Below are 112,055 nucleotides of genomic sequence, written 5' to 3' on the forward strand. Positions count from 1 at the left end.
TATCTGTGTGAAAGAAGCAGGTTTAACATCTTAAATTTTATCTTTAACTTATTTCCGACTTATTTAAACAGGATAACTATAAATATCTGCTTTACTTCTACCCAAATACATTACCTTTCTGAGTTTTTAGGGAGAAAACTTGCTTAAGCTAATGAGTTTATTATATGAAATTCAAAAGGTTGCTCATCAAAGAGATTTTTAAAAAACAAAATCAGCTATAAACTTACTGTTATTTTCCACTGACCAATAATAAGTTGTCAAAAGACAAACTATATTAGTTATTAAGTTAAATTATAGATGGGTTACCTGTAATAAGGAGTGGATTGCTGTGGTTGGATATCTATTAGTAAGCCTTTAAGTGCTACTGCTCTCTTTTCATTTGATTTCCTATCCTGCAACGATTCCTTATGGTGTTCAAATGCGTTATTTTTTTGCACCCACAGCTACAATATCCCTTCTAGCATTTGTGAATGCATAGTTAAAATGAGGATTGCTTCCAAAGCAAGTAACTTGCTTCTCTAAAAACACCTTGCTCTCTAGTACATAAATTCTAAATAGCATTTAAGTGGATATTTGCAGTTATAAAGTTCATGTAACTACCACAACCATTTCAGAATTAATAAATCCCCAAATATTTTTTTTGTTTTATACAGTGTATAGGAGAGTTCACCATGAGCCATTTCAGAGCCCAAACCTGCTTTCATTTAAGCTGGTGACTAATTTCTTACGGCTTTCAGTAGGATGCAGTAAAATACATACCAATTAGTTTCTCATTTAAACTATCTGGTTTAAATGAGTTCATTGAATTAGAATGTTCAGGCTTTTCTACGCTAATGTCCCTTGCGGCAAGTTTTGTGTATCGTATTAGGAAGCTATTTATAACAAGTCTTTTATAAAAATTACATTCCTTTGTCTCCTACCTAATGGTCTGTTTATGTGGCATTTTAAAATAGGTGATGTTTATAAGTATTTTATGAAATGATAATGTTAGAAACAAAAATAGCTTCAGTTTGTGCTGTTTTCTGCTACAGTTTTTAAAAACTACTTTCCCCCTTTGGGTCCTAACACCACTCCCCCAAGTATTTATTTTTAATCCCTTCATAAACTGAAGCGGACTACATGTCAAAGCCAGGAACGGATCCTTTACTGTATGCTTGCATATTTCATTATGCTACATAAATAATGCAAGTAAATCCAAAAGATACAAAAGCCACACAGCCACAGGTTGGCAGAACAGAGAAGCGGACACAGAGATTGGGCTTCAATGCTTGAAGGTGTAAAAGAAGGGTTAGGTTTAATGCAAGGCAAAAGTCCACACGATTCTAGTGAATAACTTAGTTATTACAAAAGAGAAACTGAATCTGCCTACTAGTGTTATTGCACTGAAAGGAGAGATTGTACCATCCCCTCTTCCAATTGCTGGTGTTGTAAAGGACTGGGGATAACTGTAGGGAATAAGGAAGTTAGAGACATTTGATTCTCACTTGTCTTTGGCCATTCATCTTCTGGATTTGCTCACTGCTAACAGAATATCCCATTTTTAGGAAGAGAGCAGAGTAACCAGTCAGGACATGCTCTGAAATTGGAAAAAAACAAATCGCAGTTTACTCTAAAAGAGAAGAATAAGGCTTACATCCGCAAGGAAGGATAATGCTGTGCGTTGTGTGCTTTGGATGGGTTTTAATTAAAATAGATTGTTCAAAAGGCAGTAGAGGGAGACAAAAGAGGACAGGCTTGTAGCAGGTGAGTTTATGCATGCTCCTGTCTCTTCATCTTTCATTTCTTAAAACAAGCTGGACAGCCTAAGTAACTAGGTTACTCTGAAAACAAAGTCTTTTGCTCCATGCCTCTTACCGCCTGTGGTACCCTGTTTTTGCACAATATTTTTATTGGCGTACAGTAAAATTAGCCAGGTCTTGCTCAACTAAGTCAAAAGTATACTTTCCATCTAGCTTCAACAAAGCCACACATCTGTATTTTTGTGACTGATTTGCTATTTGAGACTGTCATCCTTTGTATTTAATTTTTAATTTGTATTTTTAATAATTATATATTGTAATTTAATTATAAATTCTGTTCTTAAATCTTGTACCTGACAGAATTGAAGTCCAGGCACTTTCCTGTTGATACTCACATTGGCACTGAGTTACAGTATTTGGTAATTTGATCATGAAAGAATACTAAGAATGACGTTCATTGTTTTTAAGATAAAGTATGATTGATTTGGATAACTTGCACAATTTAAGCATAGTAAAGGCAACAGTCACCAGTTCTTAAGTTACCTATTGCAATTAAATATTCATAAAGGAAAAGAACACCTTCCAATATCCTGCAAATCTCTGTCTTTCCCCTATGTCGTCATCAACTGTGTAGCTTTTATAAGAGATTGATGAAAGGGGCAATGCCTTTAAAGAGGTCTTTTTTTTCAAGAACAGACTGTTTTTTACCTTATGTCTTGGTTATCTAATTGTGGTTCTGATGACTAGGTAAGTCTCAAACAGTTAATAAGTTTACAGGTCACTTCACAGAGTCAAAGCCCTGGCATTTTATGGCCTTCTAATGAGCCGTTAAACTGGAGAAGAGGTAATTAAATATGGTACTCTGGTACAATGTACATAGTACTGACTCCAGCTCTCTGATTTTAGGTTCCTCAGAAGACGATGAGGTCATTCAAGAAGGTCTCCTCAGGCTCAGGTCAGTCTTTTTTATAGCGTCCCACATGGCTGAGTCTATAATACTGAGGTAGTGTAACAGTTTTGGCCCACTGCCTCAGAGCGTGAATGCACCCTGATGAACTCTGGGGGAGGGGGAACCATTAATTTTTATCCCCAAGATTCAAAAGTTCTTGCTTGATGAATTTTAAGTGTTGTTCTTCTGCAAAAGAAATAAAGATAATTATATAAGAAACGCTTAGTGACGGTGGCCCACTGTTAAATATATATTGTAAACCGTATGAGCACAATGTTTTTAAAACGGTTCTTGATCTATCAGAAAAGTATATTTATAGATGGCCATAAACATCACAGTCGCGGGGTAAATTTGAATTCCCCGAGTTATTTTCTTCATACTTTTACAGACGCTGGTGAGGCGTTATAACGAAGCAGTGCTCTGTAATCAAGACTCGCGTGCACACATATACATGCATATTTAACGCACCCCAACGGCGGCAACGCCAGCCTGCCCGATCCTCTCCACCGCCGCCCAACGGCCGCCTCAGCCCGGGGCGGCGGGCGGCTCGGGCTGCACCCGCGGCCGTTACCCCGGGGGGGGGGGGGGGGGGGGCTAGCGGCGGCGCATGCGTGAGGCGGGCGCGCAGCGCCGGTGACCCGGCGCCGGGCGCGGTGGCAGCGCGGGCTCCGTCAGGGTCCCCTCGGGCCCTCCGTGCCCCGGCGGCGCTCATCGCGCCGCGCTAGGAGGCCGCGGCCACCGCGCTTCCCGTTTGCCTGCGCGCAGGGCCGCGGTGCCCGCAGCCTGCCGTGCCCCGCAGGGCGGCGGCGGCGGCTAAAGCGCAGCAGCGGGTGCTCGGCGAGGGCGGGTTATCGCCCCGCGCCGAGGCGCGCGAGCACGTTAAGGCCAGCGCTTAACGCCCGCGGCGAAGCAGCCAGGGGTGGCACCGGGAGCGACAGCACGGCTGCGGGGGGCCGGCGCAGCCTTTAATGCCCGGGGTAAGCGGCTACGCTGGGCGTCGTGCTGTCCTTCCCGCAGATGCATTTGGGGGCACAGGGCAGCGAGGGCTTGCAGTTCGCTGTCCGTCGGGGTTGCTCTGGGTGGGCAGCGGAATGCGGATCGTCTGTCTGCGTCCACGGGGGTCTTGTGGACGGCGGGATTTTAGCCGTATCGGGCTTCTCCAAAAACGACCGGTTAGAGCCTCCTTAAATGTGGCCAGGGAAGCAGTCCTTATCAGTTGCAAATCCACAGCTGAAAAACTGTTAATGTACGTGAGACCACATCCTGCAGTGAGCTCCCGGAGTGCTTTCGATGTCCTAATGCCCTCGGATTACATTCAGGATTAGAGCAATTTCGAATATTTTAAAAATGCCTCTCGCAGACCATCGATAGCGCAAACAAAAATTCACGGAATGCACCGTAAACCGTGCAAGAAGGGTTTTCAGGCACTGACAGTCACGGCATTGCACTTCAACAGAAAATATTTTTAAGGGATTTACTTTGAACGATACTCCCTGTATTAAAATGACACCTCCTGCAAGCTGCCGCGTAACCCCTTCAGCGAGGCACTTCTCGTCTCCGCCTGCGGAGCAAAATGCGCGCTTGAAAATACCGTGCACGTTGGGAGGAGCAGCCGCGGTTCAGGAGTGTTACTCGCCAGCACGCTCCAGCTTCGGGCTTAAAAGCCTGAAACCGGCAACTTCGGCGCCGCCCGCCCGGGTGGCTGCCCCGCGCGTGGCGCCGGCGCCGCAAAACGTGCTGCGGGGGCTGCGGGGCTCCCACCCCGGCGAGGGGTGGGGGTGCTAGTGGCTAAAGCGCTGTTCGGTTAAACAAGCTGTCATCGCTATAAAGCGGTAACTTCATAGCCTGGGCATGCGTGTGCGGGGTGAAGCCCGCTCCTCGGCGTTTCTGAAAATGAAAAACGGGCCGTTGAACTCGGGGCGGAGTCCGCTTAATTCACTTTTTTTTGGCGGAAATCTGAAGTGAGCGGTTCGTTTAACGTCATTCCCGCACCTCGGGTAAGACGCTCGAAGTCGAGAAAAAAATTAACGCGACCAAACCGTGGTGTCCGAAGTGGCCCCATTCTGCATCCCAAAGACTCCGCATTTTTCTGGAAATGTTGAACAAAAAAGTTAAAACAAAGCCCTGCGCAGAGGGGGGGAACCACAGGGAAAGACCCGTCGCTTCAGGCGCCGCCGCCCGCGCGGCGCTGGCGGAGCCGCCGTTGCGCGGGCTGGCGGCGGCTCCCCGCGGGGCGGGCGGCCGCCCAACGCCCGGGGGGGGGGGCCGCGGGGCCGCTCCCCGGCTCTGACCGGGGGGGGGGGGCGCTGCCCTCGGCCCGGGCTCCCCACGGCGCCTGTGGCGCAACCGCGGCAGCGGCGGAAAGGGAAGGCGGTTTTGGCGCCCAAACCGTAGGTGAGAGGCTTTTGGCGGGAAGCGCCGCTGCCTCAGGAGAGTTTTTTCTCCCCCCCCCCCCCCCCCCGCGCCCCCATCCCACCCTCTAACTCCTGTGGCGCGCTACGCGAGGTCGGACCCATCCCCGCGGACTTCCCGCCCCGGCCGCCTCGGGAGAGCCGCGCACACACAACGCAGGGGACAGAAAATAACGACTCGAGGGGGGCGTTAAACGCACGGGAGTCACCGAGGTCCTGCTGGCCCTCGCCCGCCCGTGCGCAACAAGCGTGGCTCGAAGGGCTGCCGGGGGGGGGGGGGGCTGCCGGGAGCCCGGGGGACCCCTCCCGCCTGGCGATGTCGCCGCGCCGGGGACACCGGTTCGGGGCCGGCGCGGGGAGGCAGCGGCGGGGCTCTGCCTGCGGCCGGAGGCAGCGAGCAGCCAGGCGACCCGACCCGCCGCGGGGGGCGCTTTCCCAAACCTGCCTCGGTGGTGGAGGGGGGGGCTGCGACCCGCGGCGGCAGGCCTTCCCCTCCCCCGCGGTAGGAAGCGCTCCGCCGTGGCTGGTTTTAATAGAAACCGCCGCGGAAACACCGCGGACGTTTCGTTTCGCTCAGCGCAAGTAGGGCGCGGGGGCCGCCGGGTCTGGCGGCTCTGCGTCGGGCCGCGGCGCCAGCAGCCAGCGCGGGGGCAGCGGCCGTGCCGGCTCCGCGCCCGGCGCTGCGCGGCGCCCGCCGCGGCTGTTGCCGCCTGCCGGGAGCACGAGCGGGGCGCGGAGGTGGGCGGTGGTGGCGCCCCCCGAGCTCTGCTGTCGGGGCGAAACGCGCCTTCGGGCGCAGATGCGGGAGGTTGGTTTGGTTTCTCGCTGGGGATCGCAGTCGGGACCTGAAAAGTTTTAGGAAGGCGACAGATTGGGAAAGCAATAGCACAGGTCTTGGTTTCATAGTTTCGAGGGACCTTTATTGTGCTTCTGTACAGTGATCCACCTTCCTATTATTTACCGAAGTTAGCATCTATTTAGAGAGATGTACAAATAGGATTTTCTACATACGAAATATATATTAAACTAATTTTCCCCTACCTGGCTTGTTCTGTAGGATTTTTCCCCCCTCTATCTTTTTGGCCCTTCCACCCCTACCCCCAAGTATTTATGGCCGATTCTTTGTGAATGAATTTTGGAAGGGTGATGGTGGTTGGGGTTCTGTTCTTTCTTTTTGTTTTTTTTCCTTTCTCTTTTCTTTCGGAGAGTTCCCAGCTGGCAACAGCTCTCTACCTTCCACAAAACTTGAAAGGATGATGTCCCTTGCAGGAAATGAATGAGTCGATAACATCTGACACCAGTGACCAGTCCAGTGACCCCAACCTTAATACCACTAATACTGGAGGCCTGCAAATCTCCGTAAAGAACCTTTGCAAATTTCCCTCCCCTCCTTTTCCATTTTACAAAATCTGCATTTATTTTGCAATGTAGGAAATACTTTGCAACTAGTATATTTGCATTAAAAATATTTCCCATTTTGTAGTCTTACATTTATTCCTTGAAAAACATCATATCATATTGAATTTTAATTCAAATCAAAATTGCTAACAAAAGACATTTTTTCCATTTAATGAACTCAATCAATTTATTTGGCCCCGTTAACCAATATTCTAGTCTCCAAGGAATTTTTATACCAAATGTTGTTACAAGAAATCAATCTGAACAAATAAAGACTTTAAAACTATGAAACACAGTATTTTCTGCCTTTTGAAGGGTGGGGTGGAAAAAACCAACAATGGATAAATATGCCCTGCTCTACTGCAAGAAAGGGAGTTTTAGGCACTTCACATAAGTATTGTAACCATTTTTTTTCTTCGGGTAGCCTTAATTTTGTTCAAAGCTGAGCTTTCACCTATGTTAAAACTCACATATTTATTATATATTAGAAATCGTCACGGTCATAACATCCAAGCATATAAAATTACTGGTGATTTAATCTTGTAAAATAATCACTATTGTAAAGGGGGAAGGGAGGCTACAAGCAAAGAGAAATGGTATATTGCACGAATGCGTAAGGCAGGTCAGTGTAGGAAGTCGACCTCCACTGTTGAAATAACCTATAGGAAATTTACGGTTGAAGACTGCAAAGGAATTTCAGGATTTAAAGCTTCTGCTCCACTTGCCAGATTGCTTGTATTTTTACACTTTTGCCCACCCTCGCTTCTTTCTGCCAAACGATCAAACTGAGCACCAGGGTATTTCACACACAAATTAGAAGAGAGCACAGGAATTTACGCTTTCCTGAAAGGCAACAACAGGAGTAAACAGGCCCATCGGGGCAAAGGCGTCCCCCTTAATTGGGCAGACTGATCGACGCCACTTCCAAAACAACAGCAAGTGCTTTGCAAATTCATAAAACCCATCTATTCAAGTTCTGCACGGATCAGTTTGCTGCTTTGGCTTTTATTAGTGGGTGGGTGTGTGTCCATGAGAGAAGAGAGGATGCCGGGGGGGAGGGGGAAGAGAAGGAAGAGATTTTAATAAGAAAATAATTGAGCTCAGACTTTAACAAGTTATAGGTAACGTTTAAAGGTTATACAACACTGGATGTGAAGTGAGGTTGTATGTGAGTAGGTGATCAGAGCTGAAAAGGCAAAAACGTTGTTTTCATAATTTTATCTGTACCTTTACTTGAGAAAAGACGGGTTGGGGTTTTTTAAGCCCTTAAAATTTACTCCTTAAAACGCGCTTGGCCGTAGAGGCAACAACGGGAAGGGCTCGCGAGTTTCCACAGTTTGCAGCTGTGTACCTGTGAGGGTGCAGGCGCAGTGCATGTGTGAGGGGTCTGCCCAGGCTCTTATCAAGCCAGTTACGTACGACGCGCTTCTTTCCCGGGTTGCATCCCCCACCCGCTAGCAGCGAAGGTTTGAAACCGCAATCGCCCATCAGCATTATTCTTCTTCTCTTTGTCTTCTTCCTCTGGCTCTTTTTTTTTCCGCCTTCCTCCTTTACTAGCAAATCCTTTTCTCCGTCAGTCCTCCTCCTCCTCCTCCTCCTCCTCCTCCTCCTCCTCCTCCTCCTCCTCCTCCTCCTCCTCCTCCTCCATCACCACCCCCTCCCCTCCTCCTCCCTCTCCACCGCGCTCCCGGGGAACAATCGCTGCTGATTGAGGCTCACTCTAATACCAGGCTTGAAAACTGGGCTCTTATTTAGGAAGTCATTAATCACATCCCCTCCCCCGGAAAGAGATGGCGGAGAAACCTGTGAAGTACAATTCCTCGCCCCATCCCCCTCCAGAAATGTTTTGAAACGCTAAACCCCGGCGCATTCGCGGCTGTATCAAGGTGATACCGTGTTTCCGCTGCGCTTTTAACTTGCGCGCGGGCTCGGCAGCGCCAGGCCCCTGCGCGCGCCGAGGGCGGCGGCGCCCGCGCTGCGCGCCCGCGCAGGCGGCGCCGCCGCTCCCGCTCCCGCGGGGCCGGGCGGGCGCGGTCAGGTGCCGGCGGGCGCAAACGCCGCGTAGCCGCCTTCCGCAGGTGGAGGCGGCGGCCGCGTTGGGAATCAGCGCGTCCCGCGCGCAGCCGGCAGCACGTGCTGGCCCGGGTGTCCCCGGCGCACCTAGCGCATGTGCGCAGCATTTGCGCATCGCGTCTGTGACCGGCTTACGCTCGTTGGTGCATGCGCGCGTCCTCGTAGCCCCCGCCGCCTGCCCGCCTCTGCCTGAATGTACTGTAATGCGAGAGGTGTAAATAGGCGCATCTTCCTGCACGGCGGTGCGCGCACAGGGCTACAGAAACCCCGAAATACGTCAGCGCGGTTTCCCGTAAAGGCGCGTGCAGATTAGCTGCCGAAAAAAAGCAGCGCCTGAAATTTCTTGTTCATTCATAAATTATTTCGGTGTGTCAGCGTGGTTGAAATGGCGATTGGCTACTCCTGCCTCCTGCCAACCCCTTAAGGATCCGATGCGAAATTAGTAGCAAGAAAGCATGTAATTGACAAAGTCACGTGTGCGCAGGGGGCCAGAAACGGAGCGCGAGAGACGGGGAAAAATCAAAAGAGGGAAAGCACATTAGACCATGCGAGCTAAATTTGTGATCGTTCAAAATCAGGATGTTAGATTAATGCAGAAGACCACTTCGATCCAAAGGGAAAGTTTTCGTCTCACGAGTTTGGAGCAGAGGGCCCGTGGGGCAACATGGCCGAAGGTTAATTTTCTTTTTCTATTGTTTTACTATGATTTTCGCTCGCTCGCTTGCTCTCTCCTTTTCTCTCTCCCGTCTCCCCCCACCCCCCTTTTAACCCAACTATGCATTACCCTTTTTTTATCACCTCGCGCGAGGGGGCTTTCTGCAAACCTATTGTTGCAGATCTCAAAAACTGTTCCGTACCGCCCACCCCGATTCAGAACTTGAAAAGCTTTCAGGGGGCTATTGTTTGAATTGTTCCTGTTTGATTAAGCGCAGTTTCAGCGGTGGGATGAGAAAACGGCGGTACACCTGTCCCCCCAACTTTAATCGAAACTTCATTCCAAGGAGGGATGGATGCACGCTGGAAAATAGTGGTTTCAGCGCGGCATGTGCAATAGCCAGTTGTTGTGCAATTTGCCCATTTTTGTTTATTCTCTCTCTTCCACCCCTCCTCGCCCAGCCTCCCCCTTCGCCCCCGGTCCCGCGCCTTGCACGGAGAGACTAATTTGGCTGAGAATTTCTCTTGGGAAATGGGATCGGTCTTAAACCAGCAATATTCAAGTAAAGTATTGCGTTCTGTGCTGTAATGTGGCTGAAAGATGGAGTTAAATGGAAAAAATACACGTATGTACAGAAACGTGGGCTGTGCAAAGAGAGGGAGAGAGCCTCTGTACGCTGGGCTTCCTCTCTGTAACCTCTGGAGATTTTATTTTTTGACGCATTTTAAGGAGAAGGTTGCTTATTTTAGGATTTGGGGTAAAAGTGGGGCGGGGGGGGAAAGCTGTTTTCGCAATTTGGGTTTGTTTTACTTGCTTTCTATTTTTGTGTTTCTTCTGCAGCAAGGCCTTTCTACGGTGGCAAAAGGATATTACCGTAATTTAACTCTTTGCTTTGCATCTTGTCCCCCCCTCCTTTCCTTTTCTCTGTCCCCCCCCCCCCCCGGCCTTTCCCTCTTCCTTAGCAGGGGCGAGTAAAGGTGGAGACGAGCCCGGGAAGTTGCCGGAGCAGGAGGAAGAGGAGGAATCCCAGGTTTTGCACGGGACAGGCCATTGCAAATGGTTCAATGTGAGGATGGGGTTCGGGTTCATCTCCATGAGCAATCGAGAGGGAAGCCCCTTGGAGTCTCCAGTTGATGTCTTTGTACACCAAGTAAGACCCATTTTTGTCTTCCATCTCTGCCTGCCACATTCGGTTGGGCTCAGTGGGATTCCAGTTTCATGTGAAGTTACCTGGTTTTCCTCGATATTTAAGTACATCTGTAATTAAAAGGTAGCCGTAGGTAGAGGTTTTGGTGGCAGCATCCGATCTGAGTAAATACGGTTGTTAGATTGTGCTCAGTCTCTGGCTGGAGACTTGTGCAAAAGGATAATGTTGTTTCTCCGTATCTTACTGCGCAGTTAGGAACTCTCCCTGTGGTTTATGCTTATTTTTAAATGCCACATCTTTCTTTTTAACAAGCTCTAACATTTGTTACCTGATCAGGCGTAGATCACTTTTCCTGGAAAATGGTGAAAATTAAACTCAGAGAAGGATAAATAAACGTCCTTTTTCATTTAAATATCACTTGAATATATTTTTAAACACTTTTCATGTAAACCTCGGATTGCTTTTTAAAAGCTTATCTAAGATTAGTTTGTGAAATTAAAATATAATCATAGCCTTATTTTGCAGTAATTCAGACCTGAGAGTGTCCCCATGGTCATGCACTGCAGCATCTACGTGGTTGGTTGGTTTGTTTGTTTGAAATAATCTCCTTGAAAAAATGTAACGATTAAGAAGTGAGACCGAAAGCACTGTCTCTGCAAGGCTGTTGGGCTAAGAAAAACCATATCGCCATTGTTTTTATTTTTAAGCACACTTGCGTAAACAGTATTCCTATTTTGAACACAGAAACTTGTGTAAATGCCCTCATGCGAAGAAATTTCAGACGTGAAATCAATAAAATCATGAAACGAAGGGAATTTTTCCCAAGTCGTAGCATGGCGCCTTAAGAAGGGGCACGCATACGCCTTCCCTAGTCCATGTGTTAGTCTCCAGTTGCAACAATGCTATTTTGAATTTCACCAGTCACCTCGCAAGCGTGGAGGTGCTCCGAGGACACAAGAGCAGGATCTGCTAAGTGAAGAGACCATTTTGGGTTTGGCTAGGGCCATGTTAGGGAGGCAAAAGGCATCTTAACTTTTTACGTAGTTGTCCATTTTCTATGACGTTTGCCATGAAAAGTGTGTGGGGGGGGGGTTGTTCCATGATTGTGTGGTGAGTCTGTCTTTCTGTTTACATTTGATGGCCTGGCCTTATTTTGTGGTAGCTTCCACCAGGCGTTTTGGAGGAATATCCTGCTCATTAGGTTAATGAAAAGGTGACTACAACTTTGAAACGGGGCTTCTTTCTGGGGCACGTAGCCCTGCTCCTTGTGGTGGTGGTGAAGTGGATTTCTGGCCTTGCCGTGTTACGTGTATCCCGTCCCCAGAGCATGGACAGTATAAGCCGTTTACATTTGAAATTATGTACAAAGTGTGAAATCAAGCAACAAATTTATTTTTCGTGTAAAAGCTATTCAAAAGGATTTAAATTCTCACACTTCGTGCTTTGTACTGACATGTGAGGTGCCCCCCTCTTTGCTGCTACTACTTTTTAGAACTGAATTAATGAAATACTTACCAAGTAGTAGTACTTTTTCCTCTTGTTTACCCCTTTCTTCCCCTCTTTGCACCTTTTTAAGTCATTAAATTGCACTTTACCGTCCTAGAAATTTACTTCATAGATGAAAGAAAACCTTTTCTTCATCTAATTTTCTCTTAGTACTCTTTATTCTCTTTGCTCCTCAAATATTAGAAGAAAAATACTTGAAGCATACCAGTGTTATTAATAAATAAATATCCTGGGAAACAATGCTTTTCTTAGAGCTGATTAAATAGAGAAGTGTTGAACTATCAGGTAGTGTTGTTCCGTAATGAAAACTATTAATAGAAAATAATAAAAAGGATGTGGTGCATTTGGAAGTCTGTATTCAGTTTTGTCTCCTACAAGAAGATGTTAGAAACGTGTATGCTTGTTTATACTTTACTAATCTGCAGTTTATCAGTATTCTTAGGGTTTCTAAGATGTGCTGGTGTAAAAAGCGATGAAAAATAGCATGTTTCATTGTGCATAAACTGTGCATCTCAGTCATTTTGAGCATTTCTTAGAGATATGTCTCACTGAGTGAATTTATTAGTATTCCGCAATGGATTGCTCCTGCAACAAAGAAAATACGTTATGTTTCTCACCTTTTTCTTTCTGCTGAAATCTAGGATACACATAAGCTTCATGGTGACATTAATCTTCTTTCCATCAGTCAAAAATAGAATTTTTCTGTTTAATGTAATGGGGAGAAGCTGAATCTATTTTGGTTCAGAGTACATTTTAGATAATTTATATTGCTATATGTAATGCTTTGTGTTAGCTGACTAGCTGAGCAGAGGTAACAGTGGCAGCCAGAGCGTAAAAATATCTTTAAATCAGTAATGTTATTTAAAGGAGGGGGGGTCATGCTTTTAGAAACAGTCTATTGCTTGAACAAGTGATTACACCCTGTTCTTAATAGTTTTATGCATTTGAAAAATTTAATTATGTGAAAAGTCCCTTTGAGGCAAAGACATCAGTTTATTAATCTGTCAGAACAAAATATTGCTGTTTAGAACTGCTTTGAAAATGGTTGTTAAAGTGTGTGCACGTAGTGTAGTGTGCATTCACCCACTCCGCAATGTATGTAGCTACTGAAATCATATAGATTCAGATAGTTAAGTGGAGGAGGAAGCTACTATGTTTTCTAGTCCAAGTCCTGTCAAAGGTAGCTTGAATCCTAATAATAGTTATACTGCCTGACCTTACCTTCTCTGCTTGGTGAGGTTGTGCCAAGTTTGAAATCTTGCTATGAGCAAAAAACTTTTTAGATAGTGAGTGAAAATTCCTGTAATAGTTTAAGCTCGTTATGCCTAGTTTTCTGAACTTGCAGTGTATAATTTTTCTTTCTTTTCAGAGTTTCTCTTGGTAGTTTAAGGATTATAGTAATGTTTTTCTTAAATCAGTTCTTCACTAATTGTATACATTGACATATTTTTAGAGGACGATACTTGTGTTTGAACCCCTCTTCTTCCTTATCCAATGAAAATTCTGTTCATGAAATAGCTGCAGTATTGAGGCTTTAAAACCCTACCTTTCAACTCCTCCCTTCAGTGCTAATCACTTTGATATTCTCTGAACTACCTTTAGTTGGTTGTTACCTTTCTGGTAATGAGGTACCTAGAGCTAGACGCTTTATTTCAGATAGAAACATGTCAGTGATAATTTATGTGCATCCCTGTGTGTTTGTGCAATGTAAATAGGGTGCATTTGAAAACATTTACACTCTTGTCCTTTCTTAGCTTTATTCTGATACAGTTTATATCTTTAATTCACCTGTTAGAACTGTTCAGTGTCATATAAAAATTACAAATCCTAAAAATTATTTAATTTTTCTGAACCCTGCCATGTCAAATGCAGTAATGTGACTGGTCCGTTGTGTTTCTTCTACATAAAAATGAACGCTGGCAAAGTCAGTCTTGTGTAACACTGCTAAATCCAGTGAACGTGCACCTCAATGAATTAGGCTCGGTATTGTTGCTTGCATTGTTAATTGGTTAACATAGAATGTATAATATATCTTCTATCATCTGGATTCTGCCCTTAGTTACGTGTGAACTGTTCTCATTAAAGATTATTTACTGAACTATGCATTTGTTAAAGGATAAAACTGAGACTGCTGAGGTGAGATGAGTGAAGCCTCTTCTGATGCACATGGAAAAAAGATGTTCATTGCTGTGAACTAAGAGAAGAGTTTGATCCCTGAGAGAATCAGAAAAAGAATGGTTTATTGTTTGTTTAACTACCTATTCAAAATTGTATACACTACTCTGAATTCAACTTTTTTAGATGCTGGCACTACAGCGTAAACACTGTGGATTCTTTTTTTGCTTACATTTTGTATTGATTATATTGGAAAAGTGTTTAATTTCCCTGCGCCTGGCATGAAGCTCAGATGTCAAAGATGGTAATGAAGGGTAGGGTGCTAGGTGCGTTTAAATCCACCTTTGTGAATAACAAAGGTTATAATTTTTTGTTCTGCTTCTGAGAGATGATGGATTGTTCAGTTTAGAAGACATCCACCTGGCTTTATAGTCCAAAATTCTCATTGTGTTAAGAGCTTGATTTAAGGATTTCTGAACTGGGACCTTAAACATGATCTTTCCTTGGGATCCTCTTTTATGAGGTTGGGAGAGGAAGGAAGGGAGGAGCAGCATGCAGGACCTGGTATATTTTGTTTTCCCATTAAAAGGAACATGGTCGGTTTAAAATTTTTCACTTTCATCTGAACTTTCTTTCCGTTATTGCAAGTACAGTTACTACAAGTTACTGTTGTTACAAGACTTGATCAAAAGTGGAAGACATCCTTTTTTTTCTTCCAGTGAATCTTTCTGCATTGACAATCATTTGTTTTATAAACTTTGCTCCTATTTGTTGGTTGTTGCAAATACTTAGAAAAGAGGGAAGAGGAAAATTTCTGAGAGTATTCAGTTATGATTGTAAACAGGCAGAAGAATTAAATAGGAAATTAAATACATATGCAGCGTCTGAAATGTTTTTTCCTGTAATTTGGCTGGCCATCCTTTCTGATGCTGAATAAGATGCCTAATCTTTAAAGTCCTACTTAGTCATAGTTGTAAGATACACCAGACTGGGCACGATGTGATCCATTGAATACAGACTGTCTCTAATATTATGAGACATAGGATCCTATGCTTGTACAAGGATGATTCATTCATTAGTACAGATTTTCCATTTCACTATTACTATGCTAGAAGCCTGTAAAACCTGCTTAATTGCTCAGGGTGACTGGAAGTTCTGGGCAAGCAAGTGGGATCAATACTGGATTGTTCTTTGTTGTTGAATGCAACCTAGCAATGCCACTTTGAAGTACAGAAGTCTCCATGCAGAATATGCTATTCCAAACCTGCCTCCCTTGTCTTCTGATGGGGACCAAGGAAAGCCCGGTCCTAATCAAAGCAAAAGTGGCCAGCAGGATTTAGAGAGGAAAGCTGAGGAAGGAAGCGAACGTGAAATAAACATGTGTCCACAGTGAAGCACGTGCGCAAGAGATCTGGTGGGGATCACACATACATAAAGACATGGGTGTCACAGACTGTTCAGCAACCCCGATTCATATAAGATCTATAATGAGTAATCTGATGGAGGTCCCAAGCCAAGCTCAGACCTGCAGCAGTTGTGCACACAGAGAAAGCTGACTTTAAATTGTGGGAACCATAAATTTGTGATGTGGAGCAGTGCAGCCTTGTTTTGTTTTGTTTGTTTGTTTTTTAATTCTGGCTACTAATTAGACCAAGTCCTAAATTTCAGGCCCTTCCTATGGACACAGAGACAGATGACAAAAAAACTTAAAGGTTTTGGATAGTTGACTGAAGCAACTTGTCTTTTGGAATTTAATTTACTGAGTTGTCATCTGTGATAAATATATTTCAGATTTAATCTGTTTACATCTAAAGCCAACATTACAGTGCATTTTTAGTTTATAGACAGTATTTAGCAGTATTTAAGTGAATGAGAAGTCCGATTAAACCTAAACAGTGTTGATTCAGCTCAGATTTTGCTAGGTAAGTTTAAATATTTAATGTTTACAAGCGAAAATCACAGAAGTTCCAAAGACAGAAGTCTGTAATGGGACTATTTTGTCTTTAGAGAGATTTTTCTCTTTGGCAGAGGAGTAAGTAAACCCTTTCCAGAGCATGCTATCCTCCTTTTTTCCAAAACTAAGGAAGTTGTGCACAGGGCTTGGGATGTTGGAAGGAAGAGGATATTTTGTCTGGGGCACAAACAGAAGATATCAAAGCAGATATATGAACCTAAGCTAAGAGGAAATGAATTGTCAAATTGGAAAAAAATGTTGCTATTGTTGCTTGTCTTAGTTTGCAACTAGATCACTGAGATAGTAAGTATCTAGACCTGTTCAGAGTTTTATTGTAGACACTCCATAAAATATACACCCATCCAAATATGGTTTAATTTGTCTTCCTATATGTAACCCGTCTTAGTAAGGGCCTGTCATCTCTCCCTCCTGACATCAATAGAAGCAAAAGCAGGCCTGTGAAGGTTTACAAAAGTATATAAAAGTGCGTGGAAAGGTTTCACCTAAAGATGATCTGAGGAACCTAGAAACAAAGAGGGTAAACACCATTGATGATGTGTCTTAAATGAACCTAAAGAATAGAGGTATTTTTATGATTTTGTTTTTTCTTTCGTTAAATCAGCTGAAAGCTATGACTGATACTTAGCTCTTTTCAAGGGACAATTACACAGGACAGGTCTGGACTAGAAGTGTTTGCCTGCTAAATATCACTGGCAAAGGCAATGGATCCTTAGATTGCTTTTATATTAGAAGAGTATCAGTAAACACCTCTGCATGGAGGGTGGGGAAGTGCTTTTGATTGCTTGATCTTATTTAGTTGGAGAAACTGGTGTCCTGGCTCTTCCTCAGATTATTTTGGCTGGTCTTGATTTGGGGGGAGGGCTAACTCCGCTTGGGAGAAGGCTAGAGTCCAGAGATGGCTCAGCTGCTTGCGGAGCAGCTGCAGAAACTGCTGCAAGTCACCTGTATTAAAGAAAAGTGGCAGTGATTTTGATTTTTCTTAACATGCAAAGCAGCTCAGCAGCTGCTCTGCAAGCAGCTGAGTTGTCTTTGCAGTAGCAGTGTGGTGAACAGGTGGAGGTTGAGACTCCTACAGCCACCCTTCTTTGTGAGGGTCCAAGGCAATGGTTTTATGTTGACATTTTACATTTGGCAGCAGGGCTGTTTAAGGGAGCTTCAGGAGCATTTATAGCTCTCTCCCTCTTGGGCCAGCACAAGTGCTCGTGCAGCTGCATGGCGAACCCAGTTGGGGAACTCTTGTTCTGTTGTTCAGCTGCATCAGTTTTTGTATCAGATAAACCACATGGCCCCACAAATAAGGGTGGGCAGAGCTGGTGCTGTGGTGCGGCAGTCAAGGATGTGGATGAGCAGCTTGGGTGGAGTGAGGGTATTGGAGGAAAGAGTTTGGAGCTACTGTCGCAGAAATGTGAATGAAGTCTCCTGTGAAAGCAATGGACTGAAATGCATTTGGGACTGGGCTAGAAGTGGACTGAAATGAAGTGCAGCCGCCTCTGGTGCAAAATGGCAGAATACTGGTGTTAACTTCTGGGGAGGAAGAGAGAATGAAAGTCACAGTGACTTTTCAAAGAAAAGAAAAAAGGTGACGGAGGGGGCACATGTGGATGCAGGAACCGGCACATGGCCCTGAGCTCAGCCTGGAAAGTGGAACGTTCCAGGAATCGTCTTTAGATCACACTTGAGCTCAATCGGACATAAAGAGTTTTGGGGGTCTTTTTCCTCTCTTGTAATAAGTAAGCTGTGGTATTCAAATGTATTGAATTGCTGGTTTAAACAGTATTTTTTGTTTTAACAAAAAGGATTGTGACAATAATGCATGTTTCTTATTGCTCCAGAACAGAAATAAGTAATTTATAGGGCAAGTTCATAATAATTTGGTGTATCTTCTCAGTAGATAGGTGAAAGCTATAGTGAAATCAGTTGTATATTTGATAATCTGAGAAGTGTAGCTCCCTAATTATCTCATATGTATAACTTTTTGAATTCATCAAAATATTTAATATTCAAAGTTTTTTGTGTGAGAGTAGGTAGAATATCTCTATTCTCTTATCAGTGCGGGAACAGTCAATCAAGAAAATCACATAGATAATTTGTATTCCAAAGATCTAATTTAGTGCTCGAGTAGTATTTCAAAGGAGGGAAGTTGAAAGGTTTGAGTTGGTTTTGATGGCATCAGATGTTAGTATTTTTCACCTGTTAAAACTGTATTTTTATACACTTTTACTTTTAAAATATTGATTTAAATATAGTAATCATTTAGTTGGGTTTCAAATGTCTTTCTTTAAAATATACTGTTGAGGCAGCTGCTTATTTTAAATATCTCCTAGCATTTTAAGATGTTCTCAATTCCTTTCATCAGTCCTTTGTGACATTTTCTATATATTTTCTCAGTATCTGCATAAAGCAACATACTTGTGGAAGACAAGTTCATTAACTTCAGTGAAAAGTGAACTGATTAAATGTGGAAATATAGCTAGATCATTTATTTTTAACGTACTTGATTAAAATCACAGTTGTGTTCTTATTATTAGAGGATTTTTAGTGGTTTCCTTTTATTTTTGATAATATTTTTCTTTATTATATGAAATAATGATATGCCTTTAAGCCAAATCCCATTCACTCCACTTAATTGGGAAGTTCTGTTTTGCTTTCAGGGGGTATCTGAGTAAATGTATGTACAATCAGTATTTGGAATGTGTGATTTGTTTACAAAATGTATATTCCATGTGTATGATGGAGTTTATGATACTGTGTTAGAAAACACTGATGTTGTAATTACACTCATGAGTACTTTTCATGAACATAGCTGACAGCAGCTTTCCCATCAAAGTTATCTGTTCCCACAGAGGTCCTTTTCTAATTAGTCATGGTAATTTATAGGTATACAGGTTTGAGGGATTTTTTTTCCTGAGTTGCTTTTATTATAGTGCCACTTGAGGCTACTTTAACATTTGTGTTATAATTTTCTTTGTTTATGGGTATATAAATAAATGTACCAAAATAATCCCTGGACTGAAATTGAGCATAAAAGTGACAGTGCTTGTGTATTTTAGCAGACTAGAATACACATGAAGTTGGTTGTTTTCAAACTACAGGTGTCTTTAAAATAAATAGTGCACCTGTGCTATAATTTTAAAACTGTTTTACTTTACAACTGTATTTTGCAAGCTAGTAATCAAAATCTTGGTTGCCTTTACAGGTTTTTAATAATGCTGTTTTTAATAATACAATATTGGTAGAAATATGGGATTTTAAAAAACCTCTGCTGAACATGTGTAGTAATTTTTGAATATTTTTGACTCATTATATTGGAAATATAAAAATATATATATAAAGTTTTTAATCCAGAATGTACTTACTAGGAAGACCCAAGCTGACTTCTGCAGACTTTGGATTAGACCCTTAAAAACTCCCAATATTTAACGTTTAGATATATATTGGTATCTTGCACTGTTTAATTACCTACTGTAAGACAGAAAGGTTGCATATTTTGAGAATTAGCCATTGCTGACACTAAAGTGAAATAACACCTAAGTAGTATTTGCAGACCAGTTTGCTCCCCCCCCCCCCAAATATAGTCAGTAAATCAGGTGAACTGAAGTTTGAGAATGATTCGAATTTCCTTCTGTAATTTTAAACCACTTCATCCTTCTTTTCTTGTGGATATTACAATGCAGATGGGCCAAATTGTACTACATTTTCTCTTGGGAGGCGGTCCCACTGACCTGTGAAACCTGTTCAGTAAATTGGACAGCATCTGCGTGAGTTAGGAGCGTATTTTTAACCGATCGTATAAAAGTTCTTACTAGGAGTATTCAGTTTATGCCCTTTGCTTTTGTAAGTGTGTTTTATTGTGCTCAAAACTTTGAGGGCCATATAATGACCTGATTTGTTCCCTTCAAGGTCCTTAAAATCATACAATTTAATATGATGTGTATGCATGAACTTGATATTTATGTATCTTCATATACTTTAGACAAGATGCTAATTTTTTGGCACTGTGAATGTGTAACATCTAATGTCTTACACAGCTAAATTCAGCTGACCACTAATCTGCCAGGCTGCTTTGATGCAAAGCTCTTGGTCTGATGAGGTGTTTTTAATTTTCCTATTAAAAAACTGCTTAGTCCCTAATCATTCCATCAAAGGAGGAAAGAGTCTTAGAAGAAATACGTGAAATGCTCCCAATGTGAATAAGACCTGTCGCCATGTGCGCACGCAGGTTCTGCTTAAGGGGAATGAAGTTCACTGTTGCAGTGAAAAACGCCTTGGGATCCTGAACAACTGTTCAGAAACCCAGAGAAAGTCAGGGCCACCTATACGGAGGCTTTCGATTCCTAGCAGGGCTAATAGGATATCCTAGGTATAGGGAAATACTCTGAAAAACTTTTTAACCACCGTATTGTATGTTTGTGCTGGCAAGGCAGAGGATGGGAGCCCTCCTTGCGCAGTCCGTTCCCATCTGCCACCTTTTCCTGGGCAGGAGCTCTACCTGCCTGACGTGGCGCCTGGGGAAAAGGGGCGTAGGGGGAAGGCGAGGTACCTGAGCCCCCGTTCAAACGAGGGGGGCTGCACAGTTTACAGATTAGGGGGCGTAATATGGTCCTTAAATACGTGCAAATTAAGTTGGTCAAAAAGTTACGATTTCACAAAATAGCTCTCCAGTACAGTGATTAAAGTCTCCTTTGGCTGTGATAAACATGTTTTGTTTGCCTGCTTCATTGTTTGTTTTTGTGTTAATTAAAAAACATTTCTTTAATAGCAGTTCTGTGTGAATCCAAATCAGTTTAATGTTTTCACATGGCATCTTTCACAAAAACTTTTTAATGATTGCGAAATGTAGGGCAGACATTAAACGGGTAAAATGAGAAGTTTTAATGTATGGTTTCTTGAATACAGGTCTGCATACATGTAGCGCACACCTTTTTTTTTTTTTTTAATTAGCAGGACGTTTAACAGGCTATTTTGTTTGTTGTGTGTGATTCTGGTTTAGGAAATGGAATATTACTACAACCCTGAAACAAAGAAGTAAAATACTTTTTAGAAGGGTTTTTGACTGACTTCAAGAATTAGCAATACCAGTCGTTTAAGATAAGAAACTTGTAAGATGATTGGTCTGAATTTGGGGCAGATAAATGAATAAACAATATTAGTAATTTGGAATGTAATTATATAGAACTTTCCATATCGCCATTGATTTTAATGGAACTATTTACAAAGATTAAGGATTGTGGGATTGAGCTGCAAATAACAGGAGAACAGAAGATTTTAAAGGTACATTGTCAAGATGAAAAGCATATTTCTGTCTGAATCTTGAATATCCTGTATCTGAAGATAAAATCTTTGCTTAAACTATTTTGAATAGGATTTTGTTTGTTTTAATTCACACTTCTGTTAACACTTAATGCAGCAATAAATACAACAGTTTTCCTAGTATTTGCAGGATGACTTAGTTCTCCTGGATTGTAGACTATTAAAAGCACAAAGAAAGTAGGCTATCAAATTCTCCTCCTTGCAACACCTTCTTTTGCTCAAGAATAAAAACATCTACTAACCAAACTCTCTAAAATGTGATCCATCAGATTTGAAAATGTTTAAAATTATTTAAATTCAAAGAAATCAGGTTGGGAAGCTCCCTTTAAATTTTGTCTATGCATTTATTATCTTCAGAAAAAATCAGTAAAGAATTTTGTACATTTTCCATTTTATATGATGTCTTTGTATTCAGTGACTATTTACAGCTATTTTTGCAAGACTGATTACTTTTTTTTTTTTATTTGTCTGTGGTTTACTTTGAGCAGCAAAACCTCTTTATGTTTAATAATGTAATTGCTGGATATTTTTCCCCAAAGAATTTTTACATTAATCTTCAATATTTTATTTTCCTGATGCAATTAGATGGTTATTAAAATTGCAGATCATTTTAAAGGGAATGATTTATTTTTGTAATGTAGTTCTTTCATTTTACTAGTAAATATTGACAGTTTATTAAAGTGCTGACCTATTCCGTGGTTACATGTCTGGTTTACTGTTATTCTTCCTCACATGGGTAGTACCTTCTCAAATAATAGTTTCTTACCTGGGGACAACTGTGAATGGACCAACCTCAGACTCTAGCATGGCCACAGCACTATACTTTTGCCAAAGATTGCTGCCTTTTAGTGTTCGTTGTTCAATAGTATTCTCAATGTTTAAAATCTTGTATGATCACCTATGTGTTAATATAATTATTTCATAATCAGCAATTGTTTTTATTTGATTACATATAAAGAGGTATTATGTTTTTATATTTATAATTTGTTTTTGTTTTATTCATACTTAGTTTAAAATTGATTCTTTGTGTTCACTGATCAGAAAACATGGGAACTAAAACAGCATTGACCTCAATAGGTGTCATGAAGTGTAGTTGTAGTATATTTCTCTTGAGGAGTATTGAGGTAATTGGCATACAGTGATTGTTTTCTGATATTTCTGATTTAAGGATGATGAATATAATCTATCTAATAATTCTTACAAATTGTTCAACTTCTGTTTAATTGCTTTTTAATCTTTCTTCCATTTAATTTGCATTTTAAGCATTCAGTATGTTTTAGTTACCCTATAAGGACCAGATGTTACAAAAATTAAGAGATAAAATGCTGACCCCGGATGAAATCAGAGACAAAATAGCCAAGAAGTTTCAGTAGGTATGCACAATTTTCTCTCAAGGATTTTTTTCTGATGATTTCATTGGGGACTTGAGGTATTTAAAACTGAAAAGTTTGATCAAATGTGCGCTTTTTCTGTGTGCATTGGCTATCAGTCAGCATATTTGTTTTTAATATGTGTTTGCTAGTGCTGTACAACCTTTAAAATACTCCCCAAAATCTTAATTATGTAACAGTATCATTTGTATGAACTTATTATATATGAACATTTGTTCATATAAATTTCATGCAGCATGCTCAGCTGTGCAGAATTAAGCAAAATGTGACTCCTCTTTATTTACATCTTATGTGATAGAAAATGCTCTGTTGCTTTCCTTTGTTCATTTTCACCAGGATCTTGATTAGTTTGAGTGTAGCTTTGCCATTTTGTAGACAAGTTTGAAATTCCTGGCATTTCAGATTTAAGAGGACTGACTTGAAATATGATTATTTGCCGATAGGATGTAAGGAATAAAAATATGTCTATAGCTTCGTCCACATAAGTTAGCATATAAAAAAATTCGTAGTTTTTTTTGTTTTAGTAGTTTGTTTTGTTGAACAGTTGGCATTTAATTTGTATTTAATTTATTTAAATTTATACATCTTACTAGCATTCTGTTCTTCTGGGCACACTTATATCTCACTATCAAATTGTGTAAGATTACAGACGAAAATAGCAAATGTTTTCCTCATTAAATCTGTATGGAATAAAATTAACAACAAATGTACATCTTGAAAAAATATGGAAAATACTAATTCTTGCTTCCTTTAAAAATGTAATTGAAAAATACTGATTACTTTCTGGTGGTAAAATATTTTTGACACATTTACTAGACAAAATGTTTTTTTGTCAAAAACAACTGCTCAGATTTTGAAATTTTTTTGTTTCCATGGATTTGACTAATTTTATAATGAGCTTTCTTGTATTAATGTTGCAAACAAAATGTTACCTTTACAAAGCTACATCCAAATTTTAATAAGTAAAATTAACAAAATGAATTAAAATACTACTCAGAGTACAACGAGAATAGTTCATGGTGAATTAATACAAAATACATGTATACAAGCCTTATCTGCAACTTCTGCAGTGTTCCTGCCAGTTTCAAGGAGTACATTTAACAATGTAGGTCAGTTTGCAACTGCTGCATAAAGGAATGGCAGAGACCACTGCTCACTTTCCCTGCTGGATCAGTGCATTCCAAATCCATGTAATTAGTATCTAGAAGGGGCCAAAAATAAAGATTCTGGGTCTTTTCTGCTCACTGACAAGACTTGCCAGTCAGTTATTGAGTTCTCTGTTGTGCTACGCTTCGTATGGGTGGAGGAAAACCTTGGCCATGTAGAAATTTAGCGATGATTTTTCTTGCTATAGATGTTTTATTTATTCTCTGCTTGCTCTCCAATATTCAAATAGTACAGGTTGCTTGTGACAGCATACAAGCTGTTTGTTTCATGCTGCCTTCATAATGAAGGTGCTGTAGGGAAAATCCTGTTAGTACCTCCATTGGTTCAAACTGATGCATGAATAGAGTCACTGCAATTTTTTTGTTGTTTTTATTATGGATATTTTTATCTAAGATCACTGTAAACAATGGCAGAACATCAGCAAATACAGTAAACAAAGCATCTGAAATCCACTTCTGTGTCTTTTTAATACATTGATTGATGGGCTGATGTAAAGGCAGAAATGATGCAATTGTGCTGTTCTTCATTCCACTGGCAGAATAGGTGGGAGGACTGTGTTCTTATTTTTTCTTAATGAAGTGGTATGAACCCTTAACCAGTGTTAATATTTAGCTAAGAATTTGGAGGACTTTAGGCAAATCGGCTCTTTAAAAGCGAGGTGTATGACCACTTTCTTTTCAGAGAGCGGCTACACCTCGGAGCTCAGGAAGCCTCGGTTCCTTGGGTTTGACGCTCGCGTGGAGGAGCAGCTCCTTGGGCGGCGCAGCGGGAGGCAGGCTGGGCGCGCGGAGGGGCGGCGAGCAGGAGCCTCCTTAAGGGCGACCTCCCCCCTGCCCGGAGGAGGCTCGGAGTGAGGAATTTGCACCCTCGTGGCTCAGGTTGCAGGCCCTCCTCATCAAACCGGGGAAGCCAGGGTCAGGGCTATTCATTGCCTATCGCTTCCCTGGGCCATTTATAACCCGCTCCTCTGCTTGTAGTTAGCGGCGTCAGTGATTGATGTAAAAGATTCAAAGATTTTCTTTTTATTAGTCTCTTAATATGGTTTAAATCTTTTTTTTTTAAGAAAAGCTAATTTAGCGCGTAATACAGAACTGGAAATGCTGCTTAGTATGTTTGAGAATCCAAGTAATGGTACATCAGGTATCTTGCTGAGGGGCCGAGTTGTTGGAGGTGGCAGTCCTTTCTAAACTAGCAGGTTTAGGGCTGCGTGTTTCCTTTTCGGCAATGAAACACGCTCCCCATCCGTTAAGAGGGCAGTGCTGTGAAAATGCTAGTGCAGCACCAAGGGGGAGGATGGTGTTTTCCCTATCTGGAAGGTCAATTTATGATCAGCTGCAGAGCAGCTAATCTCCTGCAAATGCTAATTAAAGAATTACCAAAAAAAAAGAACAGGGTGTTGATGTATTTCCCTTTTTCCACAGGTTTGCTAACGCTCAGGCCGGTGCTCCGCACCATAGTAGCACATGTTTACATGGGGAACTATTAAAGACATAAACACTTCTAAACTGAAGCGGGCTTAAAGCAAATACCCAGCGCTTTGTCCTTATCTCCGCGTCCCAAACGAAGTAGGCATCGCCAGTGGGAGCCCGCGGGACCACCCAGCGGCCGGGTCACCGCAGCCGGCGCCTCGCCCCAGCAGCGCCTGCAGTGCCGCCGGCGGCCGCCCAAGATGGCGGCAGCGCCCGCGGCGGGGAGCCCGCGGCGGCGCGAAGCGCCGGCCCGATCCGCCCGGCGTGGGGGGGCGGCCCGGGCGGGGCCCCGCCGCCCGCGGAGGTGACGCCGGCCCCCCGCGCGTTAGCCTCGGCCCATGGCGGCCTCTCGGCGCGCAGGCCCCACCCATGCCGGCCCGGGGCGGCTGGTGCCAAGCTTTGTTTCTCCAGAGAAAGGGTCCCCTTCCCCCTTCCTTCCCTCCTCCCCCAGAAAGGGAAGAAAACACTTCTTTTTCTTTTACTGCTTTCGTCACGTGATTTCCCTTCTCGTGAGTCACGGGTAGGGTTGAAGGTGAATCGGAGTGAGGCAGACGCGAGAAATCTAATTTTAACGTTTCTGTCAAATTTGGTCGGACCGGCTCGCACGGAACCCGTCGCTCCGGGCCCCGCTCAGCGCAGCTGCCGTTCGTCTCGGAATCGGGGCCGCGCTGCGAGCCGGGGGAGGCCGCCCACCCCCCGTCGCTAAAGCCCTCTGCATCGCTCTCGGGCCGGCGGCGCCGCACGGGGCTCGGAGAGACGCGTTTCCTCTCCCACCTGGCAGCTACCTCGTGGGGTTTCTGCGTGCAGGCGGCCGCCGTTCCTGAGGCGGCGCACGGCCGCGGCGGGGGGGGCAGCCACCCACTTAGCGTCTGCGCGAGCCGGGGGGCTGTTTTAGCGTCGCAGAAAAATGATAAACACGTTTTAACAGTGAGATTGCAGTGCTTGGGGGGGGGGGGGGGAAGGTGTTGGCTTTTGTTTTCCCCCCGCTCGCATTAAAAACTACTTTGAAGACAAATGCAACCTCCTTCTTGCGAGGGGATGAAACCGGAGAAGTGTAACATTTTGTGTTTGCAAGACGTGGCTCCTTGATGACTTTGTTGCTCTTTAGAGTAAAAAGGATACTATGTGGAGGAATACCTAAGGGTATGGCAAAAAGTCAGGGATTCAGTTGTTTTCTTCGTCCTCACACTAAATAGCTGGATTTCCTCTCATAATGATCAAACAAAATGCGCTACTAAATAATGCCTTGTGTTGAGGAAGTCACTTACAGAAATATTTGAGATTTTTAAAACAAAACCCTACATTTTTAGCAACAACCAATTATTTTATTAAACTTGCTTTACTATAAAAATTACTATAATTTTCTAATTTTTTTCACCTCGTGGCTTACAATTTCTCTTTAACTTCAGACTTTTGTAGCATGACAACACAAAGCCTTTGCAAAATATTCAGCAGAATTATCTGCTTTTGTTTGGTTTGAAGGAGAACATAGTCCTTCATGCTAAAAAGTCATTCAAAAAGATTAATGATTGTAGGATTCCGATCTTGCAAACACGTGTTCTTTTAAGTAAGAACTATTCATGTCAATAACGGTTTCAAGATTAGGACTTTAAATATGCAGCTTCTATAACTATTCATTCCCCAAAATGGTCTTCTGCTTTAGTCTGGCCTTGGGCAAAGTTCCCCATGGACTCAGTGGGATTTTTCTCTTGTGTAAGGACCATAGTTTCACTGCTTAAAATATTTTTTAAAGGAATTGAGGAAAGGATTGGTGGGCTATTGCTTTTTTGTTTTAAGTGTATATGGTTTTTTTTTCTTCCACATGGACAGTTCTGCTGCAAAGGAAATATAATCAAGATATCTTTCACAGTGTGGGTCTTAATATGTAGATTTTTTTCGTGTATGCGGGTGGGTTGTATAAAATAGTTTTACAAGCTCTCTGATTATACTTTATAATGAATTGATATAACAGAAAAATAGATTTTATACCTTTGAAAATAGAAAATGTGCTTTTAGACCTTAAGTGGTGTGTAATGATTCATCATTCCGGGACAGATTCTCCTGTGGAATGGGTTTGGTGTAATTCCATTGACTATGATAAATTTGTGTCAGTTACCCCGTCTTCCCACATCAGTATCCAGCCCTCTGTAATATCACCCTTTTCTTGATAACGTTCTTATTTGCAATCAGTTCCTTTAGATGCATTTGTTATGAAGGGAATTGGTAGTGATAAAACCCAAAGGTCTTTTTTCGCGGTTTCAAAATAGCGCTGGGATTAAAGGCTATTTTACTGGTATTGTTAGTTTCAAATAGGTGACGTATGCTTTTTAAAAGTGTTGGTGAAGCAGAACTATTTCACATTTCAAATACAGATACCTTTGCCTCTGATTTCCTGTAGATTTGATTATTTCACGTGTGCTGTCTGGCTGTGGATTTTTAATTAGACATAGGGATGTTTTACAAAATATAAAAATTATTGTTTTATGCTGTATGTGCTAGATCACTAGAATGATAATGTTTCTTTGAGACTGGCAACTTACTTAAACTTTCCTCTGTAAATTTCTATGTCCTTTTTTTAACGTTAATGTTAAAAGTTGCTTTTACAATCCGCGGACAGCAGAAATGCTTTTCAAAAAGCACAGATCTCTGAGGGACCATTAATTGTCATTCCATTCAGGAGTGCTTTAATGACATTTTGGTTGGTACATACCAAACTTCTTGTTACTGTTTTTGTAAATCCCAGAGTTAAGCAGCGCCGTTATTTTTAAAATAGGTAAGCATATCCATTAATCTTGAAGATTTTACTGAAGATGTGATACACTTTAAAAAAAAAAATTCTGGACAAAATCCTTGCTTGTTATAACCCTGCAGTTTAATTACTGCCTTAAGCCACCTAACTGTATGCTTATGCCAGAAGAGATAGTCCCACCCCTTCCTCCACCCTGGCCACATATTCACACCCAGATTCCCTTGTCAGTTCTTTTGCCTTGTGCAGCTGCAGGGTGAATTACAATCACTTGCTGTTCGAGATGAAACCTAGTTGTTTATTTTGCATGTTTAAATTTAATTTGTATCAGCAAACTCATAGGATTTTTCTTTTGCCACATGACGATTACAACCAGCTTAAAGAAACAACTTTGAAGCATGCAGGCTGGCGAAATACAGGATGCGACCATTCATTTGATTTCAGGGCACTGGTAGGAGGTAACTTTCAAAGAACTGAAATAAAATAAAATGAGAGGTCTGGGTCCACCTTTGGTCCTATTGTTTTTAGCTCACTAACTGGGCAAAAATCCCAGTTTTTCTGGATGACTTTTTCTGTCAAATAAGTTAAATCAACTCCTAGAAGAGCTAGAGGAATGAAGGTGCTGGAACAAGGCCAGCGTCATAGCAAGACTGCATGACTGCATCTTACCTCAGTCTTCTGTTGGCAGCAGTAATTGTGAAGCTGCATCTTTTATCACGGATGTACTCAGTTACAGGTTTAGCATTCAGTTTCTTAGAAAGAGACATTAATAGTCCATTCCTGCAAACATTAGACATGCGTTTCTGTAATTTTTAATAGAAGTATTTGGGAGTGAGTTTCCCATGTGCCACTGGCAAAACCTAATTTGTGAATGCCCTGCTGGCGTTTAACTAGCAGGTGTTACTGAGCTGTCTCCTTTGCCAGGCACACCTTTTACTTTAACACTGTGATAGGAACAAGTTAGATTCTCTGAAAGATTCTCCATGATTTAAAACTTCTTAGTGGTCCCAATATGATGTAAACTAGCTGAACTCAGTGGCTACTTTGACCAAGGTTTAGGCCTAGCCAGTACTACATCAGTAAGCCATAAACAGCTCTGCTTGGAAGCAGGCTGTAGCAGTAATTCGCAGTGTGTACAACACCACACCGGTTTAGCACTGCTTGCCACTTCTGGAGCCAAACGGGTTGTGAATGGCAGCTACACCGCTGGCCAGTGTAAATGCACTTAGGATGGAACTTGTTTCTTTCTTTCTTTCTTTCTTTTTCTTAAACATACACACGTATGTAAATTGAGCCTTTATTTCTAAATTTTGTATGTAGGCCCCTGTTTCTCAAGTGACTCCCGAATGGTGTGCTGTGTCGGGGCAGCTGTACCACGCAGGCAGCAGAGGAGCAGCCTCTGCCTTTCTGGTAGCAAACCATCTCGGGAGCCCGGTGGAAGGGAGCTGCCTTTGGCAGCTGAGGGGCAGGGGACGAGGTATGAGGTCCGGCATTTTTTTTATGGCACTGCTGACAGTCTGCTCTGGACAGGGTTGGTGTGTTTTGGGAGAAACTGCTGTGTGTGGCTGTTTTTAATTGAGAAAAAAGTATGTCCTTGATACTGAAGTTTTGGGAAATGCTTCTCTGTACAGATGGATCGCTGCTACTGCGTGGAGCCTATCCAGAAGCAAAGCTCTGTCTATAATAGCATTTGATCAGGACGCTCCTAATAAAGTGATGTGTCATATATAAAATCATCAGTGGTTTGAATTTGTAGTTGCTTTTCTTGTAGGTGCATCTAAGTATTTATTTTAGAAGGAAGAACTGCCAGATGCCACTAGAAAATCTTTGCTCAACTGCAACATGTAAGTGTGAGGAAATCATTAAACTATTGCATAGACTTCATTTATTGCATAGGCCATTGGTTGATTAAAGTAATTAGGAACTTTCTCTCGCAAAAAATAATGCAGTGCACCTTATTTTTATGTACTGATATTAAGTACATGTTCTAAGTGGATTATGAGCCTGAACAGTTGGCTTAATGTAGGACTGAATAAAGTAGATATGACTGTTTCTGGTGCACAGGTAAGAGTAAGAAGGATTTCAATGTTGGGTATATTAGAACAAATTGAATTATTTGGAGCATTACTCTAGCAAATACTGAGTTTAATGAGCAAAATACCATTTATCTTTATCTGTAGATAGGTTTTCAGGTCATTAGTGATTTCCAAACTTCAGGTAGTTTTATAGCTCAGTAACCATGGTGACATTAACAGTAAGCAATTTATCCTATTTTTGGTGGTTGGGGGAGGAGTTGCATTCTGATCTGCTGTGTTCTTCAAAATACGATGCAACCAAATGGAAAACTTGATTTAAGAAAGATTAAGCTACATACAAGAAGATGTCTCTAAAGAGACTGCAAGCCATAAAAGTAATGTTTGAAAAGCTGTGACTATAAAATTTAAACTAAATTTACATTTTAAAGGTACTTGTATGGCACAGAATCTTGCTTAATTTTATCGAGTGAAACCATTTGATATCTACCTTTCTCCGCAAAAATATGTAAATCCCTAATTGCACGAACAAGAAACTTTGTAAACTATCACCTCTCCGTTAGCTCAGCATTTGTAGGTCAGCACTTTAGCCTAAGTTCTTGATTTATTTACAGATAGCATATTTTATTATACTTTCTTACATTTTTACTGTACTTTTTTTTACTAGTTTATAGTAAATAAATCTTTTCAGAATTATCCTTTGAAACTTTTGGGGGTTGAGCACAGAAGACTTTTGTTCTTTAACACCTTTTTTTATTCTTCAGTAGTAATGAGAAAATTCTGCTTCAGTAGAGCTGAGCAGACTATGCTGTAGGCACTTCTGCTGGCTTTCCTTCATCTTCTGAGGGTGCCCCACTCCTCGCCCCTCCTCCATTTTGTTTTCCTTTTTCACAAGTCTTCTGCTTGTGCTCTCTCTTGATGCCACTCTGAGCCCATGGCCACGCAGGACACTGGTAAGATCAGAAAATGCCTCTGTTGGATTAAAATGCGAGTGCAGAAGTGAGGAAAAAGACTGCAAAGGTAGCAGGAAAGGGAAGGTCTACTGTTGTATCTATAAAGTAATAGAATAGTCTTGCACCAGGGCTTGAGGTTTTGTGCAGATTGTTCAACATATATTGAAAGATGACAAGACTTTAAAAAAAAAAAACACAATTCAGAAAAAGTAATATTTAAAAACCCTCCCACTCTGAAATGCTAAGAAGGCTCCAAATAGAATTATTATTTCACTTTGTTTTCTGAGTGGCTAAGATAAACCCTTGAAAAACGTGGAACACAGTTTGGCTATTAAACAGTCCTTACAAATAATTACATCTTACTTATTCCTAAGAAATGATCTTTCTGATCTGTGCGTAAGTTCCCTTTTTCATTCAGAAGTTGATTTTAACTTTGTATTTTGCAATAATAGTATTTTAAAACCTTACGTTAACGTATTTAACTAAAGTCTTGGTATTAATATTTTGCACTCAGCATTCTGTAGAACAGTGTTGTCATTTAAGGGGTAAAGTAGAAAATATTTCTACTTTGTGTGATTAAAATATATTTATGTGTAGTCATCTGATTAAATGAGCAAGCTACTTTAAAGTGCTTTAGAGAGTGCTTCTGTAGACATGTAGGAGAAATTCATGTACCTGTTGTCCTTATGTCACCGAAGTCATACTCATCTTTTTTTTCCTTGAATTTTAACACTTCCAGTTGTTAACGTGTCATACATCTGAACATCATCCGAGAATGACTTCTGCCATCAGTATTAAATTTCCATGTTTAGCAACCACAATTCTCTGTGTACAGTGAGGGTGGGACATTGTTCAGTTCCACAAGTTTTGTGAAATAGGTACAGTATTTATTTAAAAATCTCCTGAATACTGTGCTGAAGTGACTTAATATAGTCTTTTAAGAGAAAATACTTGTGTTGCATTGGTTTGTTATTTTTTGTACCTATAGGACTGCCTTTTAAACATGTCTGGCTATGGGTTCAGTTTCTCAGTTCCTGCTCGTTGATTATATTGAAAAGCTGTGCAGAAATCACTGTCAGTGTTTAATACAGGAGCGCAAAAGGCAAGAGAGGTTTGCTGCTGAGCTGTGCTCACATACCAGGGCACAGGTTTTTGGTTAAATTGAGGCACCGGCGGGGTAAATGTATTTGCTGAAGACACCTACCTGATCAGTAGCAGAAAGTCTCCCTTGTCTTATTAACCAAACCAGTATTACTCACCTTGTGGGCTTTAAGCCTGTACCTTGTAGTAAATAAGCTGAGGTCAGGAGCAGGCTGTAACAGTGGCCTGTGATCCTCCACGTAGTGGGAGAGGTGGCACGTTCCCGCTCAGCTTTTTTTCCCATAGCAGCAACTACCACCTTGCGCAGAAAAGTGTTTGCCAGGCCTTGCTCCAGTAGGCAGCTTGAAAACAGCTGCCCTTTGGGGTTTCTTGGGGGAAAGAATATGGAGAAAGAAAAAGTTTGGCTACATGGGTGTTAAATTATGCTGTGCCATCTTGCCTGAGGGCCAGAGAATGATCCCTGGCTAATTGAATTAGCAGCACCTTCATAGCCTGAGACCCTGAGGGAAGAGGGGTAGAAGAGACTTGGTGGCTGTAGTGGCTGCCAGCAGACGTAGTTGGGGCCCATGAATCATACTTTCATGGTAACAGTAAATTTTTTTGTAGCACATACTGTTCTGCTGATTCATATTCATTTTCTCTTCACCTTCCTATTTAATAACAGATCACAAAGATGGCCTATGGGTATTTTGTTTTATTTCCAAAAGGATTAGGCATCACTCAGTTAAAAGTGTTGAAAAGCCCTACAGTGGGTAGGTAAACCTGTGCAGCGGTTAGTTTTTAGTTTCTTAGTGTCTCAGAACTGTGTTTTAGTGGAAGCAGCCCTGGGGCTTCTGGGATTGATGTCAATCAAGTTTTATCTATAGTAGCCTATTATAAATCTTTTGGGATGAACTTCCTTACTATATGCAAAAAAAATCAAATAATTAATAATTTTCTCTTCTTTTAGATAACTAAATCATCTAGAAAAGAGTATTTATACTGTTAATAGTGAATTAAAAGGTTATTTAATGGAATAGAGATCTTTTTGTTAAAAATACAGATGGCTAATCAACTTTTTTTTCTAAGGACAGTTTTGCAATAGATCTGCCCCATGCAAGCAGCATGGCATTTGGGAAGGTCGAATCACCGTTTTTTTGGCAGCGGTAAGGTTTCGTGTTGGCTTGAACCGTGGGTGAAACTCTGTCCTGAGTTATGTACTGTTTAATGTGATTGAGTGAAGTACTTGTGCAATGTGGGAGGTAACAGCAATTCACTGAGTACACGTGCAAATGCCATGTGTGGATGCACTGACTCATGTTAATGTAATTATCTCATTGTAATTGAGTTAAGTACAATTGATTTAACAGTAGTGAAGATGGGCCCGCAGTTACAGACTAACTAAAATGTGAATTCATATTTGATTGTCAAGGTTACTGATTCTTGCAGGATGCTGAAAACTTTCTTCGTAATACAGTGAAGGAAGAATGTACTTAACTTCAGCCATATCCACAGTCCACAAGGAACTTCTGTAGGATGGTGGTTTTCATTTCTTCGCATATATTTTCTAGATACCATGTGAGTTGTAAATACTGAATTTTTCTGCAGAGTGGGAGGGATCAGCGCCTCGTGCATGGTACTGTTCCATTGAATTCGTTATCTTGTAGGCTGAGCTCTGGTATTGACGTAGCAGTATCTGTTCTTGTCACTTCATTACTTTTTTTGGATTTCGTGACAATAGTTTTTAAAGACCCAGGGTGCACTGCTCAGTAATCTTAATCTTTTCTCAAAAATATTTTTCATTCCTGCTTTATATTAGTTCCTAAGAAGCTCAGCTGTTTACCCAGACTTACTCAGTAATCACCATCTCTAACTCAGCATGTTAGCATTTAGTAATTATGATTTTGAAGGCAGTGGACGTATCAACTGCAGTTTGAAGATAATACAGGAAAGGGCTTGAAAACTCGAATATTTTGATTGGCTGGTCTGCTCATCAGAAGCACACAGAAGTTCTGTTATGAAATCAGAACAGATTTATCAGATATGAATTGTATAGGTATGATCACATCAATACAAACAGTTTTGTTTCCCAGTGGAGCTTTCTTTTCATTTTGAAGAACTCTTATTTGTGCAGAGGAGAAGTCTGTACTGGTATTTCCAGTTACTGATAGAAAGGTTTTGTCACAAACTCTGAATTTTCCATCTAGAGTTCCCTTGCATCCCTTTGAATTCTGAACATAGTATGTGATTTTAGTTGAATGGAACATCCCAGGGAGAAAACGGTTTTCAAGTGATTATTACTTATTAAATTTCATGGACCCTCAAAAGGTTTGGGTGACTGGTACTCTGAGAGTGTGGTTTGACAGTACAGTTTAGCCCATCAGATGGCTAGCCGTATTTGAAGAAGCAGTCTCATTTGCTTTGCTGTTCTTGCAGTGGCCCCAGCTCTGCAATGAGTCAGTTCAGCAAGCTAAACCAGCAAAAAAAACCTTTTTTTGTAGAATTAATTTTGTGCTGGTTTAGCTACCTAAACTAGTGATGAGTCAGACGAATGCCAGAGCTGGTACAAGGGAGGAGGGTAGAAATCTGCATCTGAAGCTGGGAAGAGAATGGGGCTGCTCTCTTTTGGAGCAGCCAGGTAAAAGATTGGCTTCTGTGTAGTAACATCAAATTGTAGAGTCGACACTACTCAGACAGTATAATCTGCATGGCCACCTAATTTCTTGGTGAGTCAAACTACAGGTCAGCTCTCTGGGTACTACCAGGTACAATTTATAGATAATTCCTTTCCTGAAAGGGTCGTCATTTAAATAAAAAATGAAATTTATGAGTTTATATGACTAATTCTAATATTTTAGTTTTGTTGTCATTCTAGAAATACTCAGTTTCTGAAACTAAAATACCCTGTTTATATAGAGATATCATGCATTCCTGTCTTTGTCCACACTTAATCCTAGGAATTTATTAAGATATTATAGAATCAGACTGCTGTATGAAGACCCAGGTATTTTTATTACATGCACAGCTAGTCTGTAATGTAATTTACTCTTTTTTTTTGTTTTTTTTGTTTTTGTTTTTTTTTTAAGAACCAAAATGTCAGATTTGACCAAAAAACTTGCCTGGGTAGCTTCTCATATTAAGTGAAATGTAGCAGAACACAACAGGGACAAAATCAGAGTAAAACAAGTGATTGTGAGTAGAGGTTACTATAGCATAAAATATAGGTTAGTCTGTGTTATAAATCTAAGCACGTTATTAAGCATATTACCATTTCTTTATAAGAAATTCCGGTTAAGCCCTAAAGTTAAAGCAGAATAAGGAAGTTAAAAATATTGTTGACATTTAGATAGAATGTGATTGAGTCAAAAGGTTTTCAAGATTTGGAGGGAGGCTGTATTAAAACTGTTTATGCAGTATTACTGTTTGATGTAGAAAAAAGTACACAGAACAGTTACAACAACTGTGTATATAGTTAACACCAAGTATGACAGTTGTTTGCTGTTTTGCTGGGCTGTTCTTACTTGGAGAGTCACTGAAGAGCTTGCTTTCACTGCCCTGGCCATCATATACTTACCTGACTGATCATACGTAACTGGTTCTGTGTCCCTTTCATGAGACAACAAATGACTTTGCTACTGGTTTTTATTTTGTATGTGATAAGCCTTCATTCTCTATAGTATCAGACAATGAGCAGTGGTAGAAACCCAAAGATTAGATAAGTGTATTTGTGTTATTTCCCATGAGAGATTTCTGTGACTTAGGTGTCTGTGAGTAGGTTTACAATATACTTTTTCTTCAATGGCAAAACCAGCTTCAGAAGGTTTTAGACACTCATTTTCCTTCTGTACCATTTCAAAAATGGGTAGAGGGATTGTTAGTTTTTAAAAGCTGCATCTAAGGGACAGAGGAACCCCACAAACATAGATCATAAATCATCTTAAATGTGTGGAGCTGGGATGCAGCAACTGAGGAAGTTCACAGCTTCCCCTAGAGAGTTGCTTTGCCAGAACAGAAAATGTTAATGGAAATACATCTTCTGATTCAGATAAAGAAAAGAAAAATGAGATTTTTGACTAAGGACTAACCTGGAGGGTATAACAAATACAGCAGTATAATTGTATCAACAGACGTAAGTCCCCATTTTTACACTCAAAGAAAGCTCTTCAATCAGGTTAGGTAATGTCATTTAAGACTGAAATGCATCTTCAACTGCTCCTAGTTCTAGTTGCTTACAGGAAGAAGCCCCAGGGTCTTGAGTTTGTGGAGAATCATACATCACATAGCTCCATATGTATTATGGTGTCCCTTTTCTATGCATGGTGGTGGCTCCAGATAAAGAAAACTGTGCTTTTTCAAATGTCCTGACTTTCTGCCAGGAGTTGCCCCCTCACACCTCCTTTTAAATTTCTCATGCCTGTTGTTAAGCCTTAGGGGCTTAGTTCTCTGGGAAAACTGAGGATGATTAATCAAGCTAATTTGTGTTAACTTTAGAAAAACAAACTATCAAACTTCAGTTTTGTAGAGTCTTGACTTTCAGTATTCTCATTAACCTTTTCTGGAATTTCATACCTCAAAAATATCTTGCCCATCTGCAACACAGACATTTGTGCACCTGATTAATCTCCAGTTATTTTTGAGATAGGAAATATTCCTGTGTCCATAAAACAAAGCCAACCGCAAGAAATCCCAAATGGTATATAAACTGCAGAAACTTCACAGGTGACTAATCATGAGCATAATCTTAGGCTTTCCTTGCAATCTTAACTTGACTATTCACACAACTGAGTGGTCATGTCTAAGTGGTCTGGGAGGTGCAGGAGTAGTACATAGGTATAAAGAAAAAAGCCATTTTATCATTTGTCCTTAAGATCATTAATTGGGGTATGTGTTTAAGAAAGTGAGATAGATTATATAGGATTGACCTCAAAATGGTTCACATCTGTTCACCCAAACAGATGTTTGAAAATCTCGCAAGCTTTTTTCTGAGTCGCTGTCCATGAACACGTTCTGCTCATGAGCAGTGTTTCCTGAGCCTGTAGGATCCTGTAGACTGCGTTATACTGTCTGTATCTAAGAAGAGGTTGTTGTCATTCTTCTGTCCCAACTATCCTGGGCAAGTTTTTCCCCCAGTGTGTGGAAGCAAATTCTGAATATCCTTCAAGCTCATAATGTCTAGTCTGCTGACTGGCTACACTTCTGTAGCAGTGTTTTCTGGCGCTCCACAGCCTGCCGAGCATGTGTGTGTTAGATTATGCAGCCTCATATCCACACCTTCACAGACAATATAATCATTGTGTTCTCTTAACAATGAAAAGGAGGTAAAACGCTTTGTCTTCTTCCCCCTGCTGTGTGAGGCGGTGGTCAGTCTCTGGAATTGGTGCGTTTCCTCTTCATGGCCACAGCCATTAGCAGTGTGTTTTTGAACCTTCAGGATGCCAGATAGCTTTAGCAGGTTAAATTTGTTTACATAATGAACAGAAGTGCAAGAGTTCCACCACAAAACATTTCCTTAGACTGTGGCTGTCTAATTAGAGACATATTTATTGCATTATCCAAAATTACTGAAACATTTTTTCCAGAGGAGGCCGTAGCCTAGCCTTGGTATCAATACCTTCTTTGTCCTGTGGTCAGCGAAATTCTTATCTGCTCATTTATTTATGCCTTTAATCCTACATGTGTTTTATAAGAGGAAATGAAACTCTTTATTGTTCACATTTCCATCCGGCCAAGGCAGATCTGCTCCTCAGTTCTTCCCTGTGCATTAGTGTGGAATCCCAGGGCTCTCGGGCCTTCTCTCCCACGACGATGGAGGATGGGCCATCCAGGTTTATATTTCATGTATTTCACAACATGGAGCCTGGATAACTCCTGACAGCTGGTTGATCCTCTTCCTGCTCTCTCATATCTGCAGCAGGGAGAATTCTGCCGAATCCATCTGAAGGTGGAAAAAAATTTTGACTAGGTGAGCAAAATCTGACTCGACTTAAAAAGTGAGTGTGTTCTCCAGCTATCCGAGCCTGGTGAAAATAAAGCACAACGGTAAATGCTGTGTTCTGACCACAGGTCTTCTCTAACTCTGTATTGCAATAGTTTGGGGATCTAGTCAAGGTGGAACATGAACAGCCTTTCAGGAAGGACTGGCACTTGTGTTGTTGACAATCTGTTTGCTGCTACTCATTGCCATTAAAAATATTTGGGGGGGGAAGGATAGATGATGTGGGCAGTGGTAGCAGATCTTCCGTATATGGTGTCCCTGAGGATTCACTCTCGGTTCCTAATCAAGGTTTTCATGTTATTTCACTTAACAGGTTCATCTACTGTCTTCCCAAAGCCTTGTTTACCAAGAGCTGAGTCATCTCCACACATGCAGGATGTAATGATAGCCTTGTTTTTTCAGCTTTTCCTGGTGAGCTTACTTCACTATGTCTCCACAGCTATCTGTTGCTATAACCGAAATTGAAAATACAATAGCTGCTATACAAAGACTGTATAAATGGATGCTGGCCCATGCTCTGATGAATCTACTGGTAATGATTACAGTTAATTTAATCAGAGCCCAAGTAATTGCACAGTAGCCTTTCTTCTGCCATGCTTCTATTCCCAGTCCTGTTACCTTCCTCTCCAAATGGACTGTCTCTGCAGAAGCTGCTGGTGAAAGCATGTGTTCGTCCCTTAAACATAGGACAGAGGCGTATAACACTGAATGCGGGAAGGCGCTGGGCATATGTGTCCAGTGTAGGTGCTGCCTGGAAAAAAAGCCTCCATGGTTAAATAGTTTGAGGTACTGTACCTGTTGCAGAACTGAAGTCACTAGCAAGTAATTTTTTCTGTCAGCAAGAACTTTTCATCAGACCTTCTATTATACTTTGTAATGGGTGCTTTGTGTGGCATAGTGTTTAACTTTGCCTCTGTTTATCTATTTTGTAAACCCAGGTTATGGTGTTTCCTTTAAGTTACACACATGTCAGCATGCGCGCACGCACAGACACACACAGACAAACTGTGATGAGGAAAAACTAAGTTTGTGCAGTCAATGAGAAAAAACTTAGAGAATTCTGAAGTTGAAGTAGCATATATGAAGTTGCAGCTGCAACTCTCCCCCCCCTTTAATTTATCTCACTTTAATGTATATTAATCTGATTACGTGATCACCTACTACTCCCCCTGTAACACAATGTATCACGCTTTGTTCAACTACTGAAGGTTGCCTCTTATATGGTAACCAATAAATATATACCAGTGTGCATAGGATCGTAAGACAGGTTACTGAAAAGAATCTAAATAGAGAAATAATACACAGAATTAGTTATGTTTCTTACAACTCAACTCTGCTTTTTGCATCTTAGTTATTGTGTGATGTACCTCTGATTTTAGCCTTTTGATCTTTCTCTTTCAAGCTCTCTAATAAAAAAGGAATGTGGATTTGTTTACTTCTCGTATTAAAAGCAAACAGTCAAGAGAGCAGGCAACTTTTACAGGACCCATAGAGGAGTAAAATAGATCATAGAGATTTCAAACTATATTTTGTTTAGCATGGAGTTCAGTTTTTTGAGCTGTTGGTTGAGTTTTTTTATTGGGGCAGGATTTTTTTGGCTTAGTTGCTTTTACTGATGATGGTAACTCTGTGAGACCAGACAGTTGGCATAAGGCAACAAAACAATGCAAACATAAATGTGTTGTACTGAAAGGACTTACATTTTTATAGTTACTCTTTTTTTCCCCATGTAGAATGTATTGCTATTAGGAAAAAAAGTCTCCAGCCAGAACTGAGGGGAATAAAATCAATAAATAGGGAAATGTTTTATTGTTGTTACTGATAGGCACAATGTAAATAAACTTCTTAGAAGTTAAGAAAACATAACTATTACAAAGCCAGTATCTTTGGTCTTGTGATATCCTGTCCTGAAAAGGGCATTTAGAAGATATTCACTCAGTGTCACTCACCATTCATAAAACAGAATATGATTGATAGAGCAGAATCTGTACTTTTGGAGTGAACCTCTGTGGAGATACTTGAAATTTGAGTGTGTTGCATACAGAACACATATAGAACTGGTACTCTATGTAACAACATGCTTTTAGTTTAAAACGATTAATGCAGGTGAGTGTAAAATCTCAGTCATATTGAAAGGATATTACTAGATGATGCAGTTAGACTGGAAATTTGTGTTTGGAAGGATTTCTGTTGTGGATATTTGCTGTATTATAATTACATTAAAACTAGTCACTTGTCTGTATTTATTAATGAGATGTGTCTATTATGTTTGATATGTAACTAACTCACACAAGTAAAGAAATTCAGAGTTAAAGGCTGGTACATCTGGGTCTCTTTTCTTCCTGTTAGTGTTGATCGAGAGCTGTGTTAACAGATTAGAAGGAGAATTGTCCTTAAGGAACCTCTTTGTGCCTTTATGCTGCAACTTGTCTGACCCTCTTTTAGGAGGCCTCAGAAAAAATTGAATCTCTTTGGGTTAGTATAGTAGAATTGGGGCATAAAAAAGACAGACTCAGTATTGGAGTTTTAAGTAATATTTAACTAGTCTTGTAATGTGTAATCTGAACCAAAGCCAATATTACTGTTCTTGTTTTCATTAATGTGCTGTATGCATGATATTCCAGTTTCACAATTACTTCCTTAATAAATATAAGTCTTTTGAAAGGTATTATTTTAAAAGTCATGTTTTTCAGGCATTTCTGAATACCTCTTGCACTACATGATGCTACTGAATTTAGTTTCTTTTTCTGTAGTTAAAATCCTTTGTCCTCTGCAATAAAAATCACTTTAATATGTCTTTCATTTGCTATCGAAGGATTTTGCCTTAAATACTATTATTCTATCAAAGTAAGTTCAGAGACATTTCACTGAATCATGGGATGCATCCTTTGTGGCAGAATATAGCCTGCACTTTGGTAACGGAAGTGTATCCCAACCAGTCATTTCCATCAGCATTTAAAATGCAACTATTTAGATAATTGTATTGCTCAGTTAAATTACAAATTAAATGCTCTCCAAAATAATATTTGAAAGGTGCTGCTAAGTTCAATTTACCTTTTGAATCATCAATGCTATCTTCTTCTACTGTTATGTATTTCTAAAAATAATTAATTTGAGGTCACCCACTCATTTCCTGTTATGTCCAGACTCTGTTAGACACTTACTACTAGTTTCACTGCACTCTAGTACCTTTAAACTGTGATGTATTTAGATGATCCATCATTTCCCCCCTCCCTCCCCTGCAAAAAGTTGATAAAGATTTAAAGGTTAAAATGACTTTGTGCTCATTCTTCTTTCAAGACAAAAGTGTTCTTTTATTTCAATACCTGAATGAGCTAATCAAGAGTTGTAGTTCTGAGAAAATTGTATCTAATTAAGATATAACTGACTATAACTTTAAGCTAGTAGGATTAATGGGATGTACCAGTACTAAGTACTTGATTAAAAAAAAAGAAAGAAAGAAAGAAAGAAAAATTAGTGCACAATCTGCAATGGAAGAATAGCCAGGGAGGATTAACCATGATAAAAATATATATAGAAATACAAGAGAACTTGAATCATAAGTCAGGAGCTGTTAATGCTGCATAATTGCTGCTGTTTAATTTTGCTTTTATAGTAAATGAAAAAAGTGGTTTGGTTTTACAGTATAGATAACATTGTAAAAATGACTGTTCCTTTAAAAAAAGCTCCAATTTAAAAGTTCAGCCTATTTATGAGCAATTACATTTTAACCCCACTGATTTCATCAGATATTCCTGTTCTATTTTTCTGTGCATAAAGTCCTGTTAGTGACTTTGTTTCTAGGTAAATAGATATTCTAATTGATATTTTGTTTCTTTTTTATATTGGCATTTAAATTGAATCAAATTAAAAACTAATTAGTAAGTCTAGATTCTGACCTCCAAACGATTTGGCAGCATTGGTCTGTTGCCCATTGATAAACTATGTCTTCTGGTATAATTTGTGCAGGACCTTGCACAGTGAAACTCCAGTTCTGAATGGGGTGGTGAGGACATCTGTATTATAAAAGCAAAAACAATGTTGGCCCATAAGTTCGAGAACAGTTTGCAAAAAGTACCTATTTTTAAGATAAAGGATTTTTATCTTGGGATTGCTTAGGTCATTGTTGCTCCCAGTTGGCTAAAATATCATCCGTGCTCACTCAGTCCCTTGCTTGCCGAAGTTTGCAGACAGCTTTCTTCTCTCTCAAGAATGAGAGGAGGTCCTTGAAGCATGGAGGGGCTTTAGCCTGACACAGGTGACGGGTAGCTGTGGTGGTGAGAGGACAGTCCTTGGTGGCTCCAGAGATGGTGACTGGGGCACTGCTGGCACATCCCCACAGCCAGCTGTGGGCCTGGCTCCTGGGCCTTCGCAGCCTGGGAGAGCATTTGAAGTTTGCTCTATTGCAGCTTCAGGACACTGTGGCCAGTGTAACTGTTTGTCACCTCTTCTCCGCAGATTGGCTTCCCTTTTCTGAACTTGAATCTTGAGTCATGCTGTTGTCCCAGCCCACAAGGAGCAGGCTGTCCCTGCTAGGTTTTTAGCAGGACCCAACCCTTCTCCATCCTTGCCCCTTGTGCAAGTCATGTTGCTGGCTCCCAGCATGATCCAGTCACGTTCCTTTCGCCTCGCTCTATCCTTTCCCATTCCTATGTTCCCACCCCAACTTCCTGTTCACAAGATCCTTTCTGACCTTCGTATGCTTTAGCCTGTCTTTGTCAGTGTGACCCAGCTACCCTGTCCCCACAGCCTGCAAAGTTGATGGCAGCTACCCTGTTATGCCACGGAAGAAAGAGGCAGGCCAATATAACAAGGGTATTTTTTATCAAGAGATGGGGATAAGCTGAACCATCTTCTCTAGGTTCAGGGCTCCCTTTGTACAGCTAATTTGCTGAACCAGTTGTATGAAATGCCTTTTTCTCAACATTGCTCTGTGGTGCGTTGTAAGCTACCGTAATCAACAGTGCTAGCCATCTGTTTACCACTGAGATGTTAGACACTCAATTTTCTCATGTAAAGCTAAGATGCCAAAAGGTGGAGGAACTTTTTTGTCTGCGTTTTGCCGGTGCTGTATTTCCATACTTGTTTACCCTTAAAAGGTTAAGGACAGCTTCCTGAGAGAGTGACGTTAAGGGTTTGCAGTAAGAAAACTTGACCTTTTTTCAGGCCCCTGTCATGCAGAGAAAGGGGAAGGTAGGTGTGCAGAGATATCCTGCTATACCTGAATTAGCACAGCACAACCTGGGCCTGATTTCTTTTCAATTATATCCAGTCTCTTGGGATGCTAGGAGGAGGTAAGAGAGGTGGACTGGAAAACTTATATAACTAAAACATTTCATGGCATAGGACATTGCCACGCCTGGACTGTGTAGAGGAGCAGAGGAGTGAAGTTGATAGACATAGTAGGGCAGCAGTGGAAAACTGAGGTACTGTGGTTGCTTCTGAAGATGTGGCTAGCAACTGTAGAAGGTGTAGTAAATCTGGATGAGCTTGTGGTTTAGTTTTAGGTGAAATAAGTCTACCATTGATTCTGTGCTTTCTACCTGAATTAATTTTCAGTACGTGAAAAATGCAGCAAACTATGTGGACCGTAAATAGAGCCTTCTTGTATTCTTGCAGTTGCATCTATGTTTATGGGACTGTCTACATTGAAATCAGCTGATCTTTTAGATCTGTTAGAGAACAACTGTTCTCTGTTAGAGAACAAGATCTGTTAGTATTCAGAGTATTTTTTTTAATAATCGAACCATCGTCTTCTGTGTGCTCTATACTTCATCATTAAATTCATGAGACAGATGCCAGAAGGGAGAGAGCTCAATCGGTCAGATTCATCATACAGGTTTTACTCCATATATATCCCTTGTGGAAGAAGTCAGAGAACTGCACTCCCTGGCATTCAGGGATTGTCTCACAACCCTGACGTTTTTTTTTTTTTTTTTTTTTTTTTTTTGAGTCTCAGTTGTGCCACCCCTTCCTCCAGAGGGGAAAAAAAAAAGAAAAGAAAAGATTTAGGACTTTGTTTGATACCTCCTTTCTTCAGATAATAGAACAAGAGCTGCAAGACCTGCTTCTTTTGATCTCTGCCTTAGAGGTTTGGGCTTTTTTGATGCAAGGGCAAATTGAAATACACTCCGCCTAGGTAGACACTAAAAAAATACGCTGCTTACTGTTGTCATTATTTTTTTAGTGTACTGCCCTCAGGTAAAGAGGTACAACAAACCCTCTGTCCAGCCCTTCTGGTTTTCTCCCCAGTCAGAAAGGTCTACGCTGGAGTGTTTGCTGGACTGAATTGAATAATAGGGTGTGTTGGAGAGCCTGTTAATGTGGACCCCAGGCCCTTGTTTCATGCAGGAAGAAAAGGTACCTCCTCCTAATGAAAACAGAGGATAATCTGCCCTATTTAATGAATGCATAGAAGGTCATGTTCATTTGTTCCTAATCTTTGTAGAAAGACCCTTTGGGTTTCTGCAGAACTGCTTTACAACAGCCAAGAGTATCTGCATCAGAAAATGGGGGTTTCTGCTGCATGAAGTGACTGCGACCATATGAGCATGGAATAGCTCAGTGGCAGATAAGTGAAGAGAAGGCCCAACATCCAGGGACATCCCTGGGCTCCCCGAAGAAAGGGAGTGAAGCAAGTCAAGTCGGCCACAAGTGAGGGAAAGCTTGGGAGGAAGCAAACATGGAGATGTTTGACCATTGTGAGACAGTGGAAAAAAAAGACACTTCTGAGCGGCTGGACTTCTGAGGATATTGTTAAACCTGCCAGGATTAATGGTATGGTCTCAGGGTGTCCCTGAGGTAATACAAGCGACAAGCTGGCAAGCTGCTGCCAAAAGAGGCAGTCCTGCTGCTCGTGGCAGTCCCTCCTCTCCTGCCATGGCTGCACACTCACACAGCTGCTTTTGAGGCGTACTGGTGTTTTTCTGACTCTGCAGGGATCCAATGCAGCGAGCTGACTAGCAGAAAACCTAACATTACTGAGAAACGGTAAACGTTTTTTTATACGGCTTCCTGGGTCAGTGAGGCTGAGGTAGGGGAAGAGGAACTGCCTTTAAGTTGGCTGAACTGTGCTCTAAAGCTCTACCTTGTGCCTAGCCTGACTAGTGAGAAAATGCTTAAACTAAGTAATGGGAGAAGAAAACCATCGGCACAGCCTGGCTCAGTTTTCATGCCTGGTTTTAAAACACACAAGAAGGAAAACTGGGTAAATGGTAATTGCGCAAGTGGTAACCTAAATTACCTGTGTAAAGCAACAAAGGAAAAGCAGAAACTAGTAGCAGAATGCTGGTCATGTAAGTGCCACACTCACAAAAAAATATGCTTAACATAGCTAGAAAATGGGGTGAGGTCAGGGAGAAGCAAATAAGATGTTTATTATCCAGGCTCTTTTTATTAGTATACAAAACTAGAACAGCTGGTGCTGAACTTGTAACCAGATATTATAGGGGCAGTGGAAATATGGTCGAATAGCATTCATAGCCTGAATAGAAATACTGAGAATGAGGCAGAAAATTAGTAAGGTGTCATGAATGAAGTGGTATCATGTGAAGAAATAAACAGTAGCATGGATACAGTAGAACCTGTTTGATCAAAATCACTTTGGGAAGTAATTCTAAAAGACCTGTTGTAGACCTAGATTAGGATTTATATAAAGATAGTGTAATAATAATATTATGAGAGAGAAACACCAGTAGTGTTTCTCAGTACAGTAATATTGTAGGCTACTTAGGCTAGATGTATGTTTAAACACAAATGGTTATTATAATGATGTGATATTTCTGCATATGACAGTGAATAGTTTTCTTCCCAAAACGGTAATTCAGAATAGAAGTAATGCTGTTTTCGACTTGGAAAGAATTGAGGACCTTACATAAGAACTAATCGGAAAAAAAAAAAAAGAAAATAAAAAAGAAAAAATGTGGACCGGGTTAATTTGGTTTAAATTAAATGAGATAATAAAAAGTCAATGACTTCATTTTTTTGAAGGCATGATTTTGTTAAATTAAGAGCACTGGTTAGTGAAATTGGGTGAGCTGAAGTACTTTAGGCTTAAATAGAGAAAAGGCTTTGACTATCTGAAGTTTAAATCCCAAGTAATTAAAAAGGAGAAGAATTGCAGAGAAAATTACCCAGATCTTTCAAGCAGAGAACCTTCTCCTAGGTAGGATATTGGCAGTAAAAAGGTGATACGAAAGGAGGAAGGAGTAGATTATCAAAGTGGTCTTGGAGGTCAGAAAGTATCATGGCAAAACAAAAATTAAAAATGTTAAGTGGAGTTAGAATTTACTAAGTTCCTCAGAGTTAAAGAAGTTAGTGAAAGTTTCTTTAGACATAAAAAATAAATGGAGAAAAAAGAAATCAAGTTGCTGTATAGGAAGGGTGGTTTTGAATTAAAGTGAGCCTATTGTTCAAAAACTAAATAAATACCTTTGCATGCTTCTCAGTGATTAATGGGAATGAGGTTATGAAAATGACTGCATTTGAGGTGGAAATTCAAGACAGAAAAAAATTCTAAGTAAATAAGGCTGTGAATTTGTGGTGCACCAGCTGCATTGCAGCAACTGTATACAAGCCACTTCTTTCCCTACGGTAAATATCAAGTAACTTGAAATAGCTTATTCTATCCAGCAAATATTATGTTCCTGTAATATACAGCCAAAATGCAAATCTTTGAGAAATGCAATGTTTCATAGCTTTATTTTTAAATAATTTTTCAATTAAAAACTTACTGTATAGTACGTTGAGCTTTACAGAAAAAATTCTAGTACTGCAGTTCCTTCTCACTTGTAGATTTTTCTTTTTTACCTATAATATTAAGGAACACATTTTAATTTCAGTAGTTAAAGTTTCCAGTATGCTTTGGCGCTCATTGAACTATTCTGTGAACAGATTTAGCTCACTGGAACAACAGAAATGTGTTGCTGTTTCCTTTTCCTCCTGTCCTCCCCCTCTCTTTTTTTTTTAAGTGGAGTTTGTTTCCTGTCAGATTAGTGGGTTAAATTGGCTTATGTGGAAGACAGAGAAATGCCAGATTTGGTGCAAGATAAGCCTCAGGGAGCAGGAAAAAGCCCTGGCGGTCAGCGGGAGCGGAGAAGGGGAGGGAGCAGTGGTGACTTCTTAGACGGCTTTATGGGTGCCCAGCCTTAGCTTGCTGTGTTAATCAAAGGTATGTGTTGCCTTTTGGGAGACTATTGTTTCATGTGGATTTTTTCATTTAGTTTTGGAGGCTTTTTTGTTTACTTTAGCATTCCATCTGCAAAAATGCATTATCTTTGCAAACCTTTTAAAATAAACTTGGTTGTTGCAGCCATACTTGTATCATGCAACTTACATTATTTTGCAACACTTCCCCTAACATTTACAGTGCACAATAATTATTCTATTTTTGACCTAATGCAGGTAAGAGCACTAGTATAGATTTGGTGTTAATTGTTTTACCTCTGTATCCTCTTAATTCTGTGTGGTAGAACAGTCTTCAAAATCTCTCCTGAGATTGTTAACTCCAGACAGAACTGTGCAAGATAGTTTTGGCGAGGATTTCTTCCAGCGTTCAGTGCGGATGAGTTTCAGGATATGCTTTCCTTTATGTCTGGATTTAATTGTAAATAATTTGTAGGGAAAAAACATTTTCTTACTTAGCAGGCGTAGAGCTGGCATCTGGTCATTGTACCAATCAATCAATCAATAAATAAAAAGGGGCAGAAATGAGAGATACAGAAAATAACCTAGCTAAGCAGAATTGCCCCTGAATAACACTTTTTTCCTTAAGAATTTCATGTCTACAGCAGCAGTTGTGTAAGGCCCTGACTAGAAATGACAAATAAATTAATTCCGCAGAGGAGCTTATTGGGAACCTGTTCTGCCTTCCCTGCACACATGTTAATAGAAGTTATGTGCATGTATCAAGAGGAGACTAGACCCCTGTAATGACCCTTAATTCCAAAGTTTCTTTTGTAGAAAGAAACAAGACTTGTAAAGCACTTCCTGACACTGCCAAGAAGATGGTAATTTTCTTTGCAACAATCCTGCTAATAGTTTGTATTTATTATGGGCATTTTTTGTTTGTCTCATACTTTTCAAGAACTTATGGACATTGGTTTTTCACTTTTATTTTTTGTCATTGTTGATAAGCTTACAAAATTGCTAGCTTTTTGAGCAAAGCTGTTGCTTGTGACAGGTATGCAAGACTGTTATAGGCCAAACTGCAAAGAAATAATAGGATAACTTAAAAAAAAAAAGGGGGTACTGTCACATTAAAAAAAGAAAAAAAAAACAAGCACCAGTCTGAAATCACTATATTGACTGCAGGTAAAAATAACAACAAAGTCTGTGACAGCTGAGAGAAAGGGGGAAAAGCATGTTGCTTTTAAGTTTTGCCTTTGTTCATTGGCCATGTGCCCATATACCCTATTCAGCTCTCCAGAAATAGTTCACTGACTTGAAGCTCTGGCTGCCTTTAATTGTGTGGGTTTTATTTATTTAAGTAATGTGAGAAAAATATTGAGCTAGTCAGGACTTCTTAACATTTGATTTAAATAGTTAACTTTACGGGTATTTTTTGTTCAACTCTTTTAAAACCTGGGTCCCTCTTAATTTTTCTTGTATTTTTTGCTGGTTTCCAAATGCCATCTTTTCTTTGTGGTTTTGAATTGTTATTGCACCTTCAAAGAATCTTGCTGAGAGCTGGCTGACAGCACAGTATATATTTACACAATGTCAGCAGCAAATCCGTCTCTAACATTGAAACAAACCGTTCAGCTATATTGAAGGATGGTACTGTGCAAGTCTTTTGGATTTTTTTTTCCTTCTTTTTAGCATTTCTCTTTTTGTTTGGAAAAGCAAACGTGCAAAAATTTACACTTGCATAATACATGATTTATGAAAACATGATAGTTGTTCCATAATTTTGGTTTTTAAATTAAAAAAAAAATCCTCTTGGAAATATAGTGTGTTGTTTGGAAATTGAAGTTCTGCTGCTAAAAGCAGTGAAATGAGAAAAATAAAAGCATTTTCGAGTACTAATAATGTCCTATTTTAGGTTACGGTTTCTACCTTTTACTGTACTTTTTTCTTTTTAAGTAAAATAGAATACTAATGATTTGTGTATATCAGATGTCAACCGCTTGGAGTTTGTTTTATAAATATTGAAACTTGGAAAGGGAAAATGCATAAGCCTTGCTGTAGATTTAAACATCTCTTCATTAAGTTGTAATTAAAAATAGACAAAAACATCCATGGCTTCTTTGGTCTTATTGGGAAGTATGGCCTTGTGCTTGAGGTTCCCGTTGTGATTAGCACAGATCTGTGTTGCAATGCCTGTCTTATTTTGGAACATTCAACCGTATGTGTTTGTCTGGGACAAAACACATTTTGTGCAGTTCTGTCCTCTTGCAAAGACTTCCCCTTGTGGCTGCCGCAGAATTAGGAGGTGTGGATGGACCTATGGATGGGTTCATGCCACAGGCAAAACCTGTCGTTTCAGGTGGTGGGGTCTTCTTCTGCACATAGGCTGAGCTTCGATGTTTCCTCTTTGTGGTGTAGATCCCCTTACTGCTGTTTAGACATTTCGCCATGGAGTGCTTCCTTGGAGCAATGCTGCCTTCCTGGGAGGTTTTGTTTTATTGGTTTATATAGAATTACTGTCTCCCAGTTCTGGTGGCGGGGGCAGGGTGAGAGTGGGGGTTGCATGTTTCCTTCTTCATAACTTATACTTTCACTTCCCAAAGTCGCCATGCTTACGATTCAGGGAGCAGTTACTATATGCGTTTCTCCTTTCCTGTTCTCCCCCCTGCCTTTTTCGTGCCAAACCACTCACCTAGAAAGTCAAGTATTTGTCTCATGCTTAACACTGTTACGACATTTGGTGAAAGAGTCACGTGAACTAGAGCTGCATGGTTGGATGAGCAGAAATAGCCTTCGTTCTAGCTGCTGAAACTGTGTTCTTGCTTATTTTTGACTACTGGAAAAATTATATACAATTGAGTCCCTTTTCTCAGACTCACATTCATAGTTTCTTGTCGCATTATGAGTGGCTGCTACTGGGTGGAGTGTGAGAACTCAACTGGTTTGGTACTTTGGTTTTTTGAAGCAAAGGTGTGTGTGCGTTCACGTGATTTCATTGAAATGAATGTTCCCAAGTGTTTTGTAATCATTAATTTAGTCTATCAGTGCTGTGTGAAATAGGCTCTGTAATAGTGTCCCTTTCAGGAAGACAGACAAAGGTTAGGACAGACAATTGCATTGCAGAACTAGGAGCTGGAATCCTATTTTCCAGCCTTGGGTGGGATTCAGCTCCACATTAAGACATCTGAACTATGGAAAAATGTAAGTTGGAAGGGACTTCTGGAGGTCATCTGGTCCAACCTTCTGTTGAAAACAGGGCCTTCAATTTGGTTATTTAGGGCCCTGTCAAGCTGAATCTTAGCTATTTATGGGAAGGGAAATTCCACCACTTCTCTAGGCTTCTCAGTTTAAGTGTTCTCATGGTGAAGAGTTTTTCCCAGTATCTGGATGGAATTTCCCCTGAAGCAACTTGTGCCTGTTGCCTCTTGTCCTATCCTCGGTGCATCCTACTGAAGAGTATCTCTCTCTGCTCTGTAACTGTGTAGGTGTCAATTCTTGTGCTCTGTTAAAAGTCAGCAAAGATATGATGTCAGTACAGCCTGCGGAGGAAAACATCTGAACAACTGCCTGGGATGGGATATAGATGCCTGAACAGAAGTGTCTAGTGCCATTTTAGATGCCCTAGAGTATCCCAGTCGTCTGCATGGGGCTGGCAGCTGTGACACAGGAGTTACAGGTGACCCATGCTCTTCTGGAGGAGCAGGTAGAGCTAGCCACAAGTACTCCGCAATAGCTAAACTGACACAAAATGCCTATGCTTAGGCAACTGATTCCCACTCTAGATGTCTGTTTTCAAACGCACCGAAGGTGTTGACTCCGTGATTGCAATACAAGCTTAAATGCTGTGGCCATGTGAGCATGTGGGCACTTAAATTCTAGATGTCTTAATCTAGTGTTGCATCTTACCTGTCATGACTTCTGGCGTTCTCAGTGTGCTTTCCTTGGAAGACTTGCAATGTGCTGATACAAATAAAGACTGTTTTGTCATACTTCCTCTTAGGGTGGTAAGCGAATTGTTGGTGCCTCTATGATATGCCTGTACTGTTTTGAGAGGAGTCTTCTCCTTCTTTCAAGCCCGAACTCAAGTTGAATCTGCATTATTTGAATATAAGCCATAATCACAGGAACAGGTTTTGGCCATGCTTAAGGCCATGATGGACGAGCTTAAGTGCCCTGTGGGTGGACGGGGTGTTGTGTGCTGGGTCTGAACCTCTGCTATCAATCCCTTTTGTCCTTGAGAGGCTGTCACATATCCACCGCTGGGCAGGCAGCTGAGCTTCAGATCTCTTCTACAAGGGCACCAATATCTCATGCCCGAAGCATGGATAAGATTTGTAGAGCTCAGACTGCCTCAATAATAGTGTCATGGTGCTGCAGATCTCCTTATACCTGTAATATGGATGCAGAGATTGTGGTCTATGTCAAGGGATTGCGGCTGACTTGGGTAGTAGATGTGACTTACATAGTCAAGTGTCACTTGGCTTTTTTTGACGTGTGGTTGAGTGGGAAGGTGTCTGCAGTGAAGATTCCCTTCTTGACTCTGTGGTTCAGCTAAGTGAATGCTAGAGAACTAAGAATCAATCAAGATACATTTTTCTCTTTGCTATGAAGAGTTCATGAGCAAAAGAAGAAGACATGTTTCATAGCTCTTGTGCAAAAAAAACAAAAACAAAAAACAAGCAAATGTTTGGAAATTGCCAGGGATTTTGTATTATTCTCTGTAAGTCCAGCTGATCTCATTCATGTAATGTGTAACTTTTAAATAAATCTTTAGTGCAACAAGTGTCTATCATTTTATTATTATTTTTTAATTGTCTCATTTAGCTTGATGAACATTTCGTTTAAGAGTTTGGTTTATCAGATCTGTCCTGACATATAGAGCTAGTGTTCTACATAATTTATAGGAATTCAGATCAGAGTAACATTTTCATTACATTAAAATCAACAGCAAGCTTCTATTGACTGCAGCCTGTCCAAGACTTTGCTGGTACAGTGTAATACAAAAAGATTTTTTTGTATTTGTTTGTATCACTTGCTCTGGTGACAATGATTTCCTTTTCTGTGAATTAAAGTACAAATCCATATGTAAATCGTGCTAACAAGATGAGATTTTTTGGTAGTGAACAGAAATTTAGCAGCTCAGTAGGGATATTTGAAATGCCATTTTTCCGTTGACTTTGCTAGGAGCATCTTGCTCCTGTCTTTTGTGTTCATTGTTATTTTTGATTTAGACCTGCAGAACTATATCCCAAATACAAGGAAAACAAATGACAATAATTTTGATCATAAACTAATTTGCTCAGAAATGAGCTGTTGCTCTTTTTCCATTTCATTAAAATGCCTTTTCAGTTAACAATATTTTAACAGACTCTTAAACAGAATGTTTTTTTTAAGAACACAGCATTTACTGTACCTGCTTAGATCCACGGCATTCAACACAGAAAAGGAAAATACTATTTCAGTTTTGTTCTTACTGAAAATAAGATCTTGTTATTTGTTTAGTGTTGAGTAGTGTTTTCAGTGTGTCCAGGACTATAATTTGTAGTATCATCTGCTAGCTCATGCAGAGGGAACTGTTATTCAACTTGTATGTGTTCCAACGTAGTAGACAGGGTCGTTTGTCCTGTTGATTTTGAATGTAAATATTGTTTTTAAGGCAATGGTAACCAAGAGTATTTTTCCTGTTTACAGAGCAAGCTTTACATGGAAGGATTTAGAAGCCTAAAAGAAGGAGAACCAGTGGAATTTACTTTTAAGAAATCTTCCAAAGGCCTTGAATCAATACGGGTAACAGGCCCTGGTGGGAGCCCCTGTTTAGGAAGTGAAAGACGACCCAAAGGGAAGACAGTACAAAAAAGAAAACCAAAGGGAGATAGGTAATTACTTTACGTTGCTATTTCCTCTCCCCCTCCCTGCCTTTTTTTTTCTTTGCAAGTTTTTCTCAAAGTTATGTTTTCAGCATTTATTCATTTGTGAAAGGAAACCCTTCTACATAAATTTGGCTTTTATATGTAGCCTAATAATTTGATTAGACTTACTAAGCTGTATCTCTGCAACTCAATCTCACACTTGATGGTTTTACTTCAGAAGGTATATGTTGGATTACAGGGAGCCTGCAAAGGAATGTAATATTATTTTGAAAATACTGCTATTAGACTGAAAACAGAGGTCAGTCTGAATACAGGTGAAGTAATGTCACGTTTAGCTGAGAACTGTGCGCGCTAAAGAGTGTATTGTGTGCAGCAGAGTTTTTAACTGTGCATCAGTAGTTTTATACAGAAGAAAGTGTAGGTAGTGCCGTTAAGGTTGAAAGTCTAATATTAATGAGGTATATGTAATTCAATTAATTATATTTTTACTCAGTGAACAGAATATCAGGTGTTTTCAAAGGCTTGATGCCTAATGGTTTGCAGAATGACTTATTGTTGTAATGGTATGTTTTACAGTTTAGACTTCAGAGCTGTACATCCTTACCCAAGTGCAGCATCTGACCTTATCTATTGTTCCACTTTACTTTCTGCCTCTAATGGCATTAAGCTGTATACTACTCTTAACTGTGAAGCTACCTGCAACTAGTTCCACAAGGGCAGTCTTCCTGCCCAAAAGCTCTTGTGCTTATGTAAATATCACTTTTACCTCAATCTCCCTTTTTCCTCGTGGTATTGCCAAGCCCTGTAGCTGTAACAAGTGAGATGAAGGGGGATATATAGTCTGTGAAGGTCTGATCATACTTAGTACATCGCAGGATCTATTAAGAGCATCCTAAGAGATGAGTTTTCCCTTGTAGTATTTGATTTATGGCATGACTTAGAGACAGGTCTCTTCTAATACAAATTCTAAAACACAGGATAGCTTGGGAAAGAGAGGATCACCTGAAAAGGAAGTACAGCCCAGCCTCTGGAAACTGGGGATTAGAAGCCTTTTCCCTTTTTCTTTGCTGGATGCAGAAGAACTTCACTTGTCCCTACCTCTGTTAAAAGGTTTCTTTTGGGGTTCCACCCTCCCTGACTTTTTTTTTTTTTTTTTTTTTTTTTTTTTTTTGTATTAAGGACTTGAGACAACATGATAGTGTCCCTCTTTTCACCTTCTTTGTAAAAGCTGGAGGCCACGAAAAAAATTTATTGCTGCTGAGTGGCTGCTGTAACAGATCAGAGTCCACAACCACAACAAGGGGAGACTTTGTAAGCAGGACAAAGCTTTCTTTTTTATTGGTCAGCATATCTGACCTTTCAGAGCAGTGTTGCATGCAATGGCTGTTAAAAATTCTTTTTTTTTTTTCTTTTAAGATAGTCTTCCAGTATAGTTCTTCTTTATCCATTGGTTTTCCATGGACTGTAACTACTAATCTGTTTAGGACATTAGCATTATCATTGTCACCGATGTTTCATATTATGGTGACAAAGTCCGTAGTTATGCTATCGTGATACTGTTTGTTGCACATGCATATGAGGGAAGACAGTCCTTGCTTCAAAAAAATCTTGAAATTTAAATGGGCAGGGTGTAAATAGACCAAGAAAAACATTACATGTTTAAGGAGACACTGATTTGAACAAATGTATGCATCTGTAGTGCAGAGTGGAGTCAGTGGAGAGGAACAGGTACTTTCAGAGGGTAATTCGTATCATCCTAGGTAATCTAAAATAGATGGGATGAATCTTGCCTCTTGGCTATTTCTCTTTGTGGGCTACAAAGGGAGCCTAGCTCCAGTGCTTGAAGGTCTCTGAAGTTAAGTGAGATGAATTCCACTCTCGGTTATGCTTTGTCATAGCTAAAGCATAGAAAAAATTGAACAGATGCACCTTGAAAAATCATGCAGGAGGGTGATCCATGAGACAGTGCACTCTTTTGTGTTTCATCTGCCCTTAAAGAAGGAAAAATTCAAAATTAAATTGGGTTTCATTATGAAATTGTGGTCAAAAATATCTACCCACTTCCACTGTCTTCAAAATTCTAGTTATGCTTAAGGAGACAAGACACCAAACATCTGAAGTAGCATTGACATTTTCACTCAGTGAGGAACAGTGTCTTCGCTTGCTTGGAAGGAAAAGCAGTTTTGACTGAATACCTACCTGAGCAGTAAAAAAATGCATCTCCAGCATGTATAGTGGAAAATGTATTTAAGATTTCTATTCTACCATGAAAAATGTATCCATTTATGAAAGCTAATTCCATGTTCTTGTCTTCATCTCTTTTCTACAATATCAATACAATAGAGTGAGGGTCCTGTCTCACATAAATGGATCCCATGGCTATTAAGCTGTGGTGTAGGCAGGATGTAAGGCAGAAGGAAAGAATGACGGAAAGAATTAGAGATAGCAAAGGCAGGGGTGGAAAAAGGCAAAAGCAGCAATATGTGCAGAGAAAGGAAAAAAAAGACAATTCACGACACTGAGGTTATCGAATATCATTGCTGTTGTTTGTAAGTATTGTGGTATTTCCACAGTAGACCCAGAGTCTCTCCAAGATTTGCAGAATGTTGTTGCTACGGGACCTTGATCTGATAATATTTCCCCCCTCCAACATTACTGATGGTCACATTAATTTTATAACAAATAACTTTAATAATTTAATAACTGTATTGTATATATAAATGTATAGATAGGTATAGATATATATGAAAATCCTTACAGTATCAAGAGTAATCTGGGCTAAAGGGGAGGTTTCTGAATGAGAGTTGGTTGTGATTTCAGGCCAATAAATGATGGGGCTCTGAACTCGTGCATTATGCCATAAAGGCAGAGTGGGTCTCTAGGGCTTGTCTACCTTAGCAAGCCAGAGACTAAATTTGCATTATGTTACTTTGCAGCAGGCTGCAGCTCCCTGTGTAGGAACTCTACATGCTGAACACAGTGTGTTTCGCTCAACTTCAAAGCAAGCTGTCTGATACAAAATTATGCTATGCTGCCCCTTAAGAAAGACTGCTGGGAGTTGATGCCAAAAAAGTTAAAGCACTGTGAATTCACACCGTAATCTACTCTTCAGTAACTTGTAGACAAGTCCATGAAATCTTGAGATTTGCAATATAATAAATGAAATGAGAACCTAGCCCACCCTCTCAGGTTGAAGTTCGGAACAGAAAAAAAGGAGGAAGGAAAAAAAACAGGTTGCATTTGTATTTGTTTTGCTATAGTTTAATTTTAAGAGACTGGCATACTTTCAAGGGAAAAATGGGTGAAAATTTTAAAATCACCTTTTTTTAAACAAACATTTCCAGCATTTGTCTGTGACAACAAAAACTGGGGGAAAGGACCATTTTACTAGTTGTCATTTTTTTAAGATTATTTTTACAAATTTATGTATCTGGAAAGTTACTCTTTAGTGCAGTGTATATTCAAATAAATTTGACCTGCAGACCTTTGACACAACATTAACGAAGATGATGAGTGCTGCTCGCAAGACAAGAATCTAGGGTTAACTTTGGGACCTCGAGGCATTATTCAGAATCTATAAATATTCCTAACAGAATTCCAAAGTTGAATACTTTTTCAGCAGAGTATCTGTACTGTTGAATCTGCTTTGCTTGAATCTGCTTTGCTTGGAATTAACCTCAGATGGAACACTTTGGAAAAAAAAAAAAGTTTTTTGGGGGGGTTCTGAACTACGGATAACTTTACACCAAATGAAAGCATAATAACAACAATAACATAAAGCAAGAGAAAGGGACGAGGAAGGAAGAATTTAGGATATAGCTCCATCTCTCAATTCTAGTTTAGCAAGTTTCAGTCCCGTGCTACACTCCACTAACAGCACACTTGTGGCAGGGAAGCTTTCTGGCGTGGGTGAACCATAAAGTGTATCAGTGAGCAGTTTGAATTTAAACGTGTAATAAATAACTGTGTGTGTTGTAAGGTTTTGGTTTTGACATGACTCATTTCACCCCTTTGGTTTACAGCACAGCCCTGTAAGTTAACTGTGAGGAAGGGATCCCGGAGCCGCTGGGAATGAGGGAGCTTAGTGAAGTGTTGCCACTGGAGAAATTGTAATGCTGAGTTATGTTCTGGGAATATTGCTACTGAAAGAAAGGTATAGTCCTAGCTCAGCTGGCTAAATAGTAATGAGCACTGCAGCATAGATGTAGCATTTAAGAACTTTTTTTCCAGTGTAAACATCTATTAGAGAGAGAATACTAGGAAAAAAAGTGGCTTTGTTTTAGGATGTAATAAATGGTGCTTGCCAGTAACTCTTAGATGTGACCAAAAGCATAATTTTCAAATAAAAATATATTTTGTAAATCACCAATTGAAATACAGCCATTGAGGTGGGGGGAGGGGGCTGTAATCAAATAATAAAATACTTCCCTGACAAACTGTCATTTAAAATTAGTTTGTCTCTGAGTCAGCTAGAAAATGGATTTAGTGTCTGAAGACGTTCTGCAGATGATCCAAAGTCAGACTGTAATGAGAAGATCTTAAAGCTTTTCCCACATACCACTTCTTTACAGGCTTATGGACTGCTCAGACAACTTTTAAACTGATGTGAGACAGGCAAAGTTAATGGCAACATGGTGTACCGTTGAGATTTGGGTTGAAGTTAACAGGATGTTGGAGAGCTAATTTGGGGAAGAGGAGTCACAGGATGCAAAGTCACTTCAAGCTTCAGATTGCATCAAATTCCACCTCTGCTGAATATAACTTGCTCAAGTGCATAATTTAATTTTCACAGAAAAGCCTCCTATGATTCAGACTGAGCAGATTCTTGTGGAGGAGACTTGAGTAAAGGTCATATGGACAGTGAAGGAGAGCCCTGAGCTAGTACGGAAACGTGAGAAGCTCATAAAACCGTGCTTGAAAGGTGGGTGGGGATGAGGTGGGTGAGGAGAGCCCGTCCAACCTGGAGCCAGGAAGCAAGGCAAGGCTGGCGACGCGCTGTGGCTACGCTGAAAGGGGCACTTCCACCCCTGCTCTCGTCCTCCACCTTCACCCCTTTTATTTGTTGGGGTTAGTTTTAAGAATTATCTTGTTGTAAGGTCAGATGAGGGGGTGCTCGTACCAGGGTGGCAGGGGGAGCATTGCAGCAGGGAAAGGCGCTGCCGTGCAGGCGGGCAATGGCCCTTTGGGGAGGCAGCGATCTGCGCAGTGGCCCGACTGCAACGCAGGGTGGCACTGGGGCCGGAGGGGGGCAAACAGAGGAGAGAGAAGTGCAGGTGTTTCTCTTGGCTGTTTTCTTTTTTCATATTTCACTGTGTTTCTGTTGCATGTCTAGTTCCTGTTTCCAGTGTTGTTTGAGCCCCCTCTCGAGTTCAGGGGACCACCGCATGTTTTGTTCTCTTGCATAAAAACTGCCATGTGGAATGAGGTCCCTCTAGCCTGGTATCCTGTTTCCAACAGCAGTGTGTATTTAGGGAGTGAATGGAGGAAGTAGAGAAGTATATCTTTCCATCTCAGTGGTTTAGGTGTTTCTTCAGTATCAACACCTAATTCCCAAAACACAAATAGATGTTGCTTTAAATATCTTAGGAGAGCTGGACACCACTTCCTCCTGGATTCTTAAGCAGAATTTGAGATTATTTGTACAGAGTTTTATATATTTATAATTTATATTATATAATTATAAATTTTATTTATAATATACAGCAGTCTGTGATGTGCTTTCTTACCTGATCTTATTATCAGTATTTGCTGACTATGCCATAATAACCTACTGAAGGAATGAACTGCTCATTACGGACAGAACTAGTAGAATGCTTCTAGATAAAAAAGCCTAAGAACTTTAAGCTATAATCCAGTACTTTCAGAAAGTTATAATTATGCTGGACTTCAGTCATTAGGGACAAAGTTTTCAATACTTGCTCCTTTCTTCAGGTTGGCAGTTTTTTGGAAGGCTTAGCAACAATCCAGGTTTTTCCAAGACTGGGGTACAACCACAAGGCTTTTTAGATAGGGTTAAAAGATAGGTAAATTTTTTTACATAGCTGCCACTTGGTGCTTTGGAACGGAGGCTTGAAACCTGGCTTGGAAATGGGTCTCTGAGCCAGGAGGTTACCTTTCCTTGAATTTGTGCAAACCCATCCAAATCAAAGTTACAAGCCACTGAAAAGTGTTATTGCATATATTCATTAAATAGTCCTTGTTAAAATCTCCAAATCATCCATCTGTGTTTAAGCAAGCTCAACAACCACGGAGTTCCTGTACCAAATATTCAGGCATGCTTCCAGGCCTCGGTATGTCCAGTGTGGCTGGAACAGAATGGGATCGCTAAGACGATATTTTCTTCATAAAAAGAAGATGAAAGGCAGGTGGCCTAAGGGAAGGACAAAACAACTGCTACTGACTGGTGTGTATAGTGCCTGACATCTATGGATCATACACTATTGGGCATGATTTCATCTCCAGTCTTAGGGTGTGCGTAAACTTCAGTCTGTCCTTGAAATGTAAGTTGTAGTAGCAAGGGGAGAATAAGTACCCCAGATCAAGGGCACAAGCAGGAAGCCCTCACCTGTCAGAAAAAGGAAAACCTAGGTTAGCCTAGCTTCTACCCCCAGATCTAGCACACAGCACCAGCAGTTGCCTTCCTCAAAGGATAATGACTTTCTCTTGCTGTCTGCTTCTGTAGCTCCATCACTAAGGAGCCAGGATGCAGAGCCAAAAGATCAATATTCAAATACTGAGGCTAGGTAAAGGGATTGTTACAGTTGTGCATAATAATATACTATCAGAGTATAGTATCAGATAATATAATATCAGAGTAAGAGTTTTCCTTTCATGAGACACTTAAGAAATTGCTTACAAAATTGCAGACCTAAAGACACTATTTAATTTGCAAAGGCAAGCGCTCATAGTTAGTTACAGGATAGAAAGCTTCATTTGATGACTTATCAGCGGCACTGCTTCTGAGACCAAGACCAGTTACAGCTATTTTGGGGTATCTAGGCACACTGCTGTAGTGTGCTGGGTGAGCATTTCCTCACTCATTTGAAGGGCTGCTTTTTGCTTCACACATTTTTAATAATGAAATTCACTAAAAGGCAACTTGAAATAAAGTTGTTTTTTTCAGGTCATGTGTCGCTAGTTAAGCTTCTATGACCATATAGTGGTTCCATACAGTGGTTCAGCTTTGCTCTCTTGGGTGAAAGCAAGAACTGGGCTGTGCAGTAAGGCTCAAAAATGAACCAAATGCCTTAAATACGTGCTTACCTTTCAGCTTAAGTGTCTTCTGATAGGGCTGTTCATGTGCTTTAAGTGAAGCATATTTCTGTGCCGAAGCAAGACCTGGGAACCTGGTAGCAAGTTTGCCCAATTTTCACTAAGTCCTGTCTAAGCCTAATATAAGTATACATTGGGAGCTGGTCGTAAGAATAGAGTAGAGCCAGAATAATAAAGATATCTTAGATGTCTGTTTGTATGTGTGTACAATTAAGAAGAAACAGTCCCCAAATTTTTCATAGTATTTATAATAAGAAATCCAAATTTGATGCTAAAGTAAGTAGATACAATTCCAAAAATGTACAAGGAACAGATGAAGTGAGTAGGAAGGTGTCACATTTATACAGCCTCATATAGAGTAAAACTATCCCTGCATAGCAGATGGGTCTCTTAAGTCCATACACTGTTTGCAGAATATTTTTCTTTAATTGGATGTCTGTTCAGGCCTTCTGTGTTTTCTGAGTATTTCACCCCCTTCACCCCCCTCAGACCAGCTATCACTTATCTACAGTATAATACAAACATATATTCAGACCTTTACTGTGGTGTACTGATATGCTTGATGATCACACTGTAGTTTTACTTTGGGTCTGGGCAAGCAAATTACTACAGAGAGTATTGCAGACAATTTAGAAACTGTTTTGTTTTAATACACCAGGCTGCAAACTGCAGCAGGCCGGGAGCTGCTTCTCGAGTGATGAAGCCATGGGGCAGCAACATATAGGCAAGGGAAGGGGCAGGCACCTAGACGTGGTAACCTTTTCAGCCATCCCAATCAAACCTGCTGCTGTTATGATCAGCTCCTAAAATCCTATTGTGACTGGAGGAGCTTATTATGATCTCTTGTACCATGCTCAACATTTAAGAGTGTAAATGTTTTGAGAGCATTTTCTTGTTTTTACTCTAGTGGGACAAGCATATGCTTTACTGGTGGTAGGTTTTTTTTTGTTTCGGGGGAGGTTTTTGGGGTAGGGGGAGAGAAGCTAGTTTAAGTGACTAGAAAGGATAAACACCTTTATGCACACAGATTATTTAAAAATTAAATTAAGGATATGCTGAATAAAGATATTTTTGTTAGTATATTTATATATATTTTAAAAAACTTCATGAAAAATCAAAGAACAAATATTTCTTTCAATAAGAAAGAAGACAGTTAAGATTAAAATCCATTACTCTCTACTGGCACACACATACTCTTGCATACTTCCTTTTCATCTCATGAGAGCTCATTTTGCAGAGTTACTACTGAGCATAGTGCTTAATACTGTTAATTTGAGAAGAAAGCACTGCAGACTTTATGAAACAGATATAAACTGCTTTTTCTAGTCCTGAAGTAATGATTCCTTATCTCTTAAGGAATTTAGAAGCAAGAAAGAATTCGAGTTTTACATTTGGGACTTTTGCACAGTTTGACAGAGATTATACCTAACTTCAATGGGAAATATGTCAATAGTATTTCAGTAAATAATTTTCAAAGAATCATTCTGTTTCTAAACATCTTCCTAATATAACTTCTCTCTCCCTTAATTCAAATTTCTCTCACACTTTTTGTTTATTATATAATTCTTGCTGTAATTCTTATTATATTTTATTTCATTAGTATACTATTATTTGGATCTTTCAAGTGGACAGGTGTAAAGGAAGAACAAGTGCATGCATTTTCACAGTGCAGTTCAGTACACGCTTAAGCCCATGATTTGAAAGTAATAGGTAAGAGGGCACAATTTGAAAATTTTCCTGATAGTGGAAGTTTCTTTTTAAGCTGATGCTGACCCTGACCTACAGACTGTTCTCCTTTTTGCTCATGTGACTCTCCATAGCTGTCCATGGACTGAGAACAGAACTGCTTGCAGGACAAAACCTTAACTTCTGTGTACATTTCAAAAAGATTCACAGGCTCTGTGCAGTATTTCACTACAAAAATGTTCAGTGTAAATATTTGAGCCCCAAATTCCTTTTATTATAGGAAAACAGTGTATTTCCTTGCTTTTCTTGATGTGTTGCATTCCAGCATCACCTAGCAAAGGTACTCAAAGCATGTAGTAAATATGTAACACTAGGAAAGATTATAATGGTGATTGCAGATGATGGAAAAAATTGCCACGTATGTTAACCTGTTTAAAAAAATACCAAGAACCTGAAAGTTGGAGAAAACTTTAATTACAGCGTAGTTGCTAGAAGCAGATATTCCCAAAACATTGCCTTTACCTCAGATGATGAACTGAAGCTCTTCAGGATGAATAAAAGTTCTGGAGCCCCTTAATTTCAAATCAGTAAAGTTTGTGCAGTAATCTAATTTCAGATCACTACAACTATTTCTTTTATTGGCAGTGACTTCATATTTCTATCCTTGACACTTTAAGATCAACCCTACTTAAATATGAATCATTAAAAATGCACATTTACTTCAATATCTTGTCAAGAAGCTTAGCAGCTCGTTATATAAGAGGAATGTGTCACAGGGGTAGTCATCACTGTAGCGGTGGTGCAGTCACCCTGCTGTTATTCCCCTCCCTGTTTTTAATGATTGTGCCTACACTCTCGAAACAAGTCCTAAGACATGGTCTTTGTCCTGAAGAAGACTGCAGATTTAAGAGCATATTTGCACCAGGAAAGGTGGACTTTTTTGGCCCAAGATACCAGTTTAAGCCATCCCTGCAGAGTGACCTCACATCCTCCATCTCAAGGTAGCAGAAATGAGTGGGACTTGGTGGTCATTGCTTCTCCAGATTACTGGGAGCTGTTAAGAGAAGAGACAGTGGAGTCAAAAAGAAACTTGGCTGTGCTGGCCACGGTCCCGCAAGCAGGGTGACGGGGACAGGAAAATGCTGCAAGGACAGTTAACAGGGAGAAGGTTAGGGAGGAGAAGGAACATGAATGTGAGCACAGACTTGGCGGAGATCTGAAGGAGAGGGAGAAGAGATGGGTGAGGGAGGCCAGCACAACGGGACTGCTGTGGGTGGGGGGAGCACTGAACACTGTGAAGAGTTTCCTGAGCCTCCACATTATAACTTAAAAGCTGGTAGTTAGGGCAGTCTTCAGGGAGAGCAGAGAAGTCTTTGAATCTCCTCAGGCAGAACCAGCAGCTGAATCAAGGTTTCCTCCATTTTGAAAGGTTGCTTGAATACAGGGGCTAGAGAGCTGGTGCTCAGGTGGGAAGGAGGCCTCTTCTTTGCCGTTCTGCGGACACTGAGGTGATTCCAGGAGATCTGGGGGTGCTGATCTGAAATGGGCCTTTCTGCAGTAGTCTGCTCACTGTGTGTTCCTCATTTCCTGGGTGACAAACGTGAGACATCTGGATTTTGTTTTGCAGAACCACCACATGTTCCCAGCTGCAACTGTTGCTCAATTTGAGCTTTGCCCTAAACATATCAGGTGCTATAAAATATTAAGTGCTCTATTATAGTCTCTAACATTTCAAATTGGGCACCTAAAGTAAGACTCGTTTGGAAAATGGTTTTGGCATTTTTCTTGTGCTCCAGAATCCTGTGTGTTACCTTGAGATCAGTGAAACCACTCAATTTCATAGAGACCTTGCAAAATAATTAGTGTTTGTAATGCACTGAGATATCTTAGTGAAAGACTCAGAAGTTAATACTTCTGTGTAGTGTTCAAGGTTTAGGTGGATATAGTGGTGAGTCCAGGCATTGAATTGAGTAGGATGAAGAGGAAGTTTTCAATAACTACCATCCACTTCATGCAGCATATGAGAAAAGGCCATCATCATATGGTTTTATAGCATGTCAGCATATAGTTTACGGGCTGTTACTGCAATATAAATTATTTTTTCCTTTTTTGAATACTGAATTTGTAGGTAATTGGTAGAAATTAGCCTGAATGCCGTCACCAGGTTTGAGTGTTTGGGCTGTTTTTTGCTTTGAAAATGTACTGGGATGTTCTATGGCAAGGGTGAAAGGGCTGGTTACATAGAAGAAATTGCACATACCCAAGAAAGAGCAAAGGTGGCAGTGGCAGAGCTGGAGTAACAGCGATGTGAGGCTGGCATTATTGATGAAGTGGATGGAGCTCAATAACAGACCTATGCAACAGCTGAGGAAGAGCAAGTTGTGAAGGGTCACAATGAAATACGGGAGTGAGCTATACAATTTCTTTTCTTTGATGTCCGTTCATTTATAATCTTACTGGTATTGAGTCTCCTGGCACTACATCTTTTACAGTGAGTAGTTGAAAGTACAAAAAATTGATTTAAATTGCACTGCTTTTGTACTGAATGGCTTTCTTTAGACTAGAAGTAACTTGGAGTTGTACTCTTTCAGCTGTTGGACAGTTTAAATGCTGAGCATTTAATTTACTTTAGACAGTTTTGAAAACAATAGCAAACCAGAGACTGCTTTTGTTTCATTGTCTGCAATTAATGTTGCAGCAGCCTTTGCATCAAAGTTTAACTAGAGTGCTTTGATTTCCTCAATGATAAATGGATAACTTTGGACCAGTATAGAAAGTTGAAATAGTTAAATGTTTCAAATTCAGCTTCAGATTTGCTAGTGTTTAAATTTAGTGCTTCTGCCTTTTTGTTGTGCTAAACTGTAATCGTACAAAACAAGAGACTAGAGTGTGTGTGCCAGTGTGCATGTCTGCATAATGAGACTGCTTGTCCTATGCAGTTACGTAGTTTTACTTTTGCTTCTTCCCATAATGGTAGGGAATCATCAGTAGTTGGTGACAGGATTAGAAATCATGCATAGCTCAAACGTAAAGAAAATTCTATTTATTTACTTTTTGAAGGTTTAATTTTATTTCAGTTTGTTTTACTGAGTTGATTGAAATAAGTCACTTCTTTTTATTAAGTATATGAAAGATTCTTTAATTTGTCTTTGGTCAAGTTCAATTTTTCAAGTTTTTGCACTTAAATATACTTTTGGGGAATGATGATTAGTTCCTTGCATAACCAGTGTTAAGAATATATGCCAACATCTCATCTTAATAGTTATTTAAAATGTGCTAATCACTTTAGTTTTTCTAAGTCAAAAAAGAATCCCTGGAGTGTTTTAATTTACTTTTTGTTAAATAGTTCAATTGGAGCTTATTAAATGTGGAAGTAGCATTAGTCATCTTTAGAATTTTTACCCTTATGTACATTATGTAACTTAAAAAATTTTTTTGGAGCTCAGAAATAATTTTGTCAAATGGGACTTTTGTGTTATCCCTGTATTTCTAACTCACTGGAGCCTCATGAAGTTCTCTTTCCCCTTTGCAATCTACACTTTTCATTTATGTATAGAAAAGAAATGTCTTGCTGTTTTTTCATGAGACTTGTATATGCATTGACCAAACAAGGAATCTGTTGTAGGACTGATTTTGGCAAGTAAATAAGAGAGCAGTCTCACCAAGAATCAGTAAAATTTGTATAAACTGCTGTTGTTTTGTGTTCTGAGTTAGCTGTACCATGCTTTCACCCTTACAAGAAAACAAATTGTGTTTAAAAATGATCGTGGGGGGAAAAATACTACTTGAGAATGTAAAGTTTAAAAAAATTTAGAACATACTTGTTCATGGTTAAAGAAGCTGACTCTAAATTCTCCCCCTTCTGGAGCTTTCCATTTTTATCTTTGAAGTTCAGTCATTATTTTGTGTTAATTCCATTGGTTTTAGTTACTTTTTTTTTCTATCAGACAAATTAATTCGCGTTGTTTAGATCCAGTCTTTTTAGAATATTTATGACTATAATGCATCAAGTTTGTGCTTTGTAAGGTATGTGGAGCCAGATTTTGGAATTTGCTTTTTTAGTGGTTCTTTTGTGGAGGAGAAATCTTTCAGGCATGAATTGATAGTGCAGATCTTTTGAGGTCTGTCTGTGCTAACCTATGACCCCTGTTCTTAGGAGGTCAACATCTGAGGGCAGGAGATTAAGGCAGTTAAAAGATTGGAATGGGAACTGGAATGGAAAAATTAGCCAGCACATTTTGGGTGGAAAACATCAAAGTCATCAGACAATTTGCTTATTTTAAACTCAGTTTAAGGGTAACAAGCTAATTGTACTGTGTTTGTTGATGCAAGCAATTTATATTATTTGAGGAGAACACTGAAGAATTTTTTTTTAATTGGAGGATTGTAATGTCCCTTCAGTTTAAGCATGCTGTGTATTTTGTATACTAAATGCTTTTTTCCAACATTATTTTTAATATAATAATTCAGGATCTGATACCTCAATCTCTATACACTTGATTAGCTCTGTTTCTTATAAGTAGCATCACTGACACCAGGAGGAATAATTACATGAGTGTAATAAGTGTTGTAAAATCTGGATCTTGCTTGCAGTCTGCTAAAGACCCCTCACTCTCATTGGAGGATACAGGTGCTCTCCGTACATGGGAAATGTTATTCTTATGTTAAAAATTCCTGATGATGATGCTTGAAGACATTTGTGAACATCTGTTTTTCTTACAGCTTTTCAAATGTGAATTCTTTTTTGATGGAAACATGTCACCAATGAATGTTCTTTCAGAGATTATAAATTGCTTTAAAAGAAAACATCATTGTCTGTTTGTTCTTGTCTGTCATAATTTAAAATTTATCAGGATATTTTAAAAAAAGAACAAGGACTGATCCTTCATCTGCACAATTGATTTCAAAGACATTATAATCTAGAAGAAGACAAGTTTCCTCATCTGAAAATTGTGCAAGTGTGAGGATGTATGTGAACAATTACAGTTTGTTTGTTTAAAGAACAAATAAAGTGGCTTCAGTATCACATGCAGGAAAAAAAGACATAGTGTTTCAGTGGGCCAAAAAAAAAAAAAAGGCACGGTCTTACAGCTCAGGCTCTAACAGTGTGGGGATTCCGGTCCGTCTACTGTTAAAATACTATAAAATACAGTTAAGCTCAAGCAGGCAGCCATCTGTACGTCTCAGTGTCTAATCTTGGCACATTATCATCATTCTTTTGGTAGTAAAGAATAGGAGATGTATGAGATTTAAACCCCTCATTACAAGCTCATAGCTTTCCGAACTATTTCTCTGAAGGTTGCAACTTTCCCTTTGCAGTTTTAGCTCTGACTTGAATTTGAGGTAAATCGAGCAAAATGATCGCCTTCATGGAAGGAAAAGAAGGGGATGCAGTAGGAGCTGTTGTGGACTGCAGCAGCCTCTGGACCATTCTCCTGGAGGCAGCAAATGGCCAAATCTCCTGGCCGCAGCCAAAGGTGCTCCCCATTCCTGGGAGTACCGCCGCGGCCGGGGGTTCCCCCCATCGCTAGGAGTACCACTGCAACCAAGTGTGCCCCCCATCCCCAGCACAGGGCAAGGGGCAGAATTTGAAGGGGCAGGACCAACCCTGAAGGCTGCTGTATCCTGGGAGACCTGTTCCTCCAGTTGGATTCTTAGACTAAAATGGGGTAGTTTCTCATCATCCATTTTGTGATTCTTCCTTGTCAACCGTGTCTGTGGTTAAATAAATAGGCAGGATGGATGGAGAGCTAATTCTGTTTTACAGAATGGCTTTGTTAACCCAGTTGCGAGAACACGTAATGACGATCACCGGGGATCGCTGAGAAGGAACAAAACACTTGGATTAACAAGGGAAAAACAGTTAGGCAACTCCAAAGATACGTGTCCGACAGGACTTCAGATAGCTTACTTGTTTGCCTGTGCCCCTTTCTGTACCCACCCTCTGCTCTGTCTGCTTAGGTGACTTAGATAGGAAACTCTTCAAAGTAGAAGTGGTTCCCTTGTTAGTTCATACACTACTTGTAAAAGCACTGCTGTTTTTAATTACAGTAATAATCTTGATTCTTGGTCATTTGAATTGTTAGAGAGCAGTGATCTTTTTTTCTTTAATCTGGGAAACCTCTTCCCCAGGATTTTCACTGGAGGTGTGTGTCCCGTTGAATCGCTATTTTAGCGATTCAAACATCCTGTCCATAAGCCTGCTTTCCCTAATTATCTTTTGGAGACCCTTTAGAAGTAGTCTATGGATCCCTGAGATCCACAGATAGAAAACTAGTGTGTGTGGGGGGGGAGCTTTTCATCACTGAATCGTTGTGAGATTAGTTCTAAATGTGTTAAGAAAGGCCTCCAAGGTTGGTATGTAGTACCTTGCAAGGAGGAGTAGACTGTTTGCCGAGTCTGAGGAAAAGAGAATTCAAAACTCAAGAAGTCATAAAACAATTTTTGAATGACTTGGAAATGTTGCTTGGATTTTTATGATGAAGACCTGCTTCATTATTTTTGCTTGATCTATGTGAGAAATACGTAGAGAATCCGTATCCTCACTTTCGTTGCATGTTCTTTTCACAACAAAAATTGCTGTAAGGATGGACAAAATTTACCAGAAGTACTGAAAGTAGTATTTTCAGGCTTATGTGCTTGTGAAGGTTGAAATTTCTGCCAGTGCAGCTTTACCAGTAGATTTCTGTCTGCATTCCCACAATACTCTTAGAATCAGTGTCTCCGAAAGGACTCTTTAATTTGCCTCAACTGAGTCATTTCCTTACCGTGAACTGCTCTAAAGAGATTATTTCTTACGCTGTGCTCTCTAGGGTTTAGCCTGTACTGCCCCCCTTCTTTTCAAAATAAGGACTCATCAGAAAATACCTTTTGTATTTATGTAGTTGAGTTCAGAAGGTTTCAGAAATCTGGATTATCAGTGGTCTTTTTTTGTTGAAAGGACTGTTGGTTTTTGTGTTCCTCTGCTGTTAATCTGAAAATGGAAAAGCCAACAAAAAATCATATGTTGTTTTTCTTTGTAAGTAGTGGTTATAGTTGTTTCACAACTGCTAGGTGAACTTGAATGCCTATGAGACACTTTAGGTGATAGCTATTCTTAGAATTTTACAAGTATATCTTTTATATATCTTATTTATCTTAATGATCAGGTTTGTTGCTTAATTCTTGCATAAGAATTAATCAAACTTCAAAGCTTTTGAATTTGGCAGAAATATAATAAATAGACTTTACACTGGTGTAATGTTAAGATGCATTTTATAGAATATTGACTTTAATTGGGAAAAGCCAAAAGGTCAAATCTATTGCATTCACAATATATTTATGAAAGGTTGCCTCAACTGCATTGAAGAAAGTGGGTGTCAAACAGGAGATGACTTAATCAGAGATTAGTTCAGAATGAGATGTACCTCTTGGTGACCTCATCAATTAAAAAAATAGAGTTTTTAAAGTTGCAATTTAAAGCTGATAGGAACTGATTAATGCTTCTTGCATGTTGTCATATTTCCTTTCTATACTGAACTTTTGCCAGGTGAACTTTGCAGTATGCCCATTAGGCAAAATGAAGCTGTATCAGTATATACTGATGACTTACTCTCATTAGGACAAGTAACAACACAAATAAAGATGTAATGATATGGGCTTTTTGCATGTATGGTCTTGCCACAGTATTCGAGGGATTTCACAAACCTGCAGACGTTTCTTGAAATACAGATTATGATTGAAACTATAAGTGAAAAGTATATGAAAGACAATGTGATATCAGTGTTGGAAAGTAATGATGGCATTCTATGCATTGTAAAGCATACTAATTACTGTAGTGGAAACATCCAGCTGCTATAATGAGATGCTGGACTGGGAACAGGATATCACCATGTTCCCTCTCTATAGGAGCAGGTGGTAAATTTGCTTAAGCTTGCATCTTTTGTTACACTGTAGAAGACTGCAGTTTGTGTGTGGCATATAAATCTATTTTCATTTAATTTGCACTTGTTGTTTTAAAGCAGATTCCCATTTATCCAAAAAAAAAAACCTCCACAGGGACTGCTTCATGTCACTTCTCACTGAGAAGACTTAAAATAAGTCTGTTTCCCCCCCAAAAAGCATATGAGTATGTCAAAACTGTGTGTGATGACTGGGAGCAGAACTGGGATGGAATTGAAGGGAGGGGAGCGTGCTGAGTGGTGAATGGGCTTTCCGGGAGTGAACCGGGTTGTAGGTGGGATTGGGGCTGACCGGATTAGAGGAGAGTGGTGGGCAGTGCTCACCTCCTCAACAGATGAAGGCGGCAGGGGTGCTTCTGATCTGATGCTTTCCATGAACTGATGACTTTCAGTGTGTAGAGACTGGTGTCTAATGTATTCCTGCCTGGAATCAGGAGTGCTGTAGCTCTTGCTTTCCTTTTGTCCCTTCTTTAACTTGTGTATTTTATATGATTCAGGGGAAGCAGAGTGCTGAACATGGGTCAGCTGTGGCTGTGCATAATAGCTGCCAAGAGACAGACAGAGTGGTAGCACGGTTTGTACCTGTGTGCTTTGCACTGCTGGTCCAGGGTGGGCATCTGCTGGTCAGATGAGACACAGCTCTTTACCAGGGCAGGTTCAGGTTGCCCTGATGCTCCAGGCTCAGTGGTCACGTGGCTGTAGCTGCCCAGGGGCCACAAGCGCTCTGTGTGTGTGTGTAGACACGTGTCCACAAGGCGTATGTCATCTGTGAAAGTCTGCAAATGAAGGTGCATGCAGCAGCTGTGGATGTGAGACGTGTGGTGGGGGAAAGGCTTTGAGCCGAGGGCCAGGCTCCCTGTAGGTGTGCTGGGGCTGGGGCGTTACCCCTCGGCCGTGAGAGGGATTTGGGGTTCCCTAGCTACGGACGGGCTGTCGAAGGAAGGAGGCCATTCGTGTGGTCTGAGGGTGCAGGCTCTGCGGGAGGTGGAGGAGCCAGCTCAGGTTTCCCAGGTCGGCTGTCCTGGGAGAGGACATGTGCAGCACAGCACTGTAAAAAGACAGGCACATGTACAGTTCCCTTCCTGGCATTTCAGACAGGCCGATCGTGACACTGCCAAATGCACGCCAGGGCAGAGCCCGCTTGGATGGTCAGGAAATGCAGCCAGGAGAGTTCTCCTGAGGATGCTATAATGGATACGGCCCTGGAGACTTGTTTGGCAGAACGGACTAACAACTTAATTCTGCCTGTACTGCAGCCTCTCTCTGCAGAGACAGGGCCTCAGTGGAAAAAAGACAAAGGCCCGCAGTCAGGTCGGATCGGCGTTCCTTTACCAAGCGCCATTAGATTGATACGTACCCCTCAGTAGATGGGGAAGCTGCAGAGATGGTCAAGGCCCTAGCCATGAAGCAACCCCCAGGCCATACTCTTTCTCAAGGGGAATTCAAGACAGATTCCTTCTGATTTGGGGGTTAACTTACAATTTATTATGTCCATAATTTCATGAATGGTGAAGTTCTTTAAACATGCAGTAAATGTGTACATTCAGGTTATGGTCAAAGTAGACATTGAACGTCCTGTGATTTTTTTTCTTCCATTTCTATGTGCTTGTTAAATTATTTATGCTGAATATCATGATCATAAACTTCCAGCAGCTGGTTTGGTCTCTTATGCTTGTGTCGATCACTACATACCCATGTCTTGGGAGTCTTCCTCTTCACACACTGTATTCTCTGGAGACACAAAGCTAATGTTAAACAACACCTAATCCAAAACTGTCCTATGCAGTCAACCCAAAGACTCAGGCAGCTGTGTTCCACAATCCAAATAATTTTTTGTGGTTCACAAATGATGCCTTTTAGGATGTTTTTCCTTGTTAGAGAGATAGTATTAGGCTGAAAATACTAAAAATTTCAGAAAATGATGCATCAGTAGTTTTAGATGTAAACCAAGGATTTTTTTTGTTGTTTATTTGTCTTCACTGTGCTGTATATGTAGAAGAAACAGTAATCTCCCAAGTACTGGACAATGTAACAGATTTAATCCCTATTCATTATTTTTCCTGTAGAGTGACTGTATCTTTAAAAGAAGTGGATGCTGCCTTTAATTCTGTAAGTGCATTCTCGCTAAGGGTACAGTTTCACATTACAGTAAGCTGGCTAGCTGTGTTGCCTCCTGTGCACCCCACAGCAAACTGAAGTTCCTCTCCCTGCAGGGTCGATGATGCCGATCTAATCCCACAGAGAGCCAGTTCAGGGAGCAAAGCTGAGAGAAACTAATCCTGCAAAAAAGTACTGAGAAGCAGTGAAAATGGATAGGGTGGTGATGGAACAGGGAACGCCTCTTGGTAACAGCTCAGCATTTGGTTGGTTTAACCGTAACACAAAACCATATGAGAAAGTCAGCATGAAACTCGTTCTGCTTTCTGGTCAGTGCAGCAGAGATCTTCCCTGAAAAGTGATGGTGGCTCCGTAGTTTCTGTACTACAAGTAATAGGTGTTTTGCTGTCATTGACGGCAGGTGGTTATTTAAGAATCCATGAGGTTCACTGAAGGAAAGAAGCAGGAACACAAAACCCAAAACAGAGTTGGTTTGGCCTCAATAAAGCCATTGGTATAAATAGGCATTGGCAACACCTTGTGAAGGGTTTGGGGAATGTTCCAGGCAAGGCCTTTGCTGTTTGAGCTGTCCATATCAGAGCACCAAGCCAGTCTGAAATAAGTGATCCCATTCCACATCAGTTCCCTGCAAGAATGATGTTCCGTGTTGCTAGCAGCACAGCAGCTTGTGGTTTTCCTGATCAGGGAAAGAAAACAGGGTGGGGAGAGCAAATCCTACCTGTTTTAGGTGCTTTGGTGCCCTCACACCATTAACTCATCTGTTAAACTATACTGCAAAGTGTGGAGGCAAGGAGAACTAGGAGAACTGAGGCTCTCAGAAGCAGATTGCTTATTTAAGACTAACCAGGAAGTCTGTGACTGAGTGGGAATGTGAACAGCATTCCCCAGCCCTGTGTTTCTGACATCCTTCTGAGTCTAGAGAGGGACCTTTAAAAGCCACAATGACCGAGTTTAATTTACTGTTAATTTCTAGTTCGGAATTTAAGTACGACAGAGTGGTACACTATATGTAATGGGGTTTTTTTTCTGTTCCCTTTCTCCCTCTGAGCAGTTGCTCCTCAAAACTTGTAAGATCTGAGCCATAGGCTCTGAGGAGTACAGCATATCATATATAATCACAGCTCTTCCTTCCCTACCAGCTTCCTCTAAGTAATCCGTTTAATTTTTTGCTACCTCTGTTGCATTAATTATAACAGCTGCAAATGTTATGAATACAATTGGAGATATGTATTAAAACTAGCATTTCCTATTGTAGTGTTCTCTTATCTCCCATGAATCACGATGTCTTAAGTGTGTGTTACGGTTTCATACCTTTACTTTGGAACTTAACTGTACTAAAATCATAATTATAACCAGCCCTCTTCTTTGTGACAAGGATAGAACTGCTTTGTTTGAAAATGTTTTTTGCACACAGTAGCAGAAATTGTATTTTTTCCTCTAATTTTACTATATGCATCAATTATAGAATATTTCAGTGTGTAATATATAGAGATGTTAATGTTCAAGGTTTCTTAATGACAGCTTTTCAAAGATAATTTTTTCGTGGACTGATAAGAAAGGATGGTATAAAACCAACATTTAAAGCTAGTAGTACTGTAATACTGAAAAATAGACTTACGCTTTGGTAACATATACCTTGCCAGACTCTGTATATAATCCATTAAATTTTGTGTTCTGCAGGCTTTCAAAAAAGGAAAGTTAATATTCTGTGTTATTTTCAAACATACGTATTTCCTACTCTTTACTAGAAGACAGCCAGTCTTCAAAACTTATACATAAATACCTATCAATTATAAATGTATGTTATAAAATGCTGATTTGCAATGCAGAGATAATAAATTAGTTTTATTGCAAGTCTTTCAATTACCCATGATTGCCAGGAATGTAAAACAAATGCCTTAAAAGGAAACTCTGATCCAGATTTTAAAAATAATTTTTGGTAAAACTACACAGTAATATTGATGATAGAGTTCCTTTTGTACTAAGGACATGATATTGGCAGCTAAAGTTGTGATTTATTGATTAACCCCCTTTCTTTAAGTTTCATACAAGACCGTTTAAGCTTTTCTTGTCGTCAATGCCAGAGGAAAGTTACCAACTTAACTAATTTGTGCTGCCAAACTTCATAGAAAAAATAATTTTGCAGCTGTTGTATACACGAATGATACGAACTCTGGAGGCAAGAGGTAAGGTGTGGAGGTACAAACTGCTGCCTCCAAAAGAAACAAAGCTTCAAGGAAGTTTAACATGCTCAAATTAGGGAGTCCATATAATCTCCACCCTGGGAGACTGAAGAAGTAGCAAGTGTCACATCAGTCCAGGGTTCCTAACAGCTGCCACTTGGGGATGGTAACTTACTGCTGGCGACTGCTTGTCAGAGAAGGGAATGAAAGCAGCAGGGAGCAGCAAGCTAGTCACTCTGCTCTCAAAAGATGTCCTGCAGCCTCGCATACCTCTATGGAGGAGACCTGGAATAATTTGAAACAAGGGTAAAGCGCCACGTCGGTTTACCAGAGATAAATTGTGCCTTACCTTTGTAATTGTACCTTACCTAGCATTTGTGTTTTGTTAACTAGATGATTTTATTTTTGTTAGACAACGGGATTGTACTAGCAGTAACCTGTTTGGTCTTCAAAAAGGATCTGTTATAGTTCATAAAGGAAAATCATTAGTTAGAGTAAGCTTTACCATATGAACTTGTCTTTGAACCTCTCGTCCTCCCCTGTGATTTATGAGTTGGAATCAGATCTGTTTTGAACAACATGGTGATTATAAAACTGCCATGCCTTGTGCCATGTATCCCGCTGAGCCACTCATAGCATCAAGGCAAAATGTTGTGGCCTTTAAGGACAACCTTATGAAAAAGAAAAATGTTCAAGTTAAAAATAACTCTCCTAAGTTGTACCCTGCTATTTATGTAAAATATAAAGGGGCGAGGGACAGGATTTAAGTTGGCCTTGTTGCTGTAGGGAGAAAGCAGAGGTTATTATGTCCTGCTTTTCCTGCTGATGTGTCTTTCTTGTAGTTCCCTAGTTAATTGTTCTTCCTCCTTGGCAGCCAGCCATGGTTGCCCCAAAGCTTTTATGTCAAATCATAGGAACACCAGGAAGCAGTTTGCCTGGCATTTTTCCTGCTTTTGGGTAGTGCCTGGCAAAGGATAAACTGCTCTTCCTGACGTTGGCTAGAGGAGCTTGGGGAAAGATAGACGAGAAATGATCGGTTCCTTGATTCCCTGCCCCCGTTCACGCTAAAACAGGCTCTGTTAGCACTAGTCCCAAAGACTCGTAAACCAGCTGGGAGCAGCAGGAACGTAATAGATTCCAGTGGTTGGTGTGCCTCCTCCGCCAGATGAGGGTTTGGTGGGGGGCTTTCCTGCCTTCCACAGCCAGTGTAAGTGCAAAAGCTCGTAACCTGGAACAGCTCAGGGAATCTGCTCCAAAGTACTGACTCTGGCTTCCCAACCCTTTTGATAATGTGATCAGTGTCAAAAAGGCTGCTGCTGTAGTTTTGGTAACCACAGATGACTGTTTGCAGTGTCCCTCTAATACTGTTCATGTAATTACAAAAACTGCATTGCGCTCGTGAGCTAACGTGTCCAAGTTCTCTCTCAAGGAGACAATCAAATTATTTGGGGCTCGGGGGTACAGTTCAGACATTTCTGGTTGCAGTCTCCCTTACCATGTGGTGCAGCTTGCTTTTCTGATGGCAGGCCATTGGAGAGGAGGGGCTGCAAGGGTGGCTTTGCACATTTCTCATCCCATTTACAAGAACATGCACCACATCTAGAGTAAATAGGGAGACCAGTACTTCTAATCACAGACCATGAGGGTCTTTACAGTCTCTCCCACCACAGCTGAACTTAGCTTAAAAGGCTAGGTGTAGTCTTGGGTTTCATCACTAGCTCTGTTACATGCATTGCAGTTTTCCAGCAGCAAATGTCTTAAGTTTCTGGATTCGAGCATTGTAAAATGTTACCTTTTACATCACAAGTACTGTACAGATGGGTCTTGTTATCTAATGCACAAGATTTCCCTTTCCCTTAATTCTCAGGCTGAGGAGTCTGGTTTGTAATATCCTTACTCAGTACTCTTTTCAATTCCATTTTCATCTTAAGACATAAGAAGAGCACAACACAGGGAAATATTACCAAATTTTAAGAAGGTGATGATGTGAAACAAAAAATACGCATACACAGTTTGCCAACTATCATTAGAATTTCATCATAAAATATCTTGTTTGCATAGGAAGGAAATTAGGGCCCAACTACAGATGAAGTTAGTGATAATTATTCATATATCATGTGATTAAGAGCTGCTGGGTCAGGATCTGAGACCGCCAGGAAGATTATGAGAAATTGCAATGAGTAAAGGGGAAAAGAAACTGAAGTAAAGTATGACGTGCTTTATAGGACACAGTTAGGGCTTGGTTTCACTTAAGGACTGATAGATCAGGATTTTAAGAAGGGCAGGAGGAAAATGGGGGAGTAGAAGGGACCTGCTGCTGCTGCTAACAACCATTAAAAGAAATACAAAGCCAGCTGCTCTCAGAGCAGAGCTTGATCCTTTCAGTGCCTTTAACAGCACAACTTATATTCAGAGGAGGGGAATTCATGAGGCCCTATGGACCTACACCATGGCATTAAAGAAAAATGCAAACCAGAACAATGGGTGGCCTCAGAGGTTCCATCTGGCTCACCCTTAACAAGGTTAATGTAAAGGGGGTTTCCTTGGCTGTGTCACACACAATTTACACTTCAGATGCTTTAACTTCGGAGTCGGGCTGGAGGGAGCACAATTCTGAATGCATGTGGCAAGGGTCTCCTAACATTTGTGGTAAACGTATTTGGTGTTGATACTTTCTGAAAGATATGTAGTAATTTAGGTAATATATACGTACTTTTTAGAGGGTGCAGCTTTTGTTTGGCTAAACCGTAAAAAAATTCTTTTCAGCAGATAAGAATTACAGTCAAATCTTGTTTACTCAGAGTATTTTGAGGACACAATATTAGCAACTGCATTCAGCTAACAACAGAAATTATTAGAGGCCTGAGAAATACTGCGTTCCGCCAGAATTTATGCTAGGATAGCCTGAAAGCTCCTATCCACTTTAGGCTGATGGGATATGGATACATAGAAATGTATTCTGATGTGAAGCTTTCATTTTTTAGAGCCATGAAAGTACTTCGCTGGTAACATAGTTAACCATGACAAATATTGACTTTAAAAAAAAAAAATTGGCTCAGATGCACGTTTAGATAAAACAAATTTTCATACCCTTTAATAGGTTTTAATAATGCCCATCATGACTGCAAGCATTAATAAATGTAATAAATTATCATTTAAAAAATGAATACACACACTTGTACTTCACAAGACAATACAAGAGAGAGGCCTCTTTTCTATGCCTGTAGGAGAAGCTAAGCGTATGACTACTGTGGGTAGGTACTCTTCACGTGATGTTCTTCATTCCTTTTTTTCATCCAGATTGCTGATTTTTCATCCAAAGATTGATTTGTCTTTCAAGCAGTGTTGAATCCTAGACTCCCATGGTGTATGTGTATTTGATTACAAAATTTTCTGTCATTTGTCAATGAAAAAATAGTTAGTGACCTTCTATAAGGTATTACACCCAGAATGTTTTAATATCTTGTAGTGGTTTCTAGCAGTATTCTGCTTGATATCATATCACAATGATATTTTTGGTGATCTTAATTCACAGTGGAGGTGAAGTCATAACTTTTCTGGCTTTTATTTTGTGTTAATTATATTCATGAAATAGAGAACATCTCCACAGAGAGCCATCTGCATATATAAATACATGTTGGCCTGTTAGTTTAATGCCATTCAGTTTAATAAAGCACAGGAATTATTACAACATATTGTAGAAATCGTGCTGTTTGCCTCTCAGCACTGAGGTGCTTTAGGGGAACCTGACCATTCTATAGGTTTTCCTGTTCTTGAATAAAAATTAAGTCATTATTAATCTCATTGAATGAGTATCAAAGTTGATCATTTGATTGTGAAGCTGCTTTGTGATCTGTAAGATGAGCATTTGAGCAGTTAACTCTGTGGTAAAGATGTAGGGTCGTTTAAGTTCACACTTACATTGCTAAGCTCTTCCTTCTGCAAGCTATCTATTGTGAAGGAGGATAGTGAGAATACATCTATTGTTACCGCAGAGGTGCGAAGGAGGATCCACAGAGTGGGGTGAATTTTGCAAATACAAGTACTACAAGAAACCTAGCTCTCTCTCTCGGCTGTCTTTCACCCCAAATTGTAAGTTTAATTACACAGCAGAACTTTATACTCCTTCTAACGCTAACAATTAAAATTGCACGCAGTAAAAGTAGCATAAATTTTTAACTCTCATTTTTCCTGCTACGTCAGCAGTGTCACTTAGAAAGGCCCTGAGCAAGTAGCCTGTCCAAGCTTCCTCCTGCATGTTTTGAGTGATCTTTTTCTGTGCAGTACCTCTGTGATGGGTGAGCTGTACATGTCAAGAACACCACTAAAAGATCTGGCTTCAGGCCTCACTACTGCTAAACAGCTCTACAGTTGCCTAGTGGTTTCCAGACTTTGCCAGTGGATGAACCAGATTCACTGAAGGTGAGCAACTTCCTCCTCAGTTACATGTCATTAATGGAGGGGATGATGTGACTGAGTCCCTGTCTTTGTTTATCCCTCTCCCTCCTCAGTTTCCCAGCTCTCTGGTCCAACCCCATTGCCCCTCTGTGCTGCCCTTCTGTATCTCTTATGAAGACAGGAGTATCCTTAAACACCAGTTTAATTTCTGACTCTATGCACTACAGTGCTATAATCCCAGCCATGGTTATTGTAAGATGCCACTACAGGCCAGGCATGTCAAACTTGCAGAACTCCTTTCTCTTCTTCAAAGGCTTCCTGCCTGCTGCATTTGAGGGAACCACAGGCAAAGTAAATGGAGCTGAGAAGTCATCTCATGACTAATTGGGCACAAACCATTGACATTATTCCCTTCTTCTCTCTTCCGCTTTTAGCTACCAAACTGCTCTCCATCTGTGAGCAGCAGCTGTTTACTCAGGCCCTGTCTTCACAGTAGCCTCTGAAAGAAAATATTCAGAAGGCTTTGCTGAGACCTGAAAGAATATGTTTTCTCTGACTCCATACAAGGCATTGCAGTGGAAGGGAAATGAATAAAGAATAATACAGGAAGGAGAATCTGTAAAGGATTTTTAAAAGGGAAATTGCTCAGTTGCAAGTAGTAGTTCCATGTGTGTAAGGTAGGAAATGCCCAAGCTATGCTATGTGTGAGTAAAGGGAGAGTTCACAAAAAGAAGGATTAGTTGACCTGAAATAGGGATGATTGGTTTTATGGAGAATACATAAAAGAATGGTGTTAAAACATATTTACTTAGCAGAGGAAAAAAATGTATCTCTGCAGACTGTATTTAACTCAAAGCACACTTGCAGCCAACTCAGCTACTTTTTTGTCAGTAAAGTTCTTTTCTAGCTCATTGTCTCTAACTGAAAGGGAGTTCAGCCGCAGCCACTGCATTTACCAAACTAGGTTCAACATCTGCATCTTTTGTCTGAGTTTCTTTTAAATATAACTTTGCTTCCCCTTTTCCTGCACTGATTTGTGTGATTCTGTTTTACATCCTTCTCACCCACTTTTACTGGTGCAGATGAGATAAATGAAATATTATGATTGACATATTCATTAATCCAAGTAAAAATCCAATATAATTTGTGTAAAGATAGATTTCTATAAATAATATGCACTGTGCCAAATATTTAATATGTACACCTACTTGACAGAAAGGAAAAGGGTGTTCTGCCTTTAACTTGTCTTTACACTTTTGGAAAGCCTTGAGCAGAAACATGGTTTGGAGAACAACATAAAAGCCAATTTTTTGATGATTTCTGCGCTCTAACCACTAAGAAGTACAAGATGCAGGGAGTGGTTCCACATTACAGTTTCTCTGGCAACAGCGTTTGAGGATGGTATCAAATCAGCTTCACTGATCTATTCCCTCCCACCTCCTGCCAGTGTTTTATCACACCCGCAGTTGTGCCAATGCAGTGGTTTATGGTTTTGCTTTGAATGTGGAGGTGTGATGTGAGCCAAGTTAAACAAAAACTACAAACTGAAAAAAGGAGATGAATTAGCTCGGACCATTTCAGCAATCCAATTTACAGTGCACATCCACAGACAGTTGTTTCAACCCAGCTGTGCACACAGTTAACTGCAGAAGCGTGCACTCTCAGATCCTTTCTGTAGCTTTGCCAGTGGAGAGACTGTGCTATGAGCCTACAGCCCCAGATTCTCCCTTCTGGGGAAGGGGTTCACATTTACATTTCCCACTTCTCAGGGCAGGCCATAACCACTGGGCTACAGACTGGACTTGGAGGAGGAGAGTGTGACTCCAGCATGGTGGGCTGAAACAGGAAAACTGGGCCTATTTCTGTATTTTAAATGAAAAAGTTTCTTAGGTAAGAACTAGTATTTTGTCAAAAGAATCTCTGAGGCTGTTTGTTGCTTATAAAAGAATAAAAGGAGCCATGTTAGGTGTTCAGCTGAGAACATCAAAGTCCCATTCTCTGGAAGGGATTGCATCCCTTGATGTTTTTACCTCTTGCAACTCAAAAGAGGACAAATAAGCTGAAGAGGAGCTGAAGAGGAGATATTTTCATTCCCAAATGTCCCCCTATAGTTACGTTTAGTTGTAGGTGTGCAAGAAGCTGTTTGTTCAGCAAGGCAAACAGGATTTTCTTTACTCTGCGTTCTACTTCAGATGTCACATTGGAGGTGACATTCTCTGCAAACGATGTCTTGATGGATCATGAGGCCAAACAGTTGTGTGTTTTCAATTGTCATTGCAGAAGGATGTGGGAGGAAAATGCTGGAGTAAGGGAAGAATGAAAGGTTGTTCTGTAAAGAAGGCTTGTTTTGTAGTTCTTGCTGAAATTATGCACTTCTTAGGTAGATGTCAGGACATAGCTGTTGAATGTGCAGGCAGGGCAATTGCACCAGAACCTGGACACTGGACTACAAACTGGAGATGGTGTTAGGAGAGCATTAAAAACTGGCTGGATAGGAAACTGAAAGGATCCATGTCTGTGGCACTAAGCAACACTAGAATCTGTGGAAAACCATAGTTCATCTTCAAGCATACCAGTTGTATGGATCCCTGAAACTTTTACTGCTGAGAGTTGGCTCAAAGTTTTAGTTACTGCAACAGATTCTCCTCAGGAGTTTTTGAAAGCAGAGCATGTCTTTTGAAGTACTCTGTTAGAAAAAGCAGAATGTTTACTGGGGCTTTATCTTCCATTTTTGTTCATATCACCAAAGGAAAATTAGGAATGAGATATGAAGTAGTTGGCCTGGAGTCTCTGCAGCTTCCCACTCACTACTTACTCTTCTAGACTGGCTTGGTGTACTTGACCAGGATCCCTGACAGTTAGCTGCACCCCATCTCGCATGGCATACAGTTGCTGGCTTGTTTCACTGTACAGAGGGCGAAAACAGGTCACCCCAGGAGCCATCACTGATGCTGCCAAGACAGCAAAGGTGGCATTCTCACTGTGCAAAGCTTTGCAGGACATTAGGATGAAAGCTAAACAAAGTAGTTATTGAAGGCATTCTGGCTGAGGCTTTTACACCATGCAAGAAGTGTGTGCGTTTCACCTGTCTGATTCTCATTTTTGTGCTTCCCTTCAAACAGGGAATGAAAAGGAAGTGTGGAGGGTCCTTTTGTCTTTATGTGGAGAAGTGCAATTAAGTTCTTGATATCCCTCCTGTTCCATTTAACATTTGGGTCACAGATATGAGTGAAACAGCTTTTTACAACTTGCCTATGATAGTTTTCATCATGATAGCTGGACAGCAATGAAATAGCCATAACAAACAGGACACTTCAAGATTAGATATATTATGCAGTATCTAGCATGTGCCTGATTCCAGCTCTAATTCATTGAATTCCTATTAATTTGTGGCATGATGACCATGCCATAATATATTTGTTTCCTTGCTTTCCCAGGTGTAATCCTGAAGGGCACAGACTTAGGTCCTCAAAGCAATGAGGAACCTGATTGCCGCCAAGTCAACAGGAGTTAGGCATTTAACATTAACATAGGCATGTAAACATTTGATCATACGTGACAGGCCACATAGGAAGCCTGTGGCAGAGAAGAAAACTGATACCATGTTCTCGTGTCTGAGGCAAGTACCTTAGCCGGTAGAGACCATTTCTTCTGTTCAGGTGGTACTAGGAAGAGGCCATTACTTCCTTAGTGTTCTGCAAACTTCATTAGCATTTCAAGAGAAATTCCTACTATGATTTCCAGCTGCTTTCACTTAAAAAAACCCCACAAACTAATCCTCTGGAAGTCCATTATTAGCATCTGTTTTTCAGGTCTAGTTCCTTCCATATTTTCTCTGTCGCACTTAGGACTTCTTTGGCTACAGAGAGCCTGGGAAAGATAAGACTCTCCTAAGGGAAATTCATGGACTGTGCTTGAGGCACAGTGTCCTGGGTAGGGGCCACAGTCTCCCTCCACTCTGTAGTTATTTGGAATCAGTTATTTCCAGGTATTTCAGATGTTTAGAATTAGAAGTTTGTAAGGAAGAGGGTCAAAAGGGCAGAATTTAGGATCAAGGCTTTCTGGCCTTTCACGTTTTTCAAAAGTGAGGCTAGTTTAATAAACACTCGGTATCCAGGAAGTATCCAGGACTAGTGTGGGAATTAAGTGTCAGACTTTTAGAGGTCTGGGCCTTGGTCTTCTAAGGCTAAAAAAGTATTGCAATTTTCAACCACATATAGGGAGTTGGGTTCCTAGATTCAGTATTTGGGTACTGCGAAGAGCCTCAGAAACCTCATATAGCTGCAGCCTACACACTGTGTCTTGTATCACGCAGGGTTTCTATTAGACAGCCAGCAACTCAGTGCCTTAGCTTACTGCTGAGCCCTGCAAAATTTATCAAGCTTGTTTCCAAGCCCTCCTTTCACTTGCATGGCCCAAACTGGTGAGCATGCTTTAACCTGCACAAAAGGCACCTGATTGCCATGTACTTAGAAGTGCTCAGTCAGTGCGAAATACAGGTTGAATGCAAGTCTTCCCTCCGTCAGGAGGCTGTCCTGACCTCCACTTGAGGAGGCCTTTGAGAGGGCTTAATAGGTTGTAGGTAAGATACAGGGTTTTTTCTTATTTGCTCTCTGTGTGGGGAAGGACAATGATTGACCTGTTCCAGGAGGATTACACCCAGTGCTTGAAGCAACAGCACAAGGTACAGGGGAAGGAGACGATGAAGGGAGGGAGACTGGGCCCAAGAAAAGGGGCCAGCAGTGGTAGAAGGTCTAGACAGTACAGCGTGGAGTATAGCTAGAAAGCATAAGGCATGTCAAAAGACTGGTGCTGACATTTTTACAATGCTGTGGTAATATGGATACCTAATATTAACACCTGGTATCACTTATTATTGCACAAATTTAGAGTTGTGGCACCTGTATGCCACCCTTCAGCAGTATTTGTGAGGAAGAGTTTGCACTCAGGGTGCTGAGCGACTGGGGGAGAAGGGCCCTGCTCCAGCCTGGTGACAAGTTGCTGGGCTCCCTCGCTATGTCTGCTGGTGATCTCCCTTCCTCACTAGCTAGCGATGGACATTTATCCAGACTAGCAAAAAAGGTCCAGTTCTTTATTTAGCTGTGGGTTCAAATCCACCTCTCCAGCTGGTTTAGCTACAATATTTTAGGGTCTCGTGGGAGAAGGGTACTCCTAATTTTTCTTTCTGAAGTTCTGTCACTGGAATAATTAACTGCCCACTGACTAGTTAGCATTGGCTCCGTAGCCAAATAGTCACCTAAAACAGGCATTTTAGTCAGTGTTACATTAAGATGTTTGATGAGCAACCTACAGACTTCTATGGATTTGACGTTATGTGTTCATTCCTAGCCACTACGGTATGTCCTGGTCACCTTTCTCTGTCTTCTAACCTGCCCCCAGCTCCTGGGATTGGGGGCTGAAGGCGGGGGACAGGCTAGCAGCATAACTGCACAGTCCTTTATTTTGCTAGAAGTCAGGATTTGCACTCCTAAGTTGAAGAACTCATGACCATTCCCCCCACAGAAATTCAGTATCTTTCTGGCCTGTGAATACTTCACATAAGTGATTGCAGAGATGCATGTACCCCTTTCTGCCCCCAGCGAGAGGTCAGATTTATTTATCCCTGACAACTTAAGGGCTTGCACTGAAAATGTGAAGCCCCTTCTGCCTCAGTGTACTTCTGGTCTTAACATACAGTTTTCTGGCCTTGCATAGTGACTGCTAGCAAGTAACTGGGATTTCTAGTGAAGAATATTATTTGTTTTAGAATAGAGATGCAATGCTGAGGCACAGGCACAGTGCTGGCATTAACTGCTGTTCTGCTTTGTGACAGTTTACAAAATAGTAAATTCAGGACTTTCATCGTTAACGTTGTGGCTCAGGTATGAGTAATTGATAAAAACCTACAGACAGCTTTTTATGCTGTGCTCAGTAAGCATAACTATTACATGTTTCTTACTGTTGTTCTTAGGCCGATGCACTGGCAGTGCCCAAGTTTTAATCCTCTGTCCCCACTGCACTGATCACAACTGGGGTGTCCTTATTTGAGTTGTTCTTTGTTTTCAAACATTATGTATGTCTGTGGTGGCTATTTTATCTAAATCTCTTGATGCATCAGTCACGCCAGCAAAATTGATCCTTGGCCTATCTTTTGAAATCGTTCATTTTTTCTTAAGCTGAAAGGCTGAGCCTAATATCCAAAAGAATCAAACACATCATTCCTCTTCCTTGCCCATAATTCTTTGGGTTTCTTTTTTAAACTTTGTGATTTATGCAATGTTACACTTCCAAGTGCTACACCATCCAACAAACACAGATTTACTAGTGGAACTGAGGGTCTTCCTCATGAGACATGCAGGGGAGGAGTCAGCATCACTCTCAGCTTTCCATCAGCCTGACCTCTGCAGCCAGCCTTGGTTACTGTAATGTGACTGAAGTATTCACACACAGTGGGAAACTATTTTCTAAGTTACACTATTAAAGTAACCCAGAATAATCTCAAAGAAGTTACTGAAGTTGCTGTGGTTTTATACCCATGTCACTGAGAGCAGAATTAAGACCATTACGATGTTCTGTTTCTGGGAAGAAATGATCATTTTAAAAGTTTTATCTACCTCTTTGTTACCATTTTACTGATGTGATATCACTTAAATCTGCACACAACAAAGGGGGATAAAATAATCTAGTTTACCACACATAGTGAAATTCTTTCAGTTACAGTTGATTATTTTTAACCATACACAGAATCAACAGAATTCAGAGAAAGAAGTATTAAATCAGACCTTTCATTAGAGTTATGCCATCTTGAGGCCAAGCAGTTAGTTGATTGGCATGTGTTAATTTTGTCAGCCATTAGAGTCAGTCATGGGCTTTTGGTTAGTTTTTAATTTTACGTGCACAACTGTATTTTTTAAATTTTTGTGTACACAATTACAGAGAGAACTAACAGCCAAAATAAATCTGGTAGTAAAATACGGTAGAATAGTAGAAAATAGTGAGAATTATTTCACTTCTTATTCTTAGGAATCAGGGAGTGTGGAACAAGAGAAACACCTATCTGAAGTGGGAATTAGATGTAATGTTTGAAGTTTAATCCTGTTGCTGCTGAAATCCTCTTTTAACACTTCACTGTTGCACCTGCATTTTGATGTGAAAAGTTTCAAAGTGCTAAGATTAAAATTTCTCTTTAAAATGTTGAAAGCACCTTAAAAATGTGTTACACGAAGTGCTGAACACAACCATTTAGTGATAATGCCAATGTATGGAGCTAGTCCATTTTAGACAGCTTAAGGCACAAGTTTGGAAAAGTGAACTAAGAAGTGACTGCTTTCTTTCTCAGTCAGTAGATCAGAGTGATGCAGATTTCCCTCACCGGTCAAATGTGGCCATAGAGCATCTGAATGCCCTAATTCTTCTTGCGCGTATTGAGCACATGAACTCACAGATAAGGAAAGCCACCCACCATGTTTGTTGTCTTCTTGATACACAGTTGAAAAAAGGAAGCCCTGCATATATTTCATGTGATGTGACTTTGTCAGTTCCACAAGCTAGGGAACAAGCCCCTATAGAGATAAGTGGCTTAGTCTCCTAATAGTGAATGCGTCAGGTAGTAAAGTCCTTATACTTCTGAAGAATGAAATGAAGGTGTGAGTTACTGGACAAATCCTGCAATCCTTAACACCTGTGAAGCATATATTCATGCAAGTCATCTCATTCAGTGAATGAAATAGTTGAACTTTTTCGAGAATATATTTCAAGGCTAGGAACTGTGTCAGCCTGTACACCTTGCGCTGGACATTGCAGAAACCTGGTGTGGGTGTAGGTGTGGGTGTGATACCGATTTATAAGTGATACTCCAAGTGAGGTGACTCTAAAACCAGTATTTGAACATGGTAGCTGCATTGAGATTTCTTTTACTTAGTTGTTTTACACCACCAGATATTGTATTTTATGTGCTGGGGGAGAGGGGAGAGGTGTATGTGTATACTGGTGTGCCTTTATTTTTTTGATATAAAGCTAAAAGGGTTTTGTTAAGGTTGCAATGTCAGATGTTCCAAAGTTAGAAAGTTTCATATTTACACTGGTTTGTGCAACCTCAGTGTTTTTCCTTTGTGTGTATGTACTGCATAAGGCAGGTTTGGAAACATTTCCTGTCAGGAATAAGAAATGATCCTACAGTTAAAGGCTGTATCATTTTTGACCTTGCAGGATTAATAATGATCTTTTAAGTACCATTTTATATATAATCTCCAAAAGGGGAAAGAGCAGTTTGTAAAAGAAAATCTACAGACAGCTTTGTAAAGAAAGAAAAAGAGAAGATAGCCATTTCATATCCCTGCTTCATCTTCAGCCGTGTGAAAGTCTGCAGCACAAACCAATACCGGGTTATAAGAATTCAGGGGCAACGGCCAGCGGGAGGGTTATAGCTCTCCATCCTCTTCCTCAGCTTTTGAGAGAGGGAGATTTGGAGGAAGATGAATGGGTTATGAACTCCCAGACCAGCCTTACTTTTCTTCCTCTTCCTCCTCTACCACTACTTGCCTGGGTGCTCCCAGCTATTGCCAGAATGCCATTTGCTGCTTGCTGCTGTTGTGGTAGCAGCTGTAGCAGCCAGAAATTAGAAGACTTGTGATCAGTTGCTTTTACCATTTGCTGCTAATGTAGGTGACAAAATAAGGAACAAAGGGAAATGGCAATTTTGAATAATTAATTTGCAGTTGCCCACTACCCTTTTATTTCATCTGTGGTTTAACTGATCTATGGATGCAGAAGCACTGGAACTGGCTCTGCGCAGAGGCAGATAAGGTCAGACATGCTTCTTAGCTCAGGAACAGCATCTCACTGACCCAGAAAGAGTTGAGCCGTTTTTATGCAGCGTGCATCCTGATCCACATGGCCAGGAGGCTCAAGCCATCTCTGTGAAGATTTCTGGTGTTATGGAACTGAACTTCTGTAACCAGGGGCTCCGAGGAGCGGTTTCAAACACAGCCAGCCAAGGTCCCCTTAGTTCTGGCTCAGCCCTGGCCGCCGCTGCATCTGCCTGGCGCTGCACCCCGCTTAATTCTGGCAGCATGCTTCCCCAGCGTGCCTCCACGTGGCAGGGGTGCCCGGAGTAAACCTGTATGGCAGCCTTTCCACCAACATGAACCCCGGAAAATATTTATTAGTAGTGCATTTCTAAGTACTGCATATAGAACAGTTTTAATTTAAAATTCTTTTTTTTTTTAATTTTGAGAAATCAAGGCTTACAAAGGCAACTTGTGGTAGAGAATATTTGTGCATGCGTGGTTTTCTAATGCAGAAAGATTGACAGTGTTAGACTTACATGAAATCACGGTATAACATTTCACATTTGAAATGTGTGATGCATGACTGTTTAAAACATAACTTAAACCCTAACTGATCTTGTATCTGCTTTATCTGGATGGTTTAAGACCATTAACATATGCACATTCTTTCCACACCATATTGATATGATGGGAGCAAACCTGTCTTTTACATTATTAAAAAAAAACAAAACAAAACAAAACTCACTTGGTAGATTGTTATTTCAGAAGTTCTAAACTTGCAGTGTAAAGAAAAACATTTAATAGTAACAGATGAAAGTGCATCCGAAGCATTCCTCCTTGAGGATGCATTTCATGAGGATTTTTATGTGATTATGGGAAAATAATTTTCCTCCATGCCTGCGGAGAGGGCTGAGTGGATAGCACAGATAAGATTCCATGGAAAGCAAGAAAGAATGGAAACACCATGGAGGTTATTTTGTGAGAGCTGGTGCCTGTGTAGTCCTTTCCATTTTTGCGGAGAAAAAAAGACTGCATTTTCTGCGTTTTGAACCACCTTCCTGTTTCATTGTCGCTTTTGCTTCTCAAAAAAAAAAAAAAACCCTTTCCAGTAAAATCATATTAGCGCATTTTAAACAAATGATTTCCTCACGAATTTAAGTTAATAGTATCCTGAAAAGCTGATGTATCTGACGAAGGCCCCACGTTGTTTGTCAGCGTCTTTGTTGCGGCTGGGGGGGAGGGGAAATCCAAACAACAAAAGCACATAACCGATTGATATTGCTTCTGAGATACGCGGGGGAAAATAGCTTGATCTCGAACTCACCACAGAAAACTATTTGATCTGATGAGTTTACAATTAGGCAATTTTATTTATTTGTTTGTAATGAGAGTGAACATCATCAATATTGTAGCCTGTGTTATTGGAAGCCTTGCAGAAAGTGGTTTTGTGTCAGCACGCCAGGGTTATCTGTGAGATGAAAGAAGGCAACCTTAAAAAAATGAAGGGACTGTGTTTTTCTCATGGAATTGAATGTCTTAGATCTGATATGTTACCCTCGTGTTGTAGGATTTGGTAGAGACATAGATAAATGAGTATTTTTATTTTATTTCATCTTCATTTTTTTTAGAAGATGATCCTTCTATTAATCCCAAGAAGCTAGTCACACCCTGCACTTTTTCGAACTGAATTTTACTCAAGAATAACAGCCTGCAATTAACTTCCCCAGCAGGCTGCCTTTTGCACAGTGTTTTGCATGAATGAGGGATTCAAAGCGGCCTATAGTCGCAGGATCAGGACAGATCTAAATTTGGCCCTGATGTGCCACATTCTGGATTTTCAGGGGATTGATAATGCACCATTTGCTAATATACTTAACTAAAAATAATTATGGCTTTAAAATTAGACTGTTTTTTTTTTTCTTCCATGGATTAGTAAATGATACTGTTAGTGAAGTGCTGCCTTAGTGTCACATTGCTTACTGGACACATCACAGATATTCCAGTGAAGACTCAAAATGGTCTGTTCTCTAGTTTATTTAAGAAGGTAATTTCAGTTGACCTCAAATGATTTAAAATGCAGTATTTTGAATGTTAATACGCTCTTAGGCCGTTTTCTAAGTTACCTGTATTCTCTCTGCATTCCAATACAGGTTAAGAATTAAAGATTAATAAACAAAACGACATGAAAACTAAAAACATGCATGTGAGGAGAAACGTTCCAGAAATTTCCCTCTGAGGTGTGGGGGAGCAGCGCGCGTCTTCAGCGTGCTTGTGCACCTCTCACTGACTCACTGACGTTTTTGTCTTAAAAAAGAAGAAGAAAGGCCAGGATACGTTTATTTACAGTAATTTCCAGCCGAGGGGGCCGTATCACAGCGTAACGCATCTCGTTGGGCGATTCGGGTCCACAGTGGGGGGAGGCCGGTGACAGGCACAGCGAGGCTCCCCTTGCTACGCCCCTGCTTTTTTTTTTTTTTTTTTTTTTTTTTACAAAAACCTGGGCGGGCTTTATTTCTCCTGGGACCTAAGGTCACTGAAAAGGCTCAGGGAGGGGGAGCTGACCTGCTTTCAGGAGTGGCTGGCGCTGGAGGGGCTGGGCTGGGGGCCGCGGCGGTGGCGCCCGGGCAGCTGCTGAGCCCCCCTCGCCTTCCCACGGCAGTCACAGGCCACTTTCGGGCTGCGGTGGCTGTAACCTCGCTTTTAGCTTCAGCGTGGCCCGTGGCTTACGCTGCCTGTTAAAGGGACTGGACATGCTATTTATGTTTTAAGGAACAGGGCGGGTAATGCCCTCTTTTAACAAAAAATATTCAGCTGACTTGCCAGGTTAGGTGTTTAACTGTTGGTTTCTCATGTTATACCCGTGGTAAATAATAGTGATTTGTCCTTTTATAATACTATATCTGAGGAATCTGCTCAGCTACAATCACCTGTGGTTCTTTCAGTGTCTGGAGTGCTCTTCGCAGGATTTAATATCCAGGATTTGCTTATGAGAGCATTTAAGTCATCCATTAAAATATTCTCTGTAACTCAAAAGAGAATTGCAAATTAGCTGGTGCTGGACTGTTCAAAAGCCCCCCTCAGTCCTGCAGGAGCGTTTCTAAGCCCAGCTTCTGCCACGCGCGGGCAGCAGCGATGGCCACGCATGGCGCCGGGCCCGCGGCTCCCGTCCCACTCCTGTCGCCAGCGCGGAGCTGTGTCCCCCACGCCGCCCCACCGCCCGCCTGTCAGCCCGCCGGTCTCCAAAGCCCTCCGACAGCAAAACGTCGCCTCACGTTTTGCCTCAGATCCGTGTTTCCAGTAGATCTCGAATAAACTCCCTTTCACACCAAAACAGGGTAGTCGAAGCAGCTGTGCTGCATGTTATATGTGCAAGAACTGCCATTTCTTTAGGTATGTTGTGAAGCTAGTAACTAAAAAAGACTGTGTATTTAGGTGCACTCTTAAACATTTCCTTTAATTATTCTACATGCTTTTCACTGCTTAGTTGACATTCAGTATATAGTAAAAACCTCTCACTTACACATGGTGTTAGAATAACATCCCATTTTTCGAAGCATTTAAGCTACCAGACAGAGCACTGTTCAACATACAGTTTTTATTATCTGATAGCATTCAAAAAGGACAAACAAAAAGGGAATTGGTAAGAGAATGTCTTAGTAAATTATTTTAGGCACCGTGCACTCTTCCTGTGTCAACAGCCTTTTTCTTCCCTTTGCTCTCCCTGTCAGATGTTTAAAACCAAAAAAACAGCAAAAAGAAAAAGTCGGTCATTAGGGTAATTTTAAAGCTTTTTCTCCCGACAGATAATGATTTGGAGCCACCCAAGTGATTCTCTACTTGTCATATATATTGGATTATTGTCCAAATCATATTATAAAGCAGCATGAAGAAACAAGCAGTTGTGCTTACCCTCCTTGCTGCTTAGCTTAGCTGAGCTTATTGTGGCCAATTTATCTGCAAAGACAGTGTTATTGTCGCTTTAAAAACGTTAGGGTTAGGGAATGCTTCCTAAGTATGAGTTGACTGCTGAGAAGATAAAAAAAAAAGATGAAGACTGGAGAGTATTTTATTTTGGATTTGCTTGTGAAATCAAATATTTCAAAATTAATTTCAGTTACTGGCTTATTACAATTAATACAGCATATTTTATATTGGGTTCTGTAGGCTTTTTGTTCATATATTTCCTCTAATATATATAGTTCTCAGTGTAATCACAAACCCATGACAAACAAGAATTTAGAAGAAAAAATGTTTTTAGCTTTGTGGTGTGCTCTTACCTTGCTTCATTAGTAGGTGTTAATGAGACTGTTTTCTTGCTGATTTTTTTAGAGCCTTCAGAATATTGAAATATAATGCTAGACAGGTTCTTCATGGTATTCCTTTCATTAAAACAGCCATCCTTTTTGTATCAAAAACTAGTCCTGATCCACCTTCCTTTTGGTATGGGAAGGATTCTCAGCTGGGATAATTGCCATCTCTTTATCTACTGTGTTGTATACTTTTCAGGCATGAAACCACCTAGTAAATTATAAAAGCCTAGTATGAAAAGACTGTCCATTTTTAGCAAATCTTTCTTGCTGTTGCTTTTTTTATAAGGGTTACTTTACTGTAACTGCACTTTTAAGGGCTTTTTGTGATTTATTCATCTCATTATGTAATTTGTATATAAACTTCTATGTTTTAAGTGTCTAAGCTAACATTCATTATTTCCATGGTGCTTCTGAAGTGAATAAATATTTATTATAATTTTAGTAATTTAGGCTTTCTGCAAACATAGTCAAATGAGCACATGTTAATTTTCTTAGCAGGCGCCAGCTTGTTGTATATTGTTCTACATATTTACGTATACAGAGATGTGAGTATATACATATGCCTGTATGTATGCGTATCATACGCTATCAGGTTTCATTATGTTGTAATGTAAGATTATACAGCAGAGACGAGCAAAGAGTTGAAGCATTTTGAACAAAGGGGTTAATACCATATCTTAATGTGCATGGATGATGCCGTGTGGTATCATTTGTGAGCTCTGAGGTGGCTGACCATTTTCATTTTGGTGAAAATCCCTTGAGAGGGAAAGCATTTCAGAGCGGGGTGTGATCTGTTCTCCCGGTAAGAGTGATTGACAAGGAATGAATAAATAGTTAAAAGAACTGAATAAATACCACCCTCCTGTTTAAGTCCAGGCACACCTAGGCTAGCGCATATATATTCTAATGCAGCACTTCAGCCAGATGCTTGAGTTGTCTAGTGACAAAAACATCCCTGAAAAGCCAAATCATAGTTTAATTATGACTGCTTCTGATAGGAGTTTTATTTTATGGTGACATTTTATCAGTGATTTGAATAAATGCAAGCAGGATGTAATGATAAGTATATATGCAAAAGGTGACTGAGGCCTCTTGAGTGGAAGCAGGGCCCCTGACAGCAGGTTTTTGGTCAATTGGTGAGGTGAAATGGTTCACTGAATTGGATAACACAGTGCATACCATAGTGTCTGATTAAATTGATTTGTCCATGGCTGCCGCCTACTCCGCTACTGAGGCCCTTTAACCTATTTTCAAACTTTTTTTAAAACACACTAAATAAATGTGGTATTAAGGGAAGGAAGCAAACACAAATGCATTTACAGCTGTAGAATTCTGTTGTCTAAATTAAGATAAAATGTGTGATTTCCAGAATGTCTGAACACTCCTGCATTTACCTATTTTGAGATAAAAAGCCTATGAACCAGTACAGTACTAGAAACAAATGAGCAAGATATTAATAAGCAACATTCTTCATTATAACCTAAGTTACAACACCACATTTGTAAATTCCTAGATGTATTTCTCAGGGGAAGGAAGGTGAAACACTTGAGGGGTTTTTTTTGCTTTGCTTTTGTTTTTCCAATTGCAGGTTTTACTTCCTTATTGTTTTATCCAGAAGACACATAGAAAGCTTGTCAGAGAATCACAGCTGCATGTCTGTTTAAAAACTGATTACTACTATTAAGCAGGGTCACTGATTTGAAAATATCTGCAGTGATTTCAAAAAAAGTAATCAGATGAATAATACTTAATAACAATACATTTTTTAACATTATAAGGAAAAAAACTTTTATTGTTTTAGTGTTAGATTGAAATTGTTGTATATTTGGTCTTTCCTTGCTAAGCAGATCAATACTAAGTGGCAACTGGGCTTGTATTTTTTTTTTTTTTTTAATTCAAGACAAAGTTTATATTCTGTATCTTTTCCTGGGTTGTGTCATAATAAATGCAGACAGACTAGTGTCAGTTTAGTCTTGCACTGAAAGGTAACATAAAACTTTCTGTAGTGGTGATGTAAAAATGGAACCAGTTCACCTTAAATACAGTATTGCAGTAGCATAGAAGTGCAGAGTTCAGTATGAGAGGTTTGTTTTTAATTTTAAGGGAAGATATGGCAGTTTAATTGCAGTGTTCCCTGAAAGGGTAATGAAGTTCTGTGCATCATTTAAATTCTCCAAGTTACAAATCAGTCTTGTAGAACATGCCATCATGCTACGGGCAACTTAAGCTGTTTTTTCATTTGTGCTTTTAAAAAAATATACAGTTAGTATCTTGCTCACAGTGAAGAATTGATAATGAGAGAGTAGTGTTCAGGGATTGTTTCTTCGAGTGGATTTGCAAATGTTAATAGCTGTTTTGCAACTTTGTTATCAACTACACAGATTTTATCAATAGCATTTCTTTAAAAGGTAGAGTATATTTTCGGTCTATATTTTTTGCATGTGCTAAACTTCATGTCTTTGCATAGACTAATAGTAGTTGGATCAGTGCTCAGGTACTTCCCAGGGAGCTGAAAATTTAAAATATTTTGATGTGTGCTTGAGCTAAGACATGTACTATTTTATACATATAGCTATGTATTTTTGGATGCTTCAGTTGACTCCATCAGGCATTGAGTATTTGTGCACTCATTTTTTAACATTATTCGATAGTTAAGGGGAAGCACAAAAAATTGTCATCACTGGTTTAATTCTATTTGGTAAAATGTTAGATTGTAATGAATTAAATGTATATACACTCACTTCAAATATTTATAAAACAAAGAAACAGAAAATATAGAAGAATAGCCAGTACTTATAGAAAGCTGAGTTGTGAACATGACCAGCATAGGATCCTCATGCTAAAAGCTTATAATTATTTCTCTGTAGTGTGTGTTTGAATAATGTATTTCAAGGATTCACACACCTAGCATGTGTTATAAATTAACATTATTCAGTAAGGAGTTGTTTGAGATTTCATTAAGATTCCCCTGGTTAACAAGATTAATAGAAGAGTACATTTTAGCCATTTTTAAGAATCAGCAAAAGAAGTCTTTACTAAGTCCTAGCCCTGTGGAATAAGTACTCTGCGGTTTGTCTGCCTCTGGGTAGTCACTCTTTTGAAGATGACACCCAGGGTCACCACCGCTTGCATGTGGTTTGGGAATTTCAAGAGAAAACAAACAAACCCTGTTTTATGACTCTTGCAAAGGCTTTATTTATTTTGTTTTGAATTGAAACCGTAAAAGCTATTACTAGCCCTCCGAAATATAAGCATTGTAAAAGTTTAGCTTGCACCCTTCCCTTATCACATCTTAACTGAGCCAGAAGGTGCCAGCCTTGTGGACTTAGGCAAGATCTTTTATTAGACCAAATAACTTCTGAGCACACACACACATGAGAAAAGGCTTTTGTGCAGCAATCACCTGGTTCAGGTGCTACTGCCAAGGCACCATTTGCATCTGCCATGTGAAACCCCTCAGCAGTGTTGGGCCCTCGGGGAGGAGGCAGCTGGGAAGGAAAGGCTCTGCTCCTTGCTTCTTACCTGAGCCATGGCAAGACAGGAGTGTGCAGGGGAGAGGGGGCACAAGTCCAGGGTTCCTTCTCCTCTGAGGAAACCTCTGTTTTCAGAAGGTGGGTCTGTTGGAGCCTTGTCCCAAGTAGTGACAGGGACACCAGGACCCCCAAATTGCCTCTGTGTCCCATATGGGCCTTTCCCTTGCCAGGCAAGGCCAGTAGAGGAGTTTCTCCTGCCCAGAGTAATCTCCTTCCTCCCAGTAATCTCACCTATCTCCTCCGTATTTGGGTTCCTCTCCTTGAAAGTAGCATGTCCTTTTGGAAAGACTTGCTAAAGTCTGAAGCAAATCATTAGAGAAGGCTGAGTATCTTCACTATCAATATTTCTTTTTCTCCTCGATCTGGCAACTCGCAGCATGCAAAGTAAAACCCATCTCTCTAGAAAGATGAAGGAGAAGGCCCTTGGTGACTGCTTCTTCTTCCTCTCCCCTCTTTGAAATTAGTCATGTCAGTCATTTGAAATATTAGCACTCAAATGAGTTTAATGTTATAAATATTCGAGTAAATAGAAATGTTTGCAGCAGTGGCGGGATATTTGAATATTTGGTGCCCTCTAGTGGGACCTGAGTTACCAGGACTCTGTTTTGCGACATTGCCAGAGGTACTGGGGGCCCTATTTGGGGTGAAGGAAAAAAAAAAACAAAAAACAAAAAAAAAACCCCAGCTTCTGTAGTTTGGTAAAAACTACGAAGTGGCGATTTTGGATTCAGGACTTTAATATCTTACCGTTGTGGTATTCATGAAACTCCTAATGTCTAACAGCGGGTTTTTTTTTGGTATAGTTGCACAGTGCTAGTGATGATTGATGGCTTTTACACAGCGGGACACTTGCAATGTTGTCCTTGGGCTGCATGGGTTGACTTTATAGACAGCTGAGGGCAGTGAGGCATTTTAAAGACTTTCAGAAAGGCGTCATTAGGCACCTGTTTGCATCTGTAAATGCCTCTGACTTAGCGCTTATCAGTTGATAGAAGGGTCCCAGTGAAAACAAGCCAGGATCTGTTTCAGGGCTGTCTCAGTAATGTCATGAGCAGTAAAGAGTTTTTGAAAAAAGGTGTGACAGAGGGGTACATTCCAAGTGACTTAAAAAGCACAAGTGAAATACATGTTAGCTGGTGGCAATGGAATATCAGTGCAGAAGCTCTCACTGTTTTACCTGCAGACCTTGTGCACATTCACACTGTTTACAGTACATAGAAAATCATACAATTTGATGCTACATTTTATAACCAGCTGTCTGTCTTCATTTTCAGATGCTACAACTGTGGTGGCCTTGATCATCACGCTAAAGAATGTAGTCTACCTCCACAGCCAAAGAAGTGCCATTACTGTCAGAGCATCATGCACATGGTGGCTAACTGCCCCCATAAAACTGTTTCACAACAGCCCACTAGTTCTCAGGGAAGACATGAAGCTGAACCACAGCCTTCCACTTCTGCTTTCCTGAGAGAAGGGGGAGCAACGTACGGCTATTCATCTCCATCGTATTCTCAGGAGGGAAGGTCAGAGATATCAGAGCGTTCGGGCAGGTCACCACAAGAAGCTTCTTCAAGTAAGTTATCTGCATCACCTGAAGAACCAAGCAGAAAGGGGCCTTCTGTTCAGAAAAGGAAAAAAACTTAAGAGCTTTTGTCATAACTTTCTATTTTCTTTATCCTCTTGGGATGTCTACCTCATGCAATAGAGGGGAAATTATTTCATTATCAGTAGCTGACCTGGAATTTTAACTACTGTTGAGGAACTGTGAATTTTTTTTTCTTTAATAGACAAATCACTCCAAGCAAAATACATATGAGCAGGGTGTGTTAAGTTTTACCTTCTGTATGTGTGTATATGAGTGTGCACGCGCGTGTGTATGTGTACATATCTATAAATATATATATATATTTTCCATCAAACACTCTCCAACTCCCACAATACATTATTGTGAAGCAATAGATACAGTATCCAAAAATGTTCCTGAACTCATTCTTAGAAGCTATTTTCAAACACACTCGAAAAAAACAAATGAGAAAATACAAGAAATCTCTCTCACAACCACACCAAACTTGAAAAACCACACACAGACCTGAGATCAAGACTGTTACTTTTCTTTTGAACCAAAGGATACTTTCATATTTTAAAGCTGCCATATGGTACTAAAGATACTAGGACATCCCCATAGCATCAATTTGAGTTATTTTCTTTCTCATATCTATGAAGTATCAATGCCTTTCCCCTTCTTGTGCCTGTGAAAGGCAGTGTCATGACTAAATATGGCTCACACTGCCACCATCCTTTGTTGATGAGGAGTTTAAAGCTCCAGGAAAGACAATGAATGTGTGGTTTCTGTGCTGGTTTCTCAAAATGTTTTGTTAAATTAATATGGTTGTAATTGTAATTTAGATGACTGTTGCATAGGGGAGAATGTATAAGTTGTTACAGACCCTTTTGAGCGGTATCAGGATACCATCCTGTTTAACCCTCTGTATTCTGTGAAAGTTTAGAGGACCTTGGTGGCAGTGGCAGCAGCAGCAGCAACTTCTTTTGGTCCCAAGTAGTCCTCATCAATTTGAAGGGACTTACCCCTTGTTTGCTATTGAAAGGTCATGGAGAGAACTCCATAGGGATTTTGTTGTTGTTGTCTGTTTTGTTTTTTAAAGAAAAAGAAATGCAAAGCTAATAAGATCCTGGGATAAATAATTCTTTAAGAATAACGGTAGATGGGTACTTGCAGTTGCTCAGCCAGCCTCCTGTGATGATACAGCATGTGTACAGTAAAGAACGATAGGAGTCTGCTGCAGAGCAGCTTTAGTGCAGGGACCTGCAAACTTGCTAGAAGCCCTGGGCATCACCTACTTCTTGCAAACTGGAGACTGTTGCTGGGCAGCCTTTGTCTAGTGTGTGCTGGGACCACACGCTTCTTCATTAAAGATGAGAAAGATTGGTGGCCTCAGAGTGAGACTCCCTGGGCTGCAGCCCTTGCTCGGGGTTAATGGAGTTGGAGCCTATCAAAACTTCAAGTCATGTTCCATTTGTAACGTCTCAATTACCAAGTCATACATAAGATAACATACTTTGACAAATCCCATTGCAGATGTAAGTTAATTAGAGAAACTTGTATAATCCTTAACATTGGCAATAAACATAGGCTGTTATAGCTTGAAAGAGTCAGGTAGGTTTAAGCTCAGATAATCAAGAAACAGCCTGCATGAAAGGCTACAGTGAGCCAAAATCCTATCTGCGGTAACTCTTTTGTAGCCGATAGTTACAACAGGTAGGCAGCTGGCTCATTACGTGACCTTCCCCCTTCCCCTGCCAGAGGAGACTTTTACTGTTGCTGCTGCTGCTGCTTCAGTAAAGAGTTAGTAACCAAATGCCTCAGTGAAGGGCACAATTTCAAGAGAATTATTTTGTGTGAATTCCTTGCCAGTGTTTGCGAGAATCTCGATGGTTTATACTGAAGTTCTCAGTATGCTAATGCAAAGCTTACCTTTGACGATATTGAATGTGATATATCTATAGAGAACTTCCTTGCCTTACGTAAGGATAGTAAACTTATTTAAATTATGTAGACAAATCAAAGTGGCATTGCTTAACCTTCTAGCCGGTGTAAAAACCAGGTTAAACAGCAAAGATGCAAAACTTAGGTCACTTTGAAAATTTAAACCAAAGTTCCTTATAGAAATAGGCAGTTGTGGATTTGAAAACTGGTCATTCCCTGTTTATATGTAAGAAGTTCAGAGCTGAGATAAGAAAATAATTTCAACATGCAGAATTCAGTGGTGCTGTTTGAAATCATTGTGTGCACCAAAGTCAGACTGAACTGCTAAGAGCACATACCAAACCCTATCTTATTGTTGAAAGCTTAAGGTTTTATTTTTATATATTAGAATGTTATCACTATTACATAACATACTCAGGACAAAGAACTTTGCTCAGGGAATATACCATGTGATGTTGTTTTTTCTTTACAGAATAGTCTACAGACCTGCTTACTCAGAACAAACCAAATAGACCTTTTTATCTCTATATAAGTATTATGTACTGATATTAGTAACTACCTCTGAGCTGACATAGACCTACATTTCTGATAATCAGATCTCAGCATTTTGTATTATAAGTTCCTGTGAAATGATAAAGTGGTATTCTGTACTGGTTGCTTATGTGAGCATTTGTGTCTTTACATTCACAGGGTCTGAGTTTTCAGAGACGCTGGGCAACCACAGCTCCCATTGACTTCCAGTTGGAGTTTTTGGTGCTTAGCCTTTCTAGAAGGGAAGGGAGGGGGGTTGGGGGTGGAGAGGGGAAGAAAAAAAAAAACAGAAAAACATCAAGCCACTTTGTTTACATAGGTGACAATAAAATTATTATTCTGTTTACAGCAAAAGGCTACCTCATATTTACTGCATAAACACACCTTTGTGCTGCTCTGGCCTTAAAGGTGGCTGTTGATCTATGGTACATACTTTTTATCTGTACTAAATATGTAACTGGTAATTCACCACTGCATACATTATGGCAAATACTTGTTTAAGATGAAGCATCCATTTGAAATTAGGAGAAGACTCCAAACATTTCTTTAAAAGTTTTTATTTTTCTGTCTAAAGGATTATGGGCACTGTTCACAAAAATGAATACATCTCGAAAAAGACAAAAACATACATGCCTCAGTTAAACGTATAGTAGCATGAGCTGTGGCAGGTAACTACTTAGCACTGGGCTGCTGTAGAAAAATCTAATTATGCTCCTTCAATAGGCTGCTCCAAATAAGCAAAGTACCCTTTAAAGGAGGAGGCACAGACTTGAGTTTGGAATTTTTCCTTTGCCTCTAAGGATGAAATTAATATTCTGCAGCTTGGCTGAACCTTGATTTCGCCTATTCACCAGCCTGTCCTTGCCAGAATGCCTCACAATAAAACTAGTTTGAGTAGAAATAGTTGAAATTTCTGCTCAGAGAGATCTATTTTTCTCCTAACAATACTGGAGATAAGGTTAAACTTGTAACAACAGTATCTCTGCCTTCCATCCCCTCATCCCAAAATACTCAATTTGATTTAATCATAAGAGACATTGTGAGATATTTTTTATTCTCCCTCAAGGAGATTTAATGGTATATACTAGACACTACAAAAATGAGGCCATGAGGAAGATGTATATTTGGAGGAAGAGCCAAATAACTTTTTAGGATAGCTGATGGTAAATCTGGCATTACAATATCATCTGAAATTTTTGCTTTTAGCCAGCTTTCAGGGAATGCCAAACAAGACATTTGGATCTTACCTCTTCCCTTTGAAAGCCACCTTTTTCAGTTAATTTTTCCTTTGCGCCAGTGCTGGAGTTCCTGCTTAGTCATACTTAGTTTTGTGAATAGAGCCCCATAAAAAGTGTTTATAGATCTTGTAACATTCTTTGTAAGAAGAATTATAAAAGAACATGGGAAATCTCATTGAGTCTTAAATTTAATTTAATTAATTTATCTGTAAGAAATGTTTATCATAAAAAATATATATGTATTCCCCTGTGCTAGATATAAAAGTAATTGGGAAGATATGTACGTGTGCAGATGCACTGATTTTAATTTTCTAGAAGTCTTAATGAGATTTGATTATTGTTTTAGAAACAAGCAGAGCCTTGTTAAATGCATCAATCTTATTTTGCTTAGTACATCAACAGCCTCTTCTTTAAGAAACGTTGGTTGTGTTACCCCTGTTATAACTGTTGACTAATAATAAGAGGTTGATCTATGAACACACATTTCTGTTTTATACTAAAACAAAGCTGTAAGTTAGCAGCTCTAGTAGTGTTTTTATGAGAATGTTGAAGAGTACCAAGGTATTTGCTACCATTGTCATTAAACCAAATGTAAGAGTAACCAGCTTTACAAAGGATAATGGTTTTGACTACCTCTTGGATTACTAAATTAAGCAACAACTGGCTGACAAACATCACCAGACTGGCTTAAACTAGTATGTGTTGCTTGTGGTAATAATAACAATAACCATACTAGAGACCAAAGTGAACACTGATTTCTATATGTCTTTAATACTGTGTCTTATCTAGTGTTTTTAAATTATCTTCTGTAGTGTAGATTACCTCATTGTCCATTTTGACTTGTATGTTGTTTACAAGGTGAAATAAAAGAAAAATCACTTGAATTTTATGTTTTAGAAAAAAAGACAGTGAGTTGAAGTTTTGAAGGTCATTTCACCTGTTTACTGTCTTGAGGGACTAAAGCACTGATTGCCTTTTTACATATCATGTATTTTATATTCTCATTTCATGCCTAATGTCTTTTTTTTTTTCCTGTCAGTCATGGATATTGTGAGGTTTTAAAGAATTACTTGATTAAAAATAAAACATATAACGTTGGCATTTACAGCAGGCCTTGGAGTTTTTCTTTATTTGCATGTTAAAAAAAACAGCATACAATCACTATGCAGACTTTTCATATGCGTCTGTGTTCACTTAGTTTTAGGATACTGTGTTCGGAAAAGGTAGTTTTAGTGATGTAAATTGTTGTTTGGGGGCGGAGGAAATAAATGATTAATTGCATGCCTGGACTGCATCAGCAAGGTTGCAGAAATTGCACCCAAAACCATATCCAGCTATCAAAATTAAGCTGCAAGATTATCACTTTTGATACTTACTCTCTGTGAGAATACCTGATCAGACATTCAGGTTATTCTCTGGGATGAAAACGTTTTGGTATAAGTCTCATCCCAACTTACTTAATTACTTGTTCCATAGTCTATAAGTATAGTACATAACGATTACATGTAATTTAAAATATTCTTTTTTTTTTAATGAAAATGTTGTCATCTGTCATTGCCTGGAAATCCATCTCTAAATTATGTGAAAGTGTGTTATTAGTGCATTTGATAGCATTGCTAGCTACACGGCCTTAGTTTTTCAATACAGGGCTCTACCCATAGGTGATTAAAAACTGTATTTAACAATCTCTGCTAAACAGCAGAAAGTTTTCTTTATTTGTACAAACCTCTCTTCATAAAGAGTTACCATCTACTCACTCCAGGATCATCTGTGCTTCTAGTCATATAAACCTCACTTTTTTTTTTTTCCTTAATTCATGGCCTCAGAAGGAGTGAGCTATGAACATGCCCCCCCCCCCCCCCAACTTGCAGCCTAATGGTTTCATCACGTTCCTGGAAAGGGCAAAAGGTGACCTAGAATCTCCGTGGCTAAGAGCCCAAATGTCCCATTTGTTGGACTAATTGCCAAGAGCAAGGCTTTCTCCAAAACATCTCAAGAATGTGTTCACTGAAGATGGCCGTTTGTCTATGCCTGTTCTTCGCCTGCCCATGTGACCCCTATCTCTGGGGCAGGCAGGGGCACCTTGGCCCCCATGGGCAGGTGCAGGCAACACCCAGGCCTGGAATAGTTCTGGGCATGTGAAGCCCTGGGGACACTTGCAGGTGAAATGGAGAAACCCTGGAGCAGAGCGTGGTTGAAACCAAGGTGCCTAGAGGACGAGCAACATCTGCTTCTTCCCCTCCAGTCTGGGTGCGTGCCTGCCTCCCTCTCCCCAGCAGCTGAAGTTGGGCAACATTTGCCCTGAGAGCATCTCCCCTGGCAAGCTACAAACTACTGACCTCCTTTTGAAGGCAGGGAATTGTGTCTGTGCATTAGGCAAAGGCAGGTTATCCAGACTACCTAAATCCATTGCTGCAAGCCCAATCCACCACAACTAACCTTGCACAGAGGCAACAAGTGCCACAAGGAGTTAACGGCATTGGTGAGTCGTGGCAATGAAGGGAAGTGCTGGCCTTCAAGCTGCCGCAATTAGTCAACGGAGTAGCATCAAAATCACAGCAGGCCTTCAAAAAAAAAAAAAAAAATCACAAAAGCAGCATTTTCATTTGGTTACCTGTTCTGCAGTTCTTAGGATTCAAGTTTCTAAGACATGGGTCCACCCTTTCTGTAACCGTAAGTGCAAAAACAAATTTAGTTTTTCTAGCAAGTTGTATTTTTCCTGCAATCTGCCAGTTCCAAGAACTGTTGACACTAGAGCCAAGCACTTCAAAATTACTCAGTACCTGTCTGCTTCCCTCCACACTAGTCTTTTTGCCCCCAATAATAAAAATAGCCCAAACGCAAATAATTTCACAGACTTTCAAGTTGCATATTTAAAAAATTCTCCTTCCCTGCATACTGGCACACAAAGGCACTCCGAGGCAGAGAGGAAGAACTTGTTCCATGGATGGCCCGCTCCTATTTATTAGTAGCATTTTAGCTGGTGCCCTGATTAGTGAATTTATTTCAAAATCTTCCCCTCCTTTTTAAGAAAAGGCTCTGCTCTGCCCAAGCTGCTGTTGGCATGGCTCCTGCCCTCCGGGACAGACAAGCCGGCACCGCGAGCGCAGGTTGCTTGGTGCTCTTTGCTTTGCATGCGCAGAGCAGTTTCTGTAGAGCCCCCGCCACATTTCCAGGCTGCAGCTGCTCCACTAACTAGCAGCAGGTCACTTTTGGTGCGCTGCCTGTTCAATATTTAGCCTCAGGCACTTAACCTAGATATTCAGTGCTGCAGCAGCCAAACAGTTCATAAACCAATGAAGATAAACTGGTGCTATACCTCCCATTTTACCAGCCGGGGGGAAGACAAGGACTAGGCAGCAAGAATTAAAAGTGGTTTTTGTTTGTTTTTTTAGGCATCCAGCTTTAGATGCTTACAACACAATTTTCCAAACAATCCAAAATTCAGTATTAGAAATAATCAGCAGTTCAGCCAGTTCAACCTGCTGCATGACATAAGCTATTAAATTCAAGGCAGTTACTACTGTATCGAACTGAGCTCTAACTGGAGCTTTTTTTGCTTGGCTGCTTTAAGCATATTTTCCAGCTGGGCTTCAGATCAGGCCTGAATGCTCTTCAGAAACAGGAAATGCTCCACTTTGTGGCAGCTTCTTCTAATCACTTTCCTGTTAACACGCAGTGCCTAATTTCCAGCTTCTCTAGCCTCAACTTCCAGCCATTTGTCTTTTTCCACTAGAATAAAAGGTACCTTTGTAAGCCAGTAAGTTCACAGCAAGAAAATGCAAAACACTAATTTTGGAAAATAGACTATACACAATATCTCTCTCTTTTTTTTCCTTTTCTCTCTCTCTCTTTTTTTTTTTTTTTTTTTTTTTTTTTTTTTGTGAAGGGTTTCCTCTACCTTTATAGTCATTTTCAGGAACTTTGCACTATCTTCCTCTGGGTTCTTTCACCTTTGTTGTGGAAATACTATATACAGTATTTATAGACTGTTTAAAAGCAGCCTCCTTTCTTTCGTGATACAGAATACTGTTCAAAGGCTCTGCTACCCAAAACAGTAACTAGCGAAGCCTAATGCAGACCCGCTAGCAACAGCAGTACTGCATTTACTGGGCCACTGGGCAGCAGCTGGAAGTTGAACATTGCTGTCTTCCCTGCAGGATAAAACAGAAACAAAAACCTGGGCCAAAAGTATATACACATTTTCAGTAGTGAAGGTAACCAGCCGAACAAGTGCCCCAGGCACAGGGCAGATGAGGTTGGAGTGCGAGTTCTTTCATTTGGCATCTTTAAGATTAAATGTCTAAAACTGAAGAAGAATCGACGGCCACATCTGGGCCATTACAGAGCAAAGCCGTACTGGCAGGACTACACGGAGTCATGCTACAAGTCAGATTTCTCAGCCATTCTGGACTTAACCACACTGGTATTGCAGAGACGCTGCCACAGTGCCGGTCTTCACTATTCCAGAAACTGGTTACCTTTTAGAGGTTTCCAGTCTGGTTTCCTTTTTAGAAGTGTGCTAGATTTTCACACACTGGGTTCTTTAAAGCAACTAACTTTAAAAAAAAGCTTTAGTCAGAGCATCCAAAGTATTTGAGGCACCCAAACTAACCAGACACTTTTAGAAATACTGTCCAGAAGTTACTCAAGTAGGAAAATAATTTACGTTTGGAAGCATTTTTGGAGGGTGTTTATGAAACAAAGCAGAAATGCTTTTTCTCCCCCAAGGCAGCACAATGAGGGCAGATGCCTGAAGTGCAGCAAGTTCTCCTCAATCCAGCTCCCACTTCCATTCCTTCTCCCGTACCTATGCTGACAGCCATGACAAAAAAGCCACAGCCAAGCCCACCAAACCATAACTTCTGGGGAGTTTCAAGCCTTACAGTTTCTGAAAAATGGTTTTCTCTCCAAATGCCGGGCAGAGAGGGGCAGAGGGTCCCACTGCACATATCCTCTGCTTGGAATCAGCAGTGTGGGAAGGGAAAGAGGGCAGGCACAAGAAAAAAAAAAAAAAACCAGTGTTTCCTAGGTCCTAGAGTCTGTTTCTGCGCTAGTAAAAGCGGGGAGGAATTAAAGTGCAAAAACTACAGGAACAGGCCTATAGTTCCAGCATCAAGCACTTAAAATACAACAAACAACAAAAAAGGAAAGGTGAAGTTTTCTAACCCTTGTGACTGAAAGAATCTGGAAAAACGGATTCACTGACAGCTCCTGGAGTTTATAGGCAGCCTAAGAGGAGCATTTTGAGGAGCAACACTGGACTCTGCTCCGCTTCTACCCACTGTGGTAAAGCTTCATTTCTAAACCAAGGGTTATTTTCAGCAATGACTCATGAAGAAATGATGGTCCTGAATTCGCCCTGTACTAACAGCCCCAGCCTCATTCCCCTGAACTCATTTTAAGTGAGCCCCAAGTCATTCTCAGTCAACACCAGAGCGTGCCATTAGCCACATTAATATCTTTGTAAGTGATTTAATACATGCTAAGCAGAGCATGTGTCAAGAGGAGCATTTAGACCATCTTTTTGAGGCATTTCACCCTGGTCTTCCAAAACTCATGGACAGGACAGTTAAATTGTGGAAACTTCCCTGCGGACACTTACAGCTTCCCGAGCAATATGGGCAAAGAGCTTTGGGAAGGGGAAGGCTAAGATCCTCTCTCCCCTGGCTTGGCTCTGCAACCCTTTTTCTTGCTAGTATTTCTCAGTAACGCACTGTTGAATGAAACAGTTTTTTAAAAAGAAAAGCAACAAACAAGGGCAAAAATTTGAAGCAAAAGTTGCTACACAATGAAGAAAATTGCATACAGATGCTAAAGCAAGCCACAAAGTATGTTAGAAGTATCAGACACATCTTTACCAGACAAATCTCACTATTATTGTTTATGAAGTCTTTTGCTTTCTCCTTCCAGCATCGGACACATGAACTGTTACTGAAAGGGAAAAAAAAACCCAGTAACCTCACTATTCTGAGTAATGACAAGACATAAGAACTGAGGGCTGAAAAACATTTTCCCCCATTAGAGCCAGCTCTATGGGTGCTGGCTAATCCCATGCCAAGCAGGAATATGTATAATGCAAAACACCTCCTCCTGTTCCTCTCAGCAGCTCAGTTTGAGGACTCTCAAATCAGGGAATATCATTGCCCAGACTTTCTCCTGCAGAGCTGGGCAATTGCTGTGTACGGGGACACAAGAGGGCCTGAGCTGATCTCAGCCTGAACCAACTGACCCTGGCACAGAGGAAAGGCCTCCTTGTCTCCTGCATGAAGCTCTGCCACGGTCATGAGAACACTGAACCCATGAGAGTCACTTACTCTCTCCCTTACCTCCTAGCAGAGCCACCAACATTTCTTCCTCACTTCATCTAGGCTTTGGTAAGAGCATTTAAGGTATCCTCTGGGTCAGATTCTTGTTTGGGGACCCTGGGCAGCTGAAGGGTAGCTTCAACTCAATCAGCCTTTAACACCAAAGTGGTAGGATGTTGTGTGCACCCAGTGGTTTCTGCTCCAGAAAGGTCCTCAGGACCTGCAACATCCAAACGAGCAGGTGAGCACAGCATCACGCTCCAGCCACTACCACATGCTTTAGCATCAGTAATTATGTCTGCCCAAAGTCAACAGAGGCTACAAATACTTCACCGTGAGCATTTGCCAGTACGCCTGAGCAACCGCTGCCTTCACACAACCCCCTTTCTTTTGGCGCTGCACTCTGTGCCTCAGAGCTCACTGCTATCCTGGCTGCACAAGGTCATGCATTGCAAAGACGAGGGTAAAAGCCTGCCACTGGAAATGGCCGCTGAAGTCTGTTACCTGCAGAGAGAGGCAATAGCTCACCTGCTGTCCTCCCCTGTTAACGGGTCTTCCCACCGATCCTGGAAAGCAGAAGGGAGAGGCTGAAATTCAGCCTCCTCACTACAGCGGCACCTCTGCAGGCAACGACAGATTTATTTTTTGTACCCACAATTTCCTGTCATTCAACTTGACAAGGTAGCAAAGCTGGTAGCAAAGCCTAATGCTCCTCCAGCTTGGGTCCAAGATAAGCACTCTGAGCACTCAGGCAACTGGTGAGATTTTGGTACTGGGAATGAAAATAAACTTATCTATCTCAGAGGCTTAAGCAGAGATGCTTTTTTTCTACAAGCAGCAAAAGTTCTTCAAATAAAGACGTATTGATAGTCCTTTCCAAGGAGCAGGCATTAGAATTGATTTCCAGCCGTCTTTAGAACACCTGGATTTTGGAAGCTGCTCTCTTGATGGTAACAGTTCACTAATAGCAGTTAACTTGCCTTCTTCATCCCTCTCAGCTACTCTTAAGAGACCCTTGAAAACAATTTATTTAAGTTAGCCTTAGAACTAGTTTATATAAACCTGTTTCAAGTGATCTTTCTAACCAGTGGCTTCCTGTAATTTTTGATACTTCATTGAGGTCCTAAATCTAATGCAGAGAAGAGAGACTCCCTGCCTCTTTTTATGTGGGTAAATAGGGAACAGAAATTACAGGTACAGGGAGGAGAAAGGAAGAAAATATACTCAGCACAAATTTTGAGCCCCCCAGTCATACCAAGTATATATTAGCTTCCCCTCCTACAGCCATGAGCAGTTACCAGAAGAACTCTCTCACTCCTGTGAGTCACACAGGGACTTTCTATACTCATTCAAAAAAAAAAAAAATCCATTTCCTGGAACGCTACCACCAAAAAGTATGAGATGGAAAGTGAAATGACAGGGTACAAGAAGAAAGGGCTGGTAGTAGAACAAAAGCAGCAGGTCAGGACCAGACCTTCTTGCAGCTGTTTCTTCTAGCAGCAGAGAGATGCTGGCAGGAGTTCAGGTCCACACAGCTCTTGGGGTCCCCCAGATATCCCACTGCAGCATCTCAGATTGGCGTGGCTTAGCTCCTCTGAAATGTAGGTCTAGCCTATCCCAGATGGGTTCAGCTCCTTTGGCTTCTCTGAGCCTGGGTTTGGCCCCTTTGAGTCAAATGGGGAAAGGATTTGGATCATTGTGAACTTTTATTGGGTTTCCTCAATTGACTCCTCTGAGACAAAAGATACAAGTCTGTCTTTATTATCCCCATTCACCTGCTGCAATTACTCCATCCCCTCCCTCTATCTCCGATTCGCAGGCTCTCAGCAAGGTCCCCACTGCCAGGTTACAGGTCAGTGCAGAGCACAAGCCTGTGCTCCCCTAAAAAGGATTGAAGTTTTGCAAGTGCAGCTTCAGCAGCTCTCAGAAAGCACCCATCCCTTCTGAAACAGGAGGCCTACCTAACCGCACCGCAGTGGCATGGGGAGGAGACCAGAGGCTGGGAAATCAGTGCTCCTGTGTTTAGTTCTTGGGACATTGCTCAACTTCCCCAGGGCCTCAGAGAGATAATGTACCCCGGTTCTCTTAATTGGGCACTGATTTATTCCTCCAGAGCACCTGCAAGGCAGATACCTCCCTAGCTATTCAGATCTACTCATCTGTCTTTAATTATTTTTAAGTCACTGCTTAATTGTCATCATTGTCAACAGTCACCAGGCAGTTGCCTTTTTCTCTAAGGCTTTGGAGAAGATTTTACCTGTACATTCCATATTACAATTAGTGTTGGACACACATACAAAGGTCTAATGATTTCTCTCTCTTCTATAATATTTTTTTCTTTAGAGTGTTTTACACAGGAATAGGTCTCTAAAACAACTGATTTTTATGGTTAGAAAAATATTCAGTCTTAAATTCATGCACATCAATAGCTGCGTTACAAGCCAAATCCAAAGAGTTATACTCAGTCAGCCAAAAGGAACTTTTTTTTTTTTCCCATGCATTGTCACCACATTGCTGTTTTGAATACCTGCTATGAATTACTAGAAAAACTGGACTATCCACAGAAACTATTTGTACAAACTCTTGCCAATAGCCAATGCATCTGGACACATCGCAGCCAGGCTAGTAAAGTGCCCACAAACAACAGGGGCAACGTGACCCTGCAGCCTGGGATTGTTAACCCCGCTGTTCTCGGGACGTGAGAAACTAAGAGAAATCCGAGTTTATCGCATGTGTCAGAGACGAGCGCTCTGGAGGATGAAGGTGCCGTGCAGGGAACGGGCTTCCCCAGCACCATTGCTGCCCCTGAGCCCCGCTGGGCACCACGGGTTCAGCACAGCGCAGTTGGCCTCCCCTCTGCAGCCAAGGTGGCGTTTGACTCCTGCAGACAAAATAGCGGCTGTGAGCGGGGAGCCGACCCACGGAGGCGCAGGAGGCTCGGGGCAGCCCTCAATGCTGCCCAGCTCCCCAAGGGACGGCTGCTTCATCGCTAAGAAGCGTGTCTTGCTCACACACACGCAGTGTTTAAACTCAAAGCAAGAAGAGCACGCCATGCTATCCGCCCCCTGGCACTGACTTCAGGAGTTTGTGAAGCCCTGCTCACTTTATTTCTAGGTAAAAGCTGTTTGTTGCCCAGTTGTTGCCAAAGATGCTGCCACATAGGGACCCAGCAGGATGCTGCAAATAGAGGATGCCCCCATCAGTGATGGGGCTGATACAAAGGCAATCCTAGAGGTCACGGCTACAGCATTGCCGTCACCAGTGTTACTTAATGCAGCTGGGCAGTGCGGACAAGCACACCTAGCTTACACGTGGAAGTCTCCTCAAAAGGGCACGTGACCCCCTTGCAAATGATGGATGTTCCTGTGAAAGCATAAAGCCCATCTCGTATAAATTTTAGCTCAAGCTGAACAAGTGGGATCATATAGGTTACACATTGCAAAATAACAGTACATTTATGATTTTGACGGATGCTCCCCCCCACTGATTTGTGAGCCGGTCTTACGATTCACAGGGGCCCAAGCCAATTTTGGCGTGCCTGGCCCTGGCAAGAGCATTCATCTCCTTCACGCCCTCAGCTCATTCCTGCCAGACAGCAGGAACAGGTGTCTGACAGAGAAGTCTCTGCTGTTATTCTTTTTGCAAGTTGAAGTAAGAAAAGCCCACATGCCTCGAGGCACAGATATATGAAAAGGAGAGGGAGTTTAGGTAACTTTCCCAGCTCCCCTGGATTACATTGCCTTACCTAGCTGCAAGGACATGCGTGACTGGTGCTTGCACACCTTTGCTCACTGAGGCACAGCAGATCCCCAGCCTTTAGGGTAAGAGCTTATTTTACATCCCCAGTCTACCTACATGCTGACACAACCACTATATTTTTTTTTTTCTTCTTGCCATAGTGCTGTCAGTCTACCGGTGCTTTTCAGCAAAGATATATTGAAAGAGGAAAATTGATATTTTCCCCTCACATTTTCATGCAATTACTAACATTACGAGTGCCATGTATTTTCATATTCCTCTTCCAGGTAGCTCGTCTCTTGAAACAAGTCCACATAGACCTTCTCCAAGTTCAGGATAGGGTTTGCGCTCAGCAGTGAAAATGCCTGGGTGGGGCTGATTCTCACCTTGGCAATTACATCAACGACCTTCCTCTCCGAAAGCAGTGGTCATGGGTTCAGCCCTCTCTGCACTGGTGGAGGAATGGAGAGTACTTAGAAAACACAGATGACATGAAGCTAAAGGGGATGACTGCAGGCACTTTGGAGGATAGGATTAGCATAAGGACATACCAAATTAATGGGCTGGAATTCAATAATGCCAAGGAGGGGGCAGTGCATTTTCAGAGGACATAACACACAGGGAACATGGGTTATCTGGCAGTGCTGGAGGAAAAAAAATATGGAAATTGTGATGGGCCTGCTACTGGATACATATCAACAACATGTAATTGTTGCTGAAAGAAGTTTGTTGTAGAACATACACACAGGAACATTATATATGCAAACGTCTGAGGGAATTACTCTGTTCTGGAGTCACTGCCAAGGACCGAGCTGGAGCAGCATTTCTAGTTGAAGAAATACATATAAGGAGACATCAGCTGGTACAAGTAATAAACACAAGAAAACCTGTCAGCTATAAAGATTGGTTGAAAAAAGCAAATATAATTGTCCCTCTTTTAGCGGCCTCCTAATATGAGGAAGGATGATTCAAAGGGGCTAGGAAACAACTGTCTCCAAGCCAAAAGGAGAAGAAAAAAAAGGCTTCTCAAAACTAATTTCTTTTGCAGCAGTTTTAAATAGATTAGCAGTAGGCAAGCACTGGAATATCTACCTTTGGATTTTAAGACCTTATGATGTGAAGATTCCCTGGTCAGGCCAGACAAGCTCAGACCAAAGGAGTTCAAAACATCTTCACGCTGCCTTCGAGGACGGGGATAGACAAGATGCCTTGTTGAACCGAGTGATGGTGATGGGAGCTTATGACGCTCAGAGAACTAGAAGAAAGAGCAGCAGCAGTAGTGGAGTGCACTGAGGAGGTGGTACAAGAAACTGATGGCTTTTGATTACCAGCTCAGCTTTGGCAGGGTTTACTCTTCCCATGGTGGGATCTGCAGATGGGAACTCATTCTCATGCACT

General features: G+C 40.6%; 1 protein-coding gene across 5 annotated transcripts; it reads left to right on the forward strand.

Moving 5' to 3' along the window:
* Positions 1–642: 642 nt before the first annotated feature.
* Positions 643–101,716, forward strand: LIN28B (lin-28 homolog B). 5 transcript variants are annotated; one of them, XM_064508831.1, is made up of 4 exons: positions 643–2,694; positions 10,188–10,375; positions 52,930–53,114; positions 96,612–101,716. In XM_064508831.1, exons 1-4 carry the CDS (start codon positions 2,661–2,663, stop codon positions 96,979–96,981), a joined length of 777 nt encoding a protein of 258 aa, XP_064364901.1. In that variant the 5' UTR covers positions 643–2,660; the 3' UTR covers positions 96,982–101,716. The 5 variants fall into 5 exon arrangements, with proteins under 5 accessions (XP_064364901.1, XP_064364902.1, XP_025975794.1 ...); XM_064508832.1 differs by having other exon boundaries at positions 10,191–10,375; XM_026120009.2 differs by lacking the exon at positions 643–2,694 and adding an exon at positions 8,740–9,244.
* Positions 101,717–112,055: the final 10,339 nt, after the last annotated feature.

The sequence above is a fragment of the Dromaius novaehollandiae genome, chromosome 3 (assembly GCF_036370855.1).
Source record: "Dromaius novaehollandiae isolate bDroNov1 chromosome 3, bDroNov1.hap1, whole genome shotgun sequence".
Classification (NCBI taxonomy): Eukaryota; Metazoa; Chordata; class Aves; order Casuariiformes; family Dromaiidae; genus Dromaius; species Dromaius novaehollandiae.

Bases quoted from the DNA above. Each gene is read 5' to 3' on its own strand.
- LIN28B (XM_064508831.1), top strand. From the start codon at position 2,661: ATGAGGTCATTCAAGAAGGTCTCCTCAGGCTCAG. The intron at 2,695-10,187 runs GTCAGTCTTTTT...CCTCTTCCTTAG, and splicing joins GAAGGTCTCCTCAGGCTCAG to CAGGGGCGAGTAAAGGTGGA. The intron at 10,376-52,929 runs GTAAGACCCATT...TCCTGTTTACAG, and splicing joins TTGATGTCTTTGTACACCAA to AGCAAGCTTTACATGGAAGG.